Here is a 138,496-nt window from a genome sequence, read left to right on the forward strand (position 1 = left end):
TGCTCTGAACTCACGCCCGGTAACTGTTTTCTTTTCAGGCGTGGCTTTTTTATTTTTATCTTATTTTATTTATTTCTCGTATTTGAAAATTCTTGGTTGGTAAGTATCTGAAATGAAATTGAACTTCGACATTTGACCTTTGAGTCCATTGTTGTGTTCCTACCCTGCGATCCCAAATGCATCTTATGCTTTACTGTCTGGGACTGGGATGTAAACTGGCTTGCTGAGTTCGGAAATCTGGCTTTCATAATATTGTAAGACTTGTTTGCCTACTCGTAAAAAGCAATGAAAATAAAGTTTTCTACTGAAAGAGATCGCCTGCACTCAATGGTTTGAATTCTTTGGTAGTCAGATCCCGAGCAAATTCAGGCCCTTCAACTCTTCAGCTCTCTCTGCATTGAAAGATGCGTTTTTTGAGGGAGAAAGGCAGGTGCACGGGGGAAAAAGTCTGAATCTTCAAGTGAATCGTTTCCACCTCCCTTCTCTCCCTGCTGCACGAATCAGCCGTGGGGCCTTATGATCTGTGCCTGTGGGGGGAGACAGCAAGTAGCCCGCTCTGCCGAGTCCAGCTTGGTTATCTCGGTGGCTGACCCTCACGGCAGGTGGGCAAGATTTATCAGTGTTCGTTTACCCGGAGTTTCTTCATTCTCTGTATGTCCGTGACTGGCGATGCTTGAAAAGGACCTCGAAACGGCCCGAGTGGTGAGCTTCGTAGAGCGTTCTTTTCCAAGGCTGGGCCTTGTCACGTGACCAAGGGGCTAGGTAGTTTTAGTCCCCGGCCAACTTAAGACATTGTTACCAAGGTCCATTTACCGAAATTACTGTGGGGTGGCGGAACCAGGAGTGAGGGGGGCTCCCTGGGGCCCACAGACATGTGAGCCCTGGCAGACGGGGCCGGGGCCCAGAACCTAGAGCCTTAAAGCCTGCTTGGGGTTCGCTGATGCACCAGGAAATAGTTGTTGAATCACTGGACTTAAGATGCTTGCTTTCACGGTTCCTAAAAGGCACACGGAGTATTTGAGAAACTCCGCACCGTAGACGTCATCGCTGCAGGCGCCCGAGCTGTGCGTTGCATGCGGTAGGTACGCGGAAGAGATTTGCTGGCATCTTTTAGTCCAGAAAGCCACGCGTGTGATCGTGACTCTTCTAACCAGTGTCAGGCCGCTGCGCGCACGCGGTTCGAGCCAGAGGTCCCGGCTTCGTTGAGCGAGGAGAGAGTAGGCCTCGTGGAGAGGACCCGTCGTCTCGCTCACCTAACGTTTTCCGGCATTGGATCGTCACAAAGTCCCAAACGGAGGTGAGGGCTTCCCCGGGAGCGCGGGCCTGCCACGTAGATTCCGAAGGTGGCACGTTGCTTTCACGTATGTTCCCCTCTGCTCTCGCTGGGCCTTTTCTCCTCTCTGCGCGTGACCCCGCGCTTGGCGGGAGCCGCGGACGCGGCCTGGCGGCGAGACCTTGCACGAGAGGGGCCGGGGGTCCGAGGTGGGGTCCTGCAGGCACAGGGTGGCCACACCCCTCCCTGCTCCTGCGGCGGTTGGTCTGACGCCGCGTCCTGGGGGCACAGACGCCGGGAGGGGCCTGCAAAACGTGGCCTGCTTTGTGTCCCGCGTCCGGGAGCCTCCTCAGAGCCCTCTGCGGCCAAGGGGGTCTCCTGACCCCTGCCTGCCCAGCCCGTGTTCGGGGTGGCTTCGTCCGCCATGCGCCTGGACGAACGGATGCCGTGGGTGGGATCCGGTAGGTCGAGGTGAACCGCCTGCTTACGACGTCGCGTCGCGGCTGCTCTTCTGGAGCAGGGGGGTTCTGCCAAGCGAGAAGCTGCTCGAGTGCCTGGTCGTGTGGGAAGGGGTCGGTTGTCACGCGGTGTCCCAGGCGCACGCCGCTCTGGTCACCGCTTGCACTGTTGCTCGCTTCTTTCAGTTGATCCGCTTTTGGAAAACATGGTTGCCTTGCAAAAAAATTAGCCACCGCCATCAGTTGCAAGAAAGAAAGGAAGTCTATGGGAAACGATTCTCTTTTGCCCGAGGTAACCATAAAAATTAACACCGTGAAAACAAAGCAGTAAAAACGAGCCACGAACTAATACGACAGAAGGTAAGACGTACCGCGCAAAGCCATCTTCAAGGGACGAGGTACAGCTCTGGAAAATTCTCTCAAGGGGACGTTATTCCGTATGTTCTAGGCTGTTTGGTAGGAACTCTGCCATTTTTGGAGTGACCTGGGAAACCTTTTTTTTTTTTTTTTTTCATTCAACCCAAATTTGATTTTGTTTAAACATTTATTTTATTTTATTTTTTAATTTTTTTTAACGTTTATTTTTGAGACAGAGACAGAGCATGAACGGGGGAGGGGCAGAGAGAGAGGGAGACACAGAATCCGAAGCGGGCTCCGGGCTCCGAGCTGTCAGCACAGAGCCGGATGCGAGGCTCGAACCCACCGACCGTGAGATCATGACCTGGGCCGAAGTCGGAGGCTTAAACGACCGAGCCACCCAGGCGCCCCAACATTTATTTATTTTTGAGGGACGGCGCACAAGCAGGGGCGGGGCAGAGAGAGCAAGAGGCAGAGGGAGACCCAGAACCGGAAGCAGGCTCCAGGCTCCGAGCCGTCAGCACGGAGCCCGACGCGGGGCTCGAACCCACGGACCGGGAGATCGTGACCCGAGCCGAAGTCGGACGCTGAACCGACTGAGCCACCCAGCGGCCCCGGAGTTTGGTTTTCCTTTGAAAGGAGGGGGTTCTGTGAGAAACGAGCCAAACACATTAGGGAACGTGTGAGCCAGCATTTTCCAAATTAAACATCCATTCGCAGGTTGTGAAGTGACTGGAGTCGTTGCTACTGGCGTTGTTGTAGCGGAGCCGTATTAAAATATATTTATTTTCTATTTTCTGCTACGTCGTTCGCAGTGACGGTCAGTATCGTTCGGCGTAACTTGTGCCACCGTCACGCGTGTGCGCGCGTGTCTACGCACAGGCACGTTCTGTACGCTCATCGTGTCCCGGACTGGGGTTGCTCTCCCTGCTACGTCTTACACGGTTTAGGACGAGTCCTTGGGGCTCAGTAACTCCAAGCACCACCCGCCACGAGCACCAGCCGTAATGGTTTCCTTGCATTTCCCCCCCCCCCGAAACGGGAGAGGGACTATCGACTAAAACGGGACATTTGAAGTGTCCGCACAGCGTTGTACGTCGTGAGGAACGTGGGCTGCCCAGCGACGAATCCCAGCGCTGGCGCCCCGAGCGTGTCCTCTCTACTTCCCTGAGCCCCGGCGACCGCATCTGCGGAACGGGACACCTTAAAAGCAGCGCTCGCGGAAGACCGGCGCTGAGGATTCAGAGTGAAGGCCCGCGAAGTGTTTCCGGGGCCGGCCGGCCCACGGCACGTGCTCAGACTCTTGCTGCCCCCGCTGGAACTTCCAGGTGGGATGACACCCGTGGGACGCTTCCCTTTCCCCCTGGGGCCCTACAGGGACGGAAGTCACACGCCGGGCGGTCTTGGGCTCTCCGGTGCGGGTTTCAAAGCGGCCGGCAGATGGCGCCAGCGACTCCGGCGCCCGTGTTGGGGGCGGGGCGGTTCCGTGTTCTCCTCGCACTTGTTCCGGGAAGGGAGGGTTGGCTCTCCGCTTGGTGGTGTCGTGAAGCTTGTCAGTGGGGTTGAAGGAGTATGTGCCCCGTTAGAAAAATGTTCTTTCGAACTATACGCTTTATCTTTACCGGGAGTGATGGCCTCCTTAGGAAATCCTGGAGTCAGTGTTTTTTCAGAGGTCCGATTCCTGACTCCTCTACTTTAAAATTCAATGCCTCCCCCACCCCCACCCCCCGCGCCGTGGTTCCCTTACGGGACACTGGAGTTTTGTTGCCTGTCGGTGTGGGCGATCCTGAGCACCCACACACCCTTTGGCATCCCTCTGCCCTGGTTTGGGAAGGAAAGAGTAGGAAATGCAAATCTCCTTCCCAGGTGGACCCTGGTGGCCAAAAGGGCCATTTGGAGACGAACTTTGGTGCCTTTGAACCCTCTCCACCTACCTGGGCTAGTGGGTGGGAAATGCCTCCTGGCGGCAGGCTAGCGGGAGCAGTTTCAGTAAGAGCACCCTGTTCCCTAGAGAGGGGCTGGGTTGACCCCCCCCCCCCCCCGAGACCGGCCAGCGGGATCGCCTGCAAAGCGAGGGTACCCCGATTTCATGCAGCTCAAGCAGCAGAAGGTGGGAGGAGGCAGGAGAGCCGAGCAGCTGTACTTTTGAGAGTTTTGGGTTTTGGGGGGGGGGGGTTGTTTTTTTGTTTTTTTGTTTTTTTGTTTTTTTTTTTGAGAGTTTTTCATCACCAAGAGGCTCACATAAGCAGAGTGAACCATTCTACAGCCTGGCGTGTGTAAGTCGTCGTGAATTTTGTGTCACTAATACGGACAAAGACTCTCGAAGGGAAGGGCTGTTTCCAAAGCAAATAAAACGCTGGTTGCATACTTCCTTAACACATGAGTCAGCCCCTCAAGAAAAGTAGCTATTTTACCAGTTTGAGTTTCTCCCCGGGGGGAGGGATGGGGGAAGGTAGCGGAGGGGAGAGAACAAACGTGCTTAGAAGAAACTCATCCACTGGCACTGCCCCGGGGCCCAGCCCACACTGCCCTCTGGGTCATCTGGGCATCGCTTCCTGCGTCCCGTCCCCGGTCCTTCTCCACCGCGGGTCAGAAGCAAGAGGCCACACTCCCCGGCTTTGGAGTCTCAGCACAGATGCCCCCTGGTGTCACCGTTGCTCTGGGGCCCGGAGGGGCTGGCCGTGACACTGTGCCCGAGGGCTCCTGCCTGCCCCTGCCGCACGTCTCTGCAGGGCTGCTCCCCACCCCTTCCTCCAGCGCCCCCGTCCGCCATCGCCTCTGATTCTGGGGTGACCTTTAAAGCCAAAGTGCCACGGAAGTGGACTTTTCTGAGAGAACAACTTGCATGGCTTTCCTCTTGTCTTCGGATTCGTCGCGTGTTTCGCGGTGCCAGGGGTCGCTTTATCTCCTGGGACTTCGTGTGACAAGGACCCCAGTTCTTGGCCGCCTCAGTGGGACTTAGCAGGGGCCCCTTGACCAGCGTGGGAGGCCCCAAGCATGATTCTGTTCGATTGAGAGTTGCCTGCAAAAGCAGAGTAGGTGCCTGTTATGGCCTGAGCTGTGTCCCCTCCTCCTACCACCACCAAATTCCTATGTTTAGTCCCAACCCCCAGAGCATCAAAGGCGACTGTACGGGAAGACCGGGTCTTTACAGAGGTGATGAAGTTAAATGGGGTCACCACGGGGCCGCCTGGGTGGCTCAGTCGGTTGAACGTCCAACTTCGGCTCAGGTCATGATCTTGTGGTCCGTGAGTTCGAGCCCCGCGTCGGGCTCTGTGCCGACAGCTCGGAGCCCGGAGCCTGCTTCGGGTTCTGTGTCTCCCTCTCTCTCTGCCCCTTCCCTGCTCACGCACTGTCTCCCTCTCTCTCAATAAATAAACATTAAAAATTAAAAGTAAATAAATAAGGTCACCGGGGTGGACCCTAATCCAATATGGCTGCTGTCCTTCTAAGAAGAAATTAGGACACAGACACCCGGGAGAGACTATGTGAGGACACAGGGAGGAGACAGTCATCTGCAAGCCAAGGACAGGGGCCTCCCCCCAAAAATCACCCTGCCAGCCCCCCAGCACCTCCATCTTGGACTTCTGGCCTCCAGAACTGTGAGGAAATAAATGTCTGTCATCCATGCCCCCCAGTCTGTGGTCCTTAGTCACAGCAGCCCGAGCTGACTAGGACAGTGTTCCCAGGGAGCCGTTTGCCTTCCAGCTGTGTGACACGGCGCCCCCTGCCCCCACCACCGCCCCAGAATAGACTCCACGTCCGTGCTGTACCTTCACCGCCACCCCCCACCCCCCAGCTCCTAGAGCCAGCCTCTGATGCACCTGCCGGGCTGCACCTGCTGGGGCAGGGTCCCGGGACCAGTGCTCACCGGGAAAACCCGGCCCCTGGGGCAGGCACCTCACTCCCACTGCAGAGAGGCTCAGCCCTCTCCCGAGCACTGGCTCTCACGGGTTTCTCGCAGCTGCGGGATTAGCCGCACAGGGTGGGGAAAGAGGCTTCCATTTACAGGACGCGACTTCCTGCAAATTCCCGGCACACACACCTGCTCGCCTGCGGAGTGCCAAAAAGTAAAAAGCGTGCAGCCTCCAGCGGGGGAATTGCCCTGCTTATAATCCACGTTTCCAGATCAGCAGTGGCCACTTTTCCAAGGTGGACGGAGGCAGCGCCCCAGGTTGTCTACTGATGAAACACCCTCACTAGCCCCACAGATGGCCACTGCTTTCCGAGCTACCGCGCGTGGCAAAAGGGGCTTTGCCGCTGTGACCAGGGCTCTGGGCCTTGAGATGGGGCGATTATGCCGGTGATGGGGGGGACCATCTTCCACTCAGCAGCTGGAAGACGGGGACAGAGGGAGAGCCCACCCGGCAGCCAGCTTGGAAGATGAGGGAAGGGGTCACCGGCCAAGGAAGGCGGCAGCCTCCAGAAGCCAAAAAGGGGCAAGGAGACGGATGTATCCCCTAGAGCCTCCGGAAGGAGCCAGACCTGCCGACATCTCGACTCTGGCCCATGAGACCCCTTTTGGGCTCCGACCTCCAGAGTAAGCAGAATGCGAGAATAAATCTGTGTCACCTGAAGCCACGAAGTGTGCGGAACTCGTTCCCACGAGCGAAGGAACTGACGCAGAGCAGTTCTTCCCTGGGGCCCCCACACCCACCCGGCCCGTGGACAGAATTCAGGGCCTGTGAACTTGGCGAGGGAAGAAGTCTTCCTCGGCAGAGTCCGACCGACACGGACGAGCCGTGGACGCAGGCCACAGGCCGTGCAGCCTCAGCAGCCGCCGTGACCCTGAACCTGAGCGGCTCTGAGCCACACGCACAGCACGGGTGTCCCGGCCATTTTGCCATTTTGTCGTCGTCCACAACGTTGGCAGCGTCCAAGCCACCGCTCGTTCTTGGTACTTTGCGCATCAACGGAAGGGCACACACGTTCGTGTATCACTGCTCATTTGTAAACACGTTAATAGCGTTTTTTGAATGTGCTTGTTTTCCGTGACATTTCTAGCCATTTTGTTGTTTGGAACCATCTATCGGAGGAGAGGCCTCAGGTCCTGGCAGACTGCGGGGGGGGGGTGGGGGGGGTGGGGAGGCCCAGGCCCACACAGAAGGGAGGGCCCCTGAGAGGGGACAAGGCTGGGGGAAGCGGGGAGGGGGGCCTTTCTGTACTGGGGGGGGGCGGGAGGGCATCTGGAACAAAGGGATTTGGGACTCTGTCCCACAGGCAACGGGAGTCGCCGAAGGAGCATGTGTGGGAGGGCTGACAAGGTCCCCATCTCCCCACCTGGCCCAGACTGCTGCTGTGTCGGCTGGAAACTGAGGGGTGCTGGTAAAAAACCGAAAACTGCAGGAGTTTGCGTTTACTGAGCGCCTACTCGGTATGAGTTTGACCTCAGCACTTTCTGTGTGTCCCTGCCCTGCAGGAGCCCCACGAGGAAGCTGCTACCGTCACGTCCATTTCATAGCCGAGGAAACTGAGGCCCGGGGAGGTGGCTGCCGGCAGGCTTGCGATGGGTGCGATGGGCACGGCTCACGAACGTAGGGAGGGCCGGCTCCTCCGGGCCTGCCCTCTGCTCTCTCCTCACAGCCCTGCCACTGCCTTTGCGAAGAACACGGGGTGGCTTTTTACCACCTGACGAGGAGAAGCAGAAAGGAGCCTTGCAAACCTGAAAACGGCAGGTAGATGGGGCTCCGCTAACGCGTCAAAGTCTGCGGGCCTCAAGTCGCCCGCGCTTCCTTTTCGATTTGCTGTGTTGATGTTTTCTTTCAGGGTTCCTCAGGCCTCTGGTTGGGGGTGGGGTGGGTGCGGGTGGCCCGCACGCTTCTACCTTGCAGCCTGACATTGAGACGAGGGGCAACCTTGGCTTGGATCCGCAGAAAGCCTGAGTTGCTTGGGTCTCCATTAGAATAGACAGGCTTCGGGGTTCCCCCCCCAACACCTCCAATCCCAGTCTTCTGTTCATTCATTCGTGTGTTGGCTCACTCATTCGTGTGTCTGCTCACTCAGTCGGCATACATTTATTAAAGGATTTTTTTTTTTAAGTAAATAAACTTATTTTGAGAGAGAGAGAGAGAGAGAGAGAGAGAACGAACGAGCAGGCTCCGGGCGCTCAGGGTGGAGCCTGACGCGGGGCTCGAACTCATGAACCCTGAGATCATGACCTGATCTGAAATCAAGAGTCAGACGCTCAACCGCCTGAGCCAGCCAGGCGCCCCCCTCAGCACCCATTTGTCATGTGCTTTCCATGTGCCGGGCCCTGGGCACGTGGCAGTGAACAAAGCAGCCAGCAGCCTCTTGGAGGTGACCTCTAGTGGGGAGACCGCCAGTCCATAGAGAGGCAAATGCAGGTGTAGGACGGCGTGGGGCAGGGACACGGGCTTCTGAGGGATTCTAGAAGAGAGGCCTGGATGCAGCCTGAGTCCCAGGCTCTGGGAGCATCCAGCTCAGCGGCCACTGATCCAAACGCCGGGCTGACTGCGTTCCGGGATGGACAGAAAACTAAAGATAGATCTGAGTCGATCCCCGGGCTGTATCCAGATGGTGCCTCCGAGACGCAGGTGGGGATGGTGAGGTCCTAGCCTGGCTGTCGCTGTGGAAAAGAGCCCAGGCTCCGGCGACACCTGGGAGGGGCGCAGGGAAGGCGGCTGCCGGTTCTGTTCCCAGTAGGGGTTGGGCAGTGAGGACGGGAATGGACATAAACTGGTGGTGTTTTAAGCAGAAGAATCCTTTCTTGGATCCCCACCTTTCCCGGCTGAGCAGCTGAAGCCCAGGGAGGCACAGGGCGGCTTCTCGGGCCTGGGGCCTGGAATGACACCCAGGAGTCCCAGGACCCCCGCGTGGCTCTGAAGACGGTTCTGAGACCCGAGCATGACAAACTGTGATTCCACCTGCCTCCCAGGGCTGCCGCAGCAAAGGAGCACACGCTGGGTGGCTGAGGACAATAGAAGGTTATTCTCTCGTGGTTCTGGAGCCAGAGGCCCAGACTCAAAGGTGGCGGCAGGACTTGTACTCCCTCCGAGTGCACGAAGAAGGGAGAATCGGTTCCACACGTGCCTTTCTCGTCACCTTCTGGTGCTTCCAGGGATCATGGCGCTCCTTAGCCTGTGCGTATATCTCTTCATTCTCCGCCACTGTTGTCACACGGCCTTCTCCCTGCGCCTTCACATGGGCTTCCTGTAAGGACAGTAGTCACGGTATTAGGCCCCATACGAATCCGATGTGACTGTCTCTTACATCGATTAGATTGCGAAGACCTTCCCTCCAAATCAGGTCACACTCGTGGGCAAGAGGGGTTAGGACTTGGACATATTTTGGGGGAGACACAATTCAACCCGTGACAAGCGCACACACCCAGGCACGGTCTCAGACAAGGGCCAATGTTTCCAGACCTGAAAGTCTGGGCCTTCCCCCTAAGACTTCCACATAATCACTTCCCTTAACCTCTCTGAGGTCTCACCTGCCCAGCCCTCAAAGTGGGGAGACAAATCTTCCTTAAATGCTCTGGGGGGAATAAAAGGGCATCATGGATTGGCCATCGTTCACTTGGTGGCCCTGGGGAAGCCACTCTGAGCCTCAGTGCCCACTGCCTTGAAACTGGGCGTACCTACATATGACAAAGGCTGTTTTGAGGTTAAATCATCTAAATTTTTTAAAATTTATTTTTGAGAGAGAGAGAGAGAGTGAGAGCAAGGGAGGGGCAGAGAGAGAGAGAGAGAGAGAGAGAGACAGAATCCAAAGCAGGCCCTAGGCTCTGAGCTGTCAGTGCAGAGCCCGACATGGGGCTTGAACCCACGAACCATGAGATTGTGACCTGAGCCGAAGTCAGACGTTTCACTGACTGAGCCACCCAGGCACCCCAAGGTTAAATCTAATAGGAAGTCACCTAGTCAAGGACCTGACCCCAAACAGGTATGCCAGGACAAATGACCTTTATCATTCATGGTGTGTGAGGGTCGACCACATAAAAGTGCCCAGTACTCATTAGGTATGGGGCACCTGGGTGGCTCAGTTGGTTGGGTCTGACTTTGGCTCAGATCGGAATCTCATAGTTCATGAGTTCAAGCCCTGCATCGGGTTGTCAGCACAGAGCCCACTTTGGATCCTCTGTCCCTTCTCTCTTTGCCCCTCCCCCACTGTGCTCTCTGTCTCAAAAATAAACATTAAAAATTTTTTAGAAAACATATGGGGGGGGGCGCCTTGGTGGCTCAGTTGGTTAAGCGGCCGATTTCAGCTCAGGTCATGATCTCACCATTGGTGAGTTCAAGCCCCTTGTCCTGTCCTGTGCTGACAGCTCGGAGCCTGGAGCCAGCTTTGGATTCTGTGTCTCCCTCTCTCTCGGCCCCTCCCCTGCTCACCCTCTGTCTCTCTCTCTCTCTTGCTGTCTCAAAAATAAATAAAAACTAAACAAAAAAAAATACATACTGGATAAACGTTAGTTGCTCTGAGCCTTTTCAATCTGTTCTCTCTGTTCCTGTCCTCCAATGGCTCTGGCTTTTACCAATTCCCACAGGCCTTCCCTGACTCTAAAGAACAGTTATCTCTTGGCCATCTCTCGTCTCCTCTTTGCTCCCTTCTCACAGCCTAACCAGAAAAATTTACCTGAATATAAAACCTAATATTCACCATTCATTCATTCTCCCTCTCTCTAGTCTGCCTGAAATGTAAGCTCTTAGGGCGGTGATGGGTCGTTAGGTTGGTCTCCTATTTGCAGTGGGAAAGTGCGGCCACCCCATTGCAGAGAGGTCGGGGATGCGGAAGCATAAGGGGGCACAGGATGAACGAGTGAACGAAACCCCACCCGGGCAAGCGCCCGGTAAGACACACATGGCCCCCCGGCCCCCCGGCCCCTTCCGGGGCCGGGCAGGAGCGCGAGGTGCACGCAGCCAGCCCGCCTGGCCCGGGGTGCACAAACGCCCCGCCGGAGCCCCGCGCTTTCCCCTTTTCGGAGCCTGTGTCCCCGCCCTGGCTCGGGACCCCAGGCCCCCGCAGAGCCAGCACGTGCTAGACAGACGCCAGCCGCCCCGCGTGCAACTGCGCTCCCGTCCTGCGTGCCTCCCGGTTTTGTCCGGCGGGGCTCCGCGAGCGCGGGGGGGGGGGGGGGGGGGGGGCGGGGCCGCGCGCGGGAGGGCGGGGCCGCGCGCGGGCGGCTCTGGGACTTGTAGGCGGGACGCCCGGGCGGCTTGCGCCGCTGGGAAAGGCACCGCCCACCCCGCCGGAGCCCCTCGTGGCCACTGCCAGGGCGGCCTCAGAGAGGCCTTGTCTGTCACGGAAGGGGAAACTGAGACCCGGGGAAGGGACTCAGCTTGCCCGAGACCACGTGGCCGGGCAGTGGCCGCCTTCCCTGGCCTCTAGGAAAAAATCTAGGCCACCCTTTAATCAAAGTTTCCAAAGGGCTCTCTTAAAAGTGCCCCTTGTCTGGTGGAGAATTCTCCTCACCTCCATTCCGTCGTGCATTCAGTCAACAAACATTTCCCGAGGGCCCTCTGCTTGCCAGGCCTTACAGCTGGAGCAAAACATCCAGGGTCCCGCCCACCTAGCAGGAGAAAGAGGCTGTAAATGAGCAGGTGGGCAGGGGTTCGGGAAACAGGAGTACATTGAAAGAATTAAAAAAAAACAAACAGGATAGGGGTGCTTGCGTGAGTTAGTCTGGTGAGGGTCCGATTTCGGCTCAGGTCATGATCTCAAGTGTGGGTTCCAGAGACCGCGCTGGTCTCTGTGCTGACAGCTCGGAGCCTGGAGCCTGCTTTTGAGTCTGTGTCTCCCTCTTTCTCTGCCCCTCCCCTGCTTATGCTCTGTCTCTCAGAAAATAAAACGTTAAAACACACACACACACACATACACACACACACACACACACACGGGCAAGATAAAGGGCAAGTGATGAGGCAAAGGCCCCAAAGGAGGCAGGAGTGTGTCTCAGGTGCTGCAGGAACGTGTGCGAAAGGACAAGGGAGGAATTAGTTGGGACGGAGAAGTGTGTGTTTCGGGGAGACCTGCTGAAAATTGAGGGCTCCCCTCCCAGCTTAAGGGGCCTGGAGCAGGGAAGAAGGCGAGGTCAGGGTCCAGGGACTTGAGACAGTCTATCTGGGCCTGGAGTCAAGCACCCTAGGCGCCCAGTGAAATTAGGGAACACGACTCGCCCTGCCCCCCAGCCCACCAGGTGCCACTCCCAGCCCCCCAGGCCCCACCTGTATCCCACTGTCCCAGAGGAGGCCATAGGGTCAGGGCCAGGAGTGACCTCACTTGGAGCTGTCACCACAGCTGTGCTGGGACAGCAGAGGATCTGAGGTGCCCAGAGTCGGCCTCTGCACCAAGGTGTGACCCACCAGTGGGGGATGTTGGTGCCAGGGCCAGCTTCCAGGGCCCCAAGCTCAGAAAGGCCCCACGCTTGGTTTACTGCTCTCCTGTTAGTTGAAATTCCCAACAACTCTGAACAAGTTCTTGTAGCCCGTCCTGCCTGGTGTGGAGCACACAGAGGCTCCGGGATGGCCTGTTTCCATGGCTGGGGACAAGGACAGAGAGACAGGACTGCCCTCAGCTTGCATTTCCCCCAGGGTCGCCCACCTACAGGGAGGAATCCCTGATATTAGCTGGAAGAGGCCAGAACAACTTCCTCTGCCCAGTCACCTCCTCCAGGGGGGTCTCTGGGACCACTCTGGACCCTCCCGGATTGCAGATCCCTGGCTTATGTCCCTCCGGGTTGTCCACTGTATTTTTAGCGCTGACTTGTCTTATTCATAGAGGCTCCACGGAGCTATGGCGTAAGTTCTGTGCGTCCCTGCAGCCCCCATCCTGGAGTGTCGCATGAAACGTCCTGAAAAATATTCATCGAGTGAATCATATGTGCATGTAAAACAAGAATCATTTCAGCTTTTAATACATGTTGCTGTATCCCATCTCACCCTGGCTCAATAAACATGCTGATCGTCGCTGACTCTAACTCACTAGACCCCTGCGGGCACGCAGAGGGCCCCCTCCCCCCCCGCCCCGGGCCGGCAGGGCCGGCGGGGACACGACCCTGCTCACTCAGGCTCGCGTGCGCGCCCCGCCCCAAGTCTTCCCCGCCCGCCCGGCGCCGCGGGGCGCGGCCGGGACTACGCTTCCCGGCAGGCCCCGCGCGCCCGGGGCGGGGCGGGGCCGCGGCTGGGGCGTGGCTGCGGCGGACTAGGGGCGGAGCCGCTTACAAAGCCCGGGGGCGGGCGCCGGGGCGCAGAGTGTCCGCAGCGCCGGCAGGAGCGGAGCGCAGCGCAGCGCAGCGCAGCGAGGCGCACTCGGTGGGAGCGGCCCGCCAGTGGACGGGCCCGGCGGCTGGACCGGTGCCGCTGCTGTCCTGCTCGCTCTCCGCCGCCGCCCATGAGCGCGGCGCCGCGCGGCCCGGGTCCGTAGGCGGCGGGGCGCCCCCCCCCCCATGCTGCTGCAGCCCGCGCCGTGCGCCCCGAGCGCGGGCTTCCCGCGGCCCCCGGCCGCCTCCGGCGCCATGCACGGCTCGCAGAAGGACACCACATTCACCAAGATCTTCGTGGGCGGCCTGCCCTACCACACCACCGACGCCTCGCTCAGGAAGTATTTCGAGGGCTTCGGGGACATCGAGGAGGCCGTGGTCATCACCGACCGCCAGACGGGCAAGTCTCGCGGCTACGGCTTCGTAAGTGGCCCCGCGGCCGGGCGCGCACCCCGCCCCGCACTTACCGCGCCGGGGGCGCCGAGTCCACCGGCGGGCGCACGCCCAGCTGCCCCGGCACCTGCTGCCCCCTCCTGGGCTCGGGGGCGGAGGTTCACGCTCCAGCCCGTCCCGCCGCCGCCGCTACTCGGCCGCGGCTCCCTGCCCCCACCCCACTCCTTGGTTAAAAGGGAGAGCCGCTGTGTTCAGTTAGCGCTTCGGAGTTTGTGGAGAGATTCTGGGGACAGTCGGCTTACTCCCAGGACTTCCTGGAGCAACAAGCAAGCAGAAGGGGCTTCACCTCAGGGCGCTTTGGAGGCCTTTAGCACCCCCTCCCCTCCAGGATTTTACAAGAGTTCCTTTAAACGCCCAGAACAAACGGCTTAAGTAAAAAAAGGGAAAAAAAACGGTTTGAAGGCACGTCTCCTACTTTCCTTCTAACCGGTGTCCCCCAACCCCTCCCACGAGGAAATTCGCACCCCCACAGGCAGGCAGGACAAGCTCGGGGCCCCTGCCCTCCTTGGGGAGGAAAGGGGGAAGTTCCTTGTCTCCCCTGGGGATCATTTCTGTCGGTAAAGCTAGGTTTCCCAGCACATGAACTTGGATGGAGGAACTGGAATCCAGGGGCACCTTTGCAGGATGGCCCCATGGTGGGGGTGGGGGGTGGGGACTGGGTCAGAGGTTCTGAATAACTGGCCCCCCAGGGAGGGGGAAATGAGTGCCTCTTGCGGGAGCAGAGGGCTCTGCTCCTCCCACCGGCAAGGGAAACCCCTGATGCATCTGTGTTCCTCTAGGTGACCATGGCCGACCGGGCGGCGGCAGAGAGAGCTTGCAAAGACCCGAACCCCAACATCGATGGCCGCAAGGCCAACGTGAACCTGGCGTATCTGGGTGCCAAGCCGAGGAGCCTCCAGACGGGTGAGAGCCTGTGTTTTCCTTTCCTGGCTCGTCTTGATTGCTATATTCAGTGTTGGTATCTGTGGGGTGGAAAGGGCCCCCCCCCTTCCCCAGCCCTGCCCCAGGAGTGGCCGTCAGCTATCATGTGCTTGCAGAGCTGTCCCTGGGCAGTCATCCCCTAGCCTGGGAGCTGGACCCCGTCGTCCAGGTGCATGTGCCAGCGGGACAGGGCGAGGAGGGCGCATCAGCCAGTTGTCAGCCGTCCGCCAGGGAAGGAGGAAGTTGTTCCCCGGGGCTGGCGATCAGGGGGACAGACACCCAGAGGCCGCTATTACCCTTCTCCGTTGGCTTTCTTAGGCAGGGAGCTTCGGGATTTGTGGGAAGGTGGCCTGGGAGTGTAGAGGAAGCCAGTTATCTATCCTTTCTGATGGGGGAGGGCACGGCTGTGTGCTTCTGCTCCCTTGGGTGAGGCTGAGCCCCTACGTGGCCTCTCGTTTCAGGCTTTGCCATTGGAGTACAGCAGCTGCACCCCACTTTGATCCAACGGACTTACGGGTGAGTGGACACTGTTGGCTGGGGGGGCCGGGGGGGTGAGCAGACCTGGCCAAGCAGGCCCCGGGCGCCCCTTGGCCCGAGGGAGTCTTCCATCAGAGGACCGCCAGCCCCACGGGATGCCCTTTGCATCTACCTTTCTGTGTCTGCGAACCGTCACCTTCTCCGATCTTCCATAAACCTGATTGCCTTCGGAGGGCGGGGAGGCAGGGCCAGCCGGGAGGACGGAGAGAAGGCCGAGAGCGTTGCTCCGGTCCTGCCAGAGACCACGGAGGCTGCCGGAGCCTGGTTTCAAGTCTTGGCTTCCCTGTGACCAGTTGCGTGACCTCTGGCAGCCTACACAGCCGTCTGTCCCTCGGTTTCCCCAGCTCGGCCTCTCTGTGAGCGGAGACCTCGGGAGGGGCCTGTGGGGAGGGAGGGCAGTGAACGCTCCGGAAGTGCTGCCCATGCTCTGTGGGCCCGGCGGCTGCGTTCTTCTCAGGGTGCCGGGTGACCCGCTCTGGTGCCTGACAGATGGTGCCAGCAGGCCACTGCCATCCGGGGTCTGGTATTTAGGAAAGCTGCAGCAGGTGAGACGGGACCGGGGCCAGCTGTCCAGCCCCAGTGGGCCCGGCCTGTGGGCCTTTTGTCCGACGTGCTGTGGTTCAGCGCGTCCCACCCTTGCCTGGCTTTTTTTTTTTTTTTTTTTTAAAGATCTAATAAGTCCCGGCAGCTGCTTGTGGAAGGACACACACACTTCAGGGGCACAAAGGAGCCTGCCATGCAGTGTGACTTCCCAGCCCCGTGATCGATGTTGGCTGTGCGTCCCAGTGCCGGCAGCGTGTCGACGGGGGTGGGGTGTGCTCCTGGGGGTGGCGAGGGCGGTGAGAACACAGACAGCCCCTTTTAGAACGTTGGTGCCTCTCAAGCTGTCAGAACCAAATCCCAGGCTCTGGATTTTGTGCTTCAAGCTGCGTGTGTGCGCGTGTGTGTGTGTGTGTGTGTGTGTGTGTGTGTCTCACGTGCATGTGTCTGCCCTAGAAAGAGGCACAGTTCGAGGAACCACCTGGCTTCCCTGGCAGGGCTGGGAGCTGGGCTCGGGTGGACCGGGCAGGTCACACAGATGGCTGAGGAGTTGTTGCGTGCCCACGATCTGGGGGTGTTCGCCCGGACACGCGGCGTCTGTGTCTGCTTGGTGGCCTTGGCGTGGATTGGCATGCGTGGGAGCCCAGCTCTCAGTCTGTTCTCCTGGGAGGGAGCCCGGGGGCGGCCGGGAGCTGGTGCTTCTGGGTTTCCTTCTCGCCCTGGCATCTGCTTCATAAATGTCTGGAGCTGTCTTGGGAGGTATTTGGGGACATCTGCCGTCATCCGAAGTTCTTCCTGCTTGGGGTCCAGGTCACGTGAGGAGGGCATTCCTCATTCTCCATAGCCTTGGTGCTGTTCCCCAGGTGTGTCCCAGGTGGCCAGGGGCAGGGCCTGGAGCAGGGGCCAGCTGCACAGAACCGGGGGTGGAGGGGGGCGGGCATCAGCGGCTCTGTCCTGCTTACCATGTAGCAGCTCCTACCCCGAGCACGTTTGAGCTCTTTTCGGATCCGCTGCAGCTGCCTCCAGGACTCCAGTCACTGTCAGGACTTGGCCCCTGGAGCCTGCACACCTGGGTTCAAACCCTGGTTCTGCCACATTCCAGCCGGGTCCGCTTGGCAGATGGCAGGTGGCGTCTTCTTCCTGAGCGTTCGGTTTCCTCGTCTGTGACTTCCTTGACGGAGATAATGACCTCTTCACGTACGGTGCCGGCACGCGGGACTGGGTGCTCTGTGCCCCTGCCCCCCATCCTCTCCTGTCCTCGCAGCAGCCTTCGGAGGTTGGGGCTGATGTTACCTTCGCTTCCTAGATGAAGAAACTGAGGCAAAGAGCGGTTAACAGTCCGTCGGGGTGACCTAAGTGACGTGACTTAAACCGGGCCACTGGCTCCGAGCCCACACTCAGCCGCCGCTCTCTGGGGTGGGCGGGTGGGAAGGGTGCCCCAGCCTTTCCCCTCACGGTCCCTTGAGTGCCACCCACGTGAGGGTGGTTGGGGGTCGGCGCAGATCTTAACGCCGTGCGTTCCCGACTTCAGGTGACCGTGTCTTGTAACTAAATCTCTGGCTGGCATCTAATACCTGTGACGACGAAGAGGCCTCGGGCTCTTCTTGTTGGTTGCCAGGGGGCGGAGACCCAGGCGGGGACAAGGGGTCAGAGGGAGCGTCCAGGTCTTCGTTGCCAGCGGCCGGTGGCCCAAAGCTTCTCAGGGTCCCGCCGCCTCCCACCAGGCCTCGCTGAGGTCCGGGGTGGCGGGAGGGGCCCCTGGGGGTGCTCTCCCAGCGAGGCAGGGCCGGGCTGGCCCCGGGTCAGCTGCCTTCCCCCAGTGCCCCTCGGTTGGGAGAGTTGGGCCGTCAGCGTCCCTTTTGTCTTTTGTCTTTGCAAACGAGAACAATCGGGCGGGAGCGCGGCTGGCCTGACTCAGCAGTCAGTGTTGTGTGCTGCGGGCTGGCAGTGAGGCTGGGCCTGCGGCCGGCCGAGGGCACGGTGGGAGCCAGGGCTGGGCAGCTCGGCCTTTTCAACCAGTTAACCCCTCTCCTGCCTGGCCGAACTTCCCCTGGACTTCCTGGCACAGGTCTAAAGGTTGCACGGCCCCACCTTTGGGCAAGGCCACTGCGGAATCCTCGCCTGTGGGGCCATAAGCATCAGTGTGGGAGATTCGCCAAAGAATTTCTTAACAAGCTACACTTTTTGCTTGGATTCCCTGGCTCTCGGGTTTGTTTGTTTGTTTTTTTTTTTTTTAAGGGGGATGGGGTCTTTCAGGACCTAACTTGGGCTGTGCATTGCTGTCATGTAACTATGTGTGGGGCCAAGGCCTGAGGTCTGGAGAATCCTTCCTTGGCAGGTGACCAGTGACTTAACCATGAGAGGACATGACCAAGGCCATAGACCATCCAGTTGAGCCTCTCTTGGCCGACCCCCCCGGGTGGGACAGTCAGCAGCCTGCAGGCAGGAAAGTTCCAAGTGGTCTGGAGAGGGCACATGTCCGGGCAGAGCTTTGAGCCTTGTCTGGAAGGGACCTCCTGGTGTCAGAGGGTATATGTCCAGGGCTAGACCTAAGACCTGCCAGGGTCTGAGGTTTGTCCTGGGCCTGGCTGTACTTGGAACCTCTCCTTGGGTTATTTTTGAAGGGCCAGCTGCTTCTCTGGGCACAGCCCCTGTCCCTTTTCTTAAGGGGGCCTTGCTGGGGCCTTCACATCCATTCACCGCAAGTCCTGTTCTGTGGCCAGGGTGAGACTGGGCCCCAGGTCCCACACAGCAGGGTCATCCTGTGTTGGAGCCAGGATCCCAGGGTCTGCCTGGGCTCATCTCCCCGGAGATGACCAGGATGGAGACCAGGATGCAGGGCTGACTTGAGCACTGAGTGGGTGCCTTTGTGCAGAGCCGGTGGGTCGGGGGCCTGGTCCACAGAGAGACTTGTATTTGTCAGGGACCCAGCTCCTAGCAGCCCTCCGACAAGGCCTGTTGCCCGAGCTGCCCATGCAGGCACCGGGTGAGGAGAAACTTGTCTGAGCTCACGCAGTGTAGGGCCGGGGGCCCGATTTGGTGGCTGCAGTACTCTCCTTCCTTCCACGAGGTCCCAACACCTCTCTCTGGCCAGCTCTTGAACAAATCCGAGCCAGACACCCCAGGACTGACACCCACTATGGGACCCTCTTGGGGCGGTACGTGCCTTGTGGGTCCAGGGACGCCTACGCTCTCTGGGCAGGCCCCCGCTGTCCCCGCCATCACCAGGCCCCAGGTGTGTGCACGCCGAGGGGCCCGAGCCCAGTACCTGGGTCACCAGGGTCGGGGGTGGGGGTGGGGGGGGCGGTTTCCATGGGGACCGCAGCCGTGGGAAGGCCATCAGATGACACACTGGGACACACCCCCAAAAAACGCCAAAACCTGACCAGGACCTCCAGCCTGGTTAATAGCACCGTGCCAGCATCAGGTGCCTGGTTTTGGTCGCACGCTGGGTTGTGTAAGACGTCACCCACTGGGGGACGCGGCAGGAGGGCACCCAGGACCTCCCTGTGCTGTTTTTGCAACTTCTCGGGATTCTCCCGCTGTTTCCTAATACGAAGTAGATTAAAGGCTGGGCGGGGCAGGGGTGGTGTGTCGCAGAGCTTTGCTTCGGGGGCTGGGGGGGGGGCGGGCGTGGGATCAGCACCTTTGGGGGGGGCGCAGCAGGAAGTGAGGTCAGAGCGGGAGGCTGTGGGGGCTGGGAGGAAGCTGGTGCCTGCTCCCCGCTGTGGCGTCACATGGCTTGTTTTTACTTTCAGGGTGCCTGGGGTGGCCCTGCTCCCCACACCGTAGCTTCCTGTTTGGCACTGGAGCGAGGCGTGGGCCGGCGCGTGGCCCTCCCGGTGGGCCGCCCGTGCACACCTGTTGTTTGTCCCCGTCTGCCGTAACAGAAACCAGCCTCCGGGGTGGCTCTTGGGTTCCTCTCAAGGATGAGCTCCTCGTTCCGGCCCGCTGCCCTGGCAGCCTGAGGGCCGGAGAGCCTCGTCCAGAAGCCCGGAGCCGAGGGACAGAGGCCTGGCCACAGACAGGCCTGCGGGTGTCTGAACCACCCCCAAGGGTGTGCCCTGGGGCGGGAGGAGCAGGGGGAACAGGGCGGGAGGGCTCCCGGGTGGCCCAGCCGGCCCCCTCGCGTTGCCGTGGCCAGAGCACTGGGCCGAGAGCCCGGAGGCGCTTTTCCGTGGCCTGTGTGTGTGATCCCTTGTCGTCATGACTTGTCCTCCTTGAGCCTCAGTTTCCCCACCTCCCATGTGAACGCGACGAGGGCTCAGCAGAGCATTCGTGCTCCCGACCCTTCCCACGTGGGTGGAAGCAGGAAGCTGGGCATTCGTTCGGCCCGTTTGTTCAGCAGATGTTTGCCAGCTCTGTGGCAGGCCGCGCATGCCGTCCCGGAGCGTAGCTGCAGAGTGGCCTGCACATGGGCAGGCCCGGTGGCGGTAGGCGCTGTGGGGGGAGGGGCGGCCGGGCCGGGGACGCCAGCGTGAGCCGGGGGAGGAAGTGGGGGAGTTGGGGGGCCCAGGGGCGCATTTAGATCTTATTCCGAGTGACGCGGGACTGAGGTGGGCCCTGCGTGGCTGAGGGCCGGGTCACTTGTGTCTTTGCAGCATCCCTTTGGCTGCTGTGTGGCCCGTGCGGTGGAGGCCGTGGTCCCCACGCAGCTGGGGTGGCCGCTGGCTCAGGCCAGGGTGAGCAGCTGTGGGATCCCGAATACAATACATTTTAAAGGATGTGTGACGGAGGAGCCTGAGAAGATTCCAGAGGTTTGGGCTGAGCACGTGGAAGGCCGGATAGGCCTGGAGGAGAGGGCGCAGGTGTGGGTCGAGGTTTGGACAAGTTCGGGGGAGGCCTGGCAGCGTCCCACGGAGGCACGTCTTACCTGCTTTGTGCCGCCGCCCCACTCCTGCCTGCTGTCTGGCGGCCCCAGGGAGCATTCACGTCCCCCCTCTGGGGATTCCCAGCCCCGGACCTGCTTTTCTGCCTGCGCTGGCGTCCCACTCCGCGCCCCTTCCTTCCAGAAGCCTGCAGTTGCGCCCCCGGTGGCTGCCAGGGTCCCCAGCACGGCTGGCGAAAACCTCCAGGGAGCAGAAAAAGTGAAACGGGCTCATTTGCCTTTTTTTGTTCTTACTTTTGGGGGTGGCTTTGCTTTCAGAAAATGAGTCCCCCGAGGCTGTAGTGATTCCTTTTAGCGGAGTTTTGCTTTGAGTGTGTGCAACAGTCAGCCGCCTCTCCAACTGGGCCACTCAGGCTCCCGAGACCTCTGTCTCCTGAAGGGGCCTCTGGGAACGCAGCAGAGGCCCTGTTGGGCTCTGTGGCTGGCACCGTTAGTTTACAGATGGGGAAACTGAGGCCAGAGAGGGCTGAGGGACTTGGACAGGCATGGCCAGGGTCCAGACTCAGGGCTCTTGCCCCTGAACCTCCGCTGGGCCAAGTCCGCTGGGGTGCCCTTGGCCGTGCCTTGGGTCCCGGCAGACTTCGCGGCTCCCCCATGTGCCGTCAGGAAGCCACGAGCCCCCGGTCCTGCAGGTCATGGTCACGCCTGGTCGGAGCAAGCCTGGTGAGCATCGGGCCACCTGACCTTTAGGTTCTGACCGTGGGCCCAGCTGTCCTGCTGGCTGGTCCGGTTTTCCCTCCAGGGTTCCTGCTCTGCTCTCCCTGGGGCTGGGGCCAGGTGGCCGTGAGAGGGAGGACCTTCTGTGCGTCCTGGCCGGCTTGGGGGCTCTCCCTTGTCGTCCCTCAGGCCCGAGGAGGTCATTGGTGCTGCCACTCTCTCTGGGGCGCGCAGAGCGTTAAATCCTCACGCAGCCCTAGCGGTGAGGGTGACCTCACTCACCCGACAGAGGCAGCGCTGACACAGCCCGGCACCTGGCGAGGACCAGAGCCAGCCTTGAACCGAGCCGCCGGGTTCCGCACCCCCCCCCACCCCCCCACTTGCAAGCAGGGCCCTGTCCGGCAATAGCTGTTTCCAGCTGGGTTGATTCCTTTGCCTTCTAAAGGGCTGCAGCTTCTATCCCAGGACCCAGGCAGCATGCCCAAGGGAGGCTCCTTTGCTCTCCGGGTGCTGGCGATCCCGCGGCCTGCCCGAGGCCCTCCGCACTCGACAGATGGTGTGCCAGGTGCTCGGGACCCGGCGGTCGGCACCAAGTGCCCGCCCTCGGGGGGCTTACATTTTCATCGAGAAAACAGAACGGAAAGTAAATGACGGGTCTCAGGTCGTAAGAAGGAAATAAAGCCGGGGGTGGGTGGGATGTGGTGGCGTTGACCTGGGGGTTGGGCGGGGAAGGCCTCTGAGGAGGTGAGGCTGGAGGTTGGGGAAGAAGCCTGCACGCAGAGGGAATAGCCGCTGTAAAGGCCCGTTGGTGGAGGTGCCCGTTGCGTCCAGGGAGCAGGGTGGTGAGAGTAGGGACAGTGGGTAGAGGAGAGTTGCAGGGGGAGTTGAGGCTTGGCTGTGTGGGAAGCCATAGGGGGAGCGGTGTGGTTCTGGGGAGGGTGGAGGCCGCTGGAGGGTTCTGATCCTGGGGGTGGGCTGGTCTCTTGGATTCTTTTTTTTTTTTTTTTTTTTTTAAGTTTACGTATTTTGGGAAGGAGAGAGAGAGCGAGAGAGTGCAGAACCTGACACAGGGCTCGACCTCTGAAACCAGGAGATCACGACCTGAGCCAGGATCAAGAGTCATACACTTAGCCAAGGAGCCCCGTCTTGGATGTTTTTAAGATGACCCTCTGGTCACCGGATGGGGGCAGAAGCAGGCACAGAGGACCTGCTTCGATGGGGTGTGGTAGATGGAGGCTTGACTGACCTGGGGAGGTGGGCGGGGTGTGGAGAACAGACACAGTTGGGGGACTGGGGGAGGGAGCGGGGGGGGGGCCTGGGCCGCAGCAGAGGGAGAGTGGTCAGGACCGTCCTCCCGGGGGCTCCTGCCCTGGTGGCAGACCAGCCTTCGCCCGCAGAGTGTTGTGCGGCCTGTGGCCTTTTCAGAGGTCTGAAGGTCGAGCACGTGGAGGCTGGTGGCACCCCAGCCTTTCTGGGGAGTGGGTGGGGTGGCAAGGAACGTGCGGGGCACGCGGGCCCTGCCCCCGTTGCCCCCTGGCCAGGGCCTCCTGTTCCTGCCGTGTGTGCGGGCCTGGGGAGGGGGGCGCCGGGCTGCGCTCAGGCAGGTTTGGCTGGGCTTGCTTTCTCCCCCGGCAGCTCAGTGGGGTCCCCGTGGGCGCATGTGCACACACCCCTGCAGCTCTGCCCCTCCGTCCCCACCCGGCCTCCTTCCCGGCGCCCGCCGGGCCCGGGCATCGGGCCCCAAGGGCGGTCAAGAGCCGAGCGTGCGTGCCCTTCGCTTTGTAGTCTGCCCCGCGGCAGGGTCCGCACGTGAGGGGTGTGACTCTGGAGGAGTCTCCACGGTGGGCCGTCCCGTGCCTTGTGGGGGATTGGCGGCCTCCCTGGACTCCACCCACCAGGGTGGCACCCAGAAATGTCCCAGGCGTGGCCCGGTGTCCCTCGGAGGGGCAGAGTCGCCCTGGCTGAGGTCGCCGTTCTGGCGGGGGGTCCTGGTCCTCCCTGCAGGCCCTGAGGTCAGCCTCTGCAAATCCACATGCAGAGCCGAGGGGCGGCCGTGCTGGAGGGAAACTGCCTGGGGCGCGTGCCCTGCCTCCTGGGGCTTTGTGGCTCCCTCTGACTCTTGGCCCCACTGTGCGGCAGGACCCCCCCGCCCCGTTCCTTCTTTTCCTTTTGATCGCAGTCTGGGGTGCACACACCTGTTGGGGGTCCAGTCTCTGTGGATCCACTGAGCAGCTTGGATGCTGGGCCTTGGACTGGGACTGCCCTGCCACCTGGGTGGCCTCTTGAGACCCAAGCTGGCCCCCAACGGGGGCCCCCGGTCACAGGCTCCAGCCAGCAACCAGTCCTTGTGGGCTCAGGTACCAGGCAGCGTATGGACAAGGAGGCAAGACTCTGCCACTGCGGGTGACATAGTACCTCTTGTGGCTTTAAAATGCGTTGTGGGTGATCTCGGACTTTTTGCATAGAGTGGGGGCGGGGCAGAGCGCTCAAGGGAAGCAGGTGAGTGGACGCAGGTGGGAGGTATCCTGGGGTATCAGGGACCGGGTGTCTCCCTTCCTCCCCCGCCTGAGACAGTTACTCCCTCACCCGTGGAGGCTGGGACAGAGGTCTGGTCCTGACAGCGGAGAGTGCAGAACCTGACAGATGTGACCACTGCCTCATCGGGCTGGACCTTGGGGAAATACGGCCAGAGCCCTGTTTGTCTGTCTTACCTACTTACGTGTGTATTTATTAAGTTTATTTTGAGAGAGAGGACACGCGCTCGAGAGCGGGGAGGGGCAGAGAGAGGGAGAGGATTCCAAGCAGGCTCCGCACTCTGACCCGGGGTCTCAATCTCACGAACCGTGAGATCACGATCTGAGCCGAAGTCAAGAGTCGGACGCTCAATCGACTGAGCCACCCAGGCGCCCGAAACCTGTCATTTTTGCGGCCCTGGATCCTTCTGCTGTGTGGACAGGGTGAGGCCCGGGTCTAGGCAGTGGCTCTGAGTGTGGGTGTGTATCAGGATCCCTGGGGGCCTGTCACCCCTTCTGACCACTCTGTCTGCAGGGGATCTGCCTTTTTGGCAAATGCTTCGGGGGTGTCTAAGGCAGGGGCGTCCCTGCCCATGTTTGGAGAAGTTCTGGGCTGCAGGCTTCCGGAGCCTCAAAGTGAGAGATGTTCCCGAGGCTCCAGGAGCCAGGTGGGGGCTCTCGTGGTGCCAGGGACGTCCCGGTGGGTGCTGCACCAAGGCACGCTTCATCGTGCCCCCGTTTTGCTCCTTTCCCGGGCAGCATCCTGACTGCGGGAGCCCCTTGTCCTTCTCAGCGGAGAACCTGTTCCCCGTGAGCTGTTGTTCCATCAACACTCTGTGTGCCCGGCTCGTTCCAGAGCTAGGCCTCGGGCGAGGCCCTGGGGGTCGGGGCAGAGCCCTCTCCATGGCTCACAGGAGATGCAGGGGAGGTGAGGGCTCCAGGGGGTCGCTGGCAGGTACAGAGCCGGGTAGGGATGGCCTTGAGCGTTGGAGGTGCTGCAGGGCACGGCTGGGATGGGACAGCAGCGGAGGTGGGACAGCAGCCCCCAGGGATGTGGTCTCAAAGCGACAGCCTGGCACCCTTGCCCGGCTCCTCCCGCGCACGCGCTGGCTCCAGCCTCAGTCTTTGCCTTGCTGGTCCCCCACGGCCAGCTCTGTCTTACCCTCGGGGCTCAGGGCAGCTGCTCTCTCCTCCGAGAAGCCTACCCTGATCACTCCCCGCAGTCCCGCCTCCGGGTCATGGGTTGGTATGTTTGTGTGTCTGTCCGCCCCGCTGGAATCTGAGCTGCGGGGGCCGTATCCTGGCCCCGACAGACGGGAGCTCGCTGTTGCCCTTTTCAGGAGACCGAGCAGGATTCGAACCCTGGCCTGGCTCTGTTCAAGGCTCTGGTTTGCATGGGGGGAGGAAGGAGGTGGTCGGCGGAGGCTCCTGGAATGGGGGCGGTGGAGGGCGATGGGCGCTGTGGCCCGGAGCCAGAGCACGGGGATCCCGGCGGAAGCTGCCCGGGCACACGCGGCAGAGGGTGGGGGTGGGGAGGCACGGCCGCCGCCGGCCTGCGTGTGTTGCTGCGGGAACACTGGGGCGCTGCCGCGGGGAGGGCGGCGCGGTCGGCGCTGGGGGCCCCCCCGGCAGGTGTGCCCCAGACTCCCGCCCGCTTTGCTGCCAGATCGTCGCAGCCCTGCGCGCCGTGCCCTCGCGGGCGGCTCACACTCCGCAGCGGGATTTGTCTCTCGCAAAGGACGGGTCACCGAACATCTGAACATCTGAAACCAAACAGCGGTTTTCAGACCTTAAGTGTGTTCACAGCCGTGTGCAGACGCGCGCTCTGCCTGACCCAGAACTTGTCCGTCAGCCCGGCCCGGCCCCGCCCCCTGCCGGAGCCCCTGGCGCTTCGCCCCTCCGGGTTTCCTCCGGGTTTGCCCGTCCTTTCCTGTCGGGGGAGTGGCCTTCTGGGTCTGGCGTCCTTTGCCCAGCACGTCCTCGGGGCTCATCCACGCCGTGGCACGTGTCATTCCCCGTCGCCGCGTGGAGAGACCCCCCTTGGTTTGTCCCACCGTGGGGGGGCGCTTGGCCCCCGTGAATATCGCCCCTTCTTCCTGGTTATGCGCGGGAACCCATCTGCCCTGTAACGACCCGCGGAGCCCTCCGCCGGCCCCCGGCCCCTGCCTGTGCGCTCAGGGCGTCGTGCGGTAGGACGCCTGTTCTCGGACCCGTAAAAAAACGGCAGCTTCCTACGGCCCGCCTCAGCCACCTTGGCCCGCGTAGAAATACGCATCTGGCTGCCTTATCGTCAGTGATATCGCCGCATAAACAGCATCTCGGGTCCGCTGCTCGGTTTCCTCCCGGCAGCGTGGAGGGCAGTGGCGTGGGGTCGAGCTCAGTTCGCCTGGTCTCACTGCCACCGCGTGTGGTGCGTCTGGAGGGACATCGCATGCCGCTGCGGCCCCTGCAGGTGACCCTCTGGCATTCTCGGGCTTGTCGCCGATCCTGTGGGTGCTGCTGCGGTGTCCGCCCCGGCTGAGTGTCGGAGAACGGGGCGCCCTGTTCTTTCCGAGCAGCTTCTCCCCACCCCACAGGTGCAGGAGGGAGTTGGGTCCCGCGTGCCCCGTGCTGGTGCGAGAAGAGGCGGAGGAGAGACTGATGCCCGTGGCCGGGCCGTCTGCCCCGATGGGGCTGCCGGGTACCTGACGTGGAGCAGACAGGCCGCGAGGCCCCGAGAGGCCCAGCCACTTGCCCGGGGCCGCCCGGCACCTGGTTGGCCGAGCGGGCCCACACCGATACCGCCTTTCTGTGCCCCCGTCTCCCCACCCGTGACACGTGGGACTCATCCCGGGCGTGCGGTGACGGTTCTGCCCATTAGCCTGCGGCATGGGACAGACGCGTGGGTCAGGAGGGTCCCCTCACTTTATCGCCGTGGGGCCTTGGCCGAGCCACTGACCCTCTGGGCTCCATTCTCTGTCGTGAAACAAGATGGTGACGTGAAGGGCAGCCTGAGCGCGCGTCCGACCAGGCACCGCGTGAAGGTGTTTCGGTTTCGGACCGGCGGCTCCGTGGGCGCCGGGCGTGGTCGGTGGCCTTGCTCCCAGGGCTTCTCCTCCTCTTTGTCTTCACTGCTGTCCTTCGTGCCTCACTCCTGCGGTCCTCACTCGGTGAGGCTCGCCGAGCTGCCGTGGGCCGGGCTCTGGGCTGTCGGTGACCAGGGCAAAGCTCTGGAGCTGGGGAGGAGGACGGGACAGCGCAGCGTGTCCCCCGGTGGCGGCGGCTTGCTGGGGAGACGAACAGGGAGGCGGAGGGCCGGGGTGTGACCTGGCAGTCACACGGGGACCGGAGCTCAGAAGGCCCACGCTAGACTTGATGCTCTGCTGTCACCGTCTGAAACTTCGAAATCCTTTTCAAACCTGGGCCCCCCAAATCACTGGCCCTGTGGGGGGCCTCGTGGGGGGATGGCTGGAGTGCAGAGTGTTGGGGTGGGCTGGGGGGGGGGGTGGTGCCTGGGAAGGGCTCACTGGGAAGGGGGGCTCTGGAGAGCCGGGGAACGTGTGTTACGGGCAGCGGGAACAGTCAGGGCAAACAGTCAGTGCAAAGGCCCTGTGGTCGGAGCACGGCTGGTGTGTTCCGGGAAGACGCGTTGGTGCCATACCCATCTGACCGACGAGCGGTCCTCGGGAGCGGGGCCACAGCATCACCCAGCCCCTCCACTCCGGAGCCAGCTTTCCACCGCCCCGTCCCCTGACCCAGACCTTCTGTGTTTGGCCCCGCAGGCTGACCCCCCACTACATCTATCCACAAGCCGTCGTGCAGCCCAGCGTGGTGATCCCGGCCGCCCCGGTCCCGTCGCTGTCCTCCCCCTACATCGAATACACGCCAGCCAGCCCGGCCTACGCCCAGTACCCGCCGGCCACTTTTGACCAGTACCCTTACGCCGCCTCGCCCGCCACGGCCGCCGGCTTCGTGGGCTACGGCTACCCGGCCGCCGTGCCTCAGGCCCTCTCGGCCGCGGCCCCCGCGGGCGCCACGTTCGTGCAGTGCCAGCCTCCGCAGCTGCAGCCCGACAGGATGCAGTGAGGGCCGTTCCCGCCCCTGGCGTCACGGCCCCGTCGGCCACACGCCGGGCAAGCGGCCGGCCGGGCTTCGGGGTGCGCGCCCGCCCGCCCGCACGCACGCACGTGTACCTCCGGAGACCCCGCGGGAGCCCCGCCTGACCCCGGATGACCCCCGATGGGCCGGAGACCGCTTCTCTTGAAATCCAGGACCCGCCGCGTCTTGAGGGAGGACTTCGGGGGAAAAGGGACGGCCGAGCGCTCTTCCAAGACACAACCCAGACCTCGCACACACCGCCAGCCTTCCGCCTTCCCCTTCTCCTGCCCCTCCCCGCACCCCAGGCGCCCACGGCCCCGTCCCCACCGCACCTTGCTGGGGCCCGCCCTCCCCCCCTTCCCCCCTTCCCCCCTTCCCCCCCTCCCCCGCCCTCCCTCCCCCTCCCCCCGCCCTCCCCCCTCCCCCCTCCCCGCCCTCCCCCTCCCCCCTCCCCCGCCCTCCCCCACCCCCACCCCTCCCCCACCCCCCACCCCTCCCCGCGGACCGGCTGCCCTTCGCCCCGCTCGGAGATGCCTTACTCCGGGGAAGCCCGAGAGGGCCGCTGAAGCGGGCGGTGAGCCGTGGTGGAAGGTGCGGGGGGCCCGTCTGCCTCCCGGACTCGCACTTTCTAGACCACAGCCCACCCCACGCTGGCGACGGGGAGCCGGCCGACATCCCCTTCTGTCGAGCTGCAACGTTTTTCTTATCGTCCTTGTTTTGCTACTAAGATGATTTCAGAAGCGTAGTCTATTTTTTCAACGGGAACTCCCACCACCAAGAATCCAGAACCTATTTTTGACTTTGAGAGACTCACTTTTTGGCTCCGCCCAAGGCGACGGTGGCGGCGGTATTTCCGCGCGGCGAAGCATCGCCCCGGGAGCCCCTCGGAGGGTGGGCGTCTCCAGGCAGGTCTCTCCGGGGGCGGGCGACGGGCAGCCACCAAGGGCAGGAGGGAGTGTGGCCCGAGGTGATGTTGGCCGAGGGGCCGGAGCGCACCGACCTTCCCCCCCCCCCCCCCCCCCCCCCCCCCCGGCCCGCGAGTGGGCGGGGCTCCGAGTGCAGGACCACCCGGCCTTGCCCGCCCCCCTCCCTCGCCCCCCTCCCTCGTGGCGTCACCTGCTGTGTACCAGCTGGGGCCCTGGGGTTGAGCAGAGACACGTCCCGCCTCCTGGCGGGGGCCTCGGTCTGGGGGCGGGGTGGGGGGGTGGGGCGAGAGAGGTGCCGCCGGGCGGGGGCTCCCGGACAGAGCACCAGGGGCCGCGCGGTGGCCCCCACTCAGAGGAGGGGGGGGAGTGAGCCGAGGGGCAGCCTCGCGGAGGAGACCCGTGGGAGGGTTTGGGGAGGGCGGGCCGCCAAGTTGGGGGGCGCTGGGGGTATTCCTTCGGACCTACCTCAGGGAAGTGGTGGCCTCAGGGGGCTGACCGACGTGGGCAAGCACTTTGCGGCGCGCCTGGTACAGAGTCAAAGCCCAGAAAATAAAGGTAGCTAATATTATAATAATATTTTTATTAGAACGTTCTGATTATAAAAATAAAACTTGTTTTCTTTAAAGAAAAACTTGGTCTGTAGTTTTCCTCTTGCACGGGAGCCTCCGGCATCGCTGCCCCACCCCCCCTCCACCGCCCTCCCCCCTCCCCCCACCGCCCTCCCCCCCTCCCTGCCACGGTGATCACTTGGTGTCACAGCTTGGGAGCCGGGCATTTTAGTCAAGTGTTTGCTGAGCACCTGCCCGCACTGGCCTCTGGGCATCCAGAGTGACCGGACAGACGGGGTCCTGTTACCACCCCCCTTTCCACGAACTAGGGAAGGAGCTGATGCCCCCCCCCCCCACCCCCCGCCCCAATGCCCTGGGTGTCTGCTCCCCTGCAGTCTGCTTAAAACCCAGGGGAGGGCTGACTGGCTCTGCATAGGTGACAAGCTGTGTGCAGCGTCCTGGGAATGGGGTCAGGGGCCGGCGTGGTGGTTTGAGTGGTGGCTCCCCGGAACCCCGTGGGATGGGGGGACCTGTCCCCAGGAGAAGGGAAGTGCTTCTAGAAGAACCTGAGTGAGGACTGCTGAGAGGAGAGAGAACAGCAGGTGTGTGGGCCAGCTGCCCTAGGGGATGCTGGGAGGCAGGCAGGGTGCGAGGTCAAGGAAGGGAAGTCTTGGTCTGGGGCTGAGGGGGCCCAGCCCAGGGCTAGTTCTGGCATTTCCCAGAACTCTGCTGGAGCCACAGCTCCATGCTGGAGAAATCACGGGGGACTCACGGAGGAAGTGTTCCGCCTGGGAAGAGGATGAAGTCATTCACTCCAAGAAACCTGTGCCGGTCAGAGGCAAAGCACTGAAGAGAGTCCTAAAGCAGACACGATGCTATCCCATTGGGGTTTATAATCTAGTGAGGGTGACCTAACAAGCCTACAAATGGGATACTTTTGGATACCGCTGAGCCCTGTGAAGCAGGTGTCACAGGGTGCTGGAGAATGGCTGGGTTCCAGGCAGACAGCAGCAAGTGCAAAGGCCCTGGGGTAGGATGCATGGAAAAGAAGGCCAGTGTGGCTGGAGGAGACGAAGTTTAGGGTAGTGATGGAACTGGAACTGAGGAAACTGGGGAAACCCAGGGGCGGTCCTGCTCCGGCCTGCCGTCTGGGGAGGGATAGCAGCGTGCACACGTGACCCGACAAGCTTAGCACAGTGTGGTCTGATCGATGCTGTCAGCGGAGAGGCCCCTGAGCCTGGGAGGGGGTGGACACCACAGCTGGGCTGCGCGGGATGGAGGGGCTCCTGGGGAGCTGGTGGGAAGGGAATGGGCACCCTGGTGAGGGGGCCGGTTTGAGCTAAGGCTTGGAGGTCTCGGGTGGGGCCTCCTTTGGGCCGGATGCACTCCAGGCACCAGGCTTATCCTCCCCGGATCCCGCAGAGCAGAGTCGGGCCCCATAACGTGCAATCTGTCCCCATCCTGTCATCTGGCCCAGACGTCACCTCCCCCTCTGGCCAGAGATTCCAGCTGCTCTCAACTCCTCTCTCTCCCTCACCTTCACATCTAACCCGTTGCCGGGTCCGACGTTGCCACCAGCAAAGCCCATCAGGAATCTGCCCCCAACCCGGGCACCATCCCCTCTTGTCCCGGACCCTCGGCGTGGGCCCTTTGCTGCTTCTGTCCTCGTCTTCCCGCGGTCCATGTTCCACGTGCAGCCACAGGGGTCCCGGTCACCAAGAGAGAGGTCATGTCTCCCAGCTCAGAGCCCTGTGTGGCTCCCCTTGTCCTGGGAGTAAAAGCCGGTGCTGTGAGGCCCATACTGGCCTCCTCGCTGTTCGCCGGACACACCAGTCACAGCGTACCACGGGCCCTTTGCACGTGCTGTTGAGTCCTGCAGCTTCTACTGGCCGAGTCCCTCCTTCAGCTCTCAGCCCAAAAGTTTAAGTTCGGGGAAACTGAAGCTTGCAAGCATCACCTGATCCGGCTGGTGATGAGTGGGCATCAGAGATTTCTGGCACGAGTTTTAGGACCGTCCATCCGGGGTGGAGTGTCTGGGGTGGTCCTGAGCCAGGAGAGGCTGGACCAGGAGGGGAACAGAGGGAGGGACGGAGACCAGTCACGGCAGTGTTCACATGGAATGGGGCAGGAGGAAGCGTGGTGAGCTGAGAAGTTGCTCAAGGCTGGATCTGGCCCCAGAACCCACCGACTGCTCCCCTGGTCAGCCCTTGGCTTTGAAGTGAGATGGGGTCACCCCGACAGGAGGAGGGGGCTTGGCCAGGGCCACCCCCTCTGCACCATCCCTGGTGGTCCCCCAGGGGCCTCCTGGGGCCTTTTCCAGCTACTTTGACTTGGAGATTTACAAATTCCCCTTGTCTGTGGTGCGGGACCCCGGCCTCTGCCCAGGGAAGAGTCGGGGTTCCCAGGGTCGAGTCAGGTGCGATCCTGCCGGGCGTGTTGGCTTTTCTTACCGGGGACCCGGGCCTTCCCCTCCCCCGGCCTGCCGGGTCTTGCTTTGCCAACACTGGCCAGGGGTCGGGGAGGTCAGCGTGGGGCTCCCAGCTCAGAGACACTTGCGGCAGCTGATAAGGGCTTGGGGGCCGGGAGGGGGTTGCGGGCGCTGCCAGGCTTATCTGGAGGGCCATGCGCTGCCAGCCCATTTCCTGTCGCTAATCAGCCGGTGGCAGCCTCGGGGCCCGGCCTCGGAGCCCCGAAAACACCCTCCTGGGTCCCAGGACTGAGGCTCTGGATGGTGGCAACCGGAGGGCAGGCAGAGTTGCCAAAGTCCCAGTGGACTTCCCGCCCCAAGCGGGAAGCAGGGCGAACCGCGGTGGTGCTGGTGGGGCCGGGGCCGTGGCCGCCAGTCTCGGCCACCGTCGTCGTCAGTAGCGATGGTGGGCACAGCTGCGGACGTCTGCGGGGCTGACCCGGCTCGGGCACAGCGCCAGGCGCTTCTCGCGGACGTTCCGAGGGTCCCCATGGCCCCGGAGGTGACCTGCCTGGGAGGCGAGGGACGCGGGCCTGATGCTCTGAGAAACGGGCTCTGACCGTCCTCCGAGGGCACGGCTCCCTGTCCCTTCTTAGCTGTCTCCCCCGCAGCCAGCCTGGGGCGCGGGCTCAGGGAGGGGCCCGGGGGCCCCCCGGCTCCTTCCTCGTCCCCATCGGTAAGGCCGTCCCTGGTCCCGCACGCCCAGAGGGCCGGGCACACACACGTGTACGTTTATGCACACACAGCACCCTGTCCCCTCTTCTCCCCACCCCCCAGACATACACACACACTCACGGATGCACACACACACACACACACACACACACACACACACATACGGACACGTGTACGAGACACACAGGTGCACACGTGGGCACACAAATATGTTGACTCCCAGGCACGCACACACGTGTTCACTCGCACACGTGCTGGTGACAAGCCCAGAGCCGCCACCGTGGTCTGGGGTCCATGTGAAGCGTGTCAGCAGCAGCCAGTGTGTTGAAGGGCTCACGCTTGTGACCCACCAGGGAAGAGGGAAGTAGGCACTGAGCCGGGCCTGGTGGCTCGGAGGGCGCGGGGCGGGGGCTGGGGAAGGGGGAGGCCCCAGGGGGCCTGGGGTCAGGGGTCAGGGATGGCAGGGCTGTGACCCTAGACGCCTGGCCCCCGGGGCCGGGCCCTGGCCAGCGGGGCAGAGAGAAGAAGGGGGCAGAAAGGGCAGGGCGGGTCGTGCCCAGGGCTGTGGCCGCAGACACGGGACGTCGCGGGCACCCACGTTCTCCTGGCACGCCGGAAGGCTGCCAAGGGCCACCGCCCGCCTCCCGGCTCACTTCCTCCAGGCTCGGGGGGATGAGCCCCCGGGAGGGGAGCGGCCCCATGGGAGCAGGGCCGGGTGGGGCCGGGCGAGCACCCCCGCCCCCTCACCCCTGGGGGTTGGGGACGACTTGGGGTGCGTGTTCCCCGGTGGGATGGAACTCCTGTTGCCCACGTGATGATTGGCTCATAACACACCCTTCCCGCCTCCCTCCCACCTCATGCCCCCTCTGTGCTGCGCTTCCGGGGATCCCGTTTCCCAGGAAGCCACCGCTTGGGGGGCACCTGCCTAGACAAGCCGGGGGGGGGGGAGCCTAAGCCCCTCCGTGGGGATCAGCAGACACTGGGCTGTGCTGGGAATCCTGTGGCCCCCTTGCTCCTCAGGGGTCCTTCAGGCGGGACCTGTTTCTCCCCTCGGCACCCGGCAGAGGCAAGGGCAGACAGGCTCCCCCAGCCAGTTCGCCTGCAGATCTCCCAGCTGTTACCCTCTGAGCTGGTGGGGGGCCGGGGCCGGGGGAGGGTGCCCAGGGAGGGAGAGGCTCGGTGTGAGCCACGTGGGCCTCAGGGAGGCACTTCCTTTACTGCTTGGGAGCCTCGTTATCCCACTTTCCAGATGAGTAAAACCGAGGGCCAAAGAGGAGAAGAGGGCTCCTCTGAGACCACTGGGTTGTTGCTCCCGCTCTGGGGGTGTAGTCACGAAGGGGCGGGCTGGGTTTGGGGTCAGACGAGGTCACCTCCGTGCTACTCTGCCCCCTACACCTGGGGTGGAGGTGGGGCTTGCCCAGCCCCTGCCCTCTCTGGTCCCCAGTCTCTTGCACAGCTGAGGTGATCGCTGGGTGGCACCAGGATCCACTGCCTTCCTGGGTGAGTAGCACCTGCTTTTGTCCCTTGAGGAGCTGGACGGCCTCAGCCTGGGGCCACCCCCCAGCTCAGCTCCACGGTGCAGACAGGGTGGGCGTATTCTAGTCCCCCGGCCCCAGCGATCGGTTCCCAGGGACAGGCATGTGACCCAGCTGGGGTCAATGCGAGTCAGTCCTGGATTGAACGCTTGGAGAAGGAAGCTCTTTCTGCTGGGAAGCCAGTCTGGGAGCAGATAGGGAGGGACGACCTGTGCCTTATGGAGACACTGCCTGAGAAGGAAAGCAGCCCAAGGACAAGTAGAGCTGAGGACTGAAGAAGAGACAGGGTGTTGGCGACACCTTTGGGGGCCCCTTGATCCAGCTCTGCCTGAAGCTAATTCCTGGGCCTTTCTGTTACAAGAGCTAATAAATTCCCCCTTTTGCATGTTAATTTTGTTCTTCTGTCCCTTGCAACGAAGACTCTGGACGTATGCAACCTCCACATATGCAATGTCCACTTAGGTCAAGGGGTGCCTGGTTGGCTCAGTCAGTTAAGCGTCTGACCCCTGGTTTCGGCTCAGGTCACGATCTCACGGTTCATGAGATCTCTGCGTTGATAGCGTGGAGTCTGCTTGGGATTCTCTCTCTCCCGCTCTCTTTCTACCCCTTCCCCCTCCCTGTCTCAAGATAAGTAAATTAACGTAAAAAAAAAGAAGAAAAATTAGATTGAGTGGCATTCAATAGACGAGCGCAAAATGATAGTGGTTCTTAGCTAGTTACAACTTAATTTTTCCCCACGTAAAAGATAGCTGAGGCAGGCAGTCCAGAGCCATCGGGAATTCACACTCCTCGTAACTTCCCATTATGCTATTTTAGTCCATAGCTTACTTTCTCGAGACTGTCGCATGGCACAAGATGGCTGCGGTAGCTCCAGCCGTCATGTCCAAGTTCCAAGCAGCGGTAGGAAGGAGGGGAAGGTGAAAGGAGAACCTCGGGCTGCGACTTCCCAGGGAGGCTTGCCAGAAGTTGCTTTTCCGTCTCATTGGTCGGATCTTAGTCACTTGGCCATACCTAAACGCGAGGGAGGGCGGGGAACGTAGGTGTTTCCCTGGGTGCACAGCTGTCTGGAATACAGGGAGCCTTTCTTTTTTTTTTATTTTTTATTTTTTTAAAATTTTTTTTTTTTTCAACGTTTTTTATTTATTTTTGGGACAGAGAGAGACAAAGCATGAACGGGGCAGGGGCAGAGAGAGAGGGAGACACAGAATCGGAAACAGGCTCCAGGCTCCGAGCCATCAGCCCAGAGCCTGACGCGGGGCTCGAACTCACGGACCGCGAGATCGTGACCTGGCTGAAGTCGGACGCTCAACCGACTGCGCCACCCAGGCGCCCCATAGGGAGCCTTTCGTTACTACGGAAGGAGGCAGAACGTCCACTGCGTAGACGACTTGCAGTTTGTGTCTCAAGCTGATGCCGCGCGTCCGGGGCAATGACGGTCCCGTGGGGCTTCTCGAAGGCTGATCCTGACCCCGCCTGTGTTCTCGCTCCCCCTGCACACCAGCCCGCCGAGCTGGGTCCTTCACCGTGCCCACGTCACCCGTGGGGCGGTCGAGGCTCGGAGCGCTCACCGAACTCGCCCGAGGTCGCCTGGCACCTTAGGGGCCGTTCTGGGATGACAGCGCACTTGTTCCTCGTTGATGTGTTCGAGTTTGGTGAAGAGTCGCGCAGGGCGCGTCACGCTTGGGCGGGACTTGAGGCCCACACGGCTTCCACCTTGGGGGTCCTGGAGCGGGGCTCTGGGCTTAGGGCTGCCCGGGGGTGCGGTTTGGTATCCTCCCTCGTGCCGGCTGGTTCCCTCCTTGCCAGGACCCTCCCATGTGGAGTGGGTTAATGGTCCCATTTTACAGAGGGGGAGACTGACGCTCAGAGGGGCAGAGTGGCCTGGGCGGCAACGGCTGATCCAGGCTCAGGTCGGTGTTCCGGGCTCTGAGGGCTGTGCCAGCGGGCCCTCACGGCGACGTGCAAAGGGCCAGGTGCCCTGGCCTGTCACCGCCTGCCCTTGGGCGACAGGTAGCTGGGTTGAGGTTGTGTCACCTGCCTGTGGGGTCATCAGCACGGCCGCCCTCCCTGCGAGGAGGAAGCGACCCGGCCGGCTGTCGGCCTGGTGTGGGTGGCGTAGGCTCGCCGCGCGGGCTGTCACACGTGGAGCCCCCCCGCCCCCAGGCCGGCAGGAAAGCTGAGCGAGCAATTGAGACTGGAACCCACCCTCCACCTCTCAGGGTCCTGCCTGGGGATGCAGGACCCCATGTTTCCAGTCCAGTAAGACAGCCACACCCCCAAGTGACAGCCACCCCCCCAGCGACAGCCACGCCCCCCCAGCGACAGCCACCCCCCCCAAGTGACAGCCAACCCCCCCCCCCAGCGACAGCCACCCCCCCCAAGTGACAGCCAACCCCCCCCCCCCCAGCGACAGCCACCCCCCCCCCCCCACAGTGTGTTTTGGTCTGTCCCCCTGGAACTGAGGTTGTCCTCAGAGCCCCAGGACTTACTTAAACTGACATTTATTAAAACTACTTCCTATGGTTTGTGTCTATTCTTTCCCCCAAACCCTCCCGGCAACGTGGGAGGTCGACTGTGCCCCATTTACAGATGGGAAAACCAAGGCCGGGTAGATTCAGCCCCTTGCCCCAGGGCCGGAGAGCTGGTGCGTGGCCGAGCCAGGATCTGGACCCGAGACTTCCAGCTCCGGGGGCCCCACGCCGTCCTGCCCCGAGGAGCGGCCCCGTCCTTCCCTGGCTTTCACCGGGAAGCCAGCTTGGGCGTGTGGCCCTCCGCGTTCCCTGCCCCGGCTGCTGAGTCACACTTGGGTTCCTGTCCCGGAGCCGTAAACACCAAACCGGGAGCCCCTGGGTTGGGGACCGTCCAGACACGGCGAGAATGACGGGGGCAGCTGCCCAGAGCGCCGTGGGGCCGGGTGTCTGCGCAGGGCACGGCCTGGAGTGGGCACCTGGCCCGCCAGATACCTCCTGGGCCTCCTGCTGCGGCCGATAAGTGCCCAGCTCTGCTTATCAGCCCCGCTCTCCCCGAAGCCTGGTGTGCACAGCGGGGTGACGGCAGCCTGGCCACGAATGATGGGGTGAATCTCCCCAAGCCCGGCCCACCAGACCACGGAGCGTGGGGCATCGGAGACAGCTCCGTGTCGTCTCCTGCTGGCTTCTGGGTGCCGCCCGCTGGCTCCCCTGGTCCCGCGACGGGGGGGCATTTTTAGAGAAGTTCAAAACAGAGGTGTTTTTTCCTAAATTATAGAACCAACACCGTCGGGGGGCGGGGGGAGAATTCTAAAATAGCGTAAATTGAGTGAGATCATCTGCGTACGTGTATAACAGTGGGAGGAAGGAAGCGGGCCCAATGTCCACGGTGGCAAGACTGTCCGAGAGTCTGCCTTGGGTCTTCACGCTGTTCTGTATCATTTATGGCTGAGTAAGGAAAAGCAGGAAAAGAAGTTTGTGGGTGCGCACTGCAAATGCAAATGGGGAGGGCTTCTTCCGGCGTCTGTCGCCTTGCTTGTATCGATCCGGGCGCCCCTGATGAGCCCAAGCCAGCTGCTCTTACCCCCTCCTGCCCCTTGTCTATGGTAACCCCCACAGTTTTCTTTTCTTTTCTTTGCTTTTCCTTTCCTTTCTTTCCTTTTCCTTTCCTTTCCTTTCCTTTCTTTTCTTTTCTTTTCTTTTCTTTTCTTTTCTTTTCTTTTCTTTTCTTTTCTTTTCTTTTCCTTTCCTTTCCTTTCCTTTCTTTTCTTTTCTTTTCTTTTCTTTTCTTTTCTTTTCTCTTCTCTCTTTTCTTTTCCTTTCCTTTCCTTTCTTTTCTTTTCCTTTGCTTTCTTCTTTTCCTTTCTTTTCTCTTTTCTTTTCCTTTCCTTTCTTTTCTTTTCCTTTCCTTTCCTTTCCTTTCTTTTCTCTTTTCTCTTTTCTTTTCCTTTCTTTTCCTTTGCCTTCTTTTCTTTTCCTTTCCTTTCCTTTCTTTTCCTTTCTTTTCCTTTGCCTTCTTTTCTTTTCCTTTCCTTTCCTTTCTTTTCTTTTCCTTTCTTTTCCTTTGCCTTCTTTTCTTTTCCTTTCTTTTCCTTTCCTTTCCTTTCCTTTCCTTTCCTTTCCTTTCCTTTCCTTTCCTTTCCTTTGCTTTCCTTTCCTTTCTTTTCTTTTTCTTTCTTTTGTTTTCCTTTCTTTTCTTTTCTTTTCTTTTCTTTTCTAAATTATATTTAAATCCAAGTTAGTTAACATATAGTGTAATAACGGATTCAGGAGTAGAATTTAGTGGTTCATCCCTTCCATACGACACCCAGGGCTCATCCCAACACGTGCCCTCCTGAATGCCCATCCCCCATCTAGTCCATCCCCCTCCTCCCTCCCCTCCGGCACCCCTCAGTTTGTTCTCTGTATTTAAGAGTCTCTCATGGTTTTTCTCCATCTCTGTTTTTATCTTATCTTTCCTTCTCTACCCCTGTGTTCACCTGTTGTGTTTCTTAAATTCCACGTAAGAGTGAAATCATATATTTATCTGTTTCTGACTGATTTCGCTTCACGTAATACCCTCTAGCTCCATCCGCATTGTTGCAAATGGCAAGATTTCATTCTTTTTCATTGCCAAGTAATATTCCTGTGTGTGTGTGTGTGTGTGTGTGTGTGTGTGTACCACGTTTTCTTTATCCATAACCCACTTGATATTCTAAGAAGGTAACTCAGGACACGCTGCTTCCTGGCATAGAAGCCTCTGTGGCTCCCCATTGCTCTGGAATAAAATCCCAGTTCCCAGTTCCTACACCACTGGTGCGAACTGGCCCTGCCAGCTCTCAGGTGCCTCCCTCCTGTCAGACATCCTGATCTGGCTCCTTTTCATCCACAGCCCTAGCTCAAAAGCCACTGGGTGTCAGCTCAGACATCGGCCCCGCCTCCTAGCCCCCCGGTGCCTTCCTGGGTCTCCTTGTGTAAGCTGCTTCCCCACCCCCATTCTTGTTTCTGTCATTTTTCTTTCTTTTTTCTTTTTTTTTCTTTTTTTTAATTTTTTTTTTTTTTACGTTTTTATTCATTTTTGAGACAGAGAGAGACAGAGCATGAATGGGGGAGGGTCAGAGAGAGGGAGACACAGAATCTGAAACAGGCTCCGGGCTCTGAGCTGTCAGCACAGGGGCCCGATGCGGGGCTCGAACTCACGGACCGTGAGATCGTGACCTGAGCCAAAGTCGGCGCTCAACCGACTGAGCCACCCAGGCGCCCCTCTTTTTTTTTTTTTTTTTTAAAGCAACTGTCTCTTTTTCTGTTGCCGTGGCCCAAGGACAAGGGCCTGGGCCCGGCCTCTGAGCGTCCTAAGGGTGAGTCTGGGACGCCTCTTGCTTGTGCTTGGTGCTGACCGGGTCTCCTGGGCTGCGTGCCCCGTTGCCCCCACTCCTGGAGGGTGGGCCTCGCCCCTGCCCCTCCCTTGGCCTCCCACTACCCCTGCTCACCAGCGGTCAGCACACACCAGAGGCCCGCCCCTCTGCGGCAGGACCCGGTCTCTGGCCAGTCGGCATCATGAGCTCTCCTGGGCCAAGGCACAGGCTGCTCGGCTCCCACGGCCCCAGGTTGAGGCTTGTGCAAAAGGCCACAGTCCTGAGTCTCAAGCCGGGGTTTAACAGGAGCCGCCAGAGTCACGAGGGGTGTGGGGCAGCCGTGCTCCTCCTCTGGGGCGGGCAGGACCGGGAACCCTGCACTTCCTGGGCCCCTCGCTTGGGCCGGGCCCCGGGCCTACCACTCAGCGGTGTCGGCTCTGGAATCCGCACCACTCTGTGTAAGATGCACCCTCATTCTGCGGGCGCAGAAACTGAGGCTCGAAGTAGTCAGGGAGCTTGCCCCAGGCCACACAGCAAGCAGCTGGCAGACCCCGAAGCCAGTCCCGTAACCTGCTGCTGGGCTCTCCGTTGGAGGGAACGAGACGTGAAGTGTGGTGCGGCCACGGAGAGCCGTGAGGTGGGGGCGTATTTCACAGAGCCCCGTGGGAAGGAAAGAGCAGCCACCGACAGAAGCTTCTCTGGGAACGCTGGGCCCACATTCCCCTACAGCAACGATTAGACCCTCGCTCCGGTTTGCCACGGTCCCCACCAGGCCTTACCGTGCCTCTCACCAGTGAGGGACCATGGGAGAGAGTCAAGTGGGGGAGAAGGGCAGGGGCCACATATGTTGTCTCGCCCTGATGTCTAGCGGGAGGGCATTCAGGTAGTTATGTCTTCATGGAGGGAGGGAGGGAGGGATGAATGGAAGAAAGGACAGACAGATGGACAGAGACAAGGAAGGAGAGATTGAGGGCAGCGTGGAGAGATGGAGAGACAGATGGATGGAGGGGTGGATGGAAGGACAGATAGACCGCCAACCCCCACCCCCACCCCCCTGCAAAATCGGCTTTGCCTCAGGAGATGGTCTAGTGCAAGGGTTAATAATTCAAGGGTTTGGGATCAGACAGACTGGGGTTCGAACTGGAATTCCTCCCCCTACAAGCTGTGTGACCGTGGGCAAGCCACTCACCCTCTCTGAGCCTCAGCTTCCTCGTCAATCCAAAATGGATACTGACACCTCCTCGAGCCTCACAGGACCGGCATGGAAAGAGCACTTAGGGCCACGCCAGAGGGAGGGGCTCAAGGGGCGCCCGTCCTTCGTTGCTACCCGTGCTGCTGTGTCGTGCCCTGCCCTGTCCTGGGAGAACAGGTCAGTCTCTGCAGAGACTCAGCACTCCTCACCCCTCCACTTCTGAGCGTCTCGGGGTCTCCCTGGACCAACGCTGGTAGCAACCCTTGCTTGCTGGCTCTGGCTCCAGCCGGACAGGCGTGAGCCGCCCAGACGCACAGCCTGCACCGAGCAGACTAGAACTAGAAGGGCCCAGGCAGCCCCCGCCCAGAGCAATCCCTGCTATCAGGGCTCTAGTCCTGCTGCATCTCGCAACCTGCCTCTACGGAGCTTCTCAGAACCACACTGGTGGGTGTTGGTGGTATTGGTGGTGTTGGTAGGTTGGTGGGTTGATGGGTGTTGGTAGGTGTTGGTAGGTTGGGGGGTGTTGGTAGATTGGTGAGTGTTGGTAGGTTGGGGGGTGTTGGTAGGTTGGTGGGTGTTGGTAGGTTGGGGGGTGTTGGTAGGTTGGTGAGTGTTGGTAGGTTGGGGGGTGTTGGTAGGTTGGTGAGTGTTGGTAGGTTGGGGGGTGTTGGTAGGTTGGTGGGTGTTGGTAGGTTGGTGGGTGTTGGTAGGTTGGGGGGTGTTGGTAGGTTGGTGAGTGTTGGTAGGTTGGGGGGTGTTGGTAGGTTGGGGGGTGTTGGTAGTTTGGGGGGTGTTGGTATGTTGGTGAGTGTTGGTAGGTTGGGGGGTGTTGGTAGGTTGGGGGGTGTTGGTAGGTTGGGGGGTGTTGGTAGGTCGGTGAGTGTTGGTAGGTCGGGGGGTGTTGGTAGGTTGGGGGGGTGTTGGTAGGTTGGTGGGTGTTGGTAGGTTGGGGGGTGTTGGTAGGTTGGTGAGTGTTGGTAGGTTGGTGGGTGTTGGTAGGTTGGTGGGTGTTGGTAGGTTGGGGGGTGTTGGTAGGTTGGTGGGTGTTGGTAGGTTGGTGGGTGTTGGTAGGTTGGTGGGTGTTGGTAGGTTGGGGGGTGTTGGTAGGTTGGGGGGTGTTGGTGGGTGTTGGTAGGTTGGTGAGTGTTGGTAGGTTGGTGGGTGTTGGTAGGTTGGGGGGTGTTGGTAGGTTGGGGGGTGTTGGTAGGTTGGTGAGTGTTGGTAGGTTGGGGGTGTTGGTGGGTGTTGGTAGGTTGGTGAGTGTTGGTAGGTTGGGGGGTGTTGGTATGTGGGTGAGTGTTGGTAGGTTGGTGAGTGTTGGTAGGTTGGGGGATGTTGGTAGGTTGAGGGGTGTTGGTGGGTGTTGGTAGGTTGGTGAGTGTTGGTAGGTTGGGGGGTGTTGGTGGGTGTTGGTAGGTTGGTGAGTGTTGGTAGGTTGGGGGGTGTTGGTAGGTTGGGGGGTGTTGGTGGGTGTTGGTAGGTTGGTGAGTGTTGGTAGGTTGGGGGGTGTTGGTAGGTTGGGGGGTGTTGGTAGGTTGGGGGGTGTTGGTATGTGGGTGAGTGTTGGTAGGTTGGGGGGTGTTGGTAGGTTGGTGAGTGTTGGTAGGTTGGTGAGTGTTGGTAGGTTGGGGGGTGTTGGTAGGTTGGGGGGTGTTGGTGGATGTTGGTAGGTTGGTGAGTGTTGGTAGGTTGGGGGGTGTTGGTAGGTTGGGGGGTGTTGGTAGGTTGGGGGGTGTTGGTGGGTGAGAACGTGGAGGAGATGGAAGTCACTGGTGGGCATGTCAGGCAGAAAACAGCCTGGAGGGGCTTCAGATGATTAAACATAGAGTTGCCATATGACCCAGAAATTCCGCTCCCGGGTGTCTATCTGAGACACCTGGACGTTAAAGAGAATGTCCACACTAAGTCTCATGCACAGAAGCACTATGCAAACAGCCAAAAAGTGGAGCAGCCTAAATGTCCGTCAGTTGAAAAATTGGTGAACAAACATCTGTCCACACAACAAGTACATTATTTGGCCATAAAAAGGAATGAGACCCTAACAGATGCGACCACGCAGATGAACCTTGAAAACCTGGCGCTAAATGGAAGAAGCCCGTCGCAGGGCTGCGTCTTGTGCGCGTCCGTTCGCGTGAAGTGTCCAGGAGAGGCGAGTCCACACAGACGGCTGCCGGGGGCTGGGGCGCCTGCCGCTCACCAGGCACACGTCACCAGGCAAGTCTTAGGAAGTCAGCAAGGCAGTGATGCTGGAAAAATGAGGAACGGCCACGACAGAATATTCCAGGGGAAAGCAACAGAGCTCGCCACAGAGAACCCAGAATTCTGGGGGGGCCCTCCCTGCACCGACTTGTGGGGGAGTGTCATTTCCGTTTCATGTGACGTGTTGGCCGGTCACCTCATCCTTCTCGTTGTTTGTACCCGAGGTCTCCCGGCTGGCCTCACAGGGTGGAGGCCATGAGCAGGGCAGGAACAGCCCTCAACAGGGAGTGAGTTCCTGTGTGGGGCTTGCGTCCCCAGGTCCACAGGGAGGGAGGCGGTCGTTTTCACGAGGCTGGGGAGGAACCCAGCCCTCTCTGAGGCCGCTACCCACACTCACTCACCCCAGCCCGGAGCCTCCTGCTCTATGGCATGTGCATGGATCTTGGGACAAAGTCTCCCCCAACCATCAGGTGCAACCGGGGGGCAGGGCAGGGGGACGGACTCTGATGAACGGAGCCTTCCCGGAATTCAGGGCGGATGTCTGGCGAATGTGGGCTTTTCTTCTTCCTCTATGCTTTGTTTGAATGTGGTACCACGAATGCACGAGAATGATAAAAACCAAAAGATTAAAAATAAATGTCATCTCACAGCGAGATGTTGGAAGGACGCAGAAGTCTGCGAAATACCGGGAGAAATGCCCTCCGGTCCCACGCCCTGGCGATAACATTTGTGTGTTTGTCCCTCCAGATTTCTCCGCTAGAACAGGGTGACACAGCCATAAATACTTTGTCTGTGGGACCTCGCTACTTCTCAGCTTGCTTTTCCACTTACGTCCACGGTGCACAGCCAGCCCACTTGTCGCTTCTGCGTTCAGTGAACCTTGCTGATATGTGTTAGCGCCTGCTGGGTACGGACTTTGTTCTAGGCTCTGCGGATATGGCGGAAAACAAAGCAGACAAATTCCTGCCCTCATGGGGCTTCCAGTTGGCTGGGCGAGACGGGCAGTCAACAAGGAAACACGTAGCCAACAGAATTGCAGAACCAGAGAGGAGCTGGGATAGAGATCACAGGGCCTTTGCACGAGCAGTTCTCTCTGCCCTGGGGTGCCCTTCCCGCAGAAGTTCCTGTGCTGTGCCCGTCCCGAGCCGACTCCCTGCCCCCTGCCCCCCGCTCTGCGCCCCGCTCACCCGCCTCCTCCAAGGCACCGTCAGGATTTATGCCTCTCAGTGCATTTAGTTGTTGGCTCATCTGATGTCTGTCCCCCATCTCGGGCTGGGGGCCGAGGTGCCTCAGGAGCGTGGCAGACCCGTCTCGGAGCCAGCCACGGTGCCCGTGCCGCGCACACGGCAGGGTGGCTCAGAATACTCACGGATCATATGGATTCTGAAGAATGTAAATTAAATAATCTTCCAAGATGAGAAGTCGCCCGATCAGGAGCACACGCGAAGAGATCGATGCGTTACAAGTTTGTGAAGGAAAGCGGCAGGTGAGTCGGTGGAGAAGGATCGGGAGGGTGTGGGTAAGAGGTGGGTCCAGCCCAAGGCTCACTGGGCAGAAGCCGTATGTGGAGGCAACAGTGAGAAGAACTTGCCAGAGGAGGCCACGGCATGTGCAAATGCCCTGAGGCTCGATGTGTCCACCCGGGATGGACGGCAGGGAGGCCTGCAAAGCGAGAGGGTGGTCTGGGAGCAGAGGCTGAGGTCGGCACGGTGGGGAGCAACCGGGTGGGGATGAAGGATTAACCCCCCTCCCCCCCACCCAAATGAAAACTGGCACCTGGCCGTGGCTTTGGAGCAGCTCCCTGGGTGTTGGAAGTGTGGGATCGGACCAGAGCACTCCCTGGCATCTTTGTTCTGTCCCCTTCCCTGCGCCCTGTCCCCGTCCCCCCCCCCGCCCCCCCCCGCCGGCACCTCAGCATTTGCGAGGACAGAGCCAGAGAGACCTTCGCCAGCATGACTTCCGTTCTTGCTCCCGCCTGGCCGCCCAGAATAGCGTCTGACACAACCCGGAGGCTTCCACGTGCCCCTCCTGGCTGTCTCCACCACCACCCCCCCAGCTTCCCCGCAGAGGACGGGGGAGGCCCTGCCGTTCTCCCATGGGGATGGCTTGCCGGGATGGTTGGCTCGGTGCAAAGGGAGGGGACAGACAGGTCCCACTGAGGGGCGAGCCTCCTTGGCACCCCAGGCTGGCAGCGGTGTGCCCAGCCCCCAGCTGTGAATAGCGGTGGCATCCTGACCGGGCCGAGTTGCACAGCTTCTGTTTACCAACGCATCGACCAGGCGTCACGAAGGCGAGTCTTGCCCGTCCCGTCCCCTCCCCCCCACCCCCACCCTTCTCCCTGGACACATCCGGTGCCTCTGCCTTTTGCAGCCCGTCTGTCTGTTCTCGCCCAGACCAAGCACGTGCATGCGCCCTGCGAGGTGTGGGTGCCCTGCACCGTCTCCAAGGGCCCCCCCCCGGTTCCCGCCGAGCCCGCTCTGGCCTCCCCGTCAGCCGGAGGCAGAGGTGCCCTGCCATGTGGGTGGGGCATCTCTGCTGCCCGTCGCCTGGGGTGCAGGCGGGACTCGGGACTCAGGTCCCGTCTTCTGCTAACTCGGGCAAGGGGAGAAGGCAATGATGTCGTTGCTGAGCGTCTGGGCCTTCCCAGGGGGGCACCTGAGCCGCGCTGGGACCCCCCCGTTGCCAGGGGGGCGCATGGTAGGAATAACTATTTGGGGCCTGAGGGCCACACTTTTAAGATTCATTTCCCAAATTCGGCGACCTGGCAGGAACTTGGCCCCCCTGAAACGGTTTCCTGGGTCCTTCTGGGGTGTCTGCAGGGGGCTCACAGGTGCCTCAGACCAAGCTTGGACGTTGTGGGGTCTTCCCTGTTCTTTTTGTGCTTTTGCTCTCAGCTGCTCATGCCGGCCGCCCCCAGGCTCCTGAAAACAGCTGTCTGCTGTCCCCTAGAGCCCAGATCCCAGCCCGCAGGCTCCCGCTGAGCCCCAGCCTGTGACCTTCGGGCCGCCTCGGGGTGCGGGTGGGGCTCCCTTATAGCTCCACCAGCCCCAAGCCCTCCCTTCAAATAAATACCTACAGAAATGCCTTCTCCGTTTATTTATTGAACGCCTACCACACACAAGGTCTTAGTGGGTAAGCCATCACTGGAATAATTAATTGCAGGCCGATAAACACCACAGAGTACTGTTGTGTCCTCCCAGGTGAGCCCCTGCCCCAGGGCCTTCGCATCCGCTGTTCCCTGTGCCTGGACCGCTCATCCCTAGGTATCTACGTGGCTCACCTCTTACCTTGTCCCATTAGAAGCGACAGCCCATACAGGTGCCTGGGGTGGGGGTGGGGGGCTCAGCCAGTTACGCATCTGACTCTCGATCTCGGCTCAGGTCACGAGCCCATGGTCTCGGGATCGAGCTCCACGTTGGGCTCTGTGCTGACAGCACTGAGCCTGCTTGGGATTCTCTCCCCTGCCCACCCCCACTCGCACACACACTCTCTTTCTCAAAGTAAATAAATAAGCCTTAAAACAAATTACAACCCCACGTTCCCTCTCCCTTCCCCGTGGCTGTCGTCACGCCTTAAGCCTACATTTACCAGTTATTATTTCTTGAATATTCCTTACTTGTCTGTCAACGACCCCTGGTAGGCTGTACGTCCACAGGGCAGGCGTTTTTGTCTGTCTTGTTCCCTGGTCTACCTCCCGTGCCCAGAAAAGCGCCTGACACATAATAGCTGCTCAGTAAATATTTGTTGAATGAATGGATGACGTAACCGGGGATGTGACCTACTCAGGTCACCCAGGAAGAGAGCGGAAGAGAGGCTCGGGGGACATTTTCCCACCACTGGGGACAGAGGCAGGTTTTGTGGAGCCTGAAGTTGATACGATCTGGGGCACTGTCTTTAAGAAGAATGTACCTACAAGCCGCAGGGCCAGAGACCCAAAGCAGGACTGGGGTCGGTCCCAGGTAGAAGGAGTGGCTTGTGGGAGGGCCCGGGGTGACAGAGCAGAGCAAGATGGAGACAAGGTCCGCGTGGCCAGAGCTTCGCAGGGCATCCAGGAGAGGCTGGACGGCCACTGGGGACTGGCCAGGAAGCGGGGGTGCCCTGGTTTCTGCGGGATCCCGGGGGAGAAGCCGGAGAGACCGTCGCGTTCCCGCCGACAGAGGCCTCTGCCAGCCGCCGCTTTCCCACTCGTTCCGTTAACCAAGCAGAGGGCGTCACAGCCTCCGGGAACGTGTCTCCCGGCCCCGGGGTCCCTGCTCACCCCTAACCCACCTGGAAAGATCCCTCGAGGCCGCCTGGAGAGGGATCCCTCTCCTCCCTTCCCCCCTGCTCCGCCCGGAATAAAAGCTGGGGCCCTGGCTGGGGACATGTGCCCTGGCCCCAAGCCACTGCCAGCCATTTGCATCACAAATGAGACTCAGGCTGTTGGGTTCCAGCCAGCCGGCCTGGTGCTGCCCTCGGTGACTTAAGGACACGAGCCAGAGCCGGTATCCAGCTGTTGCACAGGCTGCCCCCCTCCCCCAGCTGCCTGAACCCCACCCTCCGGGGGGGATGCCGGGTCTCCGGTCCGCTGGGAACCCCCCCAACCCGCATCTGCCAGCTCCCCCCACCAGCCAGCCAGGGAGGGCTCTCTGAACGGCACAGGGGCAGGGGGTGGGGGCCCCTGAGCACTTGATGCTCTTTCTCTCAGCTCTCACACCAAGGAGGAAACCGAGGCTCAGAGAGGGTGACTGATGTGCCCAAGGCTGTTCCACTAACTCCCCACAGACCTGGGGCTGCAACCCGAGCAGGGAGCCCCAGCAGCTCCGTGCTGGGTGACTAAATGACCGTCTCCGCACCGGCCTTTCTCTCCCGCATGGTCAGGAGGAGGGGTAGAGCTTCTAGACCGCGAGCTCCGTGAGGCCGGGGTGCCGCGCGTGCTCGCTTACGGCCTGCAGCAAACACTCAGTGTTTCTGAACTGGATAATCGAGGACATCAACCCACGAACTTTGTTTGGAGCCCGGCTTGTGCTTTTCCCCTGCAGGCTCTTTCCAAGGCAGATGTGGATCATGCCCACCTCAGGGCCCCCCGTGCTGAGCATGTGGTCTGGCCGCCCCCGTGGGGGTGCTGGAAGGTTCTCTGAGATTCATCTGTGACTCATTCGCCGTGGGGTGGCCGGGGCTCCTGCGTTGGAGCCTATGAGTCTGGTGCCTAGGGAGGCCCCTGTCCAGCTCCCCCGTCTCTGCCTGGCTCGTCCCCAGGTTCTTTCCTGCCCCGGGGCCTTTGCTCATGCTGCCCTTCTGCCTGGATGCGTCTCAGCAGTGGCTGCTTTTCTTCCTGTAGCATTGGCTTCACCGTCCCCTCCTCAGAGGCGTCCCCTTGGCTGCCCCATCTGGCTGGACGTTCTCTCTCCCCACCCTGTCTGTCTCCAGAGCATCCAGTGTGCCCTTTCTATTTGTCGGGTTGCTTTCTATTTGTTTTCTTGGGTTTGCCTGTGCCCCCCTCAGAATGAAAGAGGGAGAGAGATGGCAAAACAGAGAAAACCAGAACGTGTGTGAGAAGCAACGGAGTGACTCACAGGCAGACACAAGAACAGAAACCGAAAGAAAAGCAGGAGCGGAGTCGCAGAGAGAGAGGGAACAAGAGAAAGGTCCCTGGTGGAGAATCGGAGGGGGGACAGGTGCACGAGCGTGTGCCCACTAAGGGCCACGGCATTGGACGTTGGAGAAGGGTGCCTTTTATGGAATGTGAATTATATCTTGTTTAAAAAAATTATTTTTAGTGTTTATTTATTTTTGAGAGAGAGAGAGAGCGTGAGCAGGGGAGGGGCAGAGAGAGAGGGAGACACAGAATCCGAAGCAGGCTCCAGGCTCCGAGCTGTCAGCACAGAGCCAGACGTGGGGCTCGAACCCACGAACCGAGAGATCATGATTAAGTTGGACGCTCAACCGACTGAGCCACCCGGGCGCCCCAAGAATAGGTGTTCTCTAATCCGATGGCCTTCAAACTTTTCAAAGGGGTGAAATCTGCTTTTACAATTGAAAAGATACGGAGAAATTGAGAAAAGAACAAAGCCCCCCCCCCCACTCCCGAGTTGAACATTCTTATGATTTTGTCACAAGTTGCTAATCTCTTTGTCTTTTTTTCTTCTTAATTTTTTTTTTTTTAATTTTTTTTTTCAACGTTTTTTTTTAATTTATTTTTGGGACAGAGAGAGACAGAGCATGAACGGGGGAGGGGCAGAGAGAGAGGGAGACACAGAATCGGAATCAGGCTCCAGGCTCCGAGCCATCAGCCCAGAGCCTGACGCGGGGCTCGAACTCACGGACCGCGAGATCGTGACCTGGCTGAAGTCGGACGCTTAACCGACTGCGCCACCCAGGCGCCCCTCTTCTTAATATTTTTTAAGGTTTATTCATTTTTGACGGAGCATGAGCAGGGGAGGGGCAGAGAGAGAGGGAGACACAGAATCCCAAGCAGGCTCCAGGCGCTGAGCTGTCGGCACAGAGCCTGACAAGGGGCTCGAACTCACAAACTGTGAGATCATGACCTGAGCCGAAGTCGGGCGCTGAACCGACCGAGCCACCCAGGCGCCCCTCTCTTTGTGTTTAAGAAAGAAAATGTTACAGGTACAGCTGAATTCTGCCGTGGCTCCCGCACCCCCACCCGGAGCCGGCCTCAGCGGGGAGAGAAGGTGGGGGCTTCAGCCTCCTGTCCCGGTGTTTCCCCAATATTGACGGGTGACCATCCACTTACGGCATTGTTTCGTGCGAGCCGCTCTAACGACCTGTGTGTGAAGCTGCCACACGCAGGGCTCTTGTGTTTTCCACTGGACGGTGCGTTGAGCGTTGAGGCCCACCGAGGACGGCTGTGCAGAGGGATCCCTCCTCGTGAGGAGCAGCCCCCCACCCCCACCCTCTCCCACCTCCGGGGCCTCCCCTCCACTTCACAGCCGGGCGGCCCGGACAGTCACGCGGGGCTCAGAAGGGCTCCCACCCCACGTTTAATGCTGTGCTGTCTCCATCTTGAAATGTTGAGTGTCTTCTGAACAAGGGGCCCCACGTTCTCATTTTGACTGGGCCCTGCCCGTCTGACCACAGGGAACACCTCCCGGGCCCTCATCCTGTGCCAGACGCTGCCCAGCTGGCGGCACGAACCTCACCACTGAATCCTCCCAGAGGCTCTGTGAAAGGCGCGGTTCTCGTCAACCCATTCTGCAGACGGGGAAACTGAGGGTCAGAGGGCTCCTGGCTCTGGTGGCCCTGCTCGAAGCGCCACGGTTCACAGCCCCTTTGAAACTCAAATCCGGTCCGGGTCGCTCTGTCTTAAAGCGGGGTGCTGCGGGGGGGGTAAGGCCTGCTCAACCGGACACGGCCCGTGGGAGACCAGCCTCCAGGCCGTCCCTGTTCCGGGCACCAGAGGCCCCCTGGCCTGGCAGCTGAGTTCGCCTCGCACATTTCCTCTCCCGGCGGGGACTGTTTCAGTGAGGGGTGAACAAACCCCAGGGTGTTAATCAGAGTAGCTACTTCCTCTCAGAACCTGCCTTCTATAATTAGACCCTGGGCCCCAGCGCCCGAGCCAGGCCCCGGCTGAGTAGGGCCAGGCCCCGGCTGCTTCCGGCCCTGGGGACGGGTTTCCACGCTGTTCCCCAAGAACCCCCAAAAGCCTGGGGGCAGGGGTGTGTGCGTGTGAGGGGTTGCTCAGGGCCCGGAGCTTTGGAAGGGGTGGGGGGTCTGTCTGGCTTGCCCGGCAGGCTCTCCCCTACCTTCGCGGCCGCAGGGGCAGACCAGATCCGTTTCTAGGAGCCGAGAGAAGCCCACCCGTCTCGTGCATTCGTTCTTGGAACTCGGGGTTTCCCGAGGGGCCTTCTGGGCACTGGGAGCTGGGCGAACGGGAGTCACGGCCCCGGCCCCGTGGAGCTGAGACACAAAGAGACACATCACCAAATGGAAAACAGAAACAGTAGCCGGTGGCAGGAGGCTGTGGAGGGGGAGAGAGGTGGGGACAGGCCTCTGGTGGCAGGTGACAGCAGAGGCCTCCCTGGAGACCTGTGGGGAGAGGGAGGCAGGTGCACGGGCAGGTGGGAAAGCATTTCGAATTTGTGTGAAGAAGTCTGATGAAGCCGGGGAGGCAGGCAGGGTCACATCCTGCCTGGCTTCCTGGGCCCAGAAGACGACTTTCACCGGCGACCTTAAATGCAAAGGCGGTGAGAGCACTGAACGGGGAGTCCAGACACTGGGTGTCGGCTTGAATTGGGGCCAACGGCCAGATGACGTTGGGAACATTACCCCTTGGGGGCCCCAGTTTCCTTTCTGCCAAAATAGGGGCCACGCCTCTGTCTAGTCCCCTCAGGGGGCTTCCGGGTGGGGTCAACGGGGTGCTGGGCGTTGGGACCCCGGGGAGCGTGTAGGACGGGGATGTGACCTGTCATTCCGCTCTGAGGGTCTGGGAGTGCCTGCCCCCCTGAGAGCTGAACTCAGGCCCCAAGTGTGGGTGGCCTCCAGAACCCAGGCCAGGGCTTAACCAGCCCGGGGATCCTCGCAGAGCAGACGAGCATCTGCGGGAATGTTCCGGCGTCATTTCCAGCAGCGACCCTGCGTGGTGGCAGGATGCTGTAAACAGCAGCGACGTTTGGTGGGGAACCAGCTGCGCCCCCACCTGTTGAAGAAGATTTGGGGGGCTCTTGGATGATTCCAGCTGAGGGAGGACCCAAGAAGGGGTTCTGGGTGTTTGGCTAACGTAGCACCGCGAGCCTAAGTGATTAAGGCAGAAGGAGAGAAAGTCATCGCCTTCTCACAGCTCGGCGGAGGGGTTTATTCTGACCCCATAGTCTGGAAGGAACGTTCCTTGGTGCCCAGGGGCCCTGGGGCAGCGGGCAGGGGGCTGCAGGAGGGCGGTGGTCGCGGGTACAGGAATGGAGTCTCCGTCTGCCTCACCGACTGGCTCGTTGCTCCAGAAATGCAATCAGTTCCTCTGGTTTCTTCCTCCCCCAGCCTCCGGGGCTGCAACCCCAGTCCCAGGAAAGGATTTCCTCAGCTGGCCAGGCTCTGAAGACACCCAGGTGAAGGGAAGGTGGGGGAAGGGGTGGGTGCGGCGGAGGCTTTCGCTGCCTTCCCGAGCCGCAACCTCTCCCGTCTCGCCCTCGTGCTCAGAAGCTGCTTCCCGCGCGGACCTCACAGGGGCACGATGCCCCTCCACAGGGGCATCTCCACAGGGGCAGAAGCCACTTGAGGACCATGCAAAGGAGGCCAACGAGCCATTTATCCCCGCGGAAACCGTTAACAGTTGACTGTTACCTGGAAGAATGCACAGCCTTGCAGGCAAAGGAAGAAATGAGGACCAAACCATTTTGATTACATTAGAAGCACAATGATAAAATGATAAAACCCAGTGCTGGCAGGGATGTGCAGAAAGTGACACATCGGCCTTGCTGTAAGCACATTCCAGGTTTCAAGATCAGTCTCTGGGCAAGAAACAAGGGCCGTGGAATATACCCTGTGGCCCAGCATTTTGTCTTTTGGTCCCTGAGGACCCAAGCATTTATAGTTGCCTTATTTCAAAGCGAGAGATGAGAAAACCAAAGGCGGAAAACCCCAGATGCCCCGGGATAACGTCTGTGGAGTATTCACACTATTTGAAATGCTGAGCGTGTGTTACCCTGTAATCCTCAGAGAGCTGTGTGTTTTACGAGCCCCTGAGGCACAGACGAGGACCTGGGGGACACGGAGCCCGGCCCCGTCTCCGTGGTCGCTCACATGCTTAGCAGCAGAGCTGAGATTTGAGCTCAGGCCGCCCCGCCTGAAATGGGGGGGGGGGGGGGACCACGTGTCACTACTGTCCTGTAACACGAGGGCAGAACTGTCCACTGAAGAGAAGATGGCACACGGCTCCCTGGGGGTGTGCTGTCACCAGGATGCCATCTGAGGGGAAAAGCGTTTCTTTCTGCTTCGGCCTGGCGGTAAATAAGAGCCCGCCGCCTGGCAGGCATGTCCCAGCCTGCGGTTCTGGAATGTGGGCGAGCCACCGCCCTGGAGGCCTGCCATTGGTGGCTGGCGTTGAGGCAGCCAGTCCCAGCCCACAGGCCCGGCCAGCAAGCCCACTGTGTGTTTGCCCAAGGAACCGACCCAGTGCCCTCGGCGCTGCCTTCGTGGGAGCTGAGCGGCTGCTCGGGTGCCTAGAATCTCTCAGCGTTAACCCTGGGCAGAAATGCCAGCGGCCTCGTGGTTGGAGGTGCTGGAAGGAGAGTGACAGTCGAGGCACGAATGGCTTCCAGGTCATGAAATTTTGGAGATGTCCTTGGCACAGGGCACAGCCTGGGGATCCTCTGCCTCCTGAGCAGGGGACAGGAGCGGACACATCCTGGTGGCACATTCGAGGCTGATGTGAGTGGTGACGTGCCTCGAACCCCCAGGGAACTGGGGCTCCTGTTCTCGGGGCCCCGGCCTCCCCATCTCTGAGGTACAGGCCCGCCCAGATGGATGTTATAAATGCGGGACCTGGGCCCGGGGCCCGGGGAGGAGGCCGTTCCTTTCCAGTGGCTTTTTCTACCCTTCCCTTCACCTCTGCAGAGAAGGTGTGTGGGGCTGAAGCGAATGATTCCGGGCTCAAATCCTTGCTCTACAGTTACCAGCTGTGTGGCCTGGGGTGGCTGTCTCAGCTTCTCTGGGCTTTGCTCTTTGCGCAGAGCTAACAGCCCTTTCTTCCAGGGGTACCAGGAACATTCCAGGAGGTGATGGTTGGCCGCGAGCCTGGCATTCAGCAGTCCTCTGGCTGTTGATGTCTCTCGTCCCTTTCCCGTCTAATAAGCGGGCCAGCCGAGGCCCACGGGGTGCCCAAGGTCATGGAGCCCATAGAGTCGAAGGCAGGCCTCCTTGACCCTGAGTCTGCAGCCGGGGGACGAGCCGTCCCTGCTTGGCCGGTTCCCGGGCAGACTCCCGCGCTCCGCTCCCCTGGCAGGCGGCCCTAACCCTCCCTTTGTTCTGCGGTCGCCGGCTGTCCGGGAGCAGGTGGCGTTGTCCTGGCACCGCGGGAGGCTGAGGCGGGCAACACACAGGTTGCTATTTGCTCCTCTCCCCACGGCCCCTTCCTGGTCCAGGCGGAGGTGGGCGCGGGGCCAGGTGTGCAGGTGCCACAGACCTGGATGTCTGCTCCCCAGTCTAAGCTACCAGGGGTGCCCGGAGCCCCTGAGCGGGCCACCTGCGGGGCAAGTGACCTCAGGCACCCGGGACCAAGGCCTTTCCCAGGAAACAGGACTTGGGGTGCCGAACAGGGAAAGTCCCAGGCACAGGAGGGCACTTTTGTCCCACCATCTGCAAGCGGCCGTGGGTTGGGGGCGGTGGGTGGGATGGCAGGCGGAAAGGGGACAGGATCGGCCACCCCCAAGGACATTGCTTTGCTCCCCTCTGGCCCTGCCGCAAAAATTTTTTTTTCAGATTTTTATTTATTTTTGAGACAGAGAGACAGAGCATGAGCAGGGAGGGGCAGAGCGACAGGGAGACACAGAATCGGAAGCAGCTCCCGGCTCCGAGCTGTCAGCCCAGAGCCCGACGCGGGGCTCGAACTCACAGAGTGTGAGATCACGACCTGAGCTGAAGTCGGTCGCTCAACCGACTGAGCCCCCCAGGCGCCCCTGGACTGGTACTGGTTTTGACATAAGGCGGAGCTTAGGGAGGAAGTCCTGTCCGATCCCCTATCAATGACGCAGGAAGTCATTTCAGCTCTCAGGGCCTCAGTTTCCTCGTCTGTCAAATGGGGATAAGGATTCCACTCCCCTCAGGGATGCTGAGGAATCAGATAAGAAAATGAACATACAGCACTTAGGAAAGTGTACACATCTCGTACATGACAGCACATGTGATTCTGGTAGATCTCTACTAAAAATCTCCCCCCGGCCCCCCGCTCCTGGAATAAAACCCACCCCTCTCCTGATGGGAGCCTTTGAAGCTCCCGTGATCACCACCTGTGACTGCTTCTTCTGCTCCCCTCTATTCGTTCTGCCCCAGCCACGCTGGCCTCCTGGCTGGCCTAGGCCCAACCACGCTTCTCCCTGCCTCAGGGCCTTTGCACCTGCTATTTTCTCTGCCTGCAACACCACCTGTGTCTTTCCCGGGACTGGCTCCTTCTCAGCTTTGGACCCTCAGTTTAAAGACTGTCTGCACAGAGAGACCTTCTCTGTCTCCCTTCCTTGACACGATATTTGTTCCCTCGCGGACAAGCCATTTCTTACCTGGTTCGCTGCCGTTGCCGCGAGCCTAGGACGATGCCCGGCCCGGAGCTGGGCTCAGGACGGACACGTCTGTGAACCTGTTTGTGAACAATGAACGTTGGCCTGCGGAGCTCCCCACAGGGCTGGAGAATGAGCCCCGAGTCCTACATCCCTTTCCTCCTCCGAGCCTCGGTTTCCTCGTCCGTCAGCGGGGATGACAGGAGCGTCCACCTCCTTGGTGCTTGAGAGGCGCGGATGGGGTGGCGAAGACGGCCGGGTCCTTTCACGGCAGCTACACGCGGTCGGAGGCCGAAGCCAGGCGGCTCTCCTGGCGGTGACCTCGCGTGCCCCCCTCCACGCCCATTTTCCTCCCTGCTTCCTCGGCGGTACCCCCCGCGCACCCTGCGAGCCGATCGGGGCACAGAGGCCCCTGCCCCGGTCACCCCGAGCGGGGCGGCCCCGAGCCCGCTGCCAGAGCTCGCCCTCCCGGCCCGCGGCTGGCGCCCCACGTGCCCTCGGCCCTCGGGGGCGGGCTTCTCCCGGAGGCTCCAGAACATCGTCGAGGCTGTCAAACAATTTCCCTGCCAGGATTTTACAAGAATCCAAGGCCTCGCTGCCCGGTGCCAAACACCCTCTTAAGACAATACCTCGGGAGCCCGCGGGGCCTGTGGGAGCACCGCGGCCTCTCCTCGGCCATATAAGGGCAAAAGCTGGGGAATCCCTCTCCCGTCCCCGGGCTGGGATCCGAGGCAGGCCGCCGCGGTCTTGGCCCGACCCGCGCGGGATCTCGCGCCTCCAGAAGTGCCAGCCTCTGGCCCAGGGGCCCGGGGAGGAGCCAGGTGGGGGGGGGAGCGAGCTGCGGGCCTGGCGGCGGCTCGGGGCCTCCGGGGGCCCCCCGCAGCTCGCGCCCCGCCGGAGGGCAGCGCAGGCTCTTACCAAATAAGGCCCGGGCGGCGGGGCCTGGACAGGCTCAGAGGCGGCAGGTCTGCGGGTGGCAGGGGGCTCGTCCGCTCATCCCCTCGCCCTCCAGCGCTGTCCTGGCCACCGCGAGCGCGGCCTGCAAACGCTCCCCCCAGACCCCACCCCGTAAGAAGAGCCCGTGGTCCGTGCAGTGCCAACACCCCCCCCCCCCCCCCCCCCCCGGGGAGAGCAGCCTCCGTGTAGGACCCTCGGGATGTTCTATTTGGAACCTTCAGAAGCTCCATTTAGAATCTTGACGGGGCGCCTGGGGTTGCTCCGTCGGCTGAGCGTCGGACCGCGGCTCAGGTCACGGTCTCGCGGTCCGTGGGTTCGAGCCCCGCGTCAGGCTCTGTGCTGACGGCTCGGAGCCTGGAGCCTGCTTCCGATCCTGTGTCTCCCTCTCTCTCTGCCCCTTGCCCTGCTCATCTCTGTTTCTCTCTCTCTCTCTCAGAAATAAATAAACATTTAAAAAACTCTTTAAAAAAAACGAATCTTGGGGCGCCTGGGTGGCTCAGTCGGTTGAGCGTCCGACTTCGGCTCAGGTCATGATCTCGCGGTCCGTGAGTTCGAGCCCCGCGTCGGGCTCTGTGCTGACAGCTCGGAGCCTGGAGCCTGTTTCGGATTCTGTGTCTCCCTCTCTCTGACCCTCCCCCGTTCATGCTCTGTCTCTCTCTGTCTCAAAAATAAATAAACGTTAAAAAAAAAAAAAAATTTCTAAAAAAAACGAATCTTGAGAGAAAGATTCCTGGGCTTCCAGCCGCGGCCACCGGAGCCCCTCCCCGCGGTGCGCACACACCTGCCCCCACACCCCGGGGATGTTCCGCTGTTTCCCCATCCTCTGTGGGGCCCCGGTCACACCCTTCAGCCCTTTTTGGTCCCTGGTCTGTGACGTCAAAGGGCGAGGCTAGCCAAGGGCCTGGGGCAGAGGCCCTGGGGACTCTGGAAGGAACTGACCCCCACCCGCCCTGTGCCCATACTGAGATGGAGCCGTGAACCCTGGAGGGAGGACTCCACCCCTGTGAACCAGCTCGAGCAGCCCTTGGGGAACAAGCACCCTGCAGGCAGCGGCCCGAAAGAGGGGGTAAGCCCGCTGGGGGCGCAGAGGGGGCTGGGGGGGGGCTTGTCATGTTTCAGGAGCCGCTATGGAGTGTAGAACTCCCGAGACTGTCCGCCTTGGTGCCAGCAGGCAACTTCTCTTCTTGGAGCCTCAGTTTTTCCATCCTTAAAATGGGTATAATATAAACCCTACCCCAGGAGCGGCTGCAGGGATTCGGTGGGGTGAGGCGTGGAGGGCTCAAGTGGGATCCTCGGCCAGGGAGGGCACGCCTCCTTTCCTGGGAGACTGGGGGAGGCAGGGGCTCTCCCTCCGTCCCCGACGCCCCCCTCCCCAGCTTTGCATTGCCTGCCCCGCTTTCTCGTTAGCCTGGGCGGGCTGGAGTGGCCCTTGGGGGTCTCCTGAGCAGGAAGCCTGTGGCTTGGAGTGACCGGCTGTTGCACGTGTGTGTGAGCACACTGAGTGTGGGTGGATGTGGAGCCCCCCTGAGCCCAGCTCTGCGATCAAGGATGTGCGCAGGGGGGTGTGCCTGGAGCCCCGGTACGGGCACGAGCCGGCCGGGGAGAACCGTCTTTGCTCCACTGCCTGTTTCCAAAGACTTTTCCCCAGTTCTGGGAATCTCAGGGGGATGGGGCTCACCCGATGGGCCCCCGGAACCCCTCTTCCGGGATCGGCCACAGAATTAAAATGTGCAGCCCCTGTTAAAAGAGTAGCAGGCCTTTCAAGAAGGCAGCAGTTGAGCATGACGCCGAGTGCCCTTCTGAGCAGGGGCCCCTGTGCCTGTGACCTTGGCCAGGCCCGAGGGACCCTTCAGCCCCGTAGTGCCAGCAGGTTCATCAGGAAGGGTCTGTAGAAGCCTGGGCTAGCGACCGGAGCGAGGTTCGCTCCCACGGACCAGAGGGCAGGGAGTGTGTGCAGCTCCTGCCGTTGGCCGGCCTGGTAGGTGCTGGCGAGGACACTGTGGGCAAGGCTGCCCGTGAGCCCGACACGTCCCGGGTGGCCAGGATTGGCTCCACTGGATGGGGCAGGCTGGGCAGAGCTGGGGGGCCCTGGAGGTGGAGGGCGGGCGGAGCCCAGATGTCCTGAGAACCCAGAGCTTCTCCTTGGCATAGAAAGAGGAGGCTGCCACCTGGGGGCTCCTGCAAGGAGCTTGGGGCTCCCCTGGTGACCGCCACCTTTGATGCTGGCTCTGGGGGATACAGCCTGCTGGAGGCGCCCCCACCTTTCTGGAAAGTTCTCTGTGATCGCCGGAAACCACCCACCCTGGAGCTTGAACGTGCTCACTGGGAACTCATGGCTCTTCTGTTAGAGCCTCAGGATTCTGCTCAGAACCTTCTGGGTTGCCCCCCAGCTGCGGTGGGGGGTGGGGGGGGGGGTGTCTCTGAGCCTGGCACGGCACTGGCTCAGAAGGGAAGAATGACCAGCTTCCCGCGCGGGTGGAGGAACCGGGACCTGCCCCAGAAAACAGCACAGACCCGGGAGCTGGTGTTCGTCGTTTATCAGAACCGTCCCCTGAGTCTGGGATCATAACCGGCGTGGGATCCAGACTGTCCACACTTCATCTTAACGGAAAGCCTGGTGATGCTCATCCACTCGCCTATTTTTTGATGTAGGAGAAAGAGCTTTTTTCCCAAGGGCCTGGGGTGGGGGGGTGGGGTCTGCTGACAAGGGCTCGCCCTGTCTTTCTCACGTAAACCGCACACCCGATGGCTCTCCTGCCTTTTGGAATTTCTCTTTCTTTACAGTGGAGAGAGGGGCACCTGGGCGGCTCAGTCGGTCGAGCGTCCGACTTCGGCTCAGGTCAGGATCTCGCGGTTTGCGGGTTCGAGCCCCGCGTCGGGCTCGGTGCCGACGGCTCGGAGCCTGGAGCCCGCTTCGGATTCCGTGTCGCCCTCTCTCTCTGCCCCTCCCCCACTCACGCTCTGTCTCTGTCTCTCTCTCTCTCTGTCAAAAATAAAATACACGTTAAAAAAAAAATTAAAGTGGAGAGAGAAGGAATATGTTCCCGGAGACAATCAACCCGGAGCTTCTGGGCCGACTTCTGTGCTCTTAAAGTAAACTTGTCTTTCCAATGAATTAATCAGCAAACATTTATTTGGCACCAACTGCATGCCACAGCCCGCACTAGATACTGAGAAACCAGATGAAAAATGAGCTGAGGCAAATTCTACCTCAGTGCAGCTAGGTCGGTTTTCTGCGGTGCGGATGTAGAGTCCAAGGCGCAGAGAGGTTGTGTGAGTTACCTAAGGCCACACAGCACGTGCGTGACAGTGTCTGGATGGCGAGGATGTCGGAGAAATCAGCTGGAAGAGGTGGGTGAATGGGGAGTCGTCGATGGTTAAGACTCAGGCCTTCGGTGCCCGTGAACCCGGGTTCAAATCCTGCCTCGGGGACCTCGGACGGTGTCTTCCACCCACCCAAGCCTGGGTTCCCTCAACCTCTGAGGGTTGTACTTTGCTACATGCCAGCCGACCTCTTGGAGCCTCAGTTGCTCATCTGTAAAATGGGAACGATAGGAATACTGCTTATTCCTTATTGAGCACCTACTGTGTGCCATGCACCACTCTGGATGCTGAGATACAGCCGTCACCCGTACAGCCCCCAGGGGTTGTGGTGAGAGGTGACGAGGGTGGGAAGGAGGCAGCGTGCCTGCCCAGGAGCCCTCTGAGAGCCAGAGGGGACAGTCTCAGCAACGGGGCCGGGCTGCGGGTGGAATTCGGCAAGACGGGCTCCAGCTCTGAGCCTGCCGGGGGCCAGGTCTGGGGCCCGAGGGGAGCAGGGGGAGGACCGGGGGCCCGAAGGAGGGCAAGGATCAGGGAGAGGAAGAGAGGAGGGGTCACCACGGTCGCCCCCCTTCCCTGGAGGAGGAACGACACTTGCCAGGCACCGGCTCACTGGCTGCCCGCCGTGCTCGGCTCTGCCCCTGGGGTGTCCTGTGGGTCCTCAGGCCCACCCAGTGAGGCATGGGCCCCGTGTGACCAAGGAAGCTGAGGCTCATGGGGACAAGTCATCCATGAGGACGGAACCTGGGTTGCGCCCCTCCACAGCTCGAACTTTCTTTTAAGTTTATATATTTATTTTGAGAGAGAGAGAGCAGGGGAGGGGGAGAGAGAGATGGAGAGAGAGAGAATCCCAAGCAGGCCTGCACTGTCAGCACAGACCCCGACACAGGGCTCGAACTCACCAACCGTTCGATCGTGACCTGAGCCGAAATCAAGAGTCGACGCCCAACCGACCGAGCTGCCCAGGTGCCTCCCCGACACCCTATCTTTTATTTATAGAGGGGATGACAAGAGAAGAGAGAAGCAGAGGGAAAAGAAACCCCTGACAAGGGGGCCAGATGAGGTCTCTGCTCTGGAGGACTCTCCGGGCCCTGCCTTGACTTCCCCGAAGGGAGGGCCTGGCTCCCCATTCGCGCTTCCTGCAGGGGCTGTGCTCCCAGGGACTCGGGCTCAGCCAGGCCCGCGGGCAGGATTTGGGGCCTGGCCCGGGAGTCTCCCCAGAAGGTGGTGCTCCCCCCGTGGGGCTGATTCTTCTCCCCAACCAGGAGCCTGGCATCTCTGGAAGGCTGGGGAGGTTATTTTTAAACCTTACAGCTGGTTTTTATCGTGGCTGCTGATATGTACGTGTGGAAAGGCCGGGTTCTTTCTGCTGACACTCGGAACAAACTTTGCAGATGAGGAGGGATGGTGCTCATAGAATGAAGGCCTCGGGGGGAGGGGCGGGGGGGATCCAAGGCTGGAGTGAGTGCTCCGTCCCCACCTGGGCTCAGGGAACAGAGGGGGCAAAAGAGCCAGGTCCAGCTGGCAGGTCTCAAGGCGGGTGACGGCAGGGATGAGGCACGTTCCAAACAAGGTGTAGACTGACGTTTGGGAAGCCGGCGTGGGATTTTTAGCAGCTTTGGGCTTTCTTACTTATTTCCCTGTGGGGAGGTGGCCGAATATAGGGGATGAGAGTATGCATTTGGGAGTAAAAAGCCTGGCTTTGAGGGGTGCGTGGGTAGCTCAGGTGGTTAAGTGACCGACTCCTGGTTTCGGCTCAGGTCGTGATCTCACAGTTCGTGAGTTCAAGCCCCGAGTTGGGCTCTGCAGCTCAGAGCCCGGAGCCTGCTTGGGATTCTAGGTCTCCCTCTCTCTCCGCCCCTCCCCCACTCATGCTGTCTCTCTCTCTCTCTTTCTTTCTCAAAAGTAAATAAATAAACTTTAAAAAAAAAGCCTGACTTTGAGTCCTGACTCTGCCTTTAACAGTTGCGTGATCATGAGCGTATCAGTTAGTGTTGCTGCGTGACAAATGATCCCCAAACTTAGTTGCTTAAGACAACACGATTCAGCCAGTCAACAATTCGGCTTGAACCATCGCCTGGATGGTTCTTCTGGTCTGAGCTGGGATCCCTCATGCATCTGTGGTCAGCTGCTGGGTCAGCTTTAGACGCTTTGTGGGAGGCAGCTGAGTATCATCTAGGGCGATGGCGACAACCGGGTGCTGTGTGTCTCCTTCTCTGGCGGGCTTCTTCGCCTGATGGAGACAGGAGTCCTAGAAAGAGAGAGCAGAAGCATGCGAGGCTGTTTGAGGCCCAAGCTGAGGCGTGGATAACATCGCTTCCAGCAATTCTGGTATCCAGAGCAAGTCACAGGACCAACCCAGATTCAAGGAGTGAGGAAATAAACCACCTTTTGACGGCTGCAGCTGCAAAGTTGCTTGCAAAGTGTTTTGAATAGAGAGAGGGATGGCGGGTTGAGGTCTTCTTTTCAAAACTCAGTGTACCACACTGAGTACTCACGTGGCTCTTTGAGCCTCAGTCTTGTTGTTTGTAAAGTGAACAACATGGCTGTTGTGTGAACTAAATTAGACAATGCGTGTGAAGTCATTGTGTGGTGCCCGACAGAGTGCGTGCTCACAGCTGGAGCTGTCACGATCCCTTGAAGGGAAGGATGACTCCCTGCCCCTCCCTGACAGTGTCTGTGAAACATGTCTGGAGGCTCAGCTGCTTTCTGGAGGAACGTTCTGGAAGAATATATAGTTGCAAGAAACCCACCGGGGCCAGGAGCCTTTTTTAAAAATATTTCTTCCGCGCTCCCAGTTCATCTGGACTGAAGTGTATCAGGCATAAGGACTCAGACTGTCTGTCCCCCAAGCTACGTCGGTGTCTTCATTCTTCCATTCAACAGCACCAAGCACGTTCACGCAGGCACGCATGATCCCATTCACGTATGTGCATTCACATACATACCCGAACATCCACATGTGCACACACACACATCCACAGACACACATGCCTGTTTACATGCAGACACAGCTGGCATTTCACACATTTGCACATATACACCCCTTGTACACTCACACCCACATGCACACTCTCGTGTGTGCCTGCATGCATTGTGTAGCACACCCACGTGCTCCTGCAACACACATGCTGTGCACACTCACATGTGCACATTCACACACAGCTCTCCTCATTTGAGTCTCACTGCCTCAGTCGTCTGTGGTCCTGCAGACCGAGAAGCTGTGCTGGGCCAAGGCCGGGGTCAGGAGACTCATTTCCACCCTGCTCAGCCCCCAGGCTGTGTGACCTTGAACACGTTCCTTTCCATCTCTGGCCCCCCAGTCGCTAACAGTGACAGCCAGCATTTGTGGAGCGTGCCTGACACGTTGTTATCTAAAACTCGCAGCGGCCTGACAGATGGGGAAACTGAGGTTCAGAGAGAGGAACGGCCTGCCAAAGTTACCCAGGCTATAACCAGAAGACTTGGGGTTTGAACCCACGTCTGGTCTCGCTGCAGAGCCCGTCCTTCCAGCTGCTTGCTACATGGCTCCCAGGCCCACTCCATCCTCACAGTAAGGGAATGCTGTTATAATCCCATTTCACAGGTGAGGAAACCGAGGCTCCGAGAGCACAGTGACACCCTGAGTGCTCTGCCCTGTAGCCACATCGGGCTTCGTTCCCTCCCTCCTTTCCTCATACCAGTCCCCCTGACCTCAGGGCCCTTGCACCTCCGCTTCCTCCCTTTTCGAGTTGATGCTTTGCGTCCTGTGGGTCTCAGCTCAAACTCCACTTCTTTGGGAAGCCTCCTTCTCTGACCCCGAAGCCAGACTACACCATGCACGTTTTCTACTTGTCATCATAACACATTGCCATCGTTTACCTGTGTCCGAAGTGCAGCGGGTTCACCCAGCTCTGCACAGGGTCTCACAAGGCCAAATGCAAGGTCCTGGCCGGCTGAACTCGCCTCGGGAGGCTTTGGGGAGCACCTGTGTCCTGCTCATTTGGGTTGTTGGCGGGATGTGATGCCATGGCTCGCGGCCCCTTCCTCCATCCTCGGGCCAGCAGCATCGGGGAGATCCTCCCTCTGCTGTCTGTCTGCGTCTCTCTTTTGGTTTTCCCTTCTATTTCTTTTTCCTCGAGGCCTAATTGACATATAACATTAGATACGCGTTATCTTCAACTTTGAAGGTTCCATCGGACCCACCTGGATCATCGAGGATAAATACCTTCCCCTCAAGGTCAGCTGTTTATGTTGTTTTATTAAAACGATTTTTTTAAATGTTTATTTATTTTTGAGAGGGCGATAGAGTGCAAGTAGGGGAGGGGCGGAGAGAGAGAGGGAGACACAGAACCTGAGGCCGGCTCCAGGCGCCGAGCTGTCAGCACAGAGCCCGCAGGTCAGCTGTTTAGATAAATAAGCCACGGGATGTCACGTCCAGCATGGTGACCATCGTTAATAACACCACATTGCATAGTGCAAAGTTGCTAAAAGCCTTAAAGCCCTCGCCACCCCAAGAAAATAAAGAAAGAAGTTTCTGTAATGACGTGTAGCGATGGGTATTAACTAGACTCTTGTGATTGTCACACGCCGCAAGCCAACGTCACGTTACGTGTTAATTATACTTCAGTAAATAGCTGACTAAATGAATGAATTTAAAACAATAAACCAAGATTTCCTCAATGTAAACTGAAATGGAAAATAAAATAAGGAGTAGGAATTAAAAAAAAACAAAAAACAGAGAGAAACACGGTTTTTACCTTGTTCCCTTGGCAGTGGGTTGTTTTAACTTGCCTAGATGTCCCCACTCGCTCCGTGCCTTTCTTTCTCCTGTTTGTGGCCTCAGCGGCCCCACAGCTTTAAGACCTTCCAATCTACGCCTATGAAATTGTCACGTATATCAAACGTACGTTACGGTTAAAGTTAAGAAAAAAGAATTTGGTTGATACGTGAAAAAAAAAAAAAAAGTCAGCTGTTCGGTGACCTTAATTCCTTCCCTTCTGTCTGCAGCCCTAATTCCTTTATGCCATTGAACCTAGTGTTCTGGGTTCTGAATCTAGTGTTCGCAGGTTCTGGGGACTGGGCCGTGGACAAATTTGGGGGATGATTATTCTGCCTTCCGCACTTATTGACATTTTCTACCACGTGCGTGTCCCAAATTTGTTATTATATATTCATTTGTGACATTCTTTGTTTTCTGTCTCCTTCCCAAGACCATCAGCTCCATGGCTGGTGGTTGGAGGAACGGAGCACAGATTCTCCGAACAAACAGAACCAGGATTGGAACACGCCCCTTTGCCCAGTTATTTCTCAGCCAAGGTTTTGGATGCTCATTTTCTCCCACGCTCCCGTCAGGACTGCTGCGTCCGGTTGCACGTGTTGGGTACTGCACAACCGCAGGACTCTGCTCACACCTCAGATTGCGTGAGCCTTGCCGTGGGGTGGGATCCAGCCGTCAAGCCTGTGGACTATGCTCCTGAACCTGGAGCTTGTGTTCTCAACCTTGGCTGCCCTTGGAGTCATCCAGAGGGCTTCTAACATCCTGATGCCCAGGCCGTACCTCAGACCAGTTGCCTTAGAATCTCTGGAGCGGGCTCAGGCACCTGTGGTTTTTTAGGCTCGCCAGGTGACTCCAAGTTTGGGCTGAGGTGGGAGCTCCCTCTGGGAGGGTCAGAGAGAGAGTTATGTAACACGGAGGGAGGGGAGCCCGCCCGGCCTAACTGCGTAACCGAGGTCCAGCGGGGGCTGTGACACACGTGCCTTCCCCTTCCACGGGCCCCCGTTTCCTCACTCCGTGTGGCTGCGACCGGGCTCCCGTTTCCTGCGGCTGATAAGCTGGCCTGCACCGGGCAGCTGCCCTGGAGGCCGTAGGGCTGATTTATGACCAGCCGACATCGGCTGTCCGTGAACCTGGGCCTCTCTTGTCCATCGGCCCTGCTCCACTGAGGATGTGCGTGTCCCTCCTGGGTGACGCGCTGGCTGCCGACAGAGGCAGGGGACGGCTTGGGGGCCCGGCAGAGGGAGAACGAGCCCATACTCGGGAGTCCCCTGCAGGCTGCCGGATCCCAAGTTGTACTTGGCCGCGGCCGATTTGCTGGCACACCGACTGGGCATTCTTTTCCTCTGAGAGTGCCGAGCGCAGTTTCCGTGGTCCCGGCGGCTCACTTATGGGGGCAGGTGATGAAATGCAGTGGCAGCCGGGCCTGGGAGCCGGGCTGAGATAAGGCAACGGAGGCCGTCTGAGGCAACACACTGTCGACACCGCATTTCCAGGACACTTCTGCTGTGCCCCGCACTTGGGGACCCAGCTCGAGGGAGGAAGGAAGGAGTGGCACGGACGAGCCTGGGGCGGAAGCCAGCGAGAGATGGCAACGTGGCTGGTGTATTTCACCACCTGTGAGAAATACGCAAGCTCCGCCCTCCCCGAGCCCGAGCCCTGGACGGTGTGGTCCCCGCTGGGACACGAGCCCGGGGATGGGACTGGCAGGCGTTCGCACTTGACCAGGCTCGCCCGGCCAGTGTGCCCGGAGGCCCATCCACCGCAGCCCCAGGCCCAGGCCTGTGCCCCCTTCCGCTGGCAGATATCGATCTGTCCTCCCCGAAGAGCTGCGTTTCCCTCGCCTCTTGGCCGGACGCTGGGCATTCGGTCTCTTCCTGTGTCTTCCTGAGTGAGGCTGGTGGTGGGCACGGACTCGGGGTCTGCTCGGGGCAGGAAAGGGGGATCCTGGGGCTTCTGCCGGGCAACTTCCCCGCAAAGGCGAGGCAGTCGCACGGTGACCCAAATCCCTCTCTTACTACCCGCCCCTCTGCCCGTGGCCTTGGGACACCGTCGTACTCACGGTCTGTCCTGTTCCCAGTTCTGGCTTGGCCGTGCCGCAGACCAGGCCAAACACGGACCTCGGCTTGCCCCAAGAAGGGAGGAGTGGGGGCAGGGTTGATGGGACACCACCCTTCTCCATAGCACTGCAGATTTGTTTCTGTGGTGGCACCCGCTTACCGGGCACCTGCTGGGGCCATTCTCAGCCTGGACATGTATGAGTTCATTTAATCCTCAAGCCACCTTGGAAGCCAGGTAAACTCTTGCTGTACCCGTTTTGTTTTTATTTTTTATTTTTAATGTTTTATTCATTTTGTAAGAGGGAAAGAGAGAGAGAGAGAGAGACAGAGCATGAGCGGGGGAGGGTCAGAGAGAGAGGGAGACACAGAATCCAAAGCAGGCTGCAGGCTCCAAGCTGTCAGCACAGAGCCCGACGCGGGGCTCGAACTCATGGACCGTGAGATCATGACCTGAGCCGAAGTCGGACGCTTCACCGACTGAGCCCCCCAGGTGCCCCTTCCTGTCCCCATTTTGTAGATGAGAAGACCAAGGTCTGGGGAGGTCAGTAAACAAGTGGAGGCCACACGGCACAGATGAGGGAGGGATGGGCAGCACGGGCACTGAAACGCAGGCCTGGGTCCCCAGGGGCGGCTGGGGACAAGGTCCCCCAGCCTTCTGTCTGCACGCACCGTGAGAGGGGGTGTCACGGCCCTGGCCACAGGGGTCACGGGGAGTGCCTCAGCTGCTCGAGAGGAACAGGAAACCACGGTCTTATCAGCTCCCCACAAGAGCTGCAGCGTGGCAGTACCCGTGGCCAATTAAGCTGGTGGTTTTCATTCACTTCCTTGTTCATTTATTCATTCATTCACTCACTCATTCACTTGTTCGGTCTGGGCTTATAGAAGCCTCCTCAAGTGCCAGTTTCTGGGCCCAGCGGCACGGACAGGATAAGGCCTCTTTCCTGGACTTCCAGGAACAAGCCAGCAGGCGTGCGGTGTAGACACCGTGGCAGGCAGATGGGCTGTGAAGAACACTGATGCGGGTAAGGGGGGGGTGGGTGATGAGACAGGGGCCCACCTGACACGGGTCGGGGAAAGCCTCCGGGGAGGTGACATTGGAGTAGAGGCCTGAGTGAAATGAGAGAGAGAGAGAGAGAGAGAGAGCCAGGCAGAGAAGTGTGTTAATTTTCAGTGCATAACAAATGACCACAAACTCCGTGGCTGAGACGACACCCATTTATTCTCTCAGGGTGTCCGTGGGTCAGGAGTCAGCACATTTTAGCTGGGTTCTCTGTCAAGGGTCTGGTGAGGCTGCACACGAGAGGTTGGCCGGCCCGTGTTCTCATCTGGGGCCTCAACTGCAGAAAAACCCATCTCCAAGCTCCCTCGAGTTGTTGACCAGCTCAGGAACGAGACCCCATTGTCCCACGCACTGCTGGCCGGGGACGGCTCTCAGCTTCTGGAAGCTACCCATAAGTCTTCACCATGGGACCGCCCTCCTTAGGCCCCCTCCCACTTTCACTCCCGGATCTCAGAAGGGTCCTGGTTCCTTTCAAGAGCTCACCTGATTTGGTCAGGCCCATCCAGGATCATCTCCCTGTTGGTGAATCATGGGAGTGATCTTCCGTCATATTCACGGCCCGGCCCACGTTCAAGGGAAGGGAATTCTGCAGGGCGCCCGTACCCGGGGCCAGGATTCTCCTGGCCACAGGCAGACAGCCTCTTCCGTGCTGCCAGAAAACACAAGAGCACTCTTTGGAAGGACTCCCGGCCGAACTGCCTTAGAGAGAAAAAATCGATGTGAGGCACAGGCTGCTTTCCAAAGCCTTCCTTTGGCTAACTTTAGGAATTTCTCCAAGTCCTGAGCAACTGTGAGAGCCAAGTGTGAGTTCTGTTCATATGCAGCTGTATCCTTCACGGCAGAGGGAGACAGTACGTTGCTCAGGGCTCTTTCGGCCACGAGTGACACAAAACTCGACGGAACCGACTTAAGAAAAACAATGTTTATGCAAACTGAAATGGGCTTCAGGCACGGCTGGATCCGGGAGCTCAAATGCTGTCATCAGGACTCGATTTTATTCCATCTCTGGCTCTGTCTTCCTCTCCAATTGGCCCCCGATAGCTCAAGGTTTACATCTCCCCACCTGGCCTCCCAGGAGAAAGTCAGATTCTTTCTTCGCAGCGTTAACTCAGATCATGCCAACTTGGGTAATGTTCTCCCTGAACCAGAGGCTGAGGCCTATGCAATTAGCTGGTTGGCCAGGCAAGCGCCGCACAGGCCCCCTTGGATTCTGGGAGCGGGGCTTTCCCCACCCAAACCACAGGGATGCAATGTAGAACGTTCTAAGTGCTCTTTCCAGATGTGGGCATGCACACTGGCGGGCACGTGGCGGGGCAGAGTGGTGGCAAGAATGACAGCTGTCTCTGCATTTGGTGAGACACAAAGGAGTGGCATAAATGCCTCCGCATCCCACCCCGCTCAGGGACAAGAAGCCAAGGCAGGGAATTTCTACAGCTTGTGCATGTGTGTGCCGTGTGCGGGGAGAGAGCAGCGGGCCATCCCCGAGGTGGGTGGAGGGAGGGAAGAAGCCGGGCGGGGTGAAGGAGGCGCAGCCGTCCCTGGGAGCACGAGACTGCCCAAGACTGGGAAGGAGAGGGGGCTGGAAACTTCTCCATGTGGGAGCTGGGAGTAGACAGCAGGTCCTGGGCAGGGGGGCGGGGGGACCCTCTTCCTGGGACTCCAGGTAAGGCCCGACCCATCTTCGGGAGGGTCCGGCTGCAGCCAAGTTCCCCAGCTCCCGCCCAGCCAGAGGCTGCGGACCTGCCCCGGACACGAGCACATCAAGGTGAGGGTGGCCTGAGCAGCCAGCACCTGGAATGTTCCACCTCGGGCGGGACCCTGCCTTTGCCCGATCCCCGGGACAGTGGGGCAGGATGGGCAGGGGAATTTGTGGCGCCCCGTGCGAAACGAAAATCCGGGCCCGCGTTCAAACACTGTTGAGAATTTCAAGATGCTGGGGCGCCCGGGTGGCTCAGTCGGTTCAGCGTCCCACTCGTGATTTGGGCTCAGGTCATGATGTCACAGTTCGTGGGATCGAGCCGCGGATCGGGCTCAGCTCTGTCAGTGCGGAGCCTGCTTGGGATTCTCGGTCTCCCTCGCTCTCTGCCCCTCCCCCACTCACGCTCGTTCTCTTTCTCTCAAGAACGAATAAACATTAAGAAAAAGAAAATGAAACAGACTTTATTAAAAAAAAAAAAAAAATCTCAGGATGCTGACCCCAGAGCATGAGACCAAGCACAGGCCCTTCTGAGCACACACGCCGGGGGGTGTGACCCCCCCCCACCTCCAACAGCCCACCCTCGAAGCGCGGGATGGACCCCAGACGGCCCTCCAAACGTCGAATGTCATGTGACTCAGAAGCACTGAGCCAAGTGAGGCCTCCTGCCCCCACCGCTGTGTCCCTGTCGCCCCCGGCACTCCCCCCCGGGGACCCTGGCCTTCTCTGCGTTGCAGCAGGAAGAGACAGAGCATCGGATGCCGGGAGGGGAGAGACGAAAGGACCTGAATGTGACTTGGATCTGTGCTGCTTTTGTCACTGATCAGCTGTGCGAGCCCAAAGAGAAGGTTCCTCCCGGACCCTCGGGCTCCTCTTCTAGAGGACGTAGTTTGACCAGGGCATGTCACAGAACTGTTGCCGGATAAGTGGAGCCCACGGGGCGGCCGCATGCCTGGGCTCTGTGGTTGGTCACCAGGACTGTTGGGGGGGCTTTGGCGTGGCAGGGAGCGTGCTTGGCGGGGGGTGCTGTCTGTAACGGCCCCGGAGGGTGGACACCCTGGGAATGGGGCCTGGGCTCTGCGGCCACCTCTCTTGGTGTTTCTCCTGGTGTGAGGTGACGGGTTAATCCCCTGCCCTGCCTTCCCAAGTTCCTCCTGTCACCTGGCTCCCCCCTTCCCCGCCCCCCACCCACCCACCCAAACTGGCCCCTGATGGCTGTGGCAGTGACCCCCCCTGCCAGAATCCTTTTTCTGTTTTGTTTTAAGATCTTATCTTTTTAAAAGTAATCTCTACACCCAGAGGTTCGGGGCTCGAAACTACAACCCCAAGTTCAAGAGTCGCACGTGCCACGGACTGAGCCAGCCGGGCGCCCCCAGAATTCTTTTGCTTTGTTTCCTTCCCTTCCCCTGTGTACCCCCATCTGAACGCTTCCAGAAGCTCCCGGGGCCTCAGGCAGGAGCCTTCCCCAGTGTGGATCCCGCGGTCTGCAGGCTCAAGACCTGTCCTCCTGGCTGCCATGGGCCAGAGGCACCCCAGGGATGTCCTGGGAAGGGCCCCCCGTGCTGCAGGGTTCTACCCAATGCCGGGCTCCACCTGCACGGTGCCCAGGGGACGTGTAGAAGACCCAGAGGGGCTGCCACTGCCTGGGACAGTGGATGTCCCTGTGTCTGAGCTGCTTTTCTTCCAGGACCACGGGAACCAGGGAAGTGCCTTTTCTGGCATCATGGCAAAAGTCTGGCAGCTTGGAGGCTGACAGCCGCTGCCTGGCTTATCTCCCGTAGCTGCCCGCTGACGATTTGACTTTTCCCAGAGCCCCCTCCCCTCCTCGCTCTGCCCCTCTTGATAATGGTGCGGGCCACGCTGACCGCCAGACCGATTTGCATTTTGACTAATGGGGAGCCGCTGGCGGGGGCGGTGAGGGGGGGTGGGCTGGAAGGGCCTGGCTGGTGGGGTAAAGGCATCTGCTAACAGCGGTCTCCAGATTTCACTTTTAAGGCAACCAGGCCCCTGGGCAAGGCCAGCTTCATGGGCATGTGACCCGGTCAGCTGCCCGGGGCCCGTACTCTGAGGGCCCCCACGCTCGGTTTCCTGCTCTGCTGTCACTGTCTTGAAATTCCCCCTTCCTTTGGGGCGCCTGGGTGGCTCTGTCAGTTGAGCATCCGACCTCGGCTCAGGTCATGATCTCGCGGTTTGTGAGTTCGAGCCCCGCGTCGGGCTCTGTGCCTACAGCTCGAGCCCGGAGCCTGCTTCGGATTCTGTCTCCCTCTCTCTCTGCCCCTCCCTTGCTCATGCTCTGTCTCTCTTTCTCTCTCCAAAATAAATAAGCATTAAAAAACAAATTATTTAAAAAAAAAATTCCCCATACTTTTCAAACAAGTGCCCTGAATTTTCATTTCTCACCGGGCCCTGCCCTTGGACTTTGAACTGGGAAGAACACTTATCCTCCACGTTCAGGAATGACTGTGTCCTCCTGTGCGGTGCCCCCTTGACGTGGCTCGTCCACTCTGGTTCAGGGTCCTCCGAGAGCTGCCTTCAAACCCGTCCGGGTGTTCTGCCTCACCCCATTTGGCTCCTCCCGCTTTTCCGTCAGTTGTCGACCTTTCTAGCAGTCATCAGGTGTGAGTCAGGTGCTTGTCGGTCTCTCTCACTGAGTGTCTTAGTCCTCAGGGCACCCCTGTGAGTTCCATTTTGCAGATGGGGAAGTCGAGGCTGGGATGTGTGTGCAGTAGCTTGCCAAGGCCACACGGGCTGTGGGCGGCCGAGGCAGTCCTGCGTCCAGGCCGCAGAGCCCAGACCCTTACCAGAAGCTTCCCTGTCCACAAAGATCAGAGGTCGGAGGAGAGAAGAGCATGTCCTGCGTCCACACCCGCCTCCCCAGCCGTCTCCCGGCCCCCTCTGTGCTGGGGTTGGTATAAGTCTCCGTAGTGCTGGGGTCCGTGCCTGCATCACTGGGGCAGGGGGCGGCCGCCCACGGGACCCGCAGCGGGAGCCATGTGTGCTCAGGACCAGGAGCCAGCCCGGGCGTCTGCACACATGCGTCTTCTCCTGGCCTTGTCCGGCCTGGCACGGCGGCCTCCCCGGGGACTCGAGGGACTGGCGTGCCGGGGTTCCCAGGGCTGGGTTCTAAGGGAGCTTTTTTTTTTTTTTATTTTTAAAAAAAAATTTTTTTTTCAACGTTTTTTATTTATTTTTGGGACAGAGAGAGACAGAGCATGAACGGGGGAGGGGCAGAGAGAGAGGGAGACGCAGAATCGGAAACAGGCTCCAGGCTCCGAGCCATCAGCCCAGAGCCTGACGCGGGGCTCGAACTCACGGACCGCGAGATCGTGACCTGGCTGAAGTCGGACGCTTAACCGACTGCGCCACCCAGGCACCCCTAAGGGAGCTTTTTAAAGCCATTTCCTGGGCTGGAAAGAGGAAGATGCTAATTAAGGGCCCGGCTGAAGCGTGAGACTCGAACGTCCTTGAGCCCAGGACCGGGGCCTCCTGGCACTGCTGTCCCGGCTCTCAGTGTGTCCTCTGGAGTCACAATGGGCCCGGGCCTCCCACTGGAGTCCCTTTCAAGGGGAGAGGGCCCGAGCAGGCTTCTCAGAGTGTCTGTGCCCATGGGCTCCAGAAGCTCCCTACAATGCCCATCCTGACCCAGCCAGCGGGGGCAGCGCCCAGGGCATTTCTAGCAGCTCCCAGGCCCGTGGGGAGAGGGAGGGCGAGGGGGGGTGCGTCCTCTGGCGGGAAAGAAGCCCCGGGAGGCGCTGCTACGTCGTGTGACCCGCGTGGGCTTTGCCATTGGGGTCCTATGCCCACATCCTCCCTTCCTCACCGCTGGCTGTGACTCAGGGCCTTAGCCTCCTCCTCCTGAAAATGGGGCCAGTGACAGTTCCTGGCGTGAGGAGGAAGAGGGCCTCGCGCAGGGTGGAAGCTCAGACCGTGTGGGTCTCCGAGCTGTGACCAAGTGTGGATTCTTCCAGAGACCCTCCCCACCCCGATTTAGGGCTCCTCCACAAGGACGGGTCACGTGGCATTGGAAGATTCTTTCAAAAGAAGTCTCAGGCACCCGAGTGGCTCCTTTGGTTAAGTATCTGCCTCTTGATTTTGCCCCAGGTCCCGATCTCGTGGTTGTGAGATCGAGCCGCACGTCGGGCTCCACACTGACAGCGCAGAGCCTGCTCGGGATTCTCTCTCCATTTCCCTCTGCCCCTCCCCCGCTCATATGTGAGCTCTCTCTCTCTCTCTCAACATTAATAAATGAACTTAGAAAAGAGAAGAAAAGGAAAAAAAAGGAAAGGAAAAGGAGAGAGAAAAGAAAGGGAAAAGGAAAGAAAAGGAAAAGAAAAAAGAAAAGGAAAAGGAAAGAAAAATGAAAAAAAAGAAAAGAAAGGGAAAAGGAAAGAAAAGAAAAAGAAAAAAGAAAAGGAAAGAAAAAAGAAAACAAAGGGAAAAGGAAAAGAAAAAAGAAAAGGAAAAGGAAAAGGAAAGAAAAATGAAAGAAAATAAATGAAAAAAAGAAAAGGGAAAAGGAAAGGAAAAGAAAAAAGAAAAGGAAAAGGAAAAGGAAAGAAAAGAAATGAAAAAAAAGAAAAGAAAGGGAAAAAGAAAAAAGAAAAAAGAAAAGCAAAGGAAAAGGAAAGAAAAAAGAAAAGAAAGGGAAAAGGAAAGAAAAGAAAAAGAAAAGGAAAAGAAAAAGAAGACAAAGGAAAAGGAAAGCAAAGGAAAAAGCAAAGGAAAGGAAAGAAAAGAAAAAAGAAAAGAAAGGGAAAGGGAAAGGGAAGGAAAAGAAAAAAGAAAAAGAAAAGGAAAGAAAAGGAAAAAAAAGAGAAAAGAAAAAAAGGGAAAAGGAAAGAAAAGAAAAGGAAAAGAAAAAAGAAAAGGAAAGGAAAAAAGAGAAGAAAAGAGAAGGACTCTCGAAGGTAAGGAAAAGCCACACATCACATTTTAGCTCCTGGGCTGTGGACTTGGGAGAGAAGGGCTGAAAAGCAGGTTTGAATTTTTTGCTTTGCACATTTCTGTGCATACAAGCTCCCTGGGCTCCCTGTGCACTTCAAAGGTGCCCTTGAACTCTGAAGAAAAGTTGCAAGGGCTGTACAGAGAGTTCCCGGATTACCCCTCCCTCAGTTTGAATTTCCTGAATTTCCCGGAACGTTACCCTTCTCCACGACCGGGTTACATTTGTCCAAACTAAGAACCTGACATCGGCACATTATTATTCACTAAATTCTAGACTTTATGTGGACTTCGCCAGGTTTTCCGTCCCTTTCCTGCTCCAGGGTCCTGTCCGGGACACGTGCCGTGCTTCCTCACTCCTCGGGGTCGTGACGCTTTTTCCATCATTCCTTGGATTTGCTGATCTGGCCATTTTGGGGAGCTCGGCTCAGAGGTTTTGTGAGATGTCCTCCAGGCGGGGCCGGCCTGCCGTTCTTCTCGTGGTTGGGCCGGGGCTCTGGGTGTTCCAAGAAGACCGTAGAGGTCACGTGGTCTTGTCCCATCCTCCCGGGGTAGCATGATCTCCGCCTGGCACGGTTTCTTACTTTGAAGCGATTCTGGAAAAATCGGCAACGCTGCGTGGAGATGTTGGTAGATCCGTATCGACCCAAAGCGCTGGGAGGTGAGTCAGACCCTCCTCTCTACCTCCCTTGCCGCCTCAGTTTGAGGAACCTTCTCTGACATCCTGCACTGACTTGGCCAATTTCCTTGCTGAAATCACACCTCATCACCACACGAACCCCCGGCAGCCTGACTTCCCTGCGGCCGCACCCCTCCCCCAGGCGCTCTTGGGGTTCAGGCGGGGGGGGGGGGTGGGCTCAGGTCACCATCTCGCGGTTTGTGTGTTCAAGCCCCAAGTCGGGCTCTGCACTGACAGCGTGGAGTCGGCTCGGGATTCTCTCTCCAACCCCCGCGTTAAAATAAACGAACTAAAAAAAAAAAAAAAAAGAATTTAGTGCAGTGGAGACCTGTGGCACATGCCTCTTTTTTTTTTTTTTAAGTTTGTTTGTTTTTGAGAGAGAGAAACAGAGAGAGAGAGAGAGAGCGCCCCCAGCGCAGGTTTCGATCTCACAAACCCCGAGATCACGACCCGAGCAGAAATCAAGAGTCAGACGCTTCACCGACTGAGCCACCAGGCGCCCCCGCAGATGCCCCTTTGGATCCCCCCCTCTGGGCCATCAACGCTTCAAGGGCTCGGGCAGGGGAGGGGGCTGCCAGGCGCAAGGGTCACCGCCCCAGACCCGCCACACCAGGACCCGCACCCCGACAAGGCCTTGGGCGTCCAAGCGCAACGCGAAGGTCAGAAGCAAGCCCTGGTGTGAGGTCAGATGGCCCTGAGCTCAAATCCTCGCCCCGGCTTTTTGCCTGCTCTTTTGACGGCGATTACTAATCATTGGGGGTTCTGCCGCGTCCTTCGCACCCCACCTTCCTATGGCGTTCACCTCCACAACCCAGAGGCCCTCAACCAGCATTCTGTCCCCCGGGACACTTGCCGATGTCTGGAGAGATTTTGGTTGTCACAGCCGGGAGGGGCGTGTTGCTGGCATCTTGTGGGAATGGAGGCCGGGGCGGCTGTTATGCCCCCTCCGAGGCGGGACGGTCCCCACAGCAGAGAACCGCCCTGCCCAAGGGGCTCATGATCTGTCTCGCAGGGAAGGAAACCGAGGCTTCAAGAGGGGAGGGTTCCGAAGCCGGCCCCGGAGTGGTAGATGGAGGCTGTGACAGTCCCCGCAAGGGTTACTGTAACAAATCAACAGACCATTCAGTCGACTGACGTTTTACAAAGCATCTCCTCTGGGTAAGCGTTGGAATCACATCGGCGTGTGCCGGCACCCAGTAGGCGTCTAATAAATGCTGCTGATCACAACAGAGGCACCTAACTGTTGTGGAGCATTCAGGACATACACGGGGACGTTATCCATCAGGCTCCAAGGACATCGTTCTGTCATCCCATCTTATGTTGAACTTGGGAGGGGCAGCCAGGTCCCCTGGGGCGGCCGCGCGCTGGGGTTTTCCACTCCCTGCCCCCAAGTTCCAGGTCTCTGCACAGAGCCCGGCTGCCCTGGGGGTTCCCGAAGCTCTGCGGTCCACGGCTTGGGCAGCACCCCAGGCGGCCCATCTGGGGACTAGACGTGCTGTTGGCAAACCTCCATCCTTTGGCCACGCGATGGGATGGAGGGGGCAGGGCACAGTCCCACTAGTTGGTCTCGCAATTTCCAACCACCCTCCCCTCCTCTCCTCCCTTCCCTCCTTTATTATTTCGTGTAAACTTGTTATTGAGACACGAAATATACATACAGAAAAGGGCGCAAATCTTAACTGACCGGGTGCATGAGACTTCACGAAGTACACACACGGGGTCACCAGCGGCCAGATCTAGAGACAGCAGGTGACCCTGGGTGTTCCCCTGGGCCCCTCCGGCCCCACGCCCCACCCAAAGGTAACCACTGTCCTTATTTGCAACCCCATACATTGACTTTCCTGCTTTCGAGATTCATGTGTGGGAGCGGATAGTAGGCTCTCGAGGTCTGGCTTCCTTCTCGTGACACCAAGTATGTGTGGCTGGGTGCCTCGCCTGTTCTCAGAGATCTGGAATATTCTGTCGTGATACAGAGAGCACTTCTAGGCTGAGGGTCTTCTAAGGAAAGCTGTGAAGAACATTCTTGCAGAACCCTGCTTTAAATTTTACCCTCACCCGGGGCGCCTGGGTGGCTCAGTCGGCTGAGCGTCTGACTTCGGCTCGGGTCACGATCTCACGGTTCGTGGGTTCGAGCCCCGCGTCGGGCTCTGTGCTGACAGCGTGGAGCCTGCTTGGGATTCTGTCTCTCCTTCTCTCTCTCTCAAAATAAATAAAATAAACTAAAATTAAAACAAATAAAAATATACACTTTACCCTCACCCTTGACAGCCATCACCAGTCACTGTGACAGCCCCCGACTGTTCCGTAGGGCCATGTCCCCCACTGGCGGGCGAGCCCAGGCTGTCCCGCTCTCCCTGGTAACCCAACTCCAGCTCACTGCCCGCCCAAAGCTGGTGCTTAGCATGCATTTGGGGGATGAAAGGTCACCAGCTCTCTGGAGCGTGTCAGAGACAATGCCCATCAAGGATTAACTTTGCGGCACAGAACTTGGATTTGCATGCATTTTGACTGAGGACCCCAGCAACTGCCATGCAAATGTTAGGGAAATGTCTCCCTTAGGCCCTGGGAGAGGACCAGATTGAGTGCGTGTGGAGCAGAGACCTGCTTTCCTCCCTGCAGCCACCTGCCTGCTGGGCTCCACAGGCATGGGCCACCGAGGGCTGCCTGAAACCCCCCCGCCCCCTCCCATCCCGGGCAGTCGCCAGTGTGAACATTCCTGGGCTTCTTGAAGGCCTCCAGTCCCCCGCTCTGAGCCCACGCAGCGTCGGATGATAAAGAATAATACAGGATCCAACCCCAGCACCGACCCGTCTCCTGGCCCCTCAGACCTGTGCTATCAGAGTCCTGCAAAAATAGCCCGCTTGTGGCTATTTTGGGTCACGGGAGGCCTCGGGGAGGCACAGTGTTCTAAGGAGAACCAAGAGGGAGCCCAGAGCAGCCAACAGAGAGGGGAAATGGAGGTCCCCAGGCAAACCCAGCCGCCGATGGCGTTTTCTAGCAGATGGGGACGTTTCTAAAAATTGCAAATTAGCGTCCAGGATGTCAGTATTATGAGTAATGGGCAATGTTTGCGCTCAGCCTCTCTCTCCTGCCCATCCTGGTTGCCTGCCTGGCCTGGGAGGCATTTGAATTGTGGCCCTGGAAGGTTTCCATCCCATGGGGTGGCGGGGGCGGGGGGCACCCAGTAGCTGGGGGAGGGCCTTAGCAGGAACGTGGTCACGCTAGCTGGGCAGGGAATGGCACCTGGGGCACCCGTGTGTAGGACCGGTGATGTCTCTGCAGAAACCCCGTGGACAGTCCGGCTGAGTGTTCTCTCTTCTGTTTAAATACCTCTCCCTTCAGGGCGCCTGGGTGGCTCAGTCTGTTAAGTGTCGACTTCAGCTCAGGTCATGATCTCACGGTTGGTGAGTTCGAGCCCCACATCGGGCTCTGTGCTGACAGCTCAGAGCCTTAAGCCTGCTTCAGATTCTGTGTCTCTCCATCTCTTGGCCCCTCCCCTGCTCATGCTGTCTGTCTCTCAGTAGTAAATAAACATTAAAAAAAATTTTTTTTAAATAATAAATAAATAAATAAATAAATAAATAAACATTAAAAAAAAAAAGAAGAAGGGAGCTACGGCGTCTGGAATCTGCCCCTCACTGGTCTGAGGAGCTCCCGCCGGTCACTGCGAAGGAATGCCTGGGTGATGGAAGCTTCCAGAAGCTTCCAGCCAGCCTTCCAGTATCTCCAGCAGGAAGTGGATGCTCAGGCAGCAGAGGCTCCTGGTTACAGCCATCGGCGTTTCACGAACGGTTTCACAATCTTTGCATGTGCCCTCTTTTTCTCTCTGGGAGGGACAGCTGGGGATAGAGGCCTGCGCCACAGTTGTGCTGAGGTCACCTGAGCCCTGACGGCCTGCGAAGGTCTGTGAAGGCCCCGGTTTTCCGCCTGGCTGCTGGCCGGAGTTCTTGGGGAGCTGCGGCAGTGCTGAGCCGGGCCCCGCTCCAGATGTCCTGGTGAAACTGGTCGGGACGCTGAGATGCGCACAAGTTCCCTAGGGACATCCCACGTTGAGAATCGCCGTGTCGATGTGTCTTCTCGAACAGGGGAAATACTAACTACCCTTTACTGGGTAACTTCTGCACCCTGAGATGCTTTTTAGTAAATGTTACAAACTGCGTTCCCTGCGGGGGTCAGGCAGGCCCCGTGACCAGAGGCAGCAGACTGGGCGACAGGCGATAATGGAGGGTGAGGACTGCAGGGAAGCCGTGGCCTGTCCTCGAGGGGCGGCCACAGCCCACACAGTTGATGTCAACGTCTTAGGAAGCAGACCCAGGGTGCGGGCCCCTCTATTGAGTCAAGGGAAACAGGAAATGTGAATTTTCATGTGAAATTAGCCAGTGGGACATCAGCAGCTGATTCAGGGTAAAGAAAGCAGGGAGGACCAGTCGTGCCCATTGGTGGGACCGAGCCAGCAGGTGGCCGCTTTGAGGCCTTTGCTTCACGTCCGGAATCTTCTCTCTTCACTGTAGTATCTGTGGGATTAGGACATCCCTGCTCTTTTAGAGGCAGAATAGTGCCCCCGCCCCGAAATGTCCCCATCCTGGTCCCTGTAACCTGTGATGTGTCACCTTTCCTGGCAGGGGGAATTAAAGTCGCAGATGGCAGGAAGGTTGCTAATCAGCTGATTTTTCAATGAGGAGATTATTCTGGATTATCCGGAGGAGCTGGGAGTCATCATAAGGGTCTTAAACGTGGAAGAGAGAGGCAGGAGGGCCAACATCAGCGTGAGAGAGACAAAACCAGCCTTTCCTGGCTTTGAAGATAGATGGGAGAAGAGACCACGCATCATGGGGTTTGGGTGGCCTCGCGAGGAAGGCAAGAAAACAGATTCTTCCCTAGACCTTCCAGAAGGAACACAGCCCTGCTAGAGAGGCTTCACAAAGTTTTTAAGGTCTCAGGCTTCCTCAGCGTGTGACTTGGCCATCCTCATGCTCCAAGACTGTTGCCTGGGCTCCAGCCATCGTATCTTCTTTCCAGCCAGGAGGAAAGAGACAGGAGCAGAGGAGGGTGTCCCCTCCTCCTTTTAAGAACACTTCCCACACCGCTGTGTCACATGGCCGTGCCTCACTGCGAGGGAAACCTGTCTTTGTCCTGGGTGGTCATTTGACCGGCTAAAATTATAACCCGGGTGAGACAGGCACACAGATACGGGGGATAAGCCACAGTTTCTGCTCTGTTCTGCCAAACCGAAACGGAAGGACTGTCTGATGACGGGTGGGAGCCCGAGGTCACGGCATCATTCTGTTTAAGTTGATTGGCTGTGTGGCCTTGACCCTTCCGGGCCTCCTTTTGCTCGTTTTTCAAGATAACTCAGGTGGAATGACAGGGTGTTCAGGGTCTCAGCAGAGCCCTCGGAAGGGTCTCAGGACTGCCTGTGTTTATACCCAGAGTATGTCGTGGTATATGAAGGAAATAGGGGTGCACGGAGGGTGTGGTGCGTCCGGCTGACCAGGCCTCCTCTCCGGAGGGGCGTGGGGAGACGGGGTCCCGGGGGGGGGGTGGTCCCCTCCTCCTCCTGGCCAGTCTTACATGCAGGTTTTGGACCACACGACCGGAGGGCACCTAGCACACCGTGCCAGCCCCACGAGCAAACGAACGTTCTAACAGGAACAAAAACAGGCACGGGGTTTCCTCCTGCTGCTGTACGAAATGACCAGAAACTCCGTGGCTCAAACGGACCGGTTTCTCCTCGTACAGACCTGGAGGTCAGAAGGCGCCCAGGGGCCTTGGGGGGGCTAACGGCAAGGTGTCGGCCGGGCTGCGCTCCTTCGCGAGGCTCCGGGGCAGAATCCGCTTCCCGCTCCTTGGGGCTGTTGGCAGAATGCAGCTCCCCGTGGCTGGAGGCCTGACATCTTTGGAAGGCCACCGTCTGCCTGCCGCACGAACGGATTCCCGAGCGTCCGTGAGGTCCCTTCGGGACTCGTCAGTGACGCTCCCAGCTGCGTCCGGTCTGAAGGTGTTCGGAGGCCCGCGCAGACGAGGAGGTCAGGTGTGAGCGGGGCAGCCAGGGGGGCACTGGGAGAGCCCAAGGCCCCGGTGTCACTTCCCCGAGTACGAGTCGTCCCGGACCGGTCTTTGTTATTTCCGGCCTCGGGGGTCCCCCGCCTCCCTAGTTTGTTCCTGCCCCTCCGCACAGCTCGCCGAGGCCAGTCCACTCTTTGGGGCACACGCTTCCCCGTCCGACGACGCCTCCTTAAATTTTGTGCCCAAGGCAACGCCTCTCTGCCGTCCACCCTCGGCTCTACCAGAGGGCGGCCGTGCGTCTAAGGACCAAATGACCAAGGGTAGTTGTGCCATTGAGGCCCGGGTTGTGGGGTGCCCACATCAGCGCCCAGCTCTGGCAGCGGCCGGGGAGGCAGGCCACCGGGGGCTGGAGCACCTGGGCTTCGGAGCCGCACGGCCTGGGTTCAAACCTTGGCTCCATCCGTGAGCTGTGCAGCCTGGAGCATGTTTCTTCACTTCTCTGTGCCTTGCTTTCTTCTCTCGCAAAAGGTGAGTCATTTCCCGGCATTTCCCTCCAGGGATGGTTGATTAAACGAGAGAATCAGGGCCGACTGCTTGGACTGGGGAGAGCCTGGAACATTCCCCGTGGGCCGGTAATCCCACTGTTATTAGCGTGATGGGGGCAGCAGAGTAGTAAATGCTTGACCCTCACACTCCACCTGTGGGCTCGGCGGGCGTCCTGCGTCAGCCGTGGCTCTGTCTGGGCCTCGTGTGTGCAGGGGCACGGGGCGCACGGAGGGGGGCGGGGGGGGCGCTGGCACAGGTCTCCCCCAGGTAGCACTGCCTGTGAAGAAAAATTCTGAAAAGCAGCAACTTCAACCTTCTTTTCTTTGGATTCCGTTTCCCTTTTATAGTCCTTTTGAGGTGGCTTTGACTTTGGATCTCACCCCCGCCCCCTCCCCCTCAGCACAGCTCTGGCCAGAGTTCTAAGCCTACTTCAAAAGGGCAGACGCCGTCCGGGGCTATGCCATGTGATCCCAAAGCTCCTTGCAGCAAAAGGGGGATTACCCCCAGTCTATACAGGCAGTAATAATCATCATCATCATAATAGGAGATACTTGCTTAGCACTTCCTTGGTCTGTGCCATGCACAATCTCAAGAATCCAAGAGGTGACCTTACCGAGAGGGAAACTGAGGCAGGCAGGAACTGAAGCCCAGAAACAATAACTAGCTCACGGTCCCTTACAAATGGGAGGAGGTAGCAGGAACCCGAGACCCAACGGGTCTCACACAGCCTGCGCTCTTTCTTTTCTCGCCTGATTCAACAGTAACTCCAGATTTTTCATTTTCCCCAAAGCCCCATATTCCTCGACACCACACCGAGCACAGCTGGAGGAGGGGAGAGATGGGGGAAAAAGTCATCTTCTCCTAGTTGAGGCGTGGTGACTCCGATAGATGTCCTTGCAAAGCCGTATCGCTCCGCAAAGAGAGGCTTCGGTTGGGAAAGGTGAATGTTTGGCCCGTCTAGATCAGATTTAGAAAGCCCCACACTGGGAGCTGTGCTACTTAGAAATATTGCTCATGATTAGGTTGCTTTTACCATTTGGTAAGGAATTGAAGTTCCCCGTCAAGTCAGTGGATTGCTATGAGTTTAAAAGAATAGTCTTGGATTTCCATTTCTTTCTAAATAGAGCATCAGGATGATAAAAGGGACATGTGGACATTTCGGGTGAATTTTTTTGTGTGTTTGTAAAATTCCAGGGCGGATGCAAATGAGGACAAACACAGCGACGTGGCTATTAGCTTAAACTCGCTGCGAGGGTACCACTTCTGAGCTCACTTTGAAAAATCGAATACATTGAAAAAAAAAACACTTGGGGCGCCCGGGTGGCTCAGTCGGTGGAGCGTCTGACTTCGGCTCGGGTCACGATCTCACAGTTTGTGAGTTCGAGCCCCGCGTCGGGCCCTGTGCTGGCAGCTCGGAGCCCGGAGCCTGCTTCGGATTCTGTGTCTCCCTCTCTCTCTGCCCCTCCCCCACTCGTGCTCTGTCTCTCTCTATCAAAAATAAATAGAGGGGCGCCTGGGTGGCGCAGTCGGTTAAGCATCCGACTTCAGCCAGGTCACGATCTCGCGGTCCGTGAGTTCGAGCCCCGCGTCAGGCTCTGGGCTGATGGCTCGGAGCCTGGAGCCTGTTTCCGATTCTGTGTCTCCCTCTCTCTCTCTGCCCCTCCCCTGTTCATGCTCTGTCTCTCTCTGTCCCAAAAATAAAAAAAAAAAAAAAAAAAAAAAAACGTTGAAAAAAAATAAATAGAATATTTTTAAAAATTAAAGAAAAAAACACCTTTACCACGCTGCTATGGTAAATGGAAAACACCAGCACTTGCCACAGGTAGTAATCATCATCGTCATTTTGGGTAGTGACATTGTGAGCATTGACTTTGCGGCAGGAACTGCCAGAATGCTTTGCAGGCTGTGTGACATGTTTATCCTCATGGGTGTTCCTCTAGGAGGATGGCCCCATTATTCCCATTCTACAGATGGGGAAAACTGAGGTGAAATCCTCTTAGTATGTTAATAACGGGGATGTCATTGAAGACATGAATCCTACTTTATTCCATCTTTTTAACAGACCTGAATTGCCATGTTCCCTTTCCCTCTCCCCGTCCCTTACGTCACCTGTCTCCTACCGTCCTTAACGGTTTAGAAGCTTCACCCAGCATCACCCCTCCACCCCTAGCCCAGGCTGGAGAATGCCCTCTCCCCTCCCAGCACCCAGCTCTGAAGCCCCAACCACATGCTGGTCCATACACACCCTTCCCGACGAGCAGGCAGGCTCTTCCAGGGCAGGGACAGAGTCCTAATCTTCTCTTTCCCCAGCAAGGTCACACAGCAGGTGCTCAGCGAACACTTGTTGAGTAGATGGGTGAATTAGGCAAGAAGCAAATCAGATTCAAAGTCCGGCATAGCTGAGGTGCCCCGCCCATGGGCGCCAGGGTGACTGAGGTGGCCTCGCCTTTGGTTTCCAGGGTGATGTGTCCATTTTCAGGGCCGTCGCTCTGAGCCTCTTAACTCATGACAGAGGGAGGGGACAACACGGTGCCTCCCTTGGGGGACCGCAGCAAGTCACTGAGTGAGTTAATATCATAGAGTCTAGAACAGCTCCTGGCACAGAGCAAAGGCTCAAAAACGTTAATAATAACAACATTATTTATCATGGTCGATAATGTCTATCTCTATATAATTACTATGTATGATGGGTGATACTAATTTTCCATTTACTGTAGTGTTGCGAAGTTTTATTGAAAAATAAACGTATTTGGGGTGTCTGGGTGGCTCAGTCAGGGACTGAGCTCAGCTTGATCTCAGCTCTCAGGTCTTGATCTCAGGGTCATGAGTTCAAGCCCTGCTTGAATACTAAAGTACTAAAAAAAGTATTTAATTTTTAATTAATTAATTAATTTTTAATATAATTTATTGTCAGATTGGCTTACATACCACACCCAGTGCTCATCTCAACAAGTATTTAATTTTTAAAAGTGAGTTGAGGGGCATCCGGGTGGCTCAGTTGGTTAAGCATCTGACTCTTGATTTCGGCTCTGGTCATGGTCTCACAGCTTGTGAGTTTGAGCTCTGGATAGGCCTTCTCGCTGACAGTGCGGAGCCTGCTTGAGATTCTCTCTCCCCGACCCCTTCTGCCCCTCTCCTCTCACCTGCACGGACTCTCTTCCTCTCTCAAAAGAAAAAGAAAGAAGAAAGAAAGAAAGAAAGAAAGAAGAAAGAAAGAAGAAAGAAACAGGAAATAAACAAGCAAAAAAATGAGTTGAAAATAAGTATCAGCAAAACGGTACCCAGACCTGGTCCAAACCCTGCAGCGGTCGTACCAAGCGAGGAGGTCACGAGGCCACAGCGGGGAGTGACTCCGTTTGGCGCGGTTTGGGTATTCCAGCCTGGTCACCTGGGGACCAGCGCCGCGCTGCCCTCTGCGTGGCCTGGGGCACCGGTGTTGGCACAGAGAGTCCCAGGGTCTTAGGAGGGGGCTGACGGTGCCTGTGGAGGACCCCGGGGGGCAGCCTCCACCCCGACCGGGGCTGGTATTTTTAGCACGCAGGCACCCTGCACGGCCTCCGACACTCTGCCCAAATTTAGAAGTCTCGAAAGGTCTTCAGTAGGAGCAATGAATGAAAAGGCCTCCAGCCGCCAGTCTTGGCTAGAGTCACCCCTCGCGTTTGCAGGGCTCTCTCTGCTGACTGGGAGGGAAGCCCCAAGATTTAGCTCCAGCGGTGAGATAAAGCAAGCTGCAGGGTCACGTGTGTGGTCTGGGTCTGCTTCCGCAAAAGCGCAACAAAATCCCCCGCGTGCCCGTGGGTCTGGGAGGCAGAGCCCCGACGGGGCGCCCACGAGGGCAAGGGGGTTGGGGGGGGGTGGCGCTGGAGGCTGGGGCGATAACTGTGTTCTGATCCACCGCTTATTATTAACTGTTTCCTTTGTGCAAACAGACACGGATCACGTCTGGCCTCTGAAACCCTTGAGCACCGAAAGTTTGAGAACATCCCAAGACTGCAAAGCCTCAACCTGAATGCTTCTGAGGGAGTTCCGGTTACCCAAGCCCCTCCCAGGCTGTGCGTGGTAGACCCTCGCTGACCAGGGGACCCCCGCGCCGTCACTCCGAGGTTTCCTGACGCTTGCTCTGGGCTCCGGTCCCCTGCTGCTAACTCCACCTCCTGCCCCCCCCGGAGGGGGCGTGGCCAGGGCTGGCCAATCAGAGCCCTGCAGGCCCCAGGCTCTCCCAGGCTGGCCGCTCGCCCCGCGGGGAGCCAGATTGCTGTAGACTTTGTTGAAAACAGAAAACCCAGACCCCTTGCTGAAGAGTTACTGTGGACCGTCCTGTGACACGAACCAATTCGTTCCCCGCTGGGGGAGCTTGTCTGAGCCTTGTCCGAGTCGGGATCGGGTCTCTGTGCACCTCTGAACCCGCACAGTTGATGGCTGAATTATCAGTTTTGCATATCGGTTGGTGTATGTGGCCAGGATTAAAATCCAATAATATAAGCTTATAATTAAATGAATTATATTCAAACCCAAGGTGATGAAATACTCAGAACTTATCCCTCCCTGCTTATTTTTGCGACACTTTCCTATTATCCATGCCCTCGGGGTTATCGACGTCTGTTGTCGCCCTACAGTGGAAATGCCGGATGACGGTGCGCGCCTGGGTGTCTCTTCTGAGTCACCCTGGTAGCTTGAAACGTGCCACGGAGTGGGTATTTCCACCATGGAATCTGGGCAAACACCGCCAATAGGGTTCTCCCACCCAAAGCGGTTGTTAAAGGTTTACCAGCAGAGAGGAGGCAGGATATCACACGCAGGGGTGGAGGGTGGAGGGTGGGGGCTGGTGTGTTCTTCAGGGAAAGAGAGAGTACACCGGGGCACCTGGGTGGCTCCGTCGTTAAGCTCAGGTCATGATCTCGCAGTGTGTGGGTTCAAGCCCCACCTGAGGCCCTGCAAGTGCAGAGCCTGCTTGGGATTCTCTCTCTCTCCCTCTCTCTCTGCCCCTCCCCCACTCGTGCTCTCTCGCTCTCTCAAAATAAATAAATAGACTTAAAAAAAAAAAAAGTAAGGAGAGGGTGTAAGCATCTTCAAGGCAAGAACCACACTTGATCTCATTTGGTTTTCCCAGCATCCAGTAGAGGCATTCAGCTTATGCGTGTTGAGGGACTTGAAGAAATGGGGGTCCAAGAAGCCAAGGGCTCTGCCTGAGGTCACCTGGGGTGGGGTAAGGACGTGAGCGCGGCCGCTCCAGATCCTGAGTCCCAGTTTAGAATCAGTTCTTTTTATGCAGTGACCTCCCCCACCTCACTGACTGAAAGGCCCTAGGGGAGGCTGGCCCCAAATGCTCTGCCACCAGCAGTGAAGGGGGGTCGGTTCCTCCCGGCGGCCGTTATGTTCAAGGCCTCTCTGTCTCCGAAGCCCTCGTTTCTCAGCACCTTGCAACTTTACGAGGCAATTGTAACAAGTGCACGGGCACAACACTTAACAACACGGAGACCCAAGTGGAGGCCGGCGTGCCTCTTCAAAACATATGCAGCAAAAACCCGAAGGATAGGGGGAGCTGGGTGGCTCAGTCAGTTAAGCGTTTCGGCTCAGGTCATGATCTTGTGGTTTTGTGAGTCCGAGCCCCGCATGGGGCTCTGCATTGACAGCACAGAGCCTGCTTGGGATTTTCTCTCTCTCTCTGTGTCCCTCCCCTACTCATGCTGTCTCTGTCTCTCTCAAAATAAATAAATAAGCTTAAAATGAAAATTAAAAAAAAACAAAAAACCCAAAGGACAAATAGACAAATCCAGAATTATAGTCGAAGGCCTCAACACTCTCCTCTCTAAGGTGTTGAAAGAAGAAAAAGACAGAAAATCAGTAAGGATATAAGAGACCTGGACGATACTATCAACTTGACCTGACATTTCGGAACATTCCCCCCAACGGCAGGATACACATTTTTCTCAAGGGCACACAGAACATTCTCCAAGGTAGGCCTTACTCTGGACAATAAAACAAACCCTGACAAATTTCAGAGAAATGCTATCAGACAAAGTCCATTCTCCGATCATAATGTAATAAATCTGGAAATCACCAACAGAAAGGTATCTGGGAAATTCCCAAATATTTGAAAGTTAAACATACTTCTAAATAACCCAGGGATCCAAGTGGGAATCTCAAGGGAAAATAGAAATTATTTTGAGCTGACTAAAAATAAAAATACAACATCTCAAGATTTATAAAATGCAAATAAAGTGGTGCCGATAGGGAATTTTATAACATCAAGCGTTAGAAAATGAAAATGGTCTCAAGTGAGTTACCCAAGCTTCTACCTGAGGAAACCAGGAAAAAGAATGGGAAATGTAAACTGAAGGAATGCAATTATAAAGATAAGAGCAGAAGTCAACAAAATTAAAATCCAGAAAATGACAAAGAAAATTAATGAAAGAAAAAACTAGTTATTTGAAAAGATCAACAAAATTGATAAACGCCTAGCCGGACCGACCACGCCATATGATTTCACTTGTATGTGGAATTTAAGAAACAAACAAATGAAAGAGACAAAAAAAAAAAAAAAAGAGAGACAAACAAAAAAGACTCTTAAATACAAAGAACAAACCGATGGTTGCCAGAGGGGAGATGGGTGGGGGGATGGGCTGGGAAAAAAAAAGAAAAGAAAGAATAGATAACCTGAATAATCTCATAGTTATCAAAGAAATGGAATTCACAGTTACAGCTTTCTTTTTTTTTTTAATTTTTTAATGTTAACTTTTGAGAGAGAGACAGACAGAGCACAAGGAGGGGAGAGACAGAGATAGAGGGAGACACAGAATCCAAAGCAGGCTCCAGGCTCCGAGCTGACAGCACAGAGCCCGAAGCAGGGCTTGAACCCATGAAGTGTGAGATCATGACCTGAGCCGAAGTCAGACGCTAACCAACTGAGCCACTCAGGCACCCCTACGACTTTCTAATAAAGAAAACACCAGACTAGGTGCCTTCACTGGTAAATACCACCATTCAAGGAAGAAATAATCCTAATTCTACACAAACTTTTCTAGAAAACAGGAAAGGAGGGAACATTTCCTAAGTCATTTTATAAGGCTAGCATTATCCTAATACAAAAGATATCACAAGAAAAGAAAACCATAGGCCAATATTGCTTATGAACCTAAATGAAAAAATAAAGCTCAACAAAACATTCTCAAATCAACTCTGGCAAAATATAAAAAAGGATAATATATCACAACCAAGGAAGGTTTATCCTGAAGGCAAGGCTGGTTCAACATGAGAAATTCAGCCAATGTAGTCCATGATATCAGCAGATACAGAAAAAACATATAAACATCTTAATTGATACAGAAAAAACATTCGACAAAATTCAACATTCATTCACGATGAACTCTCAGCAAACTGGTAACAGAAAGAAATGGCCTCAATCCAATAAAGGGCATTTACGAAAAACTTACAGGTACCATCATACTTAATGGCAAGAACACTCAATATCCTTCCCCTAAATTGGAAACAAAGCAAAGGTGTCTATTCTTACCACTTCCATTCAGTGTCATACTGGAGATCGTAGATGGTGTAATATGGCAAGAAAATAAAAATAGAGACAGACTGGAGAGGGAAAAATAAAATTGTCTCTATTTGCAGATGGAATGACTGTCTATATACAAAACATAAAGGAATCTACAGACTACCAGGACGTATCATAAGTGAGTTTAGCAAGGTTGCAGGATACAAGGTCAATATACAAAACTCAACTATGCTAACAATGAACAATAAGAAGTCAAAGTTTTAGAAACACTACAATTTACAATAGCACCGAAAAACAAAACAAACCAAAAAAAACCATGAAAAACTCTGGTATGTATCCAACACCTGTGCAAATTCTATATGCTGAAAACTACAAACAATGATGAGAGCTATCAAAGAAGACCCGACTACATGGAGAGATAAACGGTGTTCATGGACTGAAAGACTATATTGTTAAAATGCTAAATTCTTTCCAGAAGGATCTATAAATCTACGTCCCGGCAACATTTTCCTGTACAGATTAACAGGTGTATTTGAAAGTCTATTGGGAAAGGCAAAAGATCTCAAATAACCAAAACAATGGCGGAAAAGAACAGTGTCGGAGGACTCACATTTTCTGTTTCGATATTACCGCGACGTTATAGGAATCAAGGCAGCCTGGTCCTTACAAAAAGCTGGACCGGTGGAACGGAATGGAGTCCAGAAATAGAGCCCCACATGTGTGGCCAATTTGCTTTCAGCACAGCTGCAAGGGGGATTCAATACACAAAGCATAGTTTTCTCAATAAATGGCCCCGGAACACCTAGTCATCCACAGCGAAAAAACGAAGCTCAATCCGCACCTTGCATCGTAAACAAAATCTGACTTAAAATGGACAGCAGACTTAAACGCAAAGCATAAAATCACAAAACCTCTAGAGGCAAACCTAGGAAAACATCCCGTGACCTTGAGTTACGCCAAATACAGGACACTAACAGAAGGATTCATCAAAAACAAAATAAGTTAGATTTCATCAGAATAAAAAAAAAAAAAATCTGCTCTTTGGGGAAAACTGTTAAGAGAATGAAAAGGCAAGACACCAACTGTGAGAAAAGATCTGCCAAACATGTGTCTGATAGAGAACTTGTGTCCAGAATCTATAAATAACTCTCCAACATTCTTGTTGTAGAACATTATGAAAAGATCTGACCAGACATTTTGCTAAAGAAGCTAGGAAGATGACAGTGGGTCTATGGGAGGATTTTCCAAATCACAAGTTATTAGTGAGATGCAAATCAAGTCCGCCATGAGGTGTCACTACGTACCAAGTAAGATGGCTATAAACAAAACGGAACAAACCCTCACAGAACCTGGTGAGGATGTGGGGCCACTGGAATACTCATTCCTGGAGTGCTCATTTCCGGCTGGTGGGGGGACCGGGTGGTACACCCACTTTGGGAAACAGTTTGGCAGTTGCTGGCACTTTTTTTTTTTTTTTTTTTTTAGTATTTATTAATTTTTGAGAGAGATAAAAGGGCAGAGAGAGGGGGGACACAAAATCTGAAGCAGGCTCTGTGCTGACAGCAGCGAGCCCGACGCGGGGCTCGAACTCACAAACCGAGAGATCATGACCTGACCGGAAGTCGGATGCTCAACCGACCGAGCCACCCAGGCGGCCCCATGGCAATTGCTTATAAAGTTAGACATACATCTACCTTATGACTCAGAATTCTCACCGCCAGAGAAATGAAAGCATATGTTTGTGCACAAATGTTTGTAATGGCTTCGTTCATAATCTTCCCCAACTGGACACGACTCACGTGTCCTTGAGCTGGTGAATGGAAACGCAAATCGCAGAGGGTCGTACAGTGGTACACGACTCACATAAAAGGACGAAGTAACCCACACAACAGCAGGGTTGAATCTCAGAGTCAGACTGTTGAATACAAGAAGCTGGGCCCAAATACACAGCGTTTAGTTCCATCTCTGTGACACGTTGGGACCTAAAGAAACTCCAGGGACCTAAAGAAAGCCGTGGTTTTGCTTGGGGCAGGGCATGGGGGAGTGGCTGGCTACAAAGCCAGGTGGAATTTGGGGAGAGGTGGGCCATGCTCTGAATCTTGGCCGTGCTGACGGTTACATGACCATTCATTTCTCATAGAATCGTACACAAAGGGGGATTATATCATATGTGCGCTGCACCTCAAACAAAATAAAAAACATGCAAGAAAACGAAAAAGAAAAGCGTTCTTGGAAAATAGCACGAAGAAGAATTGTGGTATCCATTTCGCTTAGATAAAACACGTGATTAGTAAATTAGGTTCCATTTGGCCACATTTGGAGTCCCCACCTTCCCATGACTAGTTTCTGACTCTTCGTGGATTTCTTTTTTTTTTTTAAACAGACAGTTGCAAAAATAATGAACAAGTATCAGGAGACATCCATCCATCCATGCTGAGATCCTCCTACCCGTTGAAACAAAAGGTAGGAATAATTTTTAAGAACAGACAGCTGTTTGGGGCGCCCGGGTGGCTCAGTCGGTTGAGCATCTGACTTCAGCTCGGGTCACGATCTTGCAGTTTGTGGGTTCGAGCCCCGCGTCGGGCTCTGTGCTGATGGCTCGGAGCCTGGAGCCTGCTTCTGATTCTGTGTCTCCCTCTCTCTCTGCCCCTCCCCCACTCATGCTCTGTCTCTCTCTATCTTAAAAATAAATAAAACGTTAAAAAAAATTTAAGAAGAGACAGCTGATCTTATTCTGAAACGGGTCTGCGTTACTCAAAGCGGCACATTGCTCCGACATGGGACAAAAACCTGGCCGGGTCAGACGAATGCGCTTTCCAGCTGTCAGTTAGACTTGTTCGTGCTTTGCATGACGTGGGTCCCGTCAGCCTAGAAGAGCAAAGCCTGTGCCGGCGACAGATCCCGAATCTTGCGGCCGTCCCCCTCCCCCGCCCACGGGTTATGCTTTGTCACTGCCAAACTGTTGTCACATTTGCTGCCAGGTCACCTGAGCGCGTGATCTCAGGGCCAAACCACGGAGGAGGCCCAGCAAATTCCACAGCACGGGCCACGTGTCACTTCCCGAGCTCTGCCTTCTTGCATTCCTTCTGGAACGAAAACCAGTTGGTAGGCCACCAGGGAGAGGCCTAGCCCCCTCTTTTGGGGCAGAACCACCTAGAATGAGACGCTCGGGGCCTGGCTACCGAAAGCATCTTCAGTTTTTCCAACATCTGTGGAAACAGGGAAGAAACCCGGCCTGGAGGACAGGTCCCCCGCCCCCCCCTCCAGGGCCCCAAACTGGCTATAGAAAATGCTGATTCTCGGGTGCTGTTCCCCAAGATTCCAACTCCGTGGGCCTGCAGGGCTCCGGTCCAGGAGTCTGTATTTTTCACAAGCTCCCTAGGTGATCCCAATGCCCAGAGATTTCTGAGCCACTGCTGTTGAGGGCCTCGAAGGAGCCGGAACTGCCCCCCTGCCCAGGTGACGGGATCAGATGGAGGTCAGGTGTATTGTGGGGCAAGACAAACGCAGAGCCACACTTCAGGAGGACCCCCCGCTGGCCAAGGCAGATGGAGTGAGCAGGTGGGCGGCACGGCGACAAGTACATATCCAAGTGCCGACCTGGGCGCCCGGCACAGGCTGCCGCGGGAGCAGGAAGCACCCCCAGAGGACGGGGAGCCCCTGTAGGCACACATACGTGGAGGTGCCGCCCGCTGGCTCCTGTCGCCGACTGAGTCTCCCTCTCTGTGCTGCCCAGCAGCGTGCCCAGCACCTCCTTCCTCTCCCTGCAGACCTCTGCCCCCCACCCCCGCCTCCTCCAGCCGACGCACCAGATGGCAACCTGGCAACTTGTGCGTAATCTGGCCCTTCTCGGTTCCTTAAAAACTTACTTGCGTTCAGAGTTGGCGCTTCTGAGGGACTGGACGCTCGGTATTCCGATACAACACGGATTCGTTCATCCACAGGGTTTTGGATATCGACATTTCTTGGGATCACGTTCTCAAATCCAGGCTCACAAAGTCAACAAAGAGCGAGGTCAGCCATCGTGGCCACTTCGGGGGGAAGTCACGGGGGGCTGACCCTGCGGTCGCCAGCGTTCATCCTGGGTCTCCCTGCTCAGGGGGACACGTCTACCAGTGAAGTCTAATTTTCTCCACCTCCTCCAAAAGCATCCTGCTTTCAAATACTAGCTTTTTTTGTTTTCTTAAGTTTACTTATTTTGAGGAAATGCAAGAACCAGCAGGGGAGGGGGACAGAGGGTCCAAAACACGAGGCTTGAACTCACAAACTGTGAGATGATGATCTGAGCCGAGGTCAGATACTTAATAGACTGAGCCACCCAGATGCCCCCCACGTGCTAGCTTTTTAAAGGAGCTGGTATCCGAACTGTAAGCTGGTCTCATGAGGCTCCATGGCTGGGACAGAACACGCATGTGCGTTCCCGGATTTCATTTAAAATCAATCTTTGAACTCCTGGGGGCAGCTGTATTTAAAACCTCCTCTCCCAGCAGCAAACCTGGGCGTGCCGGTGTAATGAAACTTTTTTCCCTGCTTATGACAAATTATTTAACGGACAAAATGGCTGTTTTTATCTAATAGAAGAATCCTAGAATCTCTTTAAAAATTATTTTTTCAGTGGGGCCCCTGGGTGGCTCCGTCTGTTAAGCGTCCGACTTCGGCTCGGGTCACGATCTCACGGTTCATGGGTTCGAGCTCCGTGTGGGCCTCTGCGCTGACAGCTCGGAGCCTGGAGCCTGTTTCGGATTCTGTGTCTCCCTCTGTCTCTCTGCCCCTTCCCCGCTCATGTTCTGTCAAAAATAAACATTAAAAAAAATTTTTTTTTAAATCTCTGTTTTGTCTGATACACTCAATTAAAAATCAACTGCCATCAAAAGATAGGGAAACGTGGAAACAGCCGAGGATTTCAGCCGAGGGTCCTAAGGCTTTCACTGGACGTGTTTAATAGCCCGGCCCCTCAAGGATGGATTTGTCCTGAAGAATACATTCGCAGGGGCTGCTCAGTGAGGTTCTCAGTGGTTATCGAAATGTGTCAGTGTTTCTAGCGGAAAGAACATCTGGAAAAGAATTTCTCGCCATTTTCAAAAGGTAGGAACTTTATAACACAAACTGCTTCTATTTCATCAGGACTGACCCCTCCCTCCCCAACTCTTTCAGTGACCGACCTCGAACAATAGAGGCATCTGTCAGGCCTTCGGTTTGTTGAAAAAGCATCCTTCATACCGTAGAGCTGTTGTCAATGTTGCAACCTAAACACCCTTCCCCCCAAATAGAGACGTTAAATTGTGCAAGTGGTGTACATTCCAGGGTGGTTTCCTGCTGGATCTCAAAACCATTTTATTTTATTTTTATTTTTCAAAGTTTATTTACTTATTAAGAGAGAGAGAGTGTGCGCGTGCGCCTACAAGTGGGGGAGGGGCAGAAAGAGAGAGAGGGAGACAGAGGATACGAAGCAGGCTCCAGGCTCCGAGCTGTCAGCACAGAGCCCGATGTGGGGCTCGAACCCACGGACTGTGAGATCGTGACCTGAGCCGAAGCCGGAGGCTTAACCCACTGAGCCACCCAGGTGCCCCCAAAACCATTTTAAAAGCATTCGAAAATGCAGAGCCGAGGAAAGTGTCCTCACACGAAGGTTTTGCAAAGGCCCCTCTCTTAGCAACGTCAAGTGCAAGAATCCTCCTGCTTCTCTTGAAGGCAGAGCACTTTTTCTTCATTCTTCGGTGCAGTACAAAACCCAGCAAACTAATCTCCAGGACTTTGTTGTACCTGGAGAGTCTAATCAGTCTCCGGCAGCTCAAGGAGCCTGTCCCGATGCTGGAAAAGAAAGCCACGCCTGCCCTCTTGTGGGGACTATTGTCCTTGCTCCTGTCACAGAGACCCAATCACGCACTTGAGGAGCTCATGAGTTTCTCCTTTTATCCGGGTGTCTTGGTGGGAGTCTGGGCACATAACTGAACCAAAGCTGAGCATCTGAATTTAATTCCACGTAATATCTCATCCACGTGTGATGCTTGCAACATATTGCAAATTACCTACAAAAGACGGCTGAAGAGTTGTTGGTGGGGCTTAGATACATACTGGTCTTGTACTTTGTGTTCTTTTTTTTTTTTCTTTAACTTTTTTACAAAAATGTTTTTAATGCTTTTTTTTTCATTTTTTTATTTTTGAGAGAGAGACAGAGTGTGAGTGGGGGAAGGGCAGAGAGAGAGGGACACACAGAATCTGAAGCCGGCTCCAGGCTCCAAGCTGTCAGCAAGAACCTGACGTGGGGCTCGAACTCACGGACTGTGAGATCCTGACCTGAGCTGAAGTTGGTCGTCCAACCGACTGAGCCACCCAGGTGACCCTCTTGTGCTCTTTTTATTTATTTATTTATTTATTTATTTTTATTTTTATTTTTTTAACGTTTATTTATTTTTGAGACAGAGAGAGACAGAGCATGAACGGGGGAGGGTCAGAGAGAGGGAGACACAGAATCGGAAACAGGCTCCAGGTTCTGAGCTGTCAGCACAGAGCCTGACGCGGGGCTCGAACTCACGGACCGCGAGATTGTGACCTGAGCCGAAGTCGGCCGCTTAACTGACTGAGTCACCCAGGCGCCCCTCTTGTGCTCTTTTTAAAGCAAAAACATTTAATTGTAGTAAAATACATAAGAAGACATTTACTCTCTTAACCGTTTTTTAGAAGCATTTATTTATTTATTTTGAGAGAGAGGGCACGCGTGGGAGGGGCGGGGTGGGGGGCAGGGAGAGAGAGAGAGAATCCCGAGCAGGCTCCACACCGGCAGCGCAGAGCCCGACGCGGGGCTCGAACCCACGAACCGGGAGATCAAGACCTGAGCCGAAATCAAGAGTCGGATGCTTAACCGACTGAGCCGCCCAGGCACCCTAAGTGTACAGAGCGGGCCAAGAAGGCGGGACAGCATGGAAGTTTTTTTGCGTCTCTCATCCTTGAAATGCAGCCAGATCAACACCAAACCCTCCTGCACACCATTTTTAAGCATACAGCTCAGTAGTGTTGAGAACGTTCATGCTGTGGTGCAACCAACCTCCAGAGCTCTGATTATCATCTTGCAAAAGTGAAACCCTATCCCACTAAACACTAACTTCCCATTCCCTACCCCCAACCCCTGGTCGCCACCGTTCCGCTTTCTGTCTCTATGAACTGGGCGACTCTCAGTCCCACACACAAGGGTATTTGCTCGTGCCTGGCTGACCTCACCGAGCATAGTAGCCTCGAGGTTCGTCCATGTTGTAGCCTGTGTTAGAATTTCCTTCCTTTTTAAGGCAGAATGATATTCCACCGTATGGATAGAGCACATTTTATTGATCCATTCATCCACTGATGGACATTTAGCTTGTTTCCACCTTTGGGCTATTGTGAATGACAGCGCTGCGAACGTGGGCATACAAATATCTCTTTGAGACCCAGCTTTCAATTCTTTGCGGGTATATAACCAAGGTACTGGCTCACAGGGTGATTCTATTTTTTTTAGTGTTTATTTATTTTTATTCTGAGAGAGGTGTGATGCATGCGATATCCTGCAAATTACCTACAAAGGACGGCTGAAGAGTCGTTGGTGGGGTTTAGCTACGTATCGGTCTTGTACTTTCAAACATGTTTCTTGTGTTCTTCTTAAAGAACAAAAAAACTTAATTGTAGTAAAACACAGACAATAAGAACTCACTCTCGTAACCATTTTTTCACCACTTATGTTGAGAGAGAGAGCATGCATGGGAAGGGCAGTGAGAGAGGCGGGGAGAGAGAGAATCCCAAGCAGCCTCCACGCTCTTAGCGCAGAGCCTGAGACGGGGCTTGATCCCGTGGACCTGCGAGATCGTGACCTGAGCCAAAACCAAGAGTCAGAAGCTCAACCGATCGAGCCCCTCGGGCGCCCCTGCGAATTCTATTTTTAATTTGTTGAGGAACCTCCACACTATTTTCCATAGTGGCTGCACCAGTTTACGTTCCCACCAAACAGCGCCCAAGGTTCCAGTTTCTCCACATCCACGTTTTTAAGAACCGCCATTCACGTAAAACAGAGAGCCATTTTGAGTCATTTCATTTTATGGAGTCATGCAAAACATCTTGAAACAACAGAGAGGAAGGAAGCGTTACAAGAGGTCAAATAGTCACAATGACGGCATGCAAGAGACCATAGGGTTCAAGTCTTACTATGCGAACTCAACTATTGTGCTGCCATGAAAAGAATGCCCTTCCCGCTGGAAAGTGCTTCTACGTTCCCGGGATACCGGGCTCTGGGCTTCGGAGAGCAGACCAGCATCTTAAGAATTTGGATTCAGGTCACCGATGGGAGGCGTTGCTTCCACAACGTACCCTGATGCACATTTTTAATATCTCCCAATTTTATTTGTCCATTCTATCTCAATCAAGCCAAGAAACTGGAATTTGGGACCCGTATCAATGATGTTAAACTAAGGGGGGAAGTTCAGAGCAAAAGCAGCTGCTGAGCTAAGAAGAAAAGTATGAAAAATATATCACTATGAAGGTGGGTATTAGTTACTTTTAGGTACTAACGAGGCATTTCGCTTAATGCTTGGCGTTGGGAAAAGCCTCGTCAACTGGCGAAAGAGAAACGCTCCCCCGCCCGTCACGGGGCATCACAGAGTATAAATTCTTTACAGGTACACATTTCATCACGTTTTCTTCTCTCTCTGCTAATTACTTAAAAAGTATAAACGAAGTAGTTTCAGTGAAACAAAAGAGAGACGAACTGACATGCTGGGCAGTGACAGTGAATGTCCAAAGGGAAAATTTCACACCCGCCAAAAACCATAATTTAGGAAGAGCACAAGCTCTAAAACTGTACCTTGCTCGGTCACCAAACTAAAATAATTAGGCATCACTCTCTAATCCAGAGGTTGCCATTTTCCACTTGGTTATTTTTAAAACATTAAGATCTCTCTTGTTGAGTTGAGAACGAATTGAAGGTATTATGGTGCCTTTGAATTTTATGGAAAATTCATTTGTATTTTAAAAAACGATATCAAACGAGTTGTTTAGGTTTAAAAACTCATGTTAGGACTATAACGGTGAGGGGAGCCTGGGTGGCTCAATCAGTTAAGCGTCAGACTTCAGCCCAGGTCATGATCTTACGGTTCGTGGGTTCGAGCTCTGTAGCTCGGAGCCTGGAGCCTGCTTTGGATTCTGTGTCTCCCTCTCTCTCTCTCTCTCTCTCTCTCTCTCTCTCAAAAATTAATTAAAACTTAAAAAAAAGAAATGTAATGGTGAAAGTACCCAGCTTTGGCTGTTTGCTGAAGCACGAAATAGTCTAAGTGCTGCAAATACAGTAACTATTATGGCCCCAAATCACGGCCCCTTCATTGCAGGGCCACCTCGGCAGCATCAAGTGAATGAATTCATCGGTTTGAGGTTTTATCCTCCAATTCAAGATTTGGGCCTTTTATAAAACACTTGCAGTGCTTTTTGTGTTTAAATATCCAGTCCAAAAAAACAGGCAAATAATTCTGGGCACTAACCTCACACTTGGGAAAAACCGAGACCGTCCATCGTCATGAACTTGTTTCAAAGAACGTGCCGCAAAGTTCGAACTTGTCGGAGAATGGACTGCTACGAACGCGAACTGGGAAGCTCTCACTTGTCCATCATTTGGAGGATCATTTCACAGCTCATGTCTTCGTCCAGGCCCTTGTTTCCGACCGCGACGCCTCCGTAACAGACTGGAACCGTCTCTCCCAGGTACTGCTTCACGCTCACAGCAGAGACCTCCTTAGTGGCGTCTTTTGGGGCTGGGGGGTGGGGGGGTGGGGGGGAGGCAGAGTTTTGGCAAATTTAAAATAAAGTCCAAAAAATCAGTGCATTTACATTTTGGAAACAGTCCTTTGATTTGTAACATAGCAGCAAACATTTTAGAAAATGATTCTTTCCATTTATAAGACAGAACAAGTAACCTGATGGGACTTATGGGCGTGAAGTCAGGGGTTTCTGAACCTCAGCCCTCTATGCTTTTAGGGCTGGACCAATTCTCCACTGGGGGCCTGTCTTGTGCGTTGTGGTGTTTGGGGGCACACCTGGCCTCTACCCTCTGGAGGCCAGAAGAACGCTCCTCCTCACTTGGGACAACCGGACACGTTTCCGGGCATTGCCATACGTCTGCTGGGAAGCAGAAGAGGCCCCGCTGACAGCCACTGCTGTAGGTTGAGGGCAGATCCTACAGACCCAGATGGTGGCTGAGCCCCTCACCTGTCTCGCCTCAGTGCCTGTGGAACGACACCACCGAAAGGAAGACAGCCAGCAGCTCTCAGGGTACCCGTCCTTACTGCCAAGGAACTCGGGCAGAGTCGGCTGGGTGCACCCTGTGAGCCGCGCCCAGATCCACAACCAGCCCGCCCACCCTCCTGCGGCTTATAGCCAGCCCAACCCTGGGCGCTTAAAAATAGAAATCGCTGTAAATCCGAGGATTTTCATCCCTCTCCCTATTTCCCAAATTACTTCCCAAGAACACCCACGGAGCGGCAAAGAGCCCACGCCTACCGAAGCTTTACCTCCTGTCGGTTCAAGGTCATTTGAAGATGTGTTTGCTTGTGGTTTTTTTGGGGGTGGGGTGGGGAGTGTGGGGAGAGCAAGAAGACGGAGTTCTTACAAACACAAAGGAACTGCCACTTGCAAAGACCTACCCTGAACAGCCAGGTGGCCGACAGCTGACCCACCGGCCCAGGCCCAGCGGAGTAGACGCCAGACCATTATCTGGATAATACAGGTGTGAAACCTTTGATGTGCAAACAAAGTCGTAGTTTTTGCTAACATTAAGCTGGGTTACTCGTTTCAATTCACGCTTTGCTGGGGGTCCAACAGCTGACCATCCACAATATGAGGGGCGCCTGGGGGGCTCCGTTGGTTAAGCCTCCGACTTTGGCTCAGGTCCTGATCTCACGGCTCGTGAGTTCGAGCCCCGCGTCGGGCTCTGTGCTGACGGCTCAGAGCCTGGAACCGGCTTCAGATTCTGGGTGTCCCTCTCTCTCTGCCCCTCCCCCTGCTCGTGCTCTCTTTCTCTCTTTCTCTCTCTCAAAAATAACATTAAAAAAAGTACAAAAAATGTTTTCATACGCGCCACGCGTCAAAGTAAACCCGGGAGGGCCTTCCTGTTTCCGTCCTTCTGGAAGGTGAGTGTGCCAGGCAGGCAGCATTCCCAGGTGCCCCTGGTGCCCAGGTGACCTGCTCCAACTGGTGTTCCTGTTCAAACACCAGCCGGAGCCCCAGCGGGAGGGGGCAGAGATGTGGACCCGCTTTTCACTCCTGTGACTTCACTCTTCGTTTATTTCCCGGCCAGTGTCCAGGAGGCTCGGGGTCAGCGCTGGCAGGGGCAGTCACCCAACCACAGGGGCCTGTGGCCAGCACGGAGGCTGTGACGCTCTAACTCTGCCCCACTGCAAACAGGTCACGGACCACGGGCGACATTTTCAAAAACCTTTAGTCCGTCCCCAATCATTTGATCTTCTAGGGAAGGCTTATTCAGATGAAATTTGGTCAAAGGTTTTTTAAGGACTTGGTTTACTAGATAATGAAAAGAAAATACTGCATTTAGGTATGAAGCGGGAGCCAGTGGGTGCCTAATTAACCGGGAAGTCATACATGTGTATGGACGCCTTAGGGTCCGTCCCAGCGGGAGCAAGGATCCCAGCAGCCTGGCCTCTGCATCTCTACACGGTGGTTGGAAGATCTGAGCTGGGTTTCACCTACTTGTCTTGTCCAGTAAAGGCCTGTGCTCATTTTTCGATCGTAAGTGGGAATGAATGAACCCTGCTCACGCCAGGCCTGGTGTGGACCCGAGGGCCAGGCCCGCCTTGGAGGGGAGCTCAGTGAGGGTGGGAGCGGGCACTAAAGAAGCAGATAAATGTGACGCTGAGCACCAGGTAGGAGTGCGCAGAGGCCCGGGCCCGGGGTGTATGTGAGGCAGGGCGACCTGGTCAAGGGTCAGAGCTGAGATCTTGGGGGTCCGTGGACAAGTTACCAGGAATGCCGGGCAAAAGAGGGTGAGTCTGGCCTGGCTGGGGTGGGGGGACCTGTATGGCTGGCAGCCTGGGAGGGCGGGGAGTGGCTGCCCACACCCAAGGCCCTGTGTTCAGAGCGCTGGTGCACAGAGAAGGGGTTCAGGTGGTGGGCAGCGAGGACGGGGGACAGGTGCTGAGACGGGGTCCCGGACCTGGGGAGACAGGTGGACCCGGTCCACGGCAGCGGGGGAGGCGGCTGCCTGCGTGCCCTGGCTTCCAACACTAGCGTGGATCAGGGCTGCAGGAGAGAACGAGGCTGAGGGTGGGGGCGGGGGCAGCGGTGGGGTGTCAAGACTTCAGTTTTAGACGAACTGAGTTTGAGACAGCAGGGGGGAGATGCTCACGAGGCAGCGGGACATTCGCTCCCAGCCTCCGGAGGCTACGTGGGGGCTGCAGTCCCAGACCACCAGTGACCTGCCACGGGAGAGTCATGTATGCAGGTGTGGACGTGGTACCGAGGTGGACCGAAGGTGAGAAAAACCGTGGGGAGGAGAAGAGGAGAAGGCGAGGTGGCTGGAGAAGCCAGAGAAAATTCCAGAAGGATGGATGCCTGTTGAGCAAGCAAGAGGGGAGAGGGTCAAGAGGGGGACCAGTCGGTGGCCCTATGGCTGCAGGAGGGAGAGGCCAGCGGGACATGGTCACAGGGAGCCCCTGGTGACCCCAGTGGTGTGCTGGGGCCGGAGCCAGATGGAGGGACCCGGGAGGGGAGGGGGCGAGTCCGTGGTGAATGTGATGGGGGTTCTGTGGACCAGGAGGGGTGGGCGTCGTGCGGGGGTTCGTTTCTCCTTAGGCCTCTTGCGTGTGTTCCAGGCAGGCAGGCAGGCAGGAGGAGCTTCTCCAGCAGGAGAGGGAGGGGAAGTGTGGAGTCGGGAGCCGGGACAGGGTCACCGTGGGGCCTCACACCTGGGACAGGAGGGGCGGTGGCGCTCCTCGGGGAAACCACGGAAGGTGGTATTCATGACACCGTCAGTTTTATATCCATGCTGTGACCGTCACTTCCCTTCTGGGTCACCCCCCAAGCACCGCGGGCTGACCTGCCCCTGCTGCTGGAGAAGCCGGGAGCTGGTGGAGGAGGGCTGGAGCTCCGGCCCCCGGTAGGAAGACTCAGGAACACTGAGGAAGGCCTGAGCAGGTTGTAGAGCCCAGGTCAGGATAATTCCAGCCTGGCTGTCCACGTTCCAAGCACGATGCGTAACTGTTTGGTACAAGTATATCTCAAACAGCGCATGGGATATACTCACGCTAAACACGTATTCACCGTTTACCCGAAATTCAAATTCGGCCGGGCCATTCCCTTATTGTACCAGGTGACACTGAGGTAGGGAAAGGGCTGACTGCCATCCGCGGGAACATTCGCTGCTCGAGGATTGGGGCTGGGATCAAAATATAGGGGATTTTAGAATAAGGAGGCCACGCAAACATTTTCCGTTTGTTTTTGCGGGAAGGTCGTGTGGTCTCAGTCTAGGATCTCTCCAGTTCTAGGATCCTCATGAAAGGAATAGAGGACGTAAACGGAACGCCTGCACGGAGCAATAGGTCTGTCCCCTCGTGGAGCAGAACATCTTAGAGGGCAGGCTGGACTCAGGCCCATTTTGCTCTAACCTGGGAACCCACGTCGGCTCCCGGAGGCCAGACGATAAAGACTGTGATGCCCAGAGCGATCCCCCAAAAACATACGTCCATATCCTAACTCCTGAAAGCTGTGAATGTAACCTTATGTCTTTGAAGATACGATGAAGTTAAGGGTCTCAAGAACAGATCATCCTGGCTTTCAGACAGGCTCTACATCCGGTGACAAGTGTCCTTAGAAAGACAACGAGAGACAGAAGAGGGAGGAAAGCCGTGCAAAGACACAGGCAGAGACTGGAGGGATGTGGCCATGGGCCGAGAGACCCTGGGAGCCACCAGAAGCTGGGAGAGGCAGGAGGGCATCGCTCCAGAACCTTCAGGAGGAAGACAACCTTTTCCGACACCTTGAGTTGGGACTTCTGGGCCCCAGAGCTAGGAGACAGTGAGCCTGTGATGCTCTGAGACACTCAGCGCGTGGCCATTTGCTGTAGCAGCCCCAGGACACCCACATGGCGTCCCAGAAGTTCCGCCAGGCAGAGGTGACAGGCCACCGGCTTCCAGAGGAGGGCGGCCTTCAGCTTCGCTAGACTGTCTGCCAGGAACCCCGGTGACGAGAGCCGTGGACGCCTCCTGGGGCTCTCTGCACCTGCACGAGTAATCGCTTCCACTTTGCCAATGACGCAGAGGGGGCAAACTGAAGTTCAACACCTGCCCGAGGTGGCAGGGAGCGGCAACAGGGCTGGGCCCAGGACCTTTCGGGGACAGGCACTTAGGGCTTCTGGGTGAATCCCCTGCACGGGACCACTCAGCACCCGGGAAGCGATAACAAGGAGATCACTCTCAAATTAAAACCCAGTTTGTTTAAAATGAGTTACCGTCTTCCTTTCCCGCCTCTTTCAGGACGGCCAGCTTTCTCCTCTTCACTCTTCTCACTTTGCCCGAGGCGGCCGGCTTTCCCTGGCCCGAGTCACACTTCGCGGAATGTCTCCGCATATTATTCTGTCGGCGAGATGATACAGAGCACATGGGAGTCAGCATCACCGACGGAATGTCATTTCAAATTCCACGGTTAGAGACCCGGGTACGGAAAAATGGGGCAACATGTACCTGGTATATTCTTGCACAATAAAAGGTGGCTTTTAGGGGCCCCTGGGCGGCTCAGTCAGTTGAGCGTCCGACTTCGTCTCAGGTCAGGATCTCACAGTTCCTGAGTTCGAGCCCTGTGTCGGGCTCTGTGCCGACAGCTCCAAGCCTGGAGCCCGCTTCGGAGTCTGCGTCTCCCTCTCTCTCTGCCCCTCCCCTGCTCACGCTCTATCTCTCTCTCAAAAATAAATAAGCATTAAAAAATTTTTTTTAATAAAATAAAAGGGGACCCCTCTGTTGTGTTTAGGTCTAGCCAAATTTTTTTTTATCATAGAGGCCAATGAGAAGACAAAATTTGTTCTTCTAGAATGTGTCCCCTGTCCAAAGTGAGGTTTGATGTGGAGCCAGAAATTCAATAGATTGTCAATTTTCAGAAAATATGTAACATATCACGTATATTTTACTGGCCTGCCAGCTCCTCTCCTGATCTACCATGCATGGGGTTATTTTTTTAATGTTTGTTTATTTTGAAAGAGGAGGGAGGGAGTGCCCAAGCAGGGGAGGAGCAGAGAGGGAGAGAGAGAGAGAATCCCAATGTGTGCTCTGAGCACACAGCCTGACTTGGGGTTCGATCTCACAAACTGCGAGATCACGACCTGAGCCGAAATCGAGAGTCGAACACTTAACCGACGGAATCACATGGTCACTTGCCCCCACAAGGGGTAACTGAATGTATATACAACACTCAGAACTAAAAGGGAAGTCAGAGATTTCTCGGTCAAGACTATTCCCCAATGTATTCTTACATGCGAACACTTAGGATGCTTTAAATAAGCTAGAAATTTTTCGTTTGGAAAGTTCATATGCTAAGGTAAGATACTGCTGACGTGCCATTCAATTTGCTGATTATATAAAACCTCCCCCCTAATTTCCACTGCAGCTTCAGTGGGTGCCCTACTGGACCGTCCTGGTTTATGGGCAGAAGGGGAAGGATTCACGTGTAAGGAGAAGGGGGATGTTACAGGTCATTTAAACTGGTTCCATTGCGGGTGGGAAAACAATGACCCAAGGGTTCAATCCAGCTGGTCAACTGGATTTTGTAAAGCAAGTTTTCTAGAAGACTGCCATGTCTATTCATTTATGAATCGTCCGTCTATAGCTGTTTTGGGGGCTCCAACAGACTTGAGCAGTTGGGCCAGAAAATGGTCTGCGAAGCTGAAAATATTACTCCTGGCCCCATACAGAAGAACGCTGTCCAGTCCCTGGGTTTATATGATGACTGTGCACAAACTAAGCCTTCGGGGGCCACAGATTCGAGACTATGACGACAACAATGGCCCCTTCCCCAGCCAAGCACACACATACACGTGCACACACATATAGGTACACACACACACCATCTTCCTCCAAATTCATGAGGCTCCTGGCTAATGACTCCGGGCGTCGGTTTTGGATTAATAAGCAAAAACACATCTAGCCTTTAAACAGTAAATGGGCTAAGATTTTAAGGAGACCGATATGACATTTAGATTAGTTGCGACTCAGAGGGCAGAGCGATAGGACAGACATGTGTCAGAGGAATGTTTCTCAAGAGAGGAGGGAGTGAGCATTCAGAATCCAGGGCACGGGTCCTTTACTGGGGAGGCAGGGGGCCTTGCCCTATGGCATTCAGGCACGGAGATACACTTGACTGTTGCGTGTTAAGGAATGGAAGTTTGCGAGTGATTTACTTTCTAGAAATTAAATTGAATTCAAATGTGCCGAGAGGCACTTACTTATTTTTAAAGACTTCATATTTTAAAGCAGATTTAGGTTCATGGCGTGTCTGGGAGGGAGGTCAGAGATTTCCCTTATACCCCTGCCCCCACCGGCACAGCCTCCCTCCCATTATCAGCACCCCCACCAGAACCGGGGGTACATTTGTAACAACTGGAATCATAGCGCATACCCTTTCCAGATTGGCTTCGTTCACTTAGTGATACGCGCTTAAGGTTCCTCCCTGTCTTCATGGCTGCATGGCTTGATGGCTCATTTCTTCTCAGCCCTGGATAACACTCCATCGTCTGGATGGACCACAGTTCACATATCCATCACCTACCGGAAGGCGTCGTGGCTGCTTCCGACTTTTGCCAGTTAGGAATAAGGCTGCTACGAACACCCATGTGTGGGTTTTTGCGTAGATTTACGTTTTCTACTCCTTCGGGTGAACAGGAGTGTGAGTGCTGGACCGTATGGTAAGACTACGTTTGGTTTTGTAAGAAACCATCAAACTCTTCCCAAGAGGCCGTGCCACGTCCCATTCCCACCAGCAACGAATGAGAGCTTGTGGTGTTCACATCCTCGCCGACATCTGGGGTCGTCAGGGTTCCTGATTTGGGCCATTTTGATAGGTACGTGGTGGGGTCTCGTTCTAACTACATTTCCCTGATGACGTACGACGCAGAGCATCTTTTCACGGGCTTATCTGCCAACCGGTGTGTCTTCTCGGGTGAGGGGTCTGTATGTAACAACGTCCTCGGCCCATTTGTTAACCGGGGTGTCTGTTTCCTTAGGATTTTAAGTTTTAAGAGCTCTTTGTGTATTCTGGACGACAGTCCTTCATCAGAGGTGACTTTGGCATATATCTTCTCCCTGTCTGTGGTGTGTCTTCTCCAATCAGAAATTGTTCAGTTTATTTTATTTTTAATTTTTTCAACTTTTTTTATTACTGAGAGACAGAGAGAGACAGAGCATGAGTGGAGCAGAGAGAGGAGGAGACACAAAATCCGAAGCAGGCTCCAGGTTCCGAGCTGTCAGCACAGAGCCCGACGCGGGGCTCGAACTCACAAACCACGAGATCATGACCCAAGGCGAACTCGGACGCCCAACCGACTGAGCCACCCAGGTGCCCCAGAAATTGTTCATTTTAGTGAAGGCCAGCTCATCCATGATTTCTGTCATGGAGGGTGCCTTTGGTATTGTCTGTGAAAAGTCGCTACCACATCCAGGGTCATCTAGATTTTCTCTTATGTTACCCTCAGGAGTTTTATAGTCTTGCATTTTACATTTAGGTCTGTGACCCATTTTTTCTTTTTTTTTTTTTTTTTTTTTTTAAAGATTTTTTTTTTCAACGTTTTTTATTTATTTTTGGGACAGAGAGAGACAGAGCATGAACGGGGGAGGGGCAGAGAGAGAGGGAGACACAGAATCGGAAACAGGCTCCAGGCTCCGAGCCATCAGCCCAGAGCCTGACGCGGGGCTCGAACTCACGGACCGCGAGATCGTGACCTGGCTGAAGTCGGACGCTTAACCGACTGCGCCACCCAGGCGCCCCTGTGACCCATTTTTTCAAATGTTTATTTATTTTGAGGTGGGGGAGAGACAGAATCCCAAGCGGGCTCCATGGTGACGGTACAGAGCACGACACAGGGCTCGAACTCACAAACCGTGAGATCATGACTTGAGCTGAAGCCAAGAATCGTGCTTAACTGACTGAGCCGCCCTGGCGCCCTGGTCTGTGACCGTTTTGAACTAATGTTTGTGAAAGGCATAAGGTTTCGGTCTAGGTTTTTGTTTTTTTTTCCATGTGGATTCAAGTTCCTCTAGTACGTTGGCTGAAAAGGCGGTATTTTCTCCATCGCATCACCTTTGCTCCTTTGTCAGAGATCGGCAGACTGTGTTCACGGGGTCTGTCTGGGCTCTCTGCTCCATCCATGTGTCTGTTCTTTCACTAACACACCCTGCTGTGATTACTCTAGCTTTATTACTATTATTTTTTTAACGTCTGTTCATCTTTGAGAGATAGAGAGAGACAGAGCATGAGCGGGGAAGGGGCAGAGAGAGGGAGACACAGAATCCGAAACAGGCTCCAGGCTCGGAGCTGCCTGCACAGAGCCCGACGCGGGGCTCGAACTCACGGACCGCGAGATCATGACCTGAGCCGAAGTTGGATGCTCAACCGACTGAGCCACCCAGGTGCCCCATTACTCTAGCTTTATAGCGAGTCTTGAAGGCGGGCAGAGTCCTTCAACTTCGTTCTCTAGCTTCAATATCATGTTGGCTGTTCTGGGTTTTCTGCCTCTCCACCTCAGCTCTAAAATCGTCGTCATTACTGATAAAATAATGTGCTGAGATCCGGACAGGAATTGCATTGAATCTATAGATCAAGTTATGAAGAAATGACATCTTGACATTATTGTTTTCTTATCCATGAACATGGACTACTTTTCCCTTTTTTCAGATTTTCCTCGATTTCATTCATCAGAGCGCTTTTCATTTCCCTTAGAGCATTTCTTCTTGGTTCTTTCGTGGGATTTCCATCTCTGCTCACGTTGTTCGTCTGTTCTTGCAAACTGTCTACTTTTTCTGTCCTCGCCCCCAGCATGTTAATCAGGGTTGTTTTAAATTCCTGGTCTGACGATGCTAACATCCCTGCCGTGCCTGGTTTGGCTGTTCTGTCTCTCCAAATTGTGATTTTTGCCTTTCGGTATGCCTTGTAACATTTTCCTGATATCTGGACGTGATGTCCTGGGTGGAAGGAACTGCCTTAAATTGCGCTTCAGTAGTGTGGGGGTGAGGCAGGTGTCTGTAGCCTGTGACAGGGTCTCTCAGTATTTCAGGGAGCCATGCCTCTGGGCTGTGACCCTCACAAGTGTTTCTCAGTTTTATTCTCCAACTCAGGTGGGACAGGATGGCTCTTGGGGCTGGAGTTGGGGGTTTCCCTTCCACCAGGTCTGTTACGCTCTGATGATATCCCAGCAGGTTAGACTGCAGTTAACTGGTTTCCCTGGAGGGAGACCTTGTGAAGGAGAACGGAGTGGTCTGGGGTATTTCGGAACGGTTGCTCCCCGCTCCCCTGCTGGAAGGAAGCAGAAGGGGATTCCTTTTCAGACATTCAGTGTGGGAATCTGGTCGAACTCGTGGTGGTAAAATGCACAGCGTCGCGGGGGCCTCTAGGACTGGATCTGTAGCTTTTAATCTCCGACTCATCCACCTGAGTCCCCAGAGCAAGTCCCCAGTCACCGTTCCAGTTCCCCACCACCCCCCGCCCCTGCCCCCGGTGCTGGTTCCCATGGAGGCTGCTGCTGGGGAGTCTCTGCTCTGTGTTCACCCGTCTCCAACCCTGAGGCAGAGATTTGTCCTGTGCCCTCCCCTCCCCTGCAGATCCCGGAAGAGTTGATTTTTCAAACTATTCGGGTTTTTACTTCTTGGGACAAAGCAGCAACTTCCAAGTGGAACCATCAATGGGAAATTTTTATTTTTTAAACATCTTTACTAAGATATAATTCATATATCAACTCATCCATTTGAATTGTGTAACGCAGAGGAGCCTGGGTGGCTCAGTCGGTTGAGCGTTCAACTCTTAGGTTTGGCTCAGGTCATGACCTCACGGTTCATGGGACTGAGCCCCATGTCGGGTTCTGCACTGACAGCACGGAGCCTGCTTGGGACTCTCTCTCTCTCTCTCTCTCTCTCTCTCTCTGCCCCTCCCCTGCTCCTGCGTGCTCTCTTTCTCAAAATATAGAAACAAAACTTAAAAAATAATAAATGGTATAGTTCAGCAGTTTTTAGTTTATTCTTAGAGTTGTAAAGCCATCCCCACAATCAATTTTAGAACATTTCAAAAAGAAACCCTGTACTCTCAGGAGTCACTCTCTGTGCTCCCCACCCCCCGAGATCTCTGGCCACCACTCAGCTACTTTCTGTCTCCATGAATTTGCCTATTCTGGACATTTCATAGACATGGAATCCTCTAATACGTGATCTTCTGGGTCTGGCTTTTTTCAAGGCTCACCCATGTTGCAGCACGATATATCTGTACATCACTCCTTTTAATGGCTGAGGAATATTCCATCGTATGGTTATAAAACATTTTATCTGTTCACCACTTGATGTCCATTCGGGTAGTTTCCGCTTTCGGGGGCTGCCATGAATATTTGTGTACGAGTTTTTGTGCGGTCCTGTGTTTTCAGTTCTTTTGAGTATATGCCTTGGGTGAAGTATGTTTTAACTGTTTGGAACACTGCCAGACTACCTTCCAAGGTGGCTTCGCCATTTTCTTTTCTTAAAGTTTATTTCTTTTTGACAGAGAGAGACAGAGAGACAGAGAGACAGAGCATGAGTGGGGGAGGGGCAGAGCAAGAGAGGGACACAGAATCCAAAGCAGGCTCCAGGCTCCGAGCGGTCACCACGGAGCCCGACACGGGGCTCGAACTCACGGACCGCGAGATCGTGACCTGAGCCGAAGTCGGACGCTCCACCGACTGAGGCCCCCAGGTGCCCCAACGGCCTCACCTACTTCAAATGCCACCAGCAACGGAGGAGGGCTGCAATTCTTACCATATTTCAAACTTTTGTTGTTATTATTATATTTGTTACGGTGATCAGTGATCAGCTATCACAATTTGCCGAAAGCTCTGGTGGTTAGCATTTGTTAGCAGTCAAGTATTTTTAAATTACGATATATGCTTTTTTTAAGGCATGTTGTTATTGGACACTTAATGGACTACAGCACAGCATAATCGTAGCTTTCATATGCCCCAGGAAACCAAACCATTCTTTTGACTCACTTTATTGTGACGTTTGCTTTACTGCAATATCTCAATATCTCAATCTGCAATATCTCCGAGGGATGTCTGTATTCTAGATCCAACTTCCCGTGCGCTCTCTTGAATGCAAGAAAAGCTTTCAAGACTTCTGACTGTTTGCTCTGAGGAATTCTATGAGGCCGACTCAACCCCTTCTCTGTTTTCTTATTCTTCCCACCAAAAGGCAGGATCTTTCCAATGTTGACTCTTGACAATGCTAAGTCTGTATGAATGCTGTTTTCGGACTATTGTCACAACTTGTATTTGAAATTTTGAACTACGAGTATTAACACTCTGGAATTACCCCACTACACTACCCAGAAAAACACAAAGAGAAAAGATATAAAGCTTTCCCCATAAAAACAGTCAACTTCAGATAATTCAGAACTTCTATGAAGTGAGCCTGGAGCATATACACTGTCTAGAGATCTGGCTCATCATCTGTGGTATTTTTTTCAATGTCCACGAATTCTCTGACACTCTTTCTTTCAAAGGGAACTTCATCCCCCACCTCTCGGGTGTGGGCTGGACCTAGTGATTTGCTTCTTTTTTAAAGTTTTTAATGTTTATTTCTTTATTTTGAGAGAAAGAGAGAGATCGAGAGCGTGCACAAGCTGGGGAGGGGCAGAAAAGAGAGAGAGAAAATCCCAACCAGACTCCACACCATCAGTGCAGAGCCCGCTGCGGGGCTCGAACTCCCGAACCGCAAACCACGAGATCGTGACCTGAGCCAGTCGGTCGCTTAACCGACTGAGACACCAGGGCACCCCTAGTGATCCGCCTCTTATGAACAGAGGTAATGGGTCACTTTAAAAAGTAGGTGACAAGAGTCACAGTGGCCTCCCCCTTGCTCTCTCTCGCTTACTCTGGGTCATGAGACCCCTTGAGCAGCCCAACGGAATGGTCCACGTGGTGAGGAACTGAAGACCCTTGCCCACAGCCACGGGAGGGCGCCATCTTGGGAGTGGACCTCCTGATGACATCCTGACCGTAACCTCCTGAGAGACGATGAAGCAGACCCACCCAGCCGAGCCCCTCCCAAATTCCTGACCCACTGAAAGTGTGAGGAAATAAATGTTGTTTTAAGCCACTAAGTTTCGAAACGATTTGTCATATGGCAACAGATCACTCACACAACACCTAAAGAGAATAACGTCGAAGAGTAAACGCATTTCTTAGCAGAGTACCAACAGTACTATTTGAAGAACATCTCTGAGACATTTCGAAAATTGCATTCTCTCTGGGAAACAGCCTAAATCTAATTCACAGGAACAATGTTAAAATGTTACATTTAAGAGCAGTGGTTCTTGCGGACTCCAGGGAGTATGAGAATTCTCTAAACCCATTTGCGAGGTTTTGTTTGTAGAGCCGTCTTTTTTCATGGAAAGGGGAGACCACACTTTCATACGATTTGCAAGAGCTTTGTGACTCCAAAAAAACGAATAACCACTTCCCCAAGGCCAGGCAGATGCCGTCTTAAGCCCTGGCAAGTTTCTATAATTGGGTTTAAACTCCCTGAGTGTGTCAGAGCCTGTGAAACAGAGGAATCTTTGCAAGAAGTAAGGTTTACTGTGAGTTAAGTGAGCTTACCCAGCGGGAGAAGCTTTTGCTACACTTGGGGCATTGGTAAACAGTCGGGATGAAGTCTGCATCATGGTATTTCCTGAAGTGCACATTTAGAAGTTGCTTCTGTCGGAAACATTTATTGCACGAGACGCAGGTAAATGGTTTCTCTCCGGTGTGGGTACGTATGTGAACGGTCATATGGCGTTCCTAGGAGAGAAGGGGAGGGAAATGAGAGGTTTAATATTTACAGGGATTTTGTTTTTAGTCCTTGACGTTATTTCTTATACACCTTTTTCCCTCCCTAAGGATGAACGCGTGATTACGAAAAATGATGGCACACACAATGTCAATGCGGTTAGTGATGCGGGCAGCACGGTCTGGCTATCTAGGAAACAAACCTGTCCACCATCAGGCCACTGATGAGGGCCTCGTGGGTCCCACAGCCTCTCAGGGAATGTGGTAGAACATTCCTTCGGGAGGGAAACGATAATCATTTGTCCCTCCAAGAGGCCTCATGGACTAGCAGCCCTTCTTCTAGAACTATCTGCAATGACCTGAGTTTACAAAGGGCAGAAGGAACCTGCAAACTCAAAATCTAACATCAGAGTTTCAATTCCATGGCTATTTGGCGTTGGAAGTACATTACGCCTCTTAACTTCCTGATAAATATTACGACAAACCTTAATATCCATTTAAAAGCATAAAGCTGATAATAACTGTTCTTAGCAAAGAAATAATCAGGAATTTTAACTAAGATTGACACAAGTAAATAACCTGGAGAAGCCGGGACACCTGGATGGCTCAGTCGGTTAAGCATCTGACTCTTGGTTTCCGCTCAGGTCATGATGACACCGTTCGTGAGTTCAAGCCCCGTGTCAGGCTCTGCACTTAGTGTGGATCCTGCTTGGGATTCTCTCTCTCCCTCTCTCTCTGCCCCTCCACTGTTCTCTCTCTTTCTCTCTCTCTCTCTCAAATAAATAAGCTTTAAAAAATTTTGGAGAAGCATGACAAAAATATGTATAAAGTCAAGTGAAAGTACCCATTTTATTTGTTTTATTTAAAATGCTATGACCATGCAGAGGAAACACACACCCACTTGTATGTTCCTGTTCATAACCAAACTATATTTCTACAAGGTTTTCTCTTGGGGGTGCTCTCTTCCCACACATCTTGCCTCCACCCCCCTTCCAGGACAGTGTGGCCCTGGTGGGACCTTGACTTTCAACATGGGACTGAGCGCTGCTGTCCTGGGAGGGAGGGTGAGAGGAAAGACGTGTGGGGAAGAGGGTCCATTACATGAAAATCCACTGATCTTATACTTTGAGTGAATTTTCTATCTATGCATGATTTTCTAAAATAACAGACTGGTCATTTGGAAAAGTATCAGTTTACCGAGTTATGGAGGGCTTCTAAACGTTGTCACACTTCACTCCACTACATAAAAAAATGCTTTCTTAAAATCACTCCCATCTCATTAGAGAAGTCTTCAAGTGTCAGAAAGCTTGTCAAGCTCATGGTGGTGGATGTACAGATTTCTAATTGTAATTTCCTCCTGACAGATGAGATTGTATCTCTGGCAACCACATTTTCCTTGAAGTGACGGACTCACTTCATTTACTTTTTTTTTTTTTAATGTTTATTTATTTTTGACAGAGAGAGAGAGAGAGAGAGAGCGTGTGCGTGCATGAGCGGGGAGGGGCAGAGAGAGAGGGAGACAACAGAATCTGAAGCAGGCTCCAGGCTCCCAGCTGTCAGCACAGAGCCCGACGCGGGGCTCGAACTCACGGACCGTGAGATCATGACCTGAGCCGAAGTCGGACGCTCAACCGACTGAGCCACCCAGGCGCCCCTCACTTCATTTACTTTCAAGAAAAAGGCACTGCATGTTGCCAAATGTCCAATGACTGAAGCAGGAGAGTTTGCCTATCCCTTGTTCTCCCAAGTGAAAACAGCAGTTCACGAAAAAAGTGGCTAGTTGGGCTGGCAACTCACACAATGCCACAGGTGATTCCCTGCAGACAGGTGCTGTGCTTTGGAAGACAGCACAGGGGCTCTGTTATTCAAAGATGAGTAACTAGGGGCACCTGGGTGGCTCAGTCAGTTAAGCATCCAACTTCGGCTCAGGTCATGATCTCAGGTTCATGAGTTCGAGTCCCGTGCTGGGCTCTGTGCTGACAGCTGGGAGCCTGGAGCCTGCTTTGGATTCTGTGTCTCCCTCTCTCTCTGCCCCCACCCACTCACACTCTCTCTCTCTCCCTCAAAAATAAATAAACATCAAAAAAAGAAAAAAAAAGATGAGTATCCTGGGTCAAGCCTGAATGAAGTTGAGAACTGTTACTCTCTATCAAGGACATTCTTAAGTAAAACCACCCTTCACTTTTGCGGCTGTGCATGAAGGTGAAGAACACAGCAGATGCCAGACCAGCCTGGGGTGACTGCTCTGCTTGTTCTCAGTCACCTCTGCTGCTGTGGCGCCTTCACGGCCGATGTCAACACGGTGAAAAGGGCAAATAATGTATCGGCGTGAATCAGTCATCTAATGACAAGAACTTTGATCTTACGGCCCCGACTGGCCGCAGGGACCTCCAGGGGTCTGTAAACCACACTTTGACGAAGTGCTGCTTTCAAGTATTGGCTCACGGCTGCTTTCGGGTTATTCTGAACCGTCTCTTTCACCAAAGCATGATCTTTTTTTTTTTTCACGATTTTCAAAGCGATGGGGAACCCCAACCCTCCCTCCCTCCATACACCACTGCCTCCCACTGCCTCCCCAAACTGGCTGAAACCGAGTACCTGCTTGCAGGCATAAGAGCAGTATTCACACTTGAACCTTTTCTCATTTTTATGGGTTTTCTGGTGCTGAACGAGGGCATAGCGTTCGTGGAAGACCGCGGTACAGTAACGGCACTTCATTTCCATGGCTTTGTAAGTATGCAGGTTGCGCAAATGGACACCTAGAACAGTTACAGAACGTTACACGGCAGAACGGTGTTCGGTCAGCTACTCTGCCCTCCCCTCTGAGTCAGGGCTTCTAGACCTCAGCGCTAAGGAGCTGGTTTCTTCTTGGTGGGGTGGGCGGGGCGGGGGGGGGGAAGGGGGGCGTGTCCTGGGCACTGAGAATATTTAGATTCCAGTAAGATTCCTTTCCTCCCCAGCTGTGACAACCAAAATGCCTCCAGATACTGCCAAGTGTCTCTCAGGGAACGAAGTCATTCCCTGCTGGGTGCTGTGCAGCACTGCTCAGAAGGAACCACACACAGGCTGCCAAGCCCAGGAATTACTCTTTTGACGTGGATTTCAATGTCACTTAAGGCACGGCACGTCCCACCTATTGTGTTCATTTAACAAAGCGCCTTGAGAACCTTATCAGCGAGGCGTGGGCAGGTTTTTAGGATAACCTTACGGTGGTTTTACATGACAAAGACACAACCTCTGGATTTTGACTGAAAAACAACAAAAAAAGTCCAAGTGTCGTGTTAAGAGTCAATGCCCTGTTTTTTCCTCTGTCCTAACGCATGCAGGACTCGCGGTAAGGTTTGATTGGACATGCTCTGGAATAATTTCTGCTGAATGGAGTCTGAAGCACGGTGGTTTGTGATCCTTTGTGTAAGAGGCCAAGCAAAAAGGGACAGCTGGTGGGGGTACACCCTAGTCGTGCTGTCTCAGGCATGTAAGAGTCTGATTTCTCCCACGGCGGCAGGAAGGGAGACTTCACTCGCTCACAAAGCATCTTACAGGGGTACATGGGGAGGGCCACCTGCTGAAAGGAGATGTAACCTACTTCACTCTGTCGAGCTGTCAGAGATTTGTTTCCTTTCTTGGCAATAGGCTTGTGACCCTTGTGCCCCACAAAGTCCCACCGGGCTGTGTTTTGTGGCATGCCGGTAACTCCAGTAATGTTGACAGAATGTTCTAGATTTTTAAAAGTTAAAGCTTCATGGGGCACCTGGGTGGCTCAGTAGGTTGAGCGTCCGACTTCAGCTCAGGTCATGATCTCGCGGTTCGTGGGTTCGAGCCCCGCATCGGGCTCTGTGCTGACAGCTCAGAGCCTGGAACCTGCTTCGGATTCTGTCTCTCTCTCTCTCTCTCTCTCTCTGTTCCCCCCGTGCTTTCTCTATCTCAAAAATTAATAAAATGTAAAAAAAACTTCAAAGAAAAATTTTAAAGCTTCATTAAACACCCTCACCCTTTCAGAAATGTTTTCCAAACAGTGCACCTCGTCTCCAGGGTTTTCTCCGGGCAAACCCGCGACTTGTACGTCTGCTAACGTGTTTTGAGCATCACAGCGTTACGTACTTTGGAAAGAGAAGTAAGTTCACGGAAAATGGGAAGCCCAGGGACCCCGAGACAAAGCAGGGATGCTCATTCACTGACGGCTGTGCCCACCACGACCCCACTGCTGAATATGCCTGGTTTTCCCTGCGGGCAGGGTAAAACCCCGAGTCCTAACCCTGGCATTCGGAGTCGCTCACGGCGGGTTCTGTTCTTGCTCTGTGGTGTTTTGTGCCACGAAGGGGACGTAACCATGTCACAGTAAAGGATTTCAGGCCCTGGCTGGCCTCCTTTGCTGAAGGGAGTTCCTTAAGGGGAGGACTGGTTTTGGTCCTCACTTTTGCCACTTCGGCCGCCAGAACTTTAGAGGATTACAGCAAGAGCCTAAGAAAAGTCTGCGGAGTGTCACTGGTGGGGACATTAACAGAGTCAGAACCTATAACAAGTCAGAACCTGTAACGAGTCCCTGCACCTCCGGACTCGGGGGACTTGGGGACAGATCACTCTATGTCTCTAAGCTCCTTCATCATCTGCTTCATCTGTAGAAGGAGGCCTAGGGTGGGATGAAACAAGACCTGTGACAGTGCTGCACCAGTGCTCCGAGCCGAACCATGAAACCGCACCTCTTCAGTCTCGCCACTAGATGGCGCCACAGGACCGCTGGGGAAAAAAAAAACTCCTTCCGGAGTAGGTCCTGCAGCCCAGCTACCTCCCTGTAACCAGGCCCAGGGCTCCAGGGTCCAGGACGTGCCTCCAAGGAGCCCGCAAATACCGTAGTTAAAGGAAGCTCATTAAGCCAGACACTCACGCAGGTCGCTCTTCCTTGCGATGACGGTGGCACAGTGCGGACACTGGTACTTGGGGACATTCTTGCTGTGCTTCTGCAGAACGTGTATTTTCATGGTGCCGCTCTGCGTGAAGCGTGTGTGGCACACGTGGCATTCGTAGGGCTTCTCACCTGTGACACGGATGACGAAAGTGACCCTCTGCACGGCGGCTTCGCCCAGCAGGCCCTGAACCTCCCCAAAGGTCTTGGGAGCCAAAAGCTTTTCTGCTGTCCCCGGGGCTCCTTTCTCCACCCTTCCCTCAACCGTTCAGCCCCACAGTTTGTGCCGGGTTCCTAAATCAAGCCCAGACAGACAGCGTTGGGTCGAGTAGGGCTGTGTGGACAGTGGCCCAGACGGGCGGCTCTCCTAACATCTGGCGGCTGACTCGTCACTTAGCTATCCGGTTCCTGCCGTGGCATCAAGAACCGAGATGTCCACGGAAACGTATTCTTCGTACCAAAAAGACAAACAAACAAGCAAACAGACAAAAAAACCCCACAAAGCGAGTACTAGAAATACCACACAATCCACGAATGCCACTTCTGGGGATTTATGCGAAGAAAAGGAAAACAGTAATTCGCAAAGGCATGTGCCCCCGTACGTTTACTGCAGCCTTATTTACAAACACCGAGATACGGAAGCAGTCCCAGGGTCTGACAGATGGACGGCTACAGAAGATGTGGTAAATACACAACGGAGTGTCGTTCAGCCGCAAAACAAGAATGAAATCTTGCCATTTCCAACAACATGGACGGACTTAAGGGGCGTTGGCCTCCGTGAAAGAGGCAGATGGAGAAAGACAAATACCTATGTTGTCACTTATATGCGGGATCTTTGGAACAAAACAGACAGAAACAGACTCATAAATACAGAGAACTGGTAGTTTCCGCAGGACGGGGCAGGGGGGGGGCAGCTGAGGGACGGGCCAACAGGTGAAGGGCATTATGAGGCACAAAGGTGAAGGGCATTACGAAGCACGAAACCAGCACACTTTACGTTTTGCCTTAAAACTGAAGGGTCCCCGGGGCGCCTCGGGTGGCGCAGACGGTTAAGCGTCCGACTTCGGCTCAGGTCACGGTATCGCGGTCCGCGCGTTCAAGCCCCGTGTCGGGCTCGGTGCTGACAGCTCGGAGCCTGGAACCTGCTGCGGATTCTGTGTCTCTCTCTCTCTTTGCCCCTCCCCTGCTTACTCTCTCACTCTCCATCTCTCCCTCAAAATAAAACGAACTTTAAAAAAAACCCTGAAGGGTCAGTTAAGCATGTGACTTTGAGCTCCCCGACAAACCTCGCCAGCAGGCACTGGATGGCGTCCTACTTAGCCCCGCGGGGTCCCAGCACGGTACTCACGTGGCCTCCCTCCGCACCAAACAGGCGCAGACGTGCGGATCCAGATCCCCGTGTGGGAAAAGCACAAAGAAATTCACTCTGCCGCCCGAGCTCTAACTGGGTGGCGGGGAGACAGGGCACCGGCCGAGCCTCCTGGGCCGCCCGCGGGGCCCGTCCTCACCTGAGTGTGTCCTCATGTGTCGCTTCAGCTTGTAGGTGTCTTTGCTGGCGTAGCTGCACAGGCTGCACTGGAAGGGACGCTCCCCCGTGTGCGAGCGGGTGTGTCGCTTTAGCTTGCTCGCCTGGCGAACAGAGGAAAGGCCGCTGGTGCCCCCGAAACCTCAGGGCGGTGGCCCAGTCGGCAAAGCGTTCGACTGCGGCTCAGCCCGCGATCTCGCGGGTTCGTGGGTTCGAGCCCCGCGTCGGGCTCTGTGCGGACGGCTCGGAGCCTGGAGCCCGCTTCGGGTTCTGTGTCTCCCCCTCTCTCTGCCCCTCCCCTGCTCACACTCTCTCTCTCTCTCTCTCTCTCTCAACAATAAACATTAAAAAGAACAAAAAGAAATAATAAAAAGCAGTAGTCTTCAACTAATCAGAATTATAAAAGATGCAGAAATCGGCCCGAGTTTAACCTCAGAGCGTATTTCACACACTGAAAAACATGAACCGGTCATTATTTTTATTTTCTGTCGTGGACAAAGTTTCTCATTTGATTGTGTGTGTGTGTGTGTGTGTGTGATCCTTTGTGGATAACGAGCAGTCATTTCGAGAGACTCTCAGGTTCAACTTCACTTTTACAAACTGAACTCTAGCGGCTCAGAGCCATACATGATTTTATTTGCATTTCCAAGGCAACATGCATCCGATCGCTGTAAAGTTTAGCTCAGGCTGCGGTGCACACAGGGCAGAAAACATCTGTCTGCGTGAATAAAGCAGGAAGCTCGAGGCATCAGGTCTTTGATGGGACGTTTCCCTACGGGCCCTTCGAGTTCACAGTTCTGTGGACCCCCATGGCACGTGGACCAAGGGAGGCCTTGCTTTCTATCAAGGGCAGGTTCTGTGTGTCAGTGATTTGTTTATAAGATGAAACTTGGAAGTAAAAGGAAACAAATTCTAATTTGATTAACTACATATCCCAGGCAATCAGTTAAAAGGCAAACCACACACTCCCTCCCATCTGATCATTTTTGGCCTGACTGAGCGCCTTCTAGAACTGCTCTTTTTCTGCGTGTGCTCACGGCAGGCCCGTATCTGCCTTTAGCGGACACGGCCCCATCAGCCACACTCGGGCGACGGAGGTCAGAAAGCCCGCGTCAGCCCTGAGCGCCATCCCAGGAAGGCTGCGCTCGGGTCTGGCTCCCCAGTACGGGATAAGCATACGGAAGCCTGGAGAACATTCAAGAACAACAGAAGACTTGGGACGGAAAACAAGGCCCAAACCGAAAAATGCAGCTCGGATTTTTAGAAGAAAAGTGGACGTCTTTGGGTATATTAGAAGGCAAAGCGAGAAGTTTTAGCAACAACAGCACAAAAAGTTTGGGGAGCGGTGAGAGGGAGCGAAGGCGCTGTGACAGATGTCCCCCGTGGCTGCAAAGGGAGGAGGGGACAAGGCGCGTTGACAAGGTGTCAGGAGCGTTGTGATCTGCCTACGGCTCTGGTACCTTCCTGGTGGCCTAAGCGTCAAGGGATGGTGAGGGGGGCCCAGGTGGCTCCCTGCTCAGAACCGAGCAGCAGGGAAAGGCTTGGAAACCGTACAAAAGGGGTGATAGCAGCGGCTGGGGGTCCCTCTGTCGAGGCCGACCAGCCCTCGGGCTGCACGCGGACTGCCCACCCCCGAGAAGGGCCTCTGCCAACACACGAGCTTGCTCGGAGAGCCAGAAGGACACCAAGGACGGGGCCACTCCGGGCCTCGGGTCCTCAGGCGGCTTTGAGTTCTGAAACCTCCTCTCGGGGTTTCCACACGCAGCCACCACCTTTAACTCCGATGGCAAATCATTTTTAAAAATAGTAACAGTGGGGGGAAAAGAATTCCTGAACCAAATCCTGACCCCGTGCGCCAACTTTCCTAGTTGATGAAACACGGTTGCGCCATGACTGTATTTAAATTTGAGGCCTCCCCTTTAACTCTGTTCCTTTCGAGTGTGTGATCCCTTCCCAACTGGGCTCAGACTCAGGACAGAGGGCCGAGTCCTTAAACGGTGACCGCAGAGACCTGACGTTGGAAAGGAAGTGTCACATTCTTCTGTCATTTCATTTAGGGTGCAGCTAGGCCTGCCAGAAGGTATAAATACAAGAGAATTCAAAGGAACACGACACATAATTGGAAATCTGAGATAGGTGGTCTGTCTGTAATTAAGACAGGAAACGGGCCGTGTCTGAATGCTCACACAAGTCGCTTTATATCTGACCAGGGGCCCCGGAGGTAAGGTCCAAAATTGCAGCAAAAACCCACACTGAATCTGTGTTCTATGTCAGAGCAAATACATTTTGATTTTGTAGAACTGACTACACTCCACAGAACACCGGACAGAACTTAACACACTTGAGAATTATTTCCCAAGTAAAAGTGATTGTATTTATAATTCGTACACCTTTCATGTTGCTTTCACGAGTTGGTAATCAAAAAAAAAAAAAAATCCAATTTTCTATTTTAAACGTATAAAATAAAAATGAGTATCATTTCCCACATAGATTTTCTACGAATAATATCTTTAGCAAAACCTATTCTGTAAGAGATTCTGTTAGTGTGACTTAACTTTTGCGTCAACTTTTTAAATTTCTTGTCTAATGTTTATTTTTGAGAGAGACACAGAGTGTGAGCAGGGGAGGGGCAGAGAGAGAGAAAGGGAGACAGAGGCTTTGAAGCAGGCTCCAAACTCTGTCAGCAGAGACCCCGACGTGGGGCTTGAACTCACAAACCATGAGATCATGAGCTGAGCTGAAGTCGGACACTTAACCAACTGAGCCACTCAGGCGCCCCGTGTCAAGTTAGAAAGAATGCCACAAAGCCCTAAGGACAAGGACGGACTTACTTCCACACTGGCATACTTGCAGATGGAACATTTAAAGGGTTTCTCGTGAGTGTGTTTATAACGTCTGTGTCGGACAAGTTCTCCACTGGTGACAAATGCCATGACACAGTCACCACACTTGTAGGGCCTGGTTCCTGTAAAATCACAAGTTCAGCCTTTTCAGATAAGACTTCACCACAAATATCCCTAGGGATTTATAACCTATCAATTAGACTCCATTTCAAAACGCTCTAACAATGAAGAAGAGGTCCTGTAAACCCTAACTACCCCCAGACACGTGTGGGAAGAAAATCCTTGTAACACTCGATGTTTTTAAGCACAATCGAAGAAGACAAAACCAAAGGGGTCGAAATAGACACGTTACTCTCAAGTGCAGATAGGTGGATTCGCATTCGTACGTAAACCTTAACACGCATCCTTCATGGGAAATAATTCTTCTCCCCTGGTTTACCTGTGTGAGTGTTGATGTGATTCCGCAGAAGAGTGACCGTGCGGAAAGCTTTCAGGCACAGGTGGCACATGTGGGGCTTTTCGGTGCTGTGAGTTTTCATATGACGATTAAAGCTCGAAATTCTAGAAGAGGTGAACACGCAGCTATCACAGCAGAAGGGTCGTTTTGCTTCTGCAGGAAGAAGATACGGAGTCTGTGTATTTGGAAAAATCTTTCGTTTCAATGTTGAAATTCCACTGAAACTCATCGAAGTTACTCGGTACATCCTTTTTTTGGTTTTTTTTTTACGCATAATATGGTAACCCAACAGGAGACGTTCCATGCAAACGGGTGACCGGAAGAGCTGAGGCAACTCTAGCAATAGACAAAACAGACTTAAGGCAAATACTGTTCCAAGAGACAATTAAGGACGTTATATAACGATAACAGACTCGATCTATCACAAAAGTAGGACAGTTATAAACATATACGCGCCCCATGACAGAGTCCCAAAATACTTGAAGCAAAAATTGACAGAAGTGAAGGTGGAGAGAGGCGCTTGGAGATTTCAACACCCTACTTTCAACAATGGAGAGGACAACTAGACAGAGGATCAGCAAGGAAACAGAAGACCCCCCGCCATCAACCAAACAGACGTAACAGACATCTACAGAACACCACTCAACACCAGCACGGTGGACATTATTCTCCTCACGTGCAAACGGAAACTTCCTCAGGAAAAGCCACGTGTCAGGCCACAAAACGAGTGTCAATAAATTTAAAAATATAGAGATCATATGCTCTCTGACCGTGATGGCACTAAAGTGGCAATCGGTAACAGAAGGAAGCTTGGAAAATTCACACATATGTGGAAATTAAACAGCACGCTCACAGGTGACCGATGGGTCAAAGAAGACATCACAAAGCCACTGTGAAATGCTCTGAGCTGAATGGAAGTGACACACAGCACACCAAAGCTTATAGCATGTAGCGAAAGCAGTGCTCGGAGGAAAAGTTTCAGCTGTAGACACCTACGTGAAAAAAGAAAAAGCATTTCGGGTCAATAACCTAACTTTACATCCTGAGGAACTAGAAAAGTAAGAGAAATCTAAACCCAAAGCTGGCAGAAGGAAGGAAATCATGAAGACTGGAGTGGAGATAAATGAGATCGAAGACAGAAAAACAACAGAACTGATGAAAGCAAAAATAGGTTCTTTGAAAAGATCACCACTGACAAACCTTTACCCGGACTTGCAACTGGGAAACAAATGAGACAAGTCAAATAAGCAAAAGCAGGAAGGGAAAGTGGGGACATTACTACCAACTGCACAGAGGGACAGAGCTTATAAGAGAATACTGCGAGCCACTGTCTGCCAGCAAACCAGATAACCCAGAGAAAATGGAATATTCTTAGAAACACACAAGCCACCATAACTGGCTCCAGAAGAAACAGAAAATCGGAATAGCGCTATAGCAAACAAAGAGATTGAGTCATTCATCAAAAAAACTACCCACAAAGAAATCCCTAGGACCAGAGGGATTTACTGGAGAATTCTACCAGGTGCTTAAAGAATTAACATCAATCCTGGGGCGCCTGGGTGGCTCAGTCGCTTAAGCATCCGACTTCAGCTCAGGTCACGATCTCACGGTTCGTGAGTTCGAGCCCCGCGTCGGGCTCTGTGCCGACGGCTCGGAGCCCGGAGCCGGCTTCGGATTCTGTGTCTCTGTCTCTCTCTGCCCCTCCCCCACTCGTGCTCTGTCTCTCTCTATCAAAAATAAATAAAATGTAAAAAAAAAAAAAAGGAATTAACATCAATCCTTTTTCAAAGTTCAGGCACAAAAAAGTAGGACCCTTCCATGAGGCCAGCATTACTCAGACACCACAGACACCAATCTTCAAATCTTCAGTAGAATTCCAATAAACCAAACCCAGTAGTAGCTTATTAAAAGAATTGTGCACCAGGACCAAGTGGAATTTATCCCAGGAATGGAAGGGTGGTGGGACGTATGGAAACCAAGCAGTGCAACACACCATATTCACAAAAGGAAGGGGAAGGAAAACGCGGTCATCTCAACAGCTTCAGAAAAAAGCACTTTACGAATTCCAACAACACCCAATAAACTTGGAATAGAAGGTTCATGGGTTGACCTGCGTTCCCCAAAAAGATACACTGAAATCCTAACGGCAAATGTCTGTAACTGTGACCTTACCTGCAAATAGGACCTTTGTAGATGTCATCAAGTTTAGATGATCATGCCGGATGAGGGTGGGTCCTAATCCAGCATGATTGGTACCCGAGTGAGAACAGAAGAAACAGAGAGAGAGAGACACACACAGGGAAGGAGAGTTTTACGTGACAACATGGGCAGACACCAGTGATATATCCGTAAGCCAAAAAATGTCGTGATTGTGACAACGGCCAGATGCTAAGAAAAAGGCACGGAACATGTTCTTTCCTAGAACCTTCCAACAGCATGATCTCGATCTCAGGTTTCCAGCCTTTGGGACCACGAGAGAATCCATTTTTGTCGTTTACGGCACCCAGCTTGCGGTATTTTGTTACGGCAGGCACCAGGAAACGAATACAGGCACCAATTAAAAAATAAAAGATTTCAACAGACATTCCTCCAAAGAAGACCTACGAGTGGCCAATAAGCACATCAAAATATATGCGACATCATCAGGCGCCAGGAAAATGCAAATCAAAACCACAATGAGATAACTCTTTACATCCACTAGGATGGCTATTGTGGTTTCAAGACGGGAAGTTAAGTGTCAGCAAGGACGTGGAGACACTGGAACCCCCTGACACTGCTGGTGGGATTGTAAATCGGGGCAGCTGCAACCGTGAGTTGCAACCGGAAGAACAGAGAGAAAGCATTCCAACAAAAGCCTGTGCGCGAATGTTCACGGCGGCACTCTGGCGATGGGTGGACGGATGGGAACAAAATAGGCTGTACCCACGACGCAGTACGACTCAGGAATGAAGGAACAAAGCCCTGATAAATGCTACAACGTGGGCGAAGCTTGCAAACATCAGGCCAAGGGAAGGCACCCAGACACAAAAGGGCACGTGTTTTAGGTACATGAGTCCATGTAAGGGAAATGTCCAGAACATCCCGATGCTACGTGGGAATACTTTGGGGGATGAAAATAGCCTGGAATTAGTGGTGAGGGTTGCACAAAATTGTGAACATACTAAAAATAAAGCGAGCTAGGAATTGGGAATTTGGGGGTACAATCTCCTGCTTTAAATACAGGAGAAACGCTATATACGGGGACACACGTTATAGCAAAGGTTGCAAACTCAACCCCCCGCTGAGGCCAGAGGCGATAAACCCAAATGAATGCTTCTACCCACAGGTTAAGATCAGGTTAAGTGACTTTTGAAACTGAGTCACCTCCCCACCCCGGCCACCTGCGGCTGAGAGGAACCAGCCGAGCGTCGCCAGATTTGACTTTGCAGAAATGAGCTAGAAACTGAGATTTGAGGGACCAACTCTCTTGATTTAAGTAAGCGAGACCCTGGTATTTTCTAAAAAGCTCAACAATTTTTGAGGGTCAACTTGTTTTGTGGGCGGCCGCCAGGCAACCTCGGTTTTAACGTGACTCTGAGAGAGCTTCAAGGTCCTTCTTAACCTGGCCCCATCACCCTCTTTGGGCACCCACCGTGGGGCTCTCCGGGAGCCGTCCACTTTACGAAGGCACATACTTCCGGAGCTACCCCCACGGGCCATCTCCTGCCGCCTGGAATGGTGATCCCGTCTTAATGGTTTCTGAGTCCTCTCCCTGAGCCTCGCCTAACATCAGATGCTCTGCCGCCTTGTGGACATCACCCCTTCTCCCGGCCCCGGGGCCCTCGCCCTCACCTCCATCAGCCCTGCATTCCCCTGCCCCCGCCTTCCCCCGCTTCCACCCGCCGGCTGCAAACTAGGGGCAGATCAGGGCTCACCTTCTCTGTTCTCACGCAGCACTTGGCAGAATTATTTTTACAGTGCCTTTAGAACATTTCTGTCCGAGACACAAAGCTCTTTGGGGTTCGATTCCCCATACAGACCATTAGCTTAAATTTTCTGCCGTTTCCTGACATTTTGGAAGCCAACCGAAAGGCGACCCCATAAAATTTCAACCCCCATCCCGTTCCCCTGAAGGAAAAGCACAGCCCCCCCTGAGACGCAGGGTCTCTTACGCTAAGCGAACCGGCCTACCCTCTGCCTTTTTCTGATTGTTTGTAGAGTTGGCTTTTTCAACACGGCCTTGACCGGAGGCAGGTCTGTCTTCCTGTTCTCCCACGTTTAAGTTTGAAATTGTGAGAACAATTTCGTCACTTCCTTCGTCTCCAGGCTTGGCTTCCACGAGAAAGAACTGCTCCTGGGTCTGGGCGTGGAACCCTCCTTCAGCAGACGGCTGGTCCTCCCCCTGACCTTTCTCAAGCTGATAAACAAAAATGAGTATTCACACAAATACTATACTCTCGATGACAATCGATAAAACTCTTTGCCGGGATGAAACCGCAGAATACGTAAAGAACAAAAAACTAAAGAAGCACAGATTATTCAGTGCAACCAAAATGCTTAAGCCATAACTACTAAGCACCAAGGGTTTTGGTAAGAAAATGTCACACAATTTTAAAACAAAACAAAACACGCGCACAGCACCCTGTAATATTCTAATCTAATTTTTTAAGCTCTTAGAAAGAACATGAAGGGGGCACCTGGGTGGCTCAGTCGATTGAGCGACCGACCCAACTTCGGCTCAGGTCACGATCTCACGGTTCGTGGGTTCGAGCCCCGCATCGGGTTCTGTCCTGACAGCTCGGGGGCCTGAAGCCTGCTTCGGATTCTGTGTCTCCCTCTCTCTCTGCCCCTCCCCACATTCTCTCTCTCGCTCTCAAAAATAAACATTAAAGCAGAAAAAGAAAAAGAAAGAAAAGAACATAAGGTCTCCCGAGATCTTCCCAGGGCATTATTTTTACCGTGCTTAATTTTAAAGTGCAATTTTTAAACTGCTTGTCCATACCCAATACCGCACCAAGAGCCACTTTTAAAAAAACAACCACAAAAAAAGAAAAGCCGCTGGGAGTTTTTCCTCTATGTACAGGGTCTGTTTATTAAAACCGGCCGTACCTTGACCGACCCGGTGCTTTCGGCCAAGCTCACCACAAACTTGGTGTCTTCGTTGGCCGTGGCCACACTGCCCTCCAGAACGTGAAGCTGCATCACCTCCAGCTCTTGCAAAGTGTACGCGTCTTCCTGGATGCTAATGATCACGCACTGCTGGGACCCCTCGTCCAGCCACAGCAGAGACTGCTCCCCGCCGCTGGCCTGCCGGACTGCCCCCTGCACCCCTTCCCGGCCCTGCGGTGTCAGCCAGCCGACGTCCTGTAGCTGCACGTCTTCGGAGGAAAAGAGCACCGTCTGCAGGGTCACGATGTGCTTCCCGCTCTCCTCCGTGGTGAGCACCAGCTCCCGCTCCCGCTCCCCCTCCAGCATCTTGGCCTGGAGGAGGCCATGGGTGCCCTGGGCCTCCACATTTCCGGGGCCCAGGTGTTCCCTCCCTCTGCAGGCTCCCTCTTCCTGCCCCACTTCCAGGGCTTTTGCCGGCATCAACTCCCATTCTTTGATTTTGGTAAACTGCTCAGAAGGGACGGAGAGCTCAGTCCCTGCCATCGTGACGTGGCCTGTGTAAGAAAGAAGCGAGCCGTCTTGGTAGGGCACAGGGCGGTTCGATCAAGGCATGCCAAGGTCCTGGCCTCCTGCGAGTCAGGGCTAAGTTGACTCAGCCTAGGCCTGGAAGAGGCTGAGCCTAAACAGGGTTGAAGCTAAAGTCGGCATTAGTCCAGAAGATTCCAGAACCCACGGGGTTGGGCCTGAAGTCGGCTTTTGGCAAATGCACGTTCCAGGCCTAGCAAAGGGGGGTGGGGGGCGCTTAGCAGGGTCCGGGGCCATGCACGCCGCTAGGCCTAGAAAGCTCGGGTCTGAGTGGGCTTTCAGCAAATGCATGTGCAAGGGGGGGGGCCCCGAGCAAACTTTCCACCACGTGGCACGTCCAGATCGAGCGCCGTCTGTGCCGCCTGGACTTTGGGCCTGGAGCCCACGCAATCTCGGCAGAGCAGGCTTCAGCCCCGGGCACGCACACCCTGGGCGTTCGGGGCGCCCCCACTCCCGGTCCCACCCGACGCCCGCCCTCCACGCCTAGCCCGGGGCCCCCCTCCCCAGCCCCGCCCTCCCACACCCACGTGGCACCAGCCTGTGTCCCGGAGGGGCCTGGCGTCCAGCCCCAGGGGCGGCCCCTCACCCGGGAGGCGTGGCCTGGGCGCCAAGCCCACCCCGTCTAGACGCGGGGTGGCCTCCACCTCGAGCCAGCCGCGAGCCTTGTGCCGCCAGCTACCGCCTGCAGCTCGCAGGCCGCTTGGATGCGAGGGTCGATGCAGCAGCGCGCAGGCGCTGGGCTGGGCGGGAAAGAGGGGCTCAGCGTGCAAGGGGCGGAGCCAGGGGAGAGGGATGATGCAAGGGACGATGGGGGAGTTGGAAGGGGAGGGGCACCCTCAGGGGGAGCTGAGACCCGGATAGATATGGAGCGGAAATGGGGGCCACCTGCAAGGGGCACACGGGGGACGCATGGGGGAAAGCATATGGGCACCTGCAGGGGGCGCGGAGAGACCCTAGGGGCAGAGTAGTGGGGGCACCTGGGTGGGGGAGGGGCTAAGATGGGGGGAGGGGAATAAATGAGGGAGGGAAATGGGACCTGCAAAGGGCGCCGAGAGACCCCGGGGGCAGGTGGATGGGAAAGGGGAGTGGTGGGGGCACCTGTGGGGGGGGAATGCACGAGGAGGGAACGTGCGGCGGGACCTGCAGGGGGCGCCGAGAGATCCCGGGGGCAGGTGGATGGGAAGGGGGAGTAGAGGGACCACCTGGGGGGGGGGGGCAGAGCAGAGACTTGGGGTAGGAGCGTGGATAAGGTGGGGGCGTGCCAGGGAGGGAGAACTCTGAGGAGTTGGGAAGCACGGAGTGGGTAGATGGGCAGGGGCGGTGGATGGGTGGTGGGGGAGCCCGTGGGGGGGGGGGGCTCCGGAGGTTCTGGTGAGCGCGACAGAGAATGGCAGGGAGCCCAGACAAGGGTGGGGCGTGGAAGTCCATGGAACAGAAGGGGAGAGGTAGGAAGGGGCACCGGGGAGGAGACACAGGGGGCAAGAAGGAAGCAGAGCGGAGCCGGTGGGGTTGGTGGGAGCGTGGAGGGGAGGGAGGGCTGGGCTCGGGCGGGAGTGGGAGCTGCGGGTCAGCTGGCGTCTTCTCCCGATCTCCAGACCTTCCAGGCCTTACCAAGTTCTTTCCCCAACATCTCAGGGCGGGCGGGAGAAGGCGGGGGAAAGCGAAGGAGAAAGGGACCAGGCGGGAGCGCGCCGTGCGCCGCCGGGCTTTTCGCTTAAAAGGGCGGCTCGCCTGGTGTGCGAATTTCACCTCAATAAATTCTTTTTAATGGAAATTAATAATTTTGATGGTCTCCAGAAGGAGTTGGTTGGTGTCTTCAGCTAGGTCCAAAATCGATGCAAGTTTGGAGCGAAGGGTGATTAAGATAGTCTGCCGTACGTTGATTGGTTTTTTTTTTTTTTTTTAAGGTTATGGTTTTACAACATTCCAGGGAATCATCCCATTTTGTTTTCACTTTTTTCAAGATTTGAATACAATTTTAATGGAATTTTCTTGTGTGCTGATTGCGGATAAACTTATTTGGATGATGGGGGGAAGGGGTTCTGTACAGACAACGCAGGACAGGAGACGACAGTCTTGAGGAGAAGGCTCTGATGGGTTTCCAAAGCCTCAGAGGAGAAATAGTTTCTTTCTTTCTTTTTTTTTTTTTTTTTAAGTTTATTGTTTAATTAGAGATTGAGAGAGAGTGCAAATGGGGGAGGGGCAGAGAGGGAGAGAGAGAATCCCAAGCAGGCTCCATGCTGTCAGCACAGAGCCTGATGCAGGGCTCGAACTCAGCAGTAATGCCTTTGTGACTCAGATTCTCGGATCGCCGGTTTTAAATACTGTGTCTGGGGTTTCTGTTACGATAAGTGTACTCCACGGGGGAGATAGTTCTTTGAAGGTCGTGGGAAAACAGCGTGTTCTAACAACCGCTTTTAGATCATTTAAATGAGTTTTTCTGCTTGAACAACCCCCACCTACTTAGTGCCTTCTCTGGTAATTTTGCATTATCGCTCCAACACTCATGCAGCTAGAAACTTTTGCCAGTGTTTAGGCCACAAATTTGTGATTAGAAATTTCAACTACTGGGGCCCCTGGGGGGGCTCTGTCGGTTGGGCGTCCGACTTCGGCTCAGGTCACGATCTCATGGCTCGTGGGTTCGAGCCCCGCGTCGGGCTCTGGGCTGACCGCTAGAGCCTAGAGCGGCCTAGAGCCTGCTTAGGGTTCTGTGTCTCCTCTCTCTGCCCCTCCCCCGCTCGTGTTCTGTCGCTCTCTCGCAAAAGTGAATAAACACTAAAAAAAAAAAAAAAAATTAAAAAAGAAAAGAAATTTCAACTACCAATTAAAAATGAAAATTTTAAAGGAGATATAAGGCCAAGTGGGAGGATGGCCATGGAGAGGGGAAACCAAGGTAGACTTGGAGGAGAAATGTAGGGGCTTAAGGAGAGACAGGGAGAGATGAGCAGGGGGTAGGGGGGTGGCAAGGAGATACGGCAGGAAGAGAGCTGCCTGGGTGGGGCGGGGAGGATGACATGGATGGAGGGGAGGCAGGAGGTAAAGCAGAAGAGACAAACCTACGGTTTTCTAAACTTTGCTCCTGAAGTGGGAAGTTGTCCCAAAGATTGTATTTGTTTTCTTTCCTCTTGGCAGACGTTCTTGGGAGCCACCAGGGGAAGCCATCTTGGAACCCATTAGGGGGCTGGCCAAGGAAAACCCCTTTGGAGCCTCTGAGGGGCCCTGTTTGAGGGGCCTCTGAGGGGACACCTCAGAAGGTCGCCTTCCTTCAGGAGGGTCCAGGCAGCCCCACTGACCAGGGAAAGGAGAGGAGCCTTTGCGAGTGGATCACGACAAAGGAAAACCACCGTCGGGGCCGTGAGGTGGCCGACGTTGAAACAGCATTCCCGGGCCAGGGTGCCAGCCTGACTGTGCCTGTGGATGGGGTTAAAAGATCTGGGCAACGGTGTTTGGAGCCGCCGTGTAGCCCGGACTCGATCCCAAGGCAGTGGGCACGTCTGGCAGTCTCTGGAAGAATCTGGAAAGTCAAGGTCACATTTTAGCAGTGTCGGCATCTTTGGGCCACAACTGGCTGTAAGTACGCGCCGCCTCCGATCCCCGTTCCCTGTGGAATCTGAACTGACTCTTCCTTTCGGACTCCACAGACCTCCCTGTGTTGGCAGATAACATTTGGAGGGAGACACCCCAGGAGGGAGATGCTGGCTTTCTGCCAAAAGGCCCGGGGAGCCCAGGAGACCAGAAATGTAAGAGGTGGGATCCCATTTGTCCCTGAGTGTGTGCAGCGCTTTCTGCCAGGTGGACTCACGATCCTGCTGCTTAGGGCATCGAGATAGAGCACGAGGCAGGTTGCCTGTATTTAGTCTAGAATGAAATAAACAATTAACTCCTGGGCCCACGACCTTCCCGTCAAACCCACACTCCTCAGATTCGCCTCCGTTCCTTCCTTGATCTGCCCTCCCCTGTCCCTCTTTCCAAACCTTTTTCCAGCGATTCCCGGTCCCCGCTCCATTATGACCTGCCTCCTACTTACCCCTCAAGTGGCCTCGACAGACGTAAACTGGGCTGTGTGTCTGCTGGGCCTCGAACCCGGAGCTTTGCTTTGCGCGTCGTAGGTGGGCCTTGGTGCACCCGTGGCTATAGCATATCCTCTCCCGGAGGCAAGTGCTCCTTCGTCTCCTCACGGTGCCCAGGGTGGTGATGGGCCAGCCCGGGTTCACCCAGTGCCTGTCGTACAATTGCCGGTCACTTGCCTCCCCCTGATAGTGATGCTTACGATGCCTTTTCCTGGGTCCCCTGCCCGCCCGGCGGGTTCCTTGAAGGTTCTCGCAGCCCTCTGTAACATTGTCGTTTTAGCGTTTGGGACAGTATTGTTCCCTGGTGGTGGGGGGGCGGGGAGGGTCCGTGTCATCAGCCCTCGGTCAGCCAGCGTGGCTCCAAGCGGAGAAGGGTCCTGGCCGAGTATATGGTGCATAGCACACAAAATACAGCAAGTGGGGAAGGCCACGCTAGGGCTTGGCTGCGGGAAGCAGATGTTCGAGTACCTTCTGTTCAGACGGCTCTCTTGGCTTACCAGCATTACCTCCAGGGCATGCTTGCGACCAAGCAGGCATGTCCCACGTGTGGGACGGATATGATCCATAATGCTACTCAGAAATGTCATAGATTTAAACAGAGATAGGGAAACGGCCGATATAAAACTACCTTGGAAGTTAGAAATAAGTCAGCGTCCTGTAGGGCAGCAGGGAACGAGGGAGGCCAGCAGGTGCTACCGCTGTCTTTCGAGATTCTTCTGTCTGCTCTGTGCTTCTCAAGTTTAGTGTCACCAGCCTTGCCGCTCAACAGCTCCCTAGGCCCCTAACCTGAGCGCAGAATCTTCCCGAGGCACGTGGTAAGCGCTTCGGTATCTGAAGTTCCCAAGGGGAAAAAGACCTCAATGATGAACATGGTGTGAGAAGGGCTGGAATTGTCATCAGGTCTACACCGGGAAGGGGCCGTGAGCTGAGGGAGCTAAGCACTTGGCCTGAGTTAGCTCTTGAATCATCCGGGTAACCTAGGAGGGGGCAATGTCACAACCCCCTTTTTTCCAGTGAAAAGAACAGAAAGGCTAAGAAACGTGCTCAATTCTCAGGAAGGGGAGGAGAGTTAATTACTACTTTGTCCGATACTAGGATCGGAGAGGAGGCCCCAACTTTTTCTTCTTTCCGCGAGGCTGGCTGTTCTATTTATTTATGTTACTCTGAAGCCTGATAACAACTGGTATGTGAACTGCGATTTAATCCACTCTTAATGATGCGTTGGGCTTCCCCCAAGTCATAAAGATAACTTGTACCCAAAAAGTACGTAAACAGCCTAGCTCCTCTGCCTAAAGTGTTTTTGCTATCACTGATTTCAGCCAATGGGTGGCAAAGGAGTGTCCGTTTTCGAACACGCCAGCTAACCTGTTGGGCAAACGTTGTTTTTTATACGGATCGTTACACTTTGAACTTCGGTGTGAACACAGAGCGTATGTACTTTTATTTAATGGGCAGTTCGGAATCACTCATGGACTTGGCCACAGGGGTGAGGAGTTTGGGGACACAGGAGGCACAGAAAAGAATTCTTAAAATTGTGTAGAATGTTTCTGAGAAGGGAAGAGGCAGGGTCCAAGCAGGGGAATGTGACTATTGTACAAACGTGTTCCAGGTGTTCCGGAACTCTCTAGAACTTTATCCTTAAAATTTCTGCCTTGTCCTGCTTGTACGAGAAGCAGCATTTGGGAAATAAATAGATCATAAGTAAAAGCTTTATTACATTTAGTCTGGTTAAAGGGAGTCTGACAACAAACGTCTTGGGGGAGAAATCTGGATAAGCGTACTCCAGCCCATTAACGGTGGTTAATTTGGGGGCTGGGGGGCTGAAGGAGCCAATATGAAGGACTTTTTTTCTCTGCGTAATTTCTTTAAGTAGTACCTTTAGCTGGTGCAGAAGAAGAGGTGATCTCCTGGGGCGCCTGGGTGGCTCAGTCGGTTAAGCGTCCGACTTCAGCTCAGGTCACGGTCTCACAGGCCGTGAGTTCAAGCCCTGCGTCTGGCTCCACACCGCCTGTGCGGACGCTGCTTGGGATTCTCGCTCTCCCCTCTCTCTCTGCCCTTCCCCCGTTCGTGCTTTTTCTCTCTCTCAAAATGAATAAATAAACTTTAAAAACAAACCGACACAACCCAAAGAACACCATCCCTAAATCTTCTGGCACTTCTCAAAGAGGTTTAGCACTAGAGAAAGGTCTAGATTTGGTGGCAGAGTTCGATCGTGCCCGGCTGTGTGCTAACCAGAGGCTGATACGCCGAGAACTGGAAGGCGGTGACGCTCGACACCCGTTGGCGCCGAGGACGCTTCGGGGATGTCCTCCTTTCCACGGAAGTTGCTCCTGCCAAGGTCAGAGGTGAGCCCGAAGTCACGGCTTTATGCTCAGTTCCCAGGACTCGCCTTACTCGACCTTCCGGGGCCATTTAATACCGTGGGCCTCTCGCTCTTCTTTCCTACGCGGCTCTTCCCTCGCGTGTGTGACTATGTGAGCTGACACGGCGAAGGGGACTTTGCAGACATGACGAAGTTAGGGATGTTGATGCGGGGAGATTTCCTCATCTCTAGCTGGGTGGGGGGGGTGGCGCGGTATCATCACAAGGAGCCTTGTAAGAACGAGGCAGGAGGGACAGAGCCAGAGAAAAGGACACGTGGTCATGGAAGCAGAGAGAGATGGGGGGGGGGGGCACTGCTGGCTTCAAAGGAGGAGGAAGGGGCCAGGAGCTAAAATGTGTGGACACCTCGGGAGGCTGGAAAAGACCGGGAAACGGATTCTGCTGTAGAGCCTCCAGGAGGTGTGTGGTTCTGCTGACTCACTTTAGACTCCCGGCCTCCAGAATGCGAGAGAACAAACGCGTGTCCCTTCAGGCCACTCGGCGGGCGGCTCTGTGTTACATCAGCAGCACGAAACTAGTACCCTTGCACCCGGAGACCCCATCCCTCTGGTCCCCGGCCCCCTCAACAGGGTGGCTGTTCCTCTACCCCCTGTGGGACGGTGTTCAACCTTCCCCTCCCCGCGGCCTTCCTGACCTCCCTGTGGCTTTTTTGTTGTGTTGTTGTTTTAACATTTTTAAAAAAATATTTATTTACTTTTGAGAGAGGGAGACAGACTGCGAACGGGGGACGGGCAGAGAGAGAGGGAGACACAGAATCCGAAGCAGGCTCCGGGCTCCGAGCCGTCGGCACAGAGCCCGACGCGGGGCTCAAACTTGTGGACCGGGAGGTCATGATCTGAGCCGACATCGAGTGATCAACTGACTGAGCCCCCCAGGCGCCCCTGATCTCTCTGTTTAACACCAAACCCCCACAGTCCTTTGGCAGCCCCGTTTTCTTCAGCTTTTGAATGTTGCTGGCACCTTCCCCCCAGACTGAATGCTCATAGTCTGCTAATGACAAATGTTGCCAAAATGCCAGCTCTGCCCGGCCTTTCCGTGTCACCTTCTGCTGTTTGCTCCCTCCCCGGGACTGGATTGACGCCCGCCACCTGTGAGGCACTCGCCCGCTGTCCGCCGAATGAATGAACACGAACGGAGAGTTGAGCAATCATTTTACACAATAGTTTCACCTGGTCCTGGGAGCTGAGTGTCCAAAACAAACGAGCGGTGGGTTCGGTTTACCGTTCCGTTTCGCTGTCGATATTGTTTAACGTCAGAGGCGTCTGACGTTCCTTCAAGATCTCCGTTTGTAGAAGGGGCAAAGGCCGCGTGTCACAGTAAAACAGTATAACGTGGACTCCCCCCGACTGAGCTGAGACTATGTTCAGAGTTTACCTGGTCTGCCCAGGGGGTAGCTCTGGCTTTTGACTGACCCACGTCCCCAAATTCATTTCTACAGAATGAAAAGTCAGGATCGTTACTTTGGAAAGGCGAAGGGACGGTTTTCGCTCGGGGCAAGGGTCTACATTTAGGGTGACAGAGGACTCGGGAGAGGCGGCTTTGCCCTCCGTGGTTGTGGGCTGCCTGCCGAGACACTGCTCTTTTTTTTTTTTTTTAATGTTTATTTTTGAGAGATAGAGACAGAGTAGGGGAAGGTCAGAGAGAGAGGGAGACACAGATTCTGAAGCAGGCTCCAGTCTCTGAGCTGTCAGCACAGAGCCTGATGCACAGAGCCTGACGTGAGGCTCGAACTCACGAACCATGAGATCGTGACCTGAGTGGAAGCTGGATGCTTAACCGACCGAGCCCCCAGGTGCCCCTATCCATGGCTGTGGCCTGCCTGCTGAGATGCTGCTTTTCTACTGTGAACAGTCTGCTTTTCACTCGGGGGTCCTCAGGGCTGTGCTCCCAGCCAAATATTTGTGGGAGGAGGGAAGGAAGAGAGGGAGGGAGGAAGGGGGTAAGGGAGGGAGGAAGGGGGAAGGGAGGGAGGGGGGGAAGGGAGGAAGGAAGGGGGAAGGGAGGGAGGGAGGGAGGAGGGAAGGAAGAGAGGGAGGGAGGAAGAGAGGAAGGGGGGAAGGGAGGGAGGGAGGGGGAAGGGAGGAAGGGGGAAGGGAGGGAGGAAGGGGGAAGGGAGGGAGGGAGGGAGGAGGGAAGGAAGAGAGGGAGGGAGGAAGAGAGGGAGGGAGGAAGGGGGAAGGGAGGGAGGGAGGAAGGGGGGAAGGGAGGGAGGGAGGGAGGGGGGAAGGGAGGGAGGAGGGGGAAGGGAGGGAGGGAGGAGGGAAGGAAGAGAGGAAGGGGGAAGGGAGGGAGGGAGGGAGGGGGGAAGGGAGGAAGGGGGGAAAGGAGGGAGGAAGGGGGAAGGGAGGGAGGGAGGAAGGGGGGAAGGGAGGGAGGGAGGGAGGAGTGAACACTTCGGAAAGCAGCTGGAGGGGCAGCTGGTGGCTCAGTCGGTTAAGCGGCCGACTTCGGCTCAGGTCATGATCTCACATTTGGGGGTTCGAGCCCCGCGTCGGGCTCTGGGCTGATGGCTCGGAGCCTGGAGCCCGTTTCGGATTCTGTGTCTCCCTCTCTCTCTGCCCCTCCCCCTCTCATGCTCTGTCTCTGTCTCTCAAAAAATAAAGGGAAGAAAAGCAGGTGAAAGCTCTGGATGGGTGTGGCGGCACTGGCCGATGAATGGGGGCCCCAGAGGCTGCCTCTGACCCGAGGGGAGAGGACTCTGTTTAGAGCGACCCGGGTCCGCACTCCTGAGGCGGAGCCGTCCGCGTACTGCGGGTGGAAAGGGGACCCGCCTACGCGGCAACGGAGCCGCTCTGGGCTCTGGTCGGAAGGGAAGAATTCACCTGTTTGGGTTTTGCGTTTGTCGTTGGTTTGTTGTTTGAAGGGGTGGGGCGTGGGGGGGAAAGAGCAGAGGGGAAGGGGGCACAGGGAGGGCCCAGTGATCCTGGGAGATGGCTCGAACATCGCTTACAGGGCTGTGTTGGTAAACGACAGGCGGTGGGTATCTCCTCCCAACCGCCAACGAGCTCTGCACACACAAAGGCCTTGGGCCATGGTTTGGGGTGTGTGTGTGTGTGTGTGTGCGCGCGTGTGTGCGTGCGCGTGCAGGCCGGGCCCCACGTCTGTGAGGTTGCACGGAATTAGCCCGAAGTGGGAGCTTGGGCACAGAGACCACCATAAGGATTCTGGCTCTGTTTCTCAATTTTTTGGTTGTGAAAATAGTTATAGGTTCACAGAACGTTGCAAAAAAAAGTCCCCTTTGCCCACTGTCCCCGGACGGCGACATCTTATGTATTTACTGTGCAGCATCACACCCAGCACGCTGACGTAGGGGCAGCTCACTTTATGTAGAGTTGCACCCTTACACACACTCCTTCGTGTGCACGCGTGTGTGGTTCTGCGGCACGTGTAGATCCGTGTAGCCGGCAGCGCCATCCGGTCACCCCCTCGCCCCGGGGACCCCTCGTGCCCCCTCGCAGCCGTGCCGGCCTCCCCGGGACACAGCGACCTGTGCGAAGCCTCCCGCCGATGCATCGAGATCGGAAGGCCGTCTGGGCTCCTGCACTAGGCCCGATGTCACTGAAATAACACCGACTGGATCCTAAGTAGCTCATGTTCTAGAAGACTCTCAGCTCGCAGAATCAGGGGGTGCCCAGCCCTCCCTGCGCAGGAGGCAGCCTCTGACAACGGGGCGCACCGGGGCCGGGGACCGAGGTCGGGTGTTCCCGGGGACCGGGAAACAAGGCCTCACGTTGCCGAGCCCCACGGAGGTGCCACGTGGGCAGATCCACTTCCCTGCACCCCGGAACCCTACCCGGTGCCCCGTGGCGGGGACCGCTTACACGAGGCACCCCGAGGTTACGGATATGTTCTGGATTAATCACACATTTTTAAATGCAGAGAGCGGGAGACAAAGCCGTTTGCCTTTGGGGACCAGGCGAGTCTCTGACCCTCGGCCGCTAGAGGCGGGATGGGTGTCCTCCCCCAAGGGAATTAGTGCTCCCGGCTCGTCCGCAGCCACAAAAAGGTGCACACGTGTCTTGTTTTTCTAGAGAAGCCAGGACCTGGCGTAAGCAAACTCTCCTGATTTTTAAGCAGTGGCAGCTAATTAACAGAAATGTGACGCCCTCTTGTGAACCAAACAAAATAGACGCTGGAACCACATTTGGCCCAAGCCAGCTGGTGACCTCGACTCTGGGACCTTTTCCCATGGGCGCTCGTTATGCAGTCACAGGATGAGAAAACACAGAGAGAGGAGTTGGACGGTTGGCGCCTCGGTAGCACTTGGAAGCGCTCGATTAATTCGTTAAGTCGTCGTTTTTCTCAAACGAGGGCTCGGAAATGACAATAACGAACGTATAGCACACCTCGGCTCACCAAAGCCGCGTTGGCATTCGCTTCTTCCAGTCACCTCCTGGGGGGCGGGGTGTGGATAGCTTGGCTGAGGGCGCAGGGCTGGGAGGTGTGCACGGAATCAGGGTGGCGAGGGGCACCCAAAGGCTCCTGCCAGGCCCCCCACCCCCACCCCGCTGCATGGCGGCTGTGTCAGCGGGTCAGACCAAAGACACAGTGAGCTTTTCCCACTTGGGCGATGCCAGACCTATGGACTTGAGACTGAGAGCCTAGCGAAGCGTCTTGAGGGACTTTCACGTGGAATTTAGACTACGTACCGTTTCAGCTGTGTTCAGAGCCCAAGCCCCTCATTTCCCGTCGGCCACCCAGGGGCCCCACAATTTACATGTTAGAAGCTCCTTTTCTTGGAGCGCCTGGGTGGTGGCTCAGTCGCTTAAGCGTCCGACTCTTGATCTCAGCTCAGGTCTCTATCTCAGGGTCCTGAGTTCAGGCCCCTGCGTCGGGCTCCATGCTGGGCGTGTGGCTTACTTAAGGAAAAAAAAAAAAGTCCTTTTCTGCCTTTAATTCTTGTCTCGTGGTTCTTTGTCCCCTGCGGAGAGCCTAGGGCAGTGCTTTAGACTTCATAATTGTAATTGCGATCGCCGCTGATCCGGAGGTCTGTCGCCCTGTCATCTGCTGCCGGCAAAGGTGTCGCTCTGCGGAGGGGGTGTCGCCGGACTGGCCAGGTGGAGGCGGGGCAAGCGACCGTCTGCTTCTGCAGGTCTCAGGGAGCTGGGATTACTTTCTTATCCGGTTACCGTTTACGGAGATGCTCCCTGGGCACGTATTTAGTCTTGACTCG

The 138,496-nt window shown here is 55.8% G+C and overlaps 3 protein-coding genes and 4 long non-coding RNA genes across 7 annotated transcripts; 2 read left to right on the forward strand and 5 right to left on the reverse strand.

The window, feature by feature from the left end:
- The first annotated feature begins 1,561 nt into the window (after window positions 1–1,561).
- Window positions 1,562–2,886, forward strand: LOC131486275 (uncharacterized). The gene is made up of 2 exons (XR_009249282.1): window positions 1,562–2,129; window positions 2,520–2,886. It is a non-coding gene; the product is annotated as an uncharacterized LOC131486275 (long non-coding RNA).
- Window positions 2,887–13,299: 10,413 nt separating this feature from the next.
- Window positions 13,300–27,959, forward strand: RBM38 (RNA binding motif protein 38). The gene is made up of 4 exons (XM_058686056.1): window positions 13,300–13,729; window positions 14,539–14,662; window positions 15,142–15,196; window positions 27,577–27,959. Exons 1-4 carry the CDS (start codon window positions 13,493–13,495, stop codon window positions 27,878–27,880), a joined length of 720 nt encoding a protein of 239 aa, XP_058542039.1. The 5' UTR covers window positions 13,300–13,492; the 3' UTR covers window positions 27,881–27,959.
- A 26,220-nt stretch (window positions 27,960–54,179) lies between these two features.
- Window positions 54,180–56,713, reverse strand: LOC131486367 (collagen alpha-1(I) chain-like). The gene is made up of 3 exons (XM_058686416.1): window positions 56,685–56,713; window positions 54,940–55,903; window positions 54,180–54,494 (listed from the first exon to the last, which is right to left on the reverse strand). The coding sequence occupies exons 1-2, from the start codon at window positions 56,711–56,713 to the stop codon at window positions 54,994–54,996; spliced, it is 939 nt and encodes a 312-aa protein (XP_058542399.1). The 3' UTR covers window positions 54,180–54,494; window positions 54,940–54,993.
- A 3,791-nt stretch (window positions 56,714–60,504) lies between these two features.
- Window positions 60,505–64,025, reverse strand: LOC131485991 (uncharacterized). Its single transcript, XR_009249122.1, has 3 exons — window positions 63,954–64,025; window positions 63,076–63,337; window positions 60,505–61,465 (listed from the first exon to the last, which is right to left on the reverse strand). It is a non-coding gene; the product is annotated as an uncharacterized LOC131485991 (long non-coding RNA).
- Window positions 64,026–73,759: 9,734 nt separating this feature from the next.
- Window positions 73,760–83,771, reverse strand: LOC131485992 (uncharacterized). Its single transcript, XR_009249123.1, has 2 exons — window positions 83,204–83,771; window positions 73,760–74,695 (listed from the first exon to the last, which is right to left on the reverse strand). It is a non-coding gene; the product is annotated as an uncharacterized LOC131485992 (long non-coding RNA).
- A 13,875-nt stretch (window positions 83,772–97,646) lies between these two features.
- Window positions 97,647–126,857, reverse strand: CTCFL (CCCTC-binding factor like). Its single transcript, XM_058686057.1, has 10 exons — window positions 126,287–126,857; window positions 125,369–125,594; window positions 121,181–121,351; window positions 120,730–120,863; window positions 117,882–118,002; window positions 116,356–116,505; window positions 114,069–114,229; window positions 111,300–111,482; window positions 102,936–103,059; window positions 97,647–98,229 (listed from the first exon to the last, which is right to left on the reverse strand). The coding sequence occupies exons 1-10, from the start codon at window positions 126,827–126,829 to the stop codon at window positions 98,075–98,077; spliced, it is 1,968 nt and encodes a 655-aa protein (XP_058542040.1). The 5' UTR covers window positions 126,830–126,857; the 3' UTR covers window positions 97,647–98,074.
- A 3,319-nt stretch (window positions 126,858–130,176) lies between these two features.
- On the reverse strand, window positions 130,177–131,802 carry LOC131485994 (uncharacterized). Its single transcript, XR_009249124.1, has 3 exons — window positions 131,570–131,802; window positions 130,899–131,092; window positions 130,177–130,385 (listed from the first exon to the last, which is right to left on the reverse strand). It is a non-coding gene; the product is annotated as an uncharacterized LOC131485994 (long non-coding RNA).
- Between the last annotated feature and the right edge of the window lie 6,694 nt (window positions 131,803–138,496).

Source organism: Neofelis nebulosa, chromosome 9, assembly GCF_028018385.1.
Source record: "Neofelis nebulosa isolate mNeoNeb1 chromosome 9, mNeoNeb1.pri, whole genome shotgun sequence".
NCBI classification, from domain to species: Eukaryota; Metazoa; Chordata; class Mammalia; order Carnivora; family Felidae; genus Neofelis; species Neofelis nebulosa.

Bases quoted from the DNA above. Each gene is read 5' to 3' on its own strand.
- RBM38 (XM_058686056.1), top strand. From the start codon at position 13,493: ATGCTGCTGCAGCCCGCGCCGTGCGCCCCGAGCGCGGGCTTCCCGCGG. The intron at 13,730-14,538 runs GTAAGTGGCCCC...GTGTTCCTCTAG, and splicing joins AGTCTCGCGGCTACGGCTTC to GTGACCATGGCCGACCGGGC. The intron at 14,663-15,141 runs GTGAGAGCCTGT...CTCTCGTTTCAG, and splicing joins GCCGAGGAGCCTCCAGACGG to GCTTTGCCATTGGAGTACAG.
- LOC131486367 (XM_058686416.1), bottom strand. From the start codon at position 56,713: ATGGGGAAACAGCGGAACATCCCCGGGGT. The intron at 55,904-56,684 runs GTGGGGGCAGGT...TGCCACCCGCAG, and splicing joins CAGCGGAACATCCCCGGGGT to ACCTGCCGCCTCTGAGCCTG.
- CTCFL (XM_058686057.1), bottom strand. From the start codon at position 126,829: ATGGCAGGGACTGAGCTCTCCGTCCCTTCTGAGCAGTTTACCAAAATC. The intron at 121,352-125,368 runs GTAGGCCGGTTC...TTCTTCCTGCAG, and splicing joins CAATCAGAAAAAGGCAGAGG to AAGCAAAACGACCCTTCTGC. The intron at 114,230-116,355 runs GTGAGTGTCTGG...TAACTGTTCTAG, and splicing joins CGCAAGGAAGAGCGACCTGC to GTGTCCATTTGCGCAACCTG.